The sequence below is a fragment of the Phyllobates terribilis genome, unplaced genomic scaffold (genome assembly GCF_046119375.1).
Source record: "Phyllobates terribilis strain yellow unplaced genomic scaffold, ASM4611937v1 Scaffold_7__3_contigs__length_470593459, whole genome shotgun sequence".
Lineage (NCBI taxonomy): Eukaryota > Metazoa > Chordata > Amphibia > Anura > Dendrobatidae > Phyllobates > Phyllobates terribilis.
Window position 1 is genome coordinate 171,433,900 of NW_027362767.1, and position 144,179 is coordinate 171,578,078.

The 144,179-nt window shown below is 45.4% G+C and overlaps 1 protein-coding gene across 1 annotated transcript; it reads left to right on the top strand.

Moving 5' to 3' along the window:
• The first annotated feature begins 22,965 nt into the window (after positions 1-22,965).
• On the top strand, positions 22,966-100,983 carry LOC141155452 (vomeronasal type-2 receptor 26-like). The gene is made up of 7 exons (XM_073642316.1): positions 22,966-23,092; positions 75,436-75,463; positions 81,978-82,269; positions 84,714-85,469; positions 97,389-97,601; positions 98,849-98,972; positions 100,079-100,983. Exons 1-7 carry the CDS (start codon positions 22,966-22,968, stop codon positions 100,981-100,983), a joined length of 2,445 nt encoding a protein of 814 aa, XP_073498417.1.
• The last annotated feature ends 43,196 nt before the right edge of the window (positions 100,984-144,179 follow it).

Genomic DNA, 144,179 nt, shown 5'->3' on the forward strand with positions numbered 1-144,179 from the left:
CAACAAAAAAAAGGCGAACAACCAGCAGAAGAAGATGTATGATTGTTCAGAGCAAATTCAGCAAGTGGCAGAAACTCAGACCACCCCTCTTGATTGTCTGCCACAAAACAACGCAAGAACTGCTCAACATCCTGGTTTTTCCTTTCTGTCTGGCCATTAGATTCAGGATGATATCCGGACGAGAACGACAAATGAACTCCCAACCTGTCACAAAAGGCACGCCAAAAACGAGCCACGAACTGAGGACCCCTATCAGAAACAATGTCAGTAGGAACGCCATGAAGTCTGACAATTTCCTTGACAAAGGCCTTAGCGAGAGTTTTAGCGCAGGGCAGTTTGACGAAGGGAACCAAGTGACACATCTTGCTAAAACGGTCCACGACCACCCAGATGACAGTAGAACCCTCAGAGGGGGGAAGGTCAGTTATAAAGTCCATAGCCAAATGTGTCCAAGGAGCACTGGGAACCTCCAAAGGACAAAGCAACCCCGCAGCAGGAGTATGTGAGGACTTAGATCTAGCACATATAGTACATTGACGCACCCACTTAATGACTTCCTTCTGCCATCCAGGCCACCAAAAACTGCGACCCACCAGTCTCTTGGTCTCAAAGATTCCGGGATGACCTGCCAACCGAGATTCGTGACACTCAACAAACAAATCTCTCCTAAAGGTCCCAGGCACAAACAACCTCCCATGAGGAGTGTTAGATGGGGCATTCTCCTGTGCTTTAAGAATCTCATCTTCCAAAACGGAGTCCAAAGCAGCTATCACAACACCTTCTTGTAAAATGTTCTCCTCTTTCTCAGCACCGACTATGGGAGAAAAACTGCGAGACAAGGCATCCGCCTTAACATTCTTAGTACCAGGGATGTAAGTAACGGAGAAATTAAACCGCGAGAAAAACAGTGCCCACCTAGCCTGACGGGCATTCAGGCGCTTGGCAGCATCAAGATATATCAGATTTTTATGATCCGTAAGAACCTGAACGGGAAATTCCGCACCTTCCAAGAAGTGGCGCCAGTGTTCAAATGCGAGTTTAATAGCCAATAATTCCCGATTACCAATATCGTAATTCAGTTCAGTCTCCGAAAAAATTTTTGAAAAAAAGGCACAGGGATGTAATCCATCCCCGTTATCCTGAGACAATACTGCGCCAACCCCCACCGAAGAAGCATCAACCTCAACCAAAAACGGCTTAGTCACATCAGGCTGCATAAGGATGGGAGCAGAGGTGAACCTCTCCTTGAGATACACAAAAGCTTCAATGGCCTCAGAAGACCACTGAACCGCATCAGCACCTTTCCTGGTGAGATCGGTCAGAGGTTTGACAATACTAGAAAAATTTTTTATGAATTTTCTGTAATAATTGGCGAAACCTAAAAACCTCTATATCGATTTCAAACCAATAGGCCTAGGCCATTCCTGTACAGCTTGAACTTTAACCGGGTCCATCTCAAAACCTTCGCTGGAGATAATGTAACCCAAAAAACTAATTCTCTGTACAGCGAACTCACATTTCTCCAGCTTAGCAAAAAGCGAATTGTCCATTAACAATTGTAATACCTCACGTACGCTCTGCCAATGAGACTCCAGATCCGGCGAATAAATCAAAATGTCATCCAAATACACAACCACATTTTTGCCGATCAAAGGTCTAAGGATGTCATTAATAAGATTCTGAAAAAATGCAGGAGCATTAGTAAGACCAAAAGGCATAACCAGATTCTCAAAATGACCCACAGGAGCGTTAAAAGCAGTCTTCCATTCGTCACCCTCCTTCATGCGCAACAGATTGTATGCCCCCTTAAGGTCAATTTTAGAGAACCACTTGGCCCCCATTAACTGGTTAAACAGATCAGGAATCAATGGCAGTGGGCAAGGATTGCGTACAGTAATTTTGTTAATCTCACGAAAATCCAGACAAGGACGTAAACTGCCGTCCTTTTTTTTTACAAAAAAAAATCCAACCGCCACAGGAGACTTAGAGGGCCTAATGTGACCGGCGGCCAAACTTGTCTGTATGTATTCATCCAAAGCCTTCCTCTCAGGAATAGTAAGGTTAAATAAACGACTTTTAGGAAGAGTCGCTCCAGGGACAAATTCAATAGAACAATCATAGTCTCTATGGGGAGGCAAAACCTGCGATTCCTTCTCAGAAAAAACTCTCCAAAAATCCTAAATAGGAACAGGCAATTCTCCCCTATCCAAAGCTGCAATACGCCCGTTACAACACTTGTCATAATATTTATGGCTCCAGGATTTAATTTCATTGGTAGACCAATCCAGTACAGGATTGTGAAATTTTAACCAGGGCAATCCCAATATTACTGGAGAAGGCAAGTTATTCAAAACTACCAAATCCAATTTCTCATGGTGAACACCATTAATAGTGAGAGGAAATTCACAGACCTTGAGAGTAATATTCTTCAAAGGGGAACCATCCACAGAAACCACAGCAATGGGGGATGATAAAGGTTCGGGTTTTAAATTGAGTCTTTCCAAGAATCCCCCATCAATTACATTCAGAGTAGACCCACAATCGACAAACACCCGAAATTCCATTAATTTTTCCTGAGCAATCGTGGAAGCAGCTAAAAATACACCATTGGAATTTAAACAGGCAATACGGGCATGACTGACCATTTTTTTTTCTTTCTTCATACGAAGCTCACAGCCTTTAATCAAATGACCAGATTTTCCGCAATAGAAACACAAGCCTTCAGAAAATCGACGGTCTTTTTCTTGAGAGCGAGGTGCCACCGATCCAATCTCCATCGGTTCACCACTGTTAGTACACACATTCTCATAACCAGAAACTGACATAGCAGAGGATTTGCTCTCATTAACCCTTGCACGCAGTCTCCTATCCACCCGTATAGCTAATTGCATAGCCTGTTGCAAATCTTCAGGTGTAGGATAAGCAATTAGCAGGTCTTTAACCCTTTCATTGAGCCCAGCAAGAAATAGACTTTTCAGAGCAGAATCGTTCCACCCTGTTTGAGTAGACCAACGACGGAAATGAGTACAATATTTTTCCACATTACCTGATCCCTGTCTCAAACGTCTTAACTCAGTCTCAGCTGATGCGACACGGTCAGGATCATCATATAATAGTCCCAAAGCAGAAAAAAAACTATCCACTGATCTGAAGCATGTATCACTAGGTTGCAAAGAAAAGGCCCACTCCTGAGGCTCTTTGCGCAAAAGTGACATTATGAACCCTATGCGCTGGGATTCATCCCCAGAGGACTTGGGTCTCAAACAAAAATACAATAAGCAAGCATTTTTAAATGAAAAAAATTCTCGGTGTTCACCAAAAAATAAATCCGGCAAACATACCTTAGGCTCCAAGAAATGTGCTCCAGGACAGTTACTCACGTGCTGACGGAGCTCGGCCACCTCCAGAGAGAGTCCCTGCAGGCGATGAGCCAAATCCTGAACCGACACCATGATGGAACAGAAAAATCTTTCCTTAGAGAATTTGCAGGCTGGACTTACTGTTATGTTCTGCTACCAGAGCTAAGGAAAGAGAGGAAATCTGTCCCTACGATAGAACTCAGCTGAATCCCTACGATGTAACAGGGAACCTGATCCTGCGATCAGACCTGCTAAAGTCCTAAGCTAGTCTGTACGGAGACCTATAGATGTGGGGAAGGAATCCCTACAAGTACTAAGGACTGGGAGGAAAATGGGACACCTCCTAACAGAAATAGTAGCAGACAGACAAACAAACAAAATATATAGAACACTGAGGTCCGTAGACCAAGCAAACTAACAGAGTTAGATACAGAGCACAGGCTAGCTAGAAAGTAGTTATACAATGAAGTCCAGCAAAGCCAGAAGGGCGGAGCAGGATTAAATAGGCCAACAAGGTCATGTGACCAGCAAAGGAAAAAAAACCTAAGAGCAAGGTTCTAACATGTATCTTGGCTGGAAAATAATTTGGGCTTTGTAGCAGTGTGCAGCACTGATTCTATTAGGCCATCTATAATAAGCTCCACCAGATTTAAAATTACTAATCATGTTTATCCGTATCTTGGCTGGAAAATAATTTGGGCTTTGTAGCAGTGTGCAGCACTGATCCTATTAGGCCATCTATACTAAGCTCCACCAGATTTAAAATTAATAATAATTTTTAGCTGCATCTAGCCCGGAAAATAATTTTGGGGCTCCGAGATGCGCAAGACACATAAGTGCCTTCTTGCTGCACTACCTGCAACATGACCCTCATATTGTCAGAATTCGAAGTAATCATGACTACTGGGTTGCCACACTCTTAGATCCCCCAAACTTTTCGATCAGCCTTTTCATTTTAATAAAGACCAAAAAAATGGTCATTTTTGAAATTATAAGCATTAGCAGGTTATTAGAAACTGAAATCAAACAGTTTTCAACTCAAAACTTTATTCTAGGTGATGTTACATTTTCACATAGGACCCCTTGTTCGAAAGGAGCTTCTGAACTCTCTCGTCCATTGAATTTGTCAGGTTTTGGATGGTTTCTGCTTCAATTGTTTTGCATGAGGACAGAATACCCTCCCAGAGGTGTTGCTTAGATGTGAACTGCCTCCCGCCATCATAGACACTCCTTTTAATGATGCTCCAGAGGTTCTGAATGGGGTAGAGGCCAGGGGAGCATGGGGGTCACACCATAAGTTTGTCCCCTTTTATGCCCATATCAGCCAGAGATGCAGATGTTTTATGTGCAGCATGAGATGGTGCATTATCATACAAAAAAATGATCTTGCTGTGAAATACACGGTTCTTCTTCTTGAACCATGGCAGGAAGTGCTGTTTGAGAAAATCCACATACATTATGGAGTTCATCTTTAGCGCCTTCAGGGATCCTAAAGGGGCCGACAATCTCTCTCCCCATGATTCCAGCCCAAAACATTACTCCACCTCCTCCTTGTTGGCGCTGTAGCCGTGTTTGCGTGGGGTGTCCATCAACCAGCCATCCTCCACTCCATCCATCTGGACCATCGAGCGCTGCACGGCACTCATCCGTGAACAAAACAGTTTTGAAATCAGTCTTCATACCTGAGAATTGTACTAATAGGGTACAAAATTTAAACCGGACAGAATCATATTGGATCTTCCGTCTGGGTACATTATACCCAGATGGATTAAATGATATTATAGAGGGTATTTGACATGCAAATGTCGACAGGTATGCATGTGCATGCATATATATATATATTTTTTCGTGTGTATATATGCATGTGTGCATGTATGTGTATATGTGTGTATGTATGTATATATATATATATATATATATATTTTTTTTTTTTTCTACCAAATTGTATTTGATAATGGTTTTAATATGAAGAAAGAAAAGGTTTTAAATTTTGTCATAATGTACATTTTTGCAGGATTTTACATTTCTGTATGAAATTAAACTTTTAGTATGTTCAATAACATTTTAGAAGACATTTTATATATGGTAAAATTATAATTATATTTATAGTGTTTTTAGAAAAGAAAATACTTTTTGTGTGAAGGAAGGAAGGAAAGAAAAAGAGAAAAAATTTGTGTGTAAAAATTTTTTTTTTTTTTTTTTTTTAAACTGTATGAAAGTCATTTAGTATATGGGTTTTGTTGTTTTGTTAGATTCCTCAGAGTGCAAAATCCTGCATATCTGAGTATCTGGGTGTGTCTGAAAAACAGATCTTTCAGTCTCCACCCAAAATGACAAGCAAGGATATCTGCTATAAAAAGTGTGTAGATAGATCTGTTTATATGCATGATGTTATACCTGAGGAAGACTCAAAGAAGTCGAAACCGGTTGTATTTCAGTTTGAAATAAAAATTCTTTGAATCCGAATATCAAGTTCCATCATCATCCTTCAGGAGCGCATATTGCTGGGAAAAAACATTTACAAAGTGGTATTGCCTATGAAAGCTCTGTCCAGTGCTCTCATCAGCTCCCAGATTTCTGCAGCAAACTGAATGGAAAGAGGAATGGAGTGATCCACTGATTGGATTTACATGCTTTACCTCAAGATACCAAATAGGTGAGTGGATTTATACTGAGTATATACCCTTGGAATCTAACTACTACACTTAGAAGCCTGCGCTTCCTATTTTCTCTCCCTACAATCCCCTCTTGTTTCAAATCAGTCTTCATGTAATGTTTAGCCCACTGGAGCCGATTCTGCTTGTGTGAAGTGGATAGAGGAGGTCGACAGGATGGCGTATGCACAGCTGCAAACCTCTGAAGGACCCTGCATCTTGTTGTTTGGGGGACGTTGGAGGCACAAGCAGCTTCAAAAACTTGTCTGCTGCTATGACAAGGCTTTTTTGCCGCTGCTCTTTCAACCTGACGTAATTGCCTGTAGGAAAGAGTCCTAAATTTGCCCTTATCAGCACGCACACGTGTGTACTGTGAATCAGCTACATACTTCTTGATTGCCAAGACACTTTATCCTGATCATCGCACAATGTTGATTGTAGTCATGCCTTGACCTAAACACTCCACAATTTGTTGCTTCTCAGCAGCCGACACATCCTTCTTCTTTCCCATTTTGGCAGAAAATGTAGGCTGCTTAATAATGTGAGACAGCCTTCTTAAGTAGTCTTGCCTTTCATTGGACACACCTGCCAAACTAATTAGCACAGGTGTCTACAATTGCTTACAGAGATATAAAGAGCCCTGACACACATCACCATCAATGAGTTTAACTGACAAACAAACAAATTCTTCCCTTATCACTCCTAAACACTTTTTGCATAATAATTTGGAACACGGTGTACATGTGCTTTTCCACAAAACACCAGTGGTTCACGTAGTGAATCTTACAGTTCTAACTTGCCAACCGTGGTCTGTATGGAGTTGTTCAATAAAGGGCCCAAAATTAAGATAACATAGATGGGAGAGGTCTCTATGAATAGGAATTCCTAAGTATTTGATACCCTGTGAGGGCCAGGCAAAGGGAAAGTTGGACTGGATGGAATCCTATATGGATTTGGGGAGGGAGACATCGAGGGCCTCAGACTTCGCTGCATTGATTTTAAAATTTGACCATGTAACAAAGTGATCTATTTCAGCCATAACAGCATGGATGGATATATGTGATTGAGTGATATATACTAGGACATCATCAGCAAATAGAGAGCACTTGTACTCGGTGCCTCCCACCTCAATCCACCTAATATTGGGGTTATGGCGAATTGATGAGAGCAGGTGCTCCGTCACTAGGATGTATAAGAGAGGGGACAGAGGACATCCCTGCCTTGTCCCATTGGTGATTGTGAAAGGTGATGAAAATGTTCTGATGCACCCACTGGGCCTTGGGACACCCGGAGCCGGACCCTTTTTGGTGGATGCTGGTGGTTGTAGTCTTCGTGGCGGCGACCCGGTTCCGTGGTTCAGGGTGGTCAAACCAGTGGCGGAACTATTTATGTGGTTTTGATGTTTAAATGTCCGACTACCCACCCGTGGATTGCGGTCAGAGTGAACCGCCACTGCAGGGCAGACCGCTGAGGCTGGTGTTGTGGGTGCAGCAGAGCATAGCATAACTCCCCACGGGAGGAGTATAGCCTCAGGGCAGTGTATGCGGAGGATGGGGGTGATGGTGCAGGGCAGCAGCAGTAACGACACAGAGTCAGTGATGCAGTCCAGGGCCTTTACTCACAGTTCTTATTATCCAGACCACGTCTGCAGGTAACGGCTGCCCACGTCGTACTTTGCTCACCAGGTGAGGGGCTCAGACAACTCCCAGATAACTTTGGAGCGCTTCACAGGACCCCCTTTGTGTGTCCTTTGTCTGGCCTTTCTTACCAACCCTTCTGTCCGGCTGCCTCGGGCCTCCTCTTGGTAAACTTGGCGCCAGTTTCCCTGACCCTATGTGGTGCCTTCCTAGCGGGTGTAGCGAGGGGCTGCGCCACATAAAATGTCAGAGCCTCCGGTTTCTAGCTGAGGGTCGTTTCCTGCCTCCACTAGTTTCGGGGACCGGTCTCCCCCTTTGGCCTGACCCCTCCACGCAGGTGGATTCGGGCGTGCGGTGACGACTCGCCCGTCTGCACCCCTGGGATCCCTTCATTCCTCGTTCCTGGAGCCTTCTCCGCTCCTCTTCCTTCCTTCTCCCTCTTCCAGGCCTGGGCCTCTGTTACTAGGCCCGCTTCCGCAGCAGAGCTCATGCAGAGCCCCTGCTCCCTGCCACTTCTGCTCAGACTTCTCTGCACTGAACTAAGATGGTGCCCACCTTTTATACTCCCTTCTCAATGCACCCAGGAACTGCTTCCTCCCTGCTCCTGCACTACAGGGATCCCCTTCCTCAGTGTTCCCTCGCCCCACTCCAGCCAGGGACAGGGACTGTCGTGCCCATCTCAGAGGCATATTGGTCGCCCTGCCCCACGGCAATGTGGTGTAATGCATGCAGGTGTCGGGTCCTGATCCACACTCCATCCTTACCTGAGAGTGAGATATCACACCTCTGGGTGAGGTGCAATACCTCTGTAGCAACCGAGCCCTCAGGGTGCTACAGTTCCATTTATCTTCAGCCTAGGTGACGTATTGTGATACGGGGCCGTGATTTTGGCTATAAAAGGGTCCCCTAGACCCCTACCACAAGCTTTTTAAGAGAATCATATATGGCGTGCCAGGAGACTCTATGGAATGCTTTCTCAGCATCCAACGAGAGTATCTAATTACAAATTTTTAACTGCATCTAGCCCAGGAAATACTTTGTGCCTAGTAGCAGTGTCTGCTAGTCAGCGGATTATCCCGGCTGTTAAGCAAGCTACACCACCTGTAGTTTGGACACTTAATTTTTTCAAAGGAAATGCTTCGGGACCATGGGATACTCAGTGAAGGCATCAGGAGGCACCCCAAGGCATAGGGGCTGGGACTGGCAGTAGGATGCCTTGCGGTGGACAGCCGAGCTCGATCCTTATAAAAGCTTTTTAACTGCAGCAGCTTTAGTGGACGCTACTGGAGCTGGAATTACGCGGCTGCTGGCATGAGACTTGCCCTCCAATAGATCCTTGTAAATGGATTTAAAGTGTATTCATTCAAATTAGAGAGACAATTTAAATTAAAAAGCTTAGAGCTGCCTCCACCACAGGGGGGCTCGCTCGACCCACCAGCGGACAGGCACCAGTATTGGGAGAGGGGGGCTGGCCGTCAGGGTTCACCGCGGCTCTGGCACAAACCCGGCGACACGGAGGTGGCACGGGCAGGAGCGGACTGAACGTGTCGGCTTCTCACTTTTTGGATTTTAGAAGGGCATGACATGCCTATATTTGTGTCTCCCCCTCCTTTTACTCCTCCACCTCTTTTCTTTTCGCATGACTATATGTACTTGTCACTTTTCCATGTGTTAGTTGTGTCTTCTGAGCAGTTTGTCAGCTTTTGGACACATTTGAAGGTGTTTTCTAGGTGTTTCTATGTGTTTTTGTTTGCCTGCCATTGGTTTTAATGGTGTTCGAAGGTGTTCGACGAACAGTTCGACAAACACACGGGTGTTCGACGAACCGTACCGAACTCGAACACTACGGGGGTGGCTCAACACTACACCTAACTGCAATTTCTTATAAAATTGAATATCCCTTCTTTTAAACTAGTCTAAGAGCTTTGGAGCTCCTTTTATTCATTAGTATTATTATTATCATTAATATTATTTTCATTTATTTTGATTCTTGTGAAACCATTACCAAATAAAGAGATCAAATCAAATTCATCCATGGCTTACTGGTTTAAAGCAGCAGTAGCAGCAGGGTGCTGACAATGAACAAATGGGTCAACATCATAGGTTCAAGCACACCCCTAGCTTATATAATTTATTTAATAATTTTTTAATATATTAAAAAAAAAAAAAAAACAGCAGTCATATTTTTAAATGTTTAAGCGATATATTCCATTATGCTTTATGATTGTTTTGTGTGTGCTTTACGGTGTATACATTCATTTAGTCTGATTCCCCGCCCACTGGGTGTGGTGATTTTTTGTAAGGGAGGCTTCTCCATGTGTATCCTTTTGCTATAAATAACAGACCCTGTATGTGTATGTGTATAGACTGTCCTGAGGAAGTGGTGTGATCACCACGAAACGCGTAGAAATAAAGTCTATTTTATTATTACATCGACTTGGATTCCTCTGGTACATAATTCAGACAGGCGAGCAGCGCAGTTTGATGCCCCATTCTCTTCACCCAACAAAGGATCATTGTTTCGGGGTTTGCAGCAGCCGCCAATGCTAAGTACAGTGGTTGTGTCTTACACAACCCCAATAGGTGAGTGAATTTGATTTCTCTTTCACATATATTTCCTTTATCTCAGATAAGACCCTATGTGCGCTCTATATTCCTTCTAGTTACCTAGGCAAACAGTATGGGAGACCCACTTCCTAATAATGGGAACATTGTTTTCAGGAGGCCCTCCTCCAAGTTTTTTCCAAGGGGCATTGAAGTAGGTCCAAATTTTTGGCAGCCCTTGCATTCACTGCATAGGCAAACAGTATGGGAGACCCACTTCCTAATAATGGGAACATTGTTTTCAGGAGGTCCTCCACTAAGTCTCTTCAAAGGGGTATTGGGGTGCATCCAAATTTTCAAAGGGGTAATGGGGTGCATCCAAATTTGCCACTCACTGCATAGTAATGATGGCCCTATTAATATAGGTTTTGTGACTTTCATAGTCCCTCCTTCATAAATGAATCAGGATGTGTCTGATAATGTCTCACACACCACATGGCCAGATAAGGTTGCAAAATGTTAAAATGAAATCTCCCGATGCATGCATTTGTCACGGTTGAAAGCAATGCAAAAGTGAAAAAACTAATCAAAAATGCTACGTGTGAACATAGCCCAAGGTGTGGAGGAGTATTTTTGTTTTTGGTATTTGTTTTGCCTTATATAGAAGTCATTAGCCTGGAAAGGATGTTCCTTAACATATTTCCCAGGAAAATCCATTTTGGTTTTGTTTTTGTATGTTTTATTGTGAGTCCGTAAAAGTGGCGTAATACCTCTGACAACGTGTCACGCCAGGGGTGAGTGCAACACAGAGGGGAAAGGGAGCCCAGACACTAGGAAAAGGGGGAAGAAGTGACCTCCTAATCTCAACTAGCTTCACCCTATCTCCCCCTAACGTTCCTATGCAGCCTCGGCAGCTGTCGCCGATCACATGCCTCACCCTACTATCCATGGCGGAAGACTATAGCTGGGGGAGGAAGGAGATGAGCACTAGTCAACATCCGCTAGCACTCTAAAGACAAAAAGGGAAGACAACACAGGGGAACAACAACTCAGCTTTACAAGAACTCCAACAGGGCACACGTCCTCAAGACTCCAGAGAGGACATGATGCTGCTTCAGCCAAGTTCCAAGTAGAAATGAATATAACTGGCAACGCCTACCTAGACACACCAGATATATATACACCCAGACTAAAGGGAGGTAGTCACTGGGTCCTAAACACAGCCTCCTATCTAGGCAGCTGTCTGCATTGCCAAATGTGGAGATCTCCTGAAAACCATTGCAGGGCGACTGCCTGTCACTTCTGACCCACCCGTGACAAAAGGTTGTTCACAGCAGTGACCTGGGAGTCAAAAATGCTTCCAGGAGTCTTCCCCATGTTGTTCCCATGTCATTTGAGCACTGTTCCCATAGATTTGGGCAATTTTTAGGCCCTCTGCAGACCGCCGGGGGGAGCCACCTGAAAAATGCTCAAGTTTCCCATAGACTTACATTGGGCTCGTTGCTCGGGTCGAGCACCCGAGCATTCCTATTTGCTCGACCCGAACATCGAGCACCTGAGCATTTTAGTGCTCGCCCATCACTAAATTGGTTCAACAAAACACAGGTAGCTGACTTTAAAAGGAGTGGAATATTTGTTATGCTCCACAAAATTTCTGCATTACTTTGGAAGTCATATGGATCACGTGAGTCTGATCATTGAAAAAAGTTCCTCTGCTTCCACAATACAGTAATATGAAAAAAACTAAAAAAAATCTGGCTGTATTCTGCGAACAAGCAAATGGAACTGTAAAATGGTGTATACTGACACACTGCTACAATCTATAAATGGAGGACAATATTTTCCATGTTCAGTATAAATGGCTGGGTTTGAAACGCAGTTATATGTGATACGACTGACAGAGAACCACGGTTTTAAATAGCAGGCCTGTAATTTACTAATATTATTCTACACAGACACCTAGTGTGAATAACTTGACCGACACACTGCAACGAAATGGAAGGCAGAAATGGCTGATTTTGGAACAATTCTATATGTGATATGTCTGACAGAGAACCACAGTTTTAAATAGCAGGCCTGTAATTTACTAATACTATTCTTCACAGACACCTAGTGTGAATAACTTGACCGACACACTGCAACGAAATAAACATAGAAGAAATGGCTAATTTTGGAACACTCTTATAGGTGATACGTCTGACAGAGAACCACAGTTTTAAACAGCAGGCCTGTAATTTACTAATACTATTCTTCAAAGACACCTAGTGTGAATAGCTTGACCGACACACCGCAACGGAATGAAAATGGAAGAAATGGCTGATTTTGGAACACTCTTATAGGTGATATGTCTGACAGAGAACCACGGTTTTAAATAGCAGCCCTGTAATTTACTAATACTATTCTTCACAGAGACCTAGTGTGAATAGCTTGACCGACACATTGTAACAGAATAGAAAAGGAGGCCAATATTTTCCGCGTTCAGTTCAAATTTCTGGATTTTTATTGCTGAAATAAGGAACAGAGCTGGCTTTATTCTGCAGTGAGAACAAGCAAATGGAGCATAAAAATTGTGTACTCTGGATTGCTTTTTAAGCAAATAACCAAGATAAAAAAAAAATTTCCCTGGCCCCTGATATCTGGGGCTATGTCTACAAATATCTGTAATTATTACAGCAGCAGCAGACATGACATTCAATGGACCCCCTTGTGCTGTATCATACACTGCAGTCAGCCACGTACACTGCCTGCCTAGCACTGATTATATGCAGCTGGATTAGTCCTCAGAAGAATTGTTAGTTCAGATGGATATATATATATATATGTTGTGGAATACCTAAACTAACTATAAACAAGCAAATCTCTCCCTAGCTCAGCAGCACCTCTCCCTACTCTGCCTGATTCTGGGGCACACTGTGACGAGCACAGCGGCGCCCGGTCTTATAGCTGATGATGCTATGCGGCCAGCCAATCACTATAATGCCCACAACCAACATGGCTATGGCATTACAATGCATGGCAGGCAATCCCCACATGTTCATTGGGTCTCTAAAGAGCGCCAAACATGCAGGGAGGAGACCCGAGTTCCCGCCTGAGCAATCAGGAAATACTCGCCGAGCTTGTCGAGTACAGTGATGCTAGGGCGACTACCGAGCAGTGGGGAGCACGTTCACTCATCACTAATGGAGACCTTTATATCCCATTGAATCTATTCCTAATCACGTCCACAGGCCATAACGCCCAATCACAAAAAGCTATTAAGAAAATTCACTTCTCACTGAGTTCCCTCCAGCTAATAGATTCCTGAAGACTACATAACCCGACTGCAAAGGATTTCACCTTCTTCTCCCAGCCACATAAATTATATCATAGATTAGATTATTTACTCATCCAAAATAACAGCCTCCCTCTAGTCAAATCCACATCTATATTCTCTATAACCTCTTGGACCATGCTCCTATTTTTAGAGATCTAACTATTGCTACGCTACCGCGTCCAAACCTGGAGTAGATTTAACTTTAATAGATAATAAAAAGTATCAAGAACTTTATTTCAAGGAGAATTTAATAGCAGGCCACATCATTCCTGTATTCTGGGAAGCCCATAAATCTGTATTAAGAGGCAAATTAATCGCTTTAAGCTCCCATTTAAAAAAAAAGAAAAAGATAAAGAAATAGCATTTATCTTACGTTAAAAAAGTACTCTGGAAAGCATCCATAAAAATCAGTGGCAAAAAATACAGCTTGACCTCTCTAACTAGAGAAATAAACTTAAAGATATATGTAATATACAATCAGCCAATCTCTACGAAAGATGTAAGTAAAAATTCTATATGCAAACAGAAAAAAATGCAAAGTCCTTTAAAAACTTTTATGAAGACCTTTATAATTTAGAGACTTCTAATGCCGTGAAAGACCCATTAGAACAGGGTTGGGGAATCTTTTTTTCTGCACAGGGCCATTTGGATAATTATTAGTGATGAGCGAGCACTAAAATGCTCGGGTGCTCGATGCTCCGGTCGAGCACCCGAGTATTCTAATGTGCTCGACCTGAGCAACAAGCCCAATGTAAGTCTATGGCGGCTCCCCCCAGCGGTCTGCAGATGGCCTAAAAATTGCCCAAATCGATGGGAACAGTGCTCAAATGACATGGGAACAGCATGGGGAAGACCCCTGGAAGCATTTCTGACTCCTAGGTCACTTCTGTCAACAACGTTGTCAGAGGTATTATGCCACTTTTACGGACTCACAATAAAACATACAAAAACGAAACCAAAATGGATTTTCCTGGGAAATATGTTAAGGAACATCCTTTCCAGGGTAATGATTTGTATATAAAGCAAAAACAAAAATGCTCCTCCACACTTTGGGCTATGTTCACACATAGCGTTTTTGATGCGTTTTTTCACTTTTGCATTGCTTTCAACCGTGACAAATGCATTCACCAGGAATTAGAATTTTAACATTTTACAACCTTATCTGGCCATGTGGTGTGTGAGATATCATCAGACACATTGTGTTTCATTTATGAAGGAGGGACTCTGAAAGTCACAAAGCCTATTTTTAGAGGGCCACCAGGCGGCCTTTACTATTCTAAAGAGCCAGCAGTTGGCCCTCACTATTCTTAGAGATACATCAGCCGGCTATGTTTTATTGTTCCCACTACTAAAGAGTGGGTCTCCTATACTGTTATTGCGTATGCAGTGAGTGGCAGGGCTGCCCAAAATTTGGACGTACCCCAATACCACTTTGAAAATTTGGACGCACCCTAATACCCCTTTTAAGAGACTTAGAGGAGGGCCTCCTGAAAACAGTGTTTCCATTGTTAGGAAGTAGGTCTCCCATTGTGTTTGCCTATGCAGTGAATGCTAGGGCTGCCAAAAATTGGGAGGCACTCCAATGACCCTTGGAAGATACATGGAGGAGGGCCTCATAAAAAATATTCCCATTAGAAAGGAGCGGGCCTCCTTTACTTGTAATGCCCATGCACTAAGTGTATGGGCTGACAAATATTTACCCCTGGTGGGTATACATGAACATAGTGTATACATTTTTTTTTTACGGGCATCATAAATACCCTTTAAAAAAATTATGTGGGTGTTGCATCACGGACCACGGTCATCCTGGTGATATAGTGGTGGTGGATGAGGATGAGGTGAAAGAGGAGGACAAGAGCAAATAGACAAAATCAGGAAGCGTATACCCATGTGTGGGTGTGAGGAGGTGCATGGGAATACACCTCCCAAAAAAAGACACTGGATTTGAGTTTATGTTACGCTGCTATCATTCGGTGGTGTTGAGAAGTCTGGCCCAATCCAGCCCTTGTTCATTTTTATAAGAGTCAGCCTGTCAGCATTTTCAGTTAACAGGTGGATGCGCTTATCAGTTATAATTCCACCGGCAGCAATAAAACCCGCTCTGATAAAATGCTGGGGCAGGGCAGGCCAGGCACTCCAAGGCATAGAGAGCCAGTTCATTCCAGGTGTCCAGCTTAGATACCCAATAATTATAAGGCACAGAGGAATCACGGAGGACGTTGGTATGGTCGGTAAGATACTCCCTCAGCATGTTCCCAAACTTTGCACTCCTTGTGAGAGTACCCCGCGCCTCAGGGCCTGTGCGATGGGAGGGTCTGAGAAAACTATCCCAGAACTTTGACAGTGTTCTCCTGACTCTCTTGGATTGAAGTTGTGTCTCTCTCGCCTGTACTCCTTTGTTGTCCAACGAACTGTGACCTCTGCCGCCAGTATTTTCAGATGGGAATTTTTTAATAGTTCGGCAACAAGGGCCTTCTGGTACAGCCCCATTTTTGTAGACCTGTCCGCCTCAGGAATAAGAGATATAAAGTTCTCCTTGTAGCGTGGGTCTAGAAGTGTCACCAACCAGTAATGACTGTCACCCAAAATTTTGAGAACGCGAGGGTCATGGGAAAGGCAGCGTAACAAAAAATCTGCCATGCGTGCCAGACTGCTAACAGGCAAGACTTCCGTGTCCTCACCAAGAGGATGACTGACCATGCTCTCCTCCTACTCCTCTCTGTCCTCTGGCCATCCACGCTGAACAGACGGTATGACAGCTGTACAGGTAGTACCATCTATAGCGCATGAAACTAGCTCCTGTTCTTCCTCCTCCTCATCTTCCTGATTGTCAACCAATCTACATTGGGATGAGGTGAGGCTGGGCTGTGTGTAATCACCCTGTATGGTTCATTGCTCCATCTCATTGTGCTCCGCCTGCAGTGCATCCTCTTTGATTGTGAGCAGAGAGTATTTCGGAAGACAGAGAAGTGGGATGGTGACACTAATTATTGCATCATCGACGCTCACCATCTTGGTGGAGTCCTAAAAGTTTTGGAGGATGGTACATATGTCTGACATCCATGTCCACTCCTGAGATCTTATGTGTGGAGTCTGAACTGAATACCGACGGCCTTGTTGATGCTGCTGCTCAACAACTGCCCTCATCTGCTCACAAATCTGTCCCAACATCTGCAGTGTAAAGTTCCAACATGTGGGGACATCACAAACCAGTCGGTGAGCCGGAAGCTGCAAACGCTGCTGAAACATGGCAAGAGCGGAGGCAGCTGTAGGTGAGTTTCTAAAGTGGGCACACAGGTGGCGTGCTTTATCAAGCAGATCCAGCTGCTCCGGGTAGGATTTGAGAAACCGCTGAACTACAAGATTAAGCACATGGGCCAGGCATTATACGTGTGTGAGCTCGCCTCGCCTCAGAGCCGCCACCAGGTTCCGGCCATTGTCACACATGACCATGCCTGGCTGTAGGTTCAGCGGTGTGAGATGTGCCTGTTCTTTCAGAGCTGTCCACAACTCTTCAGCTTTGTGCGGTTTGTCACCTAAGCATATTAGCTTCAGCACAGCCTGTTCCCGCTTGGCCGAGGCAGTGCTGTAGTGCTTCCTGCTTGTGACTAATGTGTTCATTTTAGAGATGGAGGCTGAAGAGGAGGAAGAGACCGAGGAGGATGTGGTGCAGGAGATGTAGACTGTGGGGGCAACCGTGATTGACTTAGGGCCCGCAATCCTTGGCTTCGGGAGGACGTGTTCAGTCCCAAGGTCTGACTGGGTCCTGGCTTCCACTATGTTAACCCAGTTTGCCGTCAGTGAGATTTACCGTCCCTGCACACTAGCACTTGTCCACGTGTCTGTGGTTACGTGGACTTTCCCGGTAACTGCGTTGTTGAGATCACGGCTAATGTTTTGGGACACAAGTTTGTGTAATGCGGGGACAGCGCACCGGGAGAAATAGTGGTGGCTGGGGACCGAGTACCGAGAGACGGCCGCCGCCATCAGATTGCGGAATGCTTCCGTCTCCACGAGCCTAAAAGGCAACATTTCGAGCGCAAGCAGTCGTGAAATGTGGGAATTTAGTAGTGTGACCTGTGGGTCGTTGGCTGCGTATTTGCGCTTGTGTTTCAAGGACTGTGGTATGGACAACTAAACGCTGTGCTAACACAAGGACGTTGACGTGTTTCCTGATGCTGCTACTTGAGAGTGTGCAATGACAGGTGCAGGGCAGGAGGCATCTTCGCATGCACCATGGACAGGGGATTGGCTTACATGCACAACAGCGGAAGAAGCAATGGTGCCACCTGCAGACACTGTTACTGGACCCTGGGGTTGGCCCCACAAAGTTGGGTGCTTTTCTGCCATGTGCCTGATCATTCTGGTGGTGGTCAGCCTGATAGTTTTGCCACAACTGCTGATGCTGGCCTTGCAGCTGGTGCAAATGGCCTTTTTGGTGTTATCGACAGAGTCTTTAAAAAACAACCAGACTCGGGAAGACCTAACAGTTGTACTGGAAACTTCCTTCGTGTTGGCGTTACGGGGAATGGTTGCCTGCCTTTTGTCTACGGCCACCACACTGCTTCTTCCTGCCTGCTGGGGTACTCTGCCTCCCTCCCCCTGTGTGCTGCTGTCCTCGCTCTGCATGTCCTCCTGCCCTGCCAGGTTGGGTCAGTTACTATATCATCCACCACCTCGTCTTTCACTTCCGCACCCTAGTCCTTCTCCTGACTTTCTGGCAATTGTGTCTTATCATCGCCCACCTATAGTGACACTTTCCCACCGTCACCTTCGTGTGACCGTGGCTGCTCAAATATTTGGGCATTGCTACATGTGATCTCCTCTTGCCCCGTTTCAAGTGGACGAGAGGCCTGAATCTATAAATGGAAAAGTGAACAGCTCTTCAGAGTGTCTAAGTGTGGGATCATTTGTCTCCGGGCCCTCGGCATGGTGGGAGGAAGGAGGATCAGGGTGAGGAATATGCGGACCAGACTCACGCCTACTGAGACTTGACCATGAGGGAGACAGGGTGGTGGTGGTGGCTAAGTGACTGTAAGTATTATCCGCTATCCAACCAAGAACATTTTGACACTGCTCTGGGTTCAATAGTGGTGTGCTGAGGTCCCCTAGGAATTGGGACAGGAAGGTCGGACGAGAAGATGTGGGTGTTTGTTGTGGCACAATTTCAGCTTGCCCACGGCCTTGGCCTCTGCATGCACCATCACCATCACGTCCTGTTCCCCATCCCTTGCCATGCGCCATGCCCATTTTATATAGAGGACAATATATTCCGCGCTCACTAAAAATAGCTGAATTTGGAGCGAAGTTATATGTAATCCGTGTGATGGAGAAGCCACAGTTTTAAATACCTGGCCTGTAGGTAACTATTTTGAACAGCAAACCGTTGTCAAAAACTTTGCTGACACACTAAAAAAAATTTGAATGAAGGCCAAAAATGGCAGTATTTTCAGCACAATTAAATGTAAATGTAATCCGTGTGACGGAAAAACCACAGTTTTAAATACCTGGCCTGTAGGCAACTATTTTGAACAGCAAACCGGTGTCAAAAACTTTGCTGACACACTAAAAAAAATTTGAATGAAGGCCAAAAATGGCAGTATTTTCAGCACAATTAAATGTAAATGTAATCCGTGTGACGGAAAAAACACAGTTTTAAATACCTGGCCTGTAGGCAACTATTTTGAACAGCAAACCGGTGTCAAAAACTTTGCTGACACACTAAAAAAAATTTGAATGAAGGCCAAAAATGGCAGTATTTTCAGCGCAATTACATGTAAATGTGATCCGTGTGATGGAAAAAACACAGTTTTAAATACCTGGCCTGTAGGTAACTATTATGAACAGCAAACCAGTGTCAAAAACTTTGCTGACACACTAAAAAAAAAATTTAATGAAGGCCAAAAATGGCAGTATTTTCAGCGCAATTATATGTAATCTGTGTGACGGACAAACCACAGTTTTAAATAGCTGGATTTTTAGCGCTGTATTATGGAAAGGAACTGGCTGTATTCTGCAGTGCCAACAAGCAAATGGCGCAGAAAAACGGTGTTCTCTGGATCACTTTTTAAGCAAATAATGAGGATTAAGATCCAAAAAAAAAATATTCCTGGCCCCTGAGACCTTGGCCTTTGTCTAGAAATATCTAACAGCAGCAGAAGGCAGAATTGGAATGGAGCCTCTTGTGCTATATGCACTGCAGTCTGCTATATACACTGCCTGACTGCCTATATACACTGCCTGCCTGATATCTCTGCAGTTGGATTAGTTCTCAGAAGGACTCTTTGTTGAGATGGATACTGTATGTGTAATGTACTTGTTTTCTCCCTACACTACCTAATAAACAACCAAATCTCTCCCTGGCTCAGTAGCACCTCTCCCTACACTGTCTGATTGTGGAGTAGACTGATGAGCACAGCGGTGCCAGGTCTGAAATAGACCTGATGACACTGTGCGGCCAGCCAATCACTGTAATGCCACAACCAACATGGCTGCGGCATTACTCTGAGTGGCAGGCAATCCCTGCATGTTGATTGGCACTCTAAAGAACGCCAAACATGCAGGGAGGGGACCCGAGCATCCACCCGAGCATCTCGCAAGTACTCGGCGAGGTCTGAGCATCTCGAGTACTGAGATGCTCGGGCGAATACCGAGTACTTGTGAGTGCTCGCTCATCACTAATAATTATACCATATTTCAGGGGCCATACAAATCGCACGCTAACTCCAACCACAAAGTACGTCTTGATGCTGGCACCCGTGTCAGGACTTAATCTTTCATTGCGCTCAGTAGTGAACATTGTGTGCTTACAGATCAAGAAGAAATGAATGCGCTGGCAGCCGGCAAAGTACAGCTGCCAGCCCAAGCACTGTGGTCCCCAGGAATCTGCCCGGGGCCGGATAAAAGGTCATCGTGGGCCGTAAATGGCTCACAGGCCCTAAGTTCTCTACCCCTGCACTAGAAGCTTCCAATAAAATAAACAACTTTCTAAACTGGTGGTCTCTCCCTAAACTCAAACTGAGCAAATGTATTAGCTCAGTATTAGATACACTGAAAACTATTCCCAACAGTAAAAGCCCTGGACTGGATGCTTTCTCAAGTATCTGCTATAAAAAGTTCATCAAATTCCTACTTCCCCTCTTAGTAAATCTTTTTAAATCGTTTCTCTCTGTGTCCCCTCTCCAAACAATCATTGGAAGCCTTCATCTCAATTATCCCTAAAGAAGGTAATGGCCTTCTGCTATGCAGTAGCTACCATCCTATTTCCTTGTTGAACACAGACACGAAGTTATGGGCTAAGATACTAGCTAGAGGCATAAGCATCACACTACCAAAACTAATACATCCAGACGAAGCTGGTTTTGTGAAAGGCAGAGAAGGGAAGGATAACTCCGCTAGGGTCCTACACTAAATCTCTTATGCTTTAAAAACAAACAATTCCCTGACCCTCATTTCAACCGACGCAGAGAAAGCGATTGATAGAATCAGCTGGCGCTTTATGACTAGCACGCTGGAAAGATTCACTATTCAAACTGCATTTACAGGTGCGATTCTAACACTCTACTCCCAACCCTCAGCAAAAATTAGAGTCCATGGCTCCTTTTGCCAGAGCTTTAACATCCAAAATGGAACCCGACAGGGATGTCCTCTCTCCCCTCCATGTGCGCGCCAGAGGTAGCCTGACTGCCATTAGGTACCGAGATGAGATCCACAGACCACTTGTGAGAACATACGCTGGTACGGTTGGCCCTGGGTACCTCCTAATGCAGGACAATGCCAGACCTCATGTGGCTGGAGTGTGTCAGCAGTTCCTGCAAGATGAAGGCATTGAATCTATGGACTGGCCTGCCCTTTCCCCAGACCTGAATCCGATTGAGCACATCTGGGACATCATGTCTTGCTCCATCTACCAACATCGCGTTGCACCACAGACTGTCCAGGAGTTGGCGGATGCTTTAATCCAGGTCTGGGAGGAGATCCCACAGGAGACCATCCGCAACCTCATCAGTAGCATGCCCAGCCTTTATAGGGAGGTCATACAGGCACGTGGAGGCCACACACAATACTGAGCCTCATTTTGACTTGTTTTAAGGACATTACATCAAAGTTGGATCAGCCTGTAGTGTGTTTTTCCACTTTAATTTTGGGGGTGACTCCAAGTCCAGGCCTCCACTGGTTAATAAATTTGATTTCCATTGATGATTTTTGGGTGATTTTGTTGTCAGCACATTCAACTTTGTACAGAACAAAGTATTCAATGAGAATATTTCATTCATTCAGATCTAGGATGTGTTATTTGAGTGTTCCCTTTATTTTTTTGAGCAGTGTATGTAATTGTGCAACCTCATGCGCAGTGTCTTGACATGTGATTGTATATACTCCTTCCTTTCCTCTTGGGTCTTTTTTTTAACATTGTTTTCTGTATTTAAACCATGTACAGTGGCATGTAAAAGTTTGGCCACCCATGGTCAAAATTACTGTTATTGTGAACTTGTGAACAGCAAAGCAAGTTGAAGATGAAATGATATCTAAAAGGCCTAAAGTTAAAGATGATGCATTGTATTTTACGCAAAAAAATATTGTCATATTTTACATTTTATAAATTACAAAAAGGAAAAAGGGCCAACGCAAAAGTTTGGGCAATCTGAAAGGTTGGTACCTAGTAGCGCCCCCTTTTGAAAGTATCACAGCTTGTAAACGCTTTTTCTAGCCAGACAAGAGTCTTTCAATTCTTGTTTGAGGGATTTTCGTCCTTTCTTCCTTGGAAAATTCTTCCAGTTCTGTGAGATTCCCAGGTCGTCTTGCATGCTCTGCTATTTTGAGAACTGGCCACAGATTTTCAATGATGTTTAGATTAGGGGATTGTGAGGGCCATTGTAAAACCTTCAGCTTGCACCTTTTGAGGTAGTCGATTGTGGATTTTGACATGTGTTTAACATCATTATCCATTTGCAGAAACCATCCTTTTTTTCAACTTCAGCTTTTTTGCAGATGGTGTTATGTTTGAATCAAGAATTTGTTGAAATTTCATCTGATGACTGTTCCATGAAGATCATATTTGTGCAGGTGTCTCTGAACAGTAGAACAATGTACCACAACTCCAGAGTCTGCTAAATCTTTCTGAAGGTCTTCTGTAGTTAAGCGGGGGGTTCCAATTTGACTCTCTAGCAATACTATGAGCAGCTCTCACTGAAATTTTGCTTGGTCTTCCAGACCTTATCATGACCTTCACTGTTCCTGGTAATTGCCATTTCTTAATTACATTTTGAACTGAGGAAAGTGCAACTTGAAAATGCTTTGCTACCTTCTTATAGCTTTGTTGGCCTCCATCATTTGACTTTTCGGAGTGCTAGGCAGCTACTGAGAAGAACCCATAGCTGCTGTTTTTTGGCACAAGGTTAGAGGAGCCTAGATTTTTATAATGCTGGGAAATTTGCATCACGTGGCCTTTCCTAACGATGATAGTGAACAACATATGGAAATATAAGAAAGTTAGACTATCACATAAGCTTCATACCCACCCTAAATCATTAGGAGGCCTTCGACTGCCAGAAATCCACTTCTACTATAAAGTGATCCACCTTGGTAGATGATTGAAATTGGTTCATACCAAGAAACAAGCTAAAAAAGGTGACTCTGAACTCCTACTTGGCAGACAATCATGTCAATACATCAAGACTAATTATTCCCCCTAACAGATAATAATTTAGATGACACTACTACCATGACCCTAAAAATTAAGAGGGCTCAAGTTTAGACCTTACCACCTTTAGAAAGCCCATCAGCTTTAGCTCCCATTTGCACCATACCATACCTTCTTGATCCCAAATATGTGAATATATATGATTTATGGTCCTATTTGTTAAAATATATTATTTCTTAACTAACAAAGTCCCCATGGAAAACTCATGGCCAAAGGAAGCTAAGAAACACCCTATCAACTTCCAACAACATATCCATGTCATTCACATTCTTAAACAATTTAAACTAAAATTCCTGACAGCGGGAAACTGGTCCTGGCTTGACTTACTCTCAAAAATTCCCTTCCCCTTCCTCAAGATGATCTCTAAAATATACAACCACTAGTGATTAGCGAACATGCTTGCCACTATTCAGTACTCGCCTGAGCAGCTCAGTGGTCGAGATGCTCGATGCTTGGCGAGTAATTTTGAAATGCTCGGGTGGAAGCTCAAGTCCCCGCCCGGCATGTTTGGCGCTGTTTAGACATAATGTTGATTTTTCCATTTTTATTGGTGCGCTGATTTTTTTTTTTCCTTAAGTAAGGAAAAAAAAAATCAGTGCACCAATAAAAATAGAAAAATCAACGTTATGTCTAGGGATTGCCTGCCAGTCACTGTAATGCAGCAGCCATGTTGGTTGTGGCATTACAGTGATTGGCTGCCCGCATAGCGTCATCAGGTCTATATAAGACCCGGGACCCTATGCTCATCACAGTGTACCGGTCAAGCAGGCAGAGAAGGGAGAGGTGCTGCTGAGTGAGGGAGAGAATTGGCGGTTGTTTTAGTGAGGTATTCCACAGAATTACAAATCTACACTAGCATTCCTTCTATGGACTAATCCTGATGCATATCAATCCTGGTAATAGCAGGAGTTAGGCAGGCAGAGTCTGTGGAGAGTGTATACAACAGAATAGGGTCCGTTGCACGTTCTGTCTGCGGCTGCTGTTACAGATATCCATAGTACTAGATATCAGGGCTAATAATGTTTCTGCTCTTAATCCTGATTATTTTGGTGAAAAGCAATATAATACACAAATTTTACTGCTCCATTTGCTTGTTAGCAGCATTTAACCAGATTTGGTTGATTTTCATAGCATTGCTGTATTGTGGAAGCAGAGAAACTTGCCCATCATCTCAAGTGATCCGATATTGCCGCTGTAATAATCTTGACATTTTTGGGAACGTGACAAGTATTCTACTCCATTTAAAGTCTGCCAGTTGTGTGCTTAAACCTATTCACACTTGGTCGTTGACCAATACCATGTCTATAAGGCCACAGCCTAAAACCGTGGTCATGAGACATGATCCTATATTACTTCGGTAATAATCCTGACATTTTTGGAAACGTGACAAATATTATACTCCATTTAAAATGGGCAAGGTGTGCGGCAAGGGACAGGAAAGTGGATGTGATAGTGATGGGGCACGCAGAGGCCAAGGCCATGGGCAAGCTGAAATTGTGCTTGCTGAGGGAGCACAATAAGCACCCACATCATGTCAGCATACCTTCCTGTCCCACTTTCCAGGGGGCCACAGAACACCACTCTTGAAGCCAGACCAGTGTAAAAAGGTTGTTGGTTGGATGGCAGTCAGTTTGCCACCACCACCACCCTGTTTTCCAGAGGGTCCAGTCTCAATAGCCAGGAGTCCAGACCACATATTCCTCACCCTGATCCTCCTTCCTCCCACCATGCCGAGCGCCCTAGGACAAGTGATCCCACACCAGGACACTCCGAAGAGCTGTTCACTTTTCCATTTATAGATTTGGGCCTCTTGACCAGCCTGCTTCAAGCGAGGCAAGAGGAGATCGCATGCAGCGATGCCAAAATATTTGAGCAGCTACAGTCACACGAAGGCGACAGTAGGAAAGTGCAATTACTGTTGCAAGAGGTGGATGATGATGATGAGACACAATTGCCAGCAAGTCAGGAGGAGGCCCAGGGTGTGTACATGGAAGACGAGGTGGTGGACGATGAAGTCACTGACCCAACTTGGCAAGGTGACATGCATAGCAAGGACAGCAGCGCATCGTGGGAGGGAGGCGTAGTACCACAACAGGCAGAAACAAGTGGTGGGGTGGCCACAGACAAAGGCATAAGGTGGGCAACTGTTCCCCAGAACACCAACAGGAGGAAAGTTGCCAGTCCAACTGTTAGGTCTTCCAGAGTCTGGCTCTTTTTTAAAGACTGTCCAGTTAACCTCAAAAAGGCTATTTGCAACATCTGCCATGCCAGCATCAGCAGCGGTAGCAAAACTACCAGCCTGACCACGACCAGCATGATCAGGCACATGAGAGCAAAGCAGCCGACTAGGTGGGCCAAACGCCAGGGTCCAGAAATTGCGTGTGACACGACTGCCTTTTCCACTGTTGTGTGTGCACTCCCCTGTCAATGGCACAGGCAAAAATGCCTCCCACCCGGCACCTGTCATTGCACACTTGCAGCCATCACCGCCAGCAACCACGTCCTTGTCCTAGGGCAGCTTTCAGTTATCCCTACCCCAATCCTTGGAACGCAAGCGCAAATGCGCAGCCACCAACCCACAAGCCACAATACTAAACTGCCACATTTCTGAACTGTTTGCATTGGAAATGTGCCTTTTCGGCTCGTGTGGACAGAAGCTGTCCACAACCTCATGGTGGCGGCTGTCCCTCGGCACTCAGTCCCTAGCCATCACTATTTCTCCCGGTGTGCCATCCCGCCTTACACAATCCACCGTGATTCCTCTATGCCCTACAACTATTGGGTGTCCAAGCTGGACACGTGGCATGAACTGTCTCTCTATGCCTTGGAGGTCCTGGCGGCTAGCGTTTTTTCAGAGATGGTTTTTAGTGCCACCAGGGGTATTATACCATATACACAATAACAGTATAGGAGACCCACTCCTTAATAATGGAAAGGCCAGATCAAATAGATTCTATATTCTACAATATTACCTCTCTTATCTGAAATTTGTTTACGTTTGAGCTATTGCAATATGGATAGCATATTACACCAATCCAGCCCAGTATTATTGCCTTATACTGCGTACTGTTGCTGCTGCTGTGGAAAAAAAAATCTATTCTATTCCCTATTGATACTGCTGTTATCTGCATTTACAATAGGGAACAGGTGAAAGGTATCATCAGCTGGAGATGAGTGTTGTTCATTGTCGTTGAATACATCACTTCCACAGTGCATTACTTGATATTTTCCGTGCACTCGTTGACCAATTCATATTTTTTAACAGTGATCTTTAGTCACAAATTAATGATAGCAGGCAGGGTTGCTTGCGTTCCTTCACAGTTTGTTGCTGCCATGTCCAAAAAAATTTTTTTTGGGCCAGTTAAAATCTATTTTTTATTGTAAAATATTACCTCTCTTATCTGATATTCGTGTATGGGTGACCTATAGCAGCAGGGATAGCATCTTACTGGCATCTAGTCAAGGATTATTGTATTATACTCCGTGCTGAAAAAAAAATCTATTACCTATTGATAACGCTGGATTGATGATATTATCAGCTGAAAATGAGTGTTTGTTCTGGTCGCATACATCCCTACAACAATCCATAACTTTTTTACATGCATTCATTGACCGATTCATAATTTTTAATGGTGATCTGTAATTAGAAATTGATGAAAGCAGACAGGGTTGCTTGCAATCCTTCACAGCTTGGTGGTGCAAAAAACCTCTTCAGAGCCAGTTAAATTCTATTTTCTATTGTCCTATATTATCTCTCTTATCTGAGATTCGTATACGGGTGACCTATAGCAATTGGGATAGCATCTTACAGGCATCTAGTCAGGGATTCTTGTATTATACTCCGTGCTGAAAAAATAAAAAAAACTATTTCGTATTGATAATGATGTTAGCTGCTTTTAAAATAGGGACAGATGCTAAATTGTATTATCAGCTGGAAATAATTGTTCATTCTGTATTTGTCTGATGATGTCTCACACACCACATTGCCAGATAAGGTAGTAAAATGTTAAAATTACATTTACTGGTGAATGTAGAGTGGACATGTTGTTTTAATGCCATTTTTTGATTATAACAGGTCAGAGAGGCTACTCCTGACGCTGCTTCTGGATTCATTAGATATTTCAGCTAGTTAGCTCTGCGGTTGCTTCTATGTTAGATAGTTTAGATAGCTAGTGTCCTGGGTGGCTGTGAAATCGGCCTTACAGCAGATTTTTTTTTCTTGTGCCGATTAGTGAGGTCCAGACAAAGACAGTAGGGCACATTTCATAGAAGTCTGTTGTGCATTGCTTTTATTGTGCTCCATGCACGATTACACCTTTAAAAATCTATTTTTTTTAGTTGCTAACGTAATACAGCAAGCCATATATCACCTTGTCATTTTGTGGTCAGTGAAATTCAGCTGTGTGCAGAGTAAAAAAAGCTATTTTTTTCAGCTGCTAACGTGATGCAACACGCCATATCTCACCTTGTCATATAGTGTCGCTGAAATTCAGCAGTGTGCAGAGCTGTTGATCAGTAAAAAAAAAATTTCAGTTGCTAACGTGATCCAGCAAGCCATATCTCATTGTCATTTTGTGGCGGTGAAATTCAGCTGTATGCAGAGCTCATGCAGAGTACAAAAATCAATTTTTTTTCTGTGACTAACATGATGCAGTATGCCATAGCCCACCTTGTAATTTTGTGGTGGTGAAATTCAGCTGTGTGCAGAGCTGGTGCACTGCAGAGTAAAAAAAAAATTTTTTTCTGTTCCTAACAAGATGCGACACGCCATATCTCAGTTTGTCATTTTGTGGTGGTGAAATTCAGCTGTATGCAGAGTAAAAACATCTATTTTTTTCTGTGACAAAAGTGATAAAACAGGCTAGATTTTAGTTTGAAATTTCTTGGAGCAAATCTTCTATTGTATACAGGCTTCATCCACATTAAAAAAATACTTTCTTCTGTTACTAACGTGATACAGTAGGGGAAATCTCAGATTGAAATTGTTCAGAGCATATCTTCTATGTTATACAGGCCTCATCCACACTAAAAAATACTTTATTCTGTTACTAACATGATACAGTAGGAGAGATCTCAGTTTGAAATTGTTTGGAGCATATCTTCTATGTTATACAGGCCTCATCCACACTAAAAAAATACTTTCTTTTGTTACTAATGTGATACAGCAGGCTAGATGTCAGTTTAAAATAGTTTGGACCTTATCTTCTATGTGATACAGGCCTCATCCACACTAAAAAAATACTTTCTTCTTTTATTAATGTGATACAGTAGGGGAGATCTCAGTTTGAAATTGTTTGGAGCATATATTCTATGTTATACTGGCCTCATCCACAGTAAAAAAATACTTTCTTCTGTTACTAACGTGATACAGTAGGGGAGATCTCAGTTTGAAATTGTTAGGAGCATATCTTCTTGTTACGGGTCCGGGTGGTGGAACCTCTGTGCCGAGGTGCAAGGAAGGACCCAGAGGGGCGTGACTAAGTATCCATTCGAACCGACCCTGGTCGTACGGCAGCAAATGACACCGTGACCAGGGAGGATCCGGGCTGAGGGACCAGGTGCTACTCTGGGGACGACCTTGTAAGAGAGCAGGTGGCTCCCACGGGTCAGATGGCTGGGACTGACCAGTATGGTGGATGGACATGGCAAGCAGGCGGAAGTCTCTGGTAGCAGAGAAGGTGGTCACAGTTGGAGAAAGCAGGGCAAGTAGCAGTCTTAAGGTTTACCAGGAAGGTGGTCACAGCAAGTGATGGCAGGGTCTCCAGGCAGGCTGGCAGGAAACAGGCAGGTGCTCCCAGGTGAGCGGGCAGACAGATGAGGTGGGTAACTGGCAGGTAACTGGTGGGCGCTCCCAGGTGAGCCGGCAGACAGATGAGGCAGGTAACAGGCGGGTGCTCCCAGGTGAGCGGCCAGACAGACGAGGCAGGTAACAGACGGGTGCTCCCAGGTAAGTGGCCAGACAGACGAGGCAGGTAACTGGCAGGTAACTGGTGGGCGCTCCCAGGTGAGCGGTCTGACAGACAAGGCAGGCGGATGATCCCAGGTGAGCAGACAGATAGCCAAGGCAGGTAACCGGCTGGTAATAGGTGAGCGCTCCAGGTGAGAAGGCTGGCAGGTAACGGGCAGATAACAGGCTGGCAGGCAGGACGAGAAGTCAGGCTAGCAGCGGGACCTGAGGGCTGAAGCACAGATCAGACACAGTGCAAACAACTTTGCTCGGGCACCCCCATTTTGGAGGAGGTTCCTTATATATGGGAGGTCCTCCGGCAATTGGCCGGGGACTCCATAGGACGGCGTGCGCGGTCCCTTTAAGAGAGGGGGAGCGCGCGCGCACGCCCTAAGCACACAGCCGGGGAAGGAGCGCGTGCCGGAAGCAGGGGGAGAGAAGCGCTAGAGGACGCCGCGCCAGGAGCGGGGAGGTGAGAGGGACGGCGTCTCTGCCTAGCAAGGGGCAGAGACGCCGATGCTACACTTCTGTTATACAGGCCTGATCCACAGTAAAAAAAAATACTTTCTTCTGTTACTAAAGTGATACAGCAAGCCTTATTTCACCTTGTCATTTAGTGTTGCTGAAACTCAGCTGTGTGCAGAGCTGTTGCAAAGTAAAAAAATATATTTTTTTTTCAGTTGCTAACGTGATACAGCAAGCCATATTTTACCTTGTCATTTAGTACCGCTGAAATTCAGCTCTGTGCAGAAAGGGAATGGAAAGGGAATAGGCTTGGTGTTCAATTTATATATGGGGTAGGTGGTGATGTTAGTGAAAGCACCAGTAAACTAACACTGTCACATCCTAGCCAAAGACAACTGACAACTTCTGTTACTAGACGGGCTACTCCACTGCCTTTCTTTGGCAGCCGGACAGCGGTACGTCTTGTTGATGAGGGCCAGAAAGAGCATGTGCTCCAGTGGATGGCAAGCGCTGCTTCAAGTGGCCTCTCCTGCTCTTCTTCCACCTCAACATAGCATACAGTACAGTCCACATAGGTTGCACCCCAATTACCCTTGCTTCCCCCCCATGTCACAACTGTCCAGCCGCCCAACTGACTATAGGGAACCACAGATGGGTGAGTCTGCAGAGCTGTTCACACATTCTATGCCATGGGCATCAGAAGTGTACTCCACAGATTCACAGAGTCAGGAGGAGGAAAGCAAATGCAATGTCCAGACGTTAACCCCCGGGGCAGGAGGTGATCCTGATGAGACTCAGACACCTGAGGCTCACGCGGACTGTACTGTGCTGCCAGGGCAAGAAAAGGAGGGTGACTTTCTGGGCGTGGAATGGGATAACACATTGGATGATGATGAGGTTGTAGATCCCACTTGGTGTGCACCCAGAGGCATGCAGCTGAGCAGTTCATCTGAGGAGGTGGAGGAGGAGGAAGATGATGAGGTTACGTTGCGCTCTACGGCACAGACATGGTGTGATACAACCAAGACAAGCATTGCATCCTTAGCCACAACTGTGGCTGTGGCCAGCAGTGGTCACGGGTCTGCAGCTTGCAGGGGTGGCAAGGGTTGCCTTGCCTGGGCCTTTTTTGACACTGCAAAGGATGAGCCAACTCACCTTCTCTGCCAACTTTGCAAGAAAAAACTCAGTAGAAGGGAAAAGTGCAATAATTTGACCACTACATGCATGAACCTTCACTTGAGCAATCAACATGCATTACTCTGGCAATCTCACTGTAATGAAATGCAGACCATCGGACCTCAACAACTATCAGGCACCCCATCAACCACATCTGTTGCTTCTTCCTTCTCCTCTGTTACCATGCCAAGTATTGTCACCCAGGTCTCCCACCACAGAACCTCCGGTTGTTTACCCACTCCAGTCACGCTGAGTGAGAGCCTGTAATCTGTAACGGAAGCGGACATACCTGCTGTTTTTGGTCGATCTCAGAGAAAGAGCACACCACATCTTTCTCAATCCACCATGACATCTCCGCCTACACCTCACTCATGGTCCAGCAATTTGTCCGGTTCACCATTCTACGCTCTATCTCAGCACTGCAGCCAGCCCTCGGTCCCACAGTTGTGGTCACATAAAAGATTGTTTTCTCATACACATGACAAAGCGAAGATATTGAACTCCACCACCTCCAATCTGTTGGCCACGGAAATGCTGCCTTTATGCCTGGTAGATACTGACTGTTTCCGAAAGCTGAAGGCTGTCGCACTCCCCCAGTACGAGTTGCCCAGTCGCCATTACTTCTCTAAGAAAGCTATGCCTGCACTACACCAGCATGTTGCAGACAACATCACCCATTCCTTGACTAAATCTATGTCTGCCATGGTGCATTTCACCACATACACCTGGGCGAGTAAGCATGGCCAAGGGCGTTACATCTCACTGACTGGGCACTGGGTGACTCTGGTGGTTGAGGAGGCAGGCAGGGAAGGGGCTGCTCCACAAGTCTTGGAATCACCAAGGTTTGCAGAACTCAACCTCTGCCTTAATGAGACACAGTGCAGAGTGAATCCACACCACATTCGTACTGTGCAGCCAAGGCTAACCACAATCAGGTAGTGTTAAAATTAATAAGCCTTGGAGATCGCAGTCATACAGCTGAAGACTTGTGAAAAGCTCTCCAGGCTGAGTTTGAGCAATGGCTGTCTCCGTTGAATCTGGAGCCAGGGAAGGCCGTGTCCGATAACGGTGCAAACCTGGTGGCATCCCTACGCCAAGGCAAGCTCACACACATGCTTTGCATTTCTCACATCCTCAACCTTGTGGTACAGTAATTTCTCTGCCACTATCCTGGCTTGGATGAGCTGCTGCAGAAAGCACGGAAGCTGTGTGCTCATTTCTGCCATTCGCACCCCTCAGGTCATCGACTTGCATCAATACAGAAGTCTTTGTCCACGCCAGTTAACAGGTTAATATGTATTGTGCTGACATGGTGACATGTGCCACTATGCACATGTTGCAGCGACTGTGGCAGCAGCAACGAGCCCTGACTTTATGTCGTATTGTCTTGGCCAATGCAGTATGGAGGTGGGGCATATCACCTTTACGGAGTGGGCAAAGATTAAGGATCTCTGCACTCTACAGCACAGTTTTGAAATGGCTACTAAGATGGTTAGTGCTGACGATGCCGTCATCAGCATCACTAATCTGGTCATCTACATGCTGGAGCAGGCTTTCAATAGCTTGCCAGAGTAGGTAGTGGTCCCAGAGGAAGAGGAGGATGCGTAAGGGATAACAATGTCTCAAAGTTTCAGACTGTCGTCACACAGGCGAGTGCCAATGGAGGGTGGATTACTGCAATGGAGGGGGGTTTGTGATACCAGACAAACTGTTAGTGAAGGTGTAAGAGCCAAGGAACAAACGGAGGAGGAAGAGGTGATGGGCGGGCAACTGTCAGGAGATGAAGAAGATAATCATCCCCTCTCTGTTGTTCATGGTTGGCGAGTTGGGACGGAGAAAACAAGCATTAGAGTTACCCAGCCACCAACACAGCATGGGCTTGGATCTCATGGAAGACTCTGACATATGAGTGCCTTCTTTCTGCACTATCTGCAACATGACCCCCATGTAGCTATGATTAGAAATTGTGCTGACTACTGGGTTGCCACTCTGTTAGATCCACGTTATAAGAGTAAGTTTTGCCAGTTGCTTCCCACCCTGGAAAGGCACCTGTGAATGCTGGAGTATCGAAACATGCTTTTCACAACCTTAAGAAATGATTTCCCCAAGACAGCAGAGAGGCACACAGTTTGCATCTCAGCTCTAAACTTACAACCTTCGGCACATCAATTTATCAACACCAAAACATTAGCAGCAGCAGCAGTGTAAGTGGCAGAAGCAATTTCTGCGAGTCCTTTCACACATTTTTTAGCCCAGCTCATGCACCAGCACAACAGTGTACAAGTCTGACACATGTTGAACGAATGGAGAGGATGGTGCAAGAGTATATAGAACTCAATATCAGTACCATCAGGGAGGGTTTGGACCCTTTGACATTTTGGTCTTCAAAAATAGATGAGTGGCCTGAGCTCGCCTGTCACACCTTGGAGGTTTTATCGCGCCCAGCAGCCAGCGTTCTCTCAGAACGTGTCTTCAGCGCTGCTGGTGGTGTCCTGATGGATAAGCGCACCCGGCTGTCCCCTGAAAGTGTAGACTGCCTAACTTTCATCAAGATGATCAAGTCATGGTTCCATCTCCAAGGACTTTTGTACCCCAATCACAGACTAGGTGATGTTGTAAAACCTACAAAAGACAAAAAATATATCTCATACCCTACCATCATCCTACTAATCCTACTAATATTCTAAATGCGAAAGTTTGTGAGTATGTATGTTTGTTACTCTTTCATGAAAAAACTACTGGACGGATTTGCATGAAACTTTACAGTAATATAGATTATACATCGGAATAGCATATAGGCTACAATTTGTAATGATTTTATGTAATTTTGGTCGTAATTAGTGTTGAGCGAACATGCTCGACACTGCTCGGTACTCGCCCGAGCATCACGCTACTCGGGATGTTCGGCGAGCACCGAGCATTTCCGGGTTACTCGGGCGGGAGCTCGCGTCTCCGCCCTGCATGTTTGGCGCTCTTTACAGAGCCAATGAACATGCAGGGATTGCCAGCCAGTCACTGTAATGCTGCAGCCATGTTGGTTGTGGGCATTACAGTGATTGGCTGGCCGCACAGCGTCACCTCGAGTATTTAAAACCGGGCGCCGTCATCTTGGACACAGTCGCTCCGGATTAGACAGTGTAGGGACAGCGCTGCTGATTTAGGGAGAGATATAAACTGCGAAATAGTTAGTGTTGGGTCTGTAATGGCTGCCAGAACAAACAAACAGTCCTTTTCAGGACTAATATCCATCCCAGATATCAGGCAGGCAGGATGTATAGGAGACACAGTGGTTATGTAGCACCCTGAGGATTCGGCTGCTACAGGAGTATTGCACCTCAACCCAGAGGTGTGATATTCCACTCCCGGGTAAGGAAGGAGTGTGGAACTGAGCTCAGATAGACTGCATGCACTACATACATCCCATTCCAGAGGAGCAGGCCGACGGCACTCCCACTTAGAAATGTGCAGGTGCGACCGAGCCTGTTCCTGGCTGGAGTGGGAGGGGGGAGGAACATCCCAAGTAGTGTAGGGGCAGATAGGGGGAGCAGTCTGGGTAGTGGTAGGAGCTCATTGGGTGCTGGTCACCTGAGCTCACACATAGAGGGCTATATAAGGTGGGCACCATCAAAGATTAGGGTCAGATGCAGAGAACAAGTCAGACGCAGAGAGTAAGTCTGCTGCAGAGGAAGTCAGCCTGCAGCAAGGGAGCAGAACAGACCTGAGCCTGAAGAGTGAGAGAGTGGAGTACAGAAAGACCCAGAGGGGGACAAAGAAGGGACCCAAGAACCCAAATAAGAACACCGGGTGAGGAGTCAGCAGAAGGGTACCGGAACCCAAGCTGGTGGGGGTAAAGACATTCCCCAGCCAGAGACCGGAGACCGTGGGCAGAGTCTGTCACGGTCACCCACTACATTCACCCTGAAGGCACACCACATGGAGGGTCAGGGAACCTGAGGCCAAAGGTTGCCCAACAGAAGGCCCGAGGGAGCTGGATTTAGGTGAATCACTGGTGGGGACGGCTGAAGGAAGGACAGAGGGAGAGCTCAGGGCCACGCTCCGGACTTGTTTGGGGGTTGGCCGGATCCAGGACCTGGTGGACGCAGCACGGCTCGGGAGGTCACTTGGAGCTAGAGTGACCAGGAACAACTGCAGTAAGTAAAGACCCTTAACTGCACTACCCGAGTCTGTCATCATTACCGGCTGCACCGCACCACCACAACCCCCATCCTCTGCGCCTGTCCCCTCTGAGGCTATACCCCTCCCGTTGGGGGTTATCCCACCAAGCTGCGCATCCACCATCAGCCTCAGCGGACCCTGCAGCAGCGGCGGCCACAGTGACCGCATCACAACGGGTGGCGTAGTCGACACAACGAACTTTAATAACATCAGTAAGGACTGCCACATAACACTTAGCTTGACGCCCTGGGCACGGGACCGGGTCACAGCCGCTCGGAGACTACAACCCCCCATCTGATCCGGTGCCGGGTATTCCCCTCAAAAAGGAATATGTCCCAGGGGGCGCGTCAACTTTGGCGTAGCCGGCAGGATTACGTGCCCGCAACACCCGGGTACTGCGTGCCTGAAGAAAAGTGCAAGTTTACCTCAGAAAGAAGACTCCTGCCGGTTCCGGAGGGTCCACGCCATCGGACTCCATCACCAGTCGTTTCCCGCCGATTGTCCGCCATTTCCAGCTTGTTCCCGCCATCTGCAGAGTTTCCCGCCACTGGGCGACGCTTCCCGCCAAAACCGCAGATTTCCCGCCTTGGAAGAGCAGCGGACGCCATTATGGGCGTGCCAAAGGAGGGCAGGAGGCCACCTCCCATCGTGGGCCAGGACAGAAAATGGCGCCAAAAGTGGAAACCGCCCCCACCAACAGAGACTGTGATGCTGGAGGTGTCTGTCAGCGTGAAAGAACTCCCCCTGGAGCTGACAGTCACCGAGTTGCCCCGGGACCGCCCTCGGAGGGGGAGGAGACGAAAGAAAAGAGCAAAGATGGGTGTCGCTTGGAGGAGTGTAGAACGAGCGCACCCGGAGGCAAGAGGTCTAATGAGGAGTAGCGGAGAAGCTCACCCGGAGTCGAGGAGAGAAAGAGCAGACCCGGGAATGGAGCGGCAGCAGAGCAGCACCGGCCCGCTGGCCAGGAGCCTGCTGGAGGAAGAAGGAGGGCAGAGCAGCACCGGCCCGCTGGCCAGGAGCCTGCCGGAAGCCGAGCAGAGCAGCACCGACCCGATGGTCAGGAGCCTGCTAGAGTCCACAACCCCGCTAGGCTTAGCGGAGATCCTGGCGCAGCTTCCCCGAGATCGGGAGTGCGCGCGGAGTGCCCTGGAGGGCCTCGCGGGAAGGATGGCCCGAGTGCAGAGGGAGATCCTGGCGGAGTGGGGCCGGGAGATGGCCCAGCAAGCTGGAACCCGTCCACGGAGCCCGCTCCCTTGGAAGAAGACATCGACTGCCTCTGCGGATGACGCGGGAGGACCCAAGGCCGGAGACGGCGCAGAAGAGGGAGCGAGACGCATGGCAGCAGGTAAGGGGGATGCCTATATCCCATACCGGAAGACCGCTTACCTGCCCCAGCTCCCCGTCGCAGAGCCCGAAGGTCCCCCGGCCGTACCCGAGACCGCCATGACATCGCCACCGACTAGGCCCCAACCGGAAGCCGCCGTCGCGACCCCGATGACGTCACGCATCGTGACCCGGAGCGTGGCGCCGGAAGAGGAGCCTCCGGCCTGGTCACAGGGCCTAGCATTTCCGGGCGCCGCATCCAAAGCAGAGCCATCTACCTCCGCGGAGCCTCCGGCCTGGTCGCAAGGCCAGGTAACCCAGGGCGCCGCCGTCCTAACGGTGCCCTTCACCTTCCAGGTGCCCCAGGCCTGGCCGCAAGGCCTGGGCAACCCGGGCGCCACCACCACCGCGCCCGCGCCCGTAATACCTAGGGTGCCACATCTGGGAGAGGACCCCTTCAGCCAGCTAACGTGGCCGGACGGTCGGCCTTTCATCTGGCCCGAAGGATTCTTGGAGCTGGAGCGGCAGAAGCAACTAGGTCCCCTGTGTGAGCCCCTGATCCCGGCTCCAAAGCCCGTGACTCGGGTCTCGCCTCCCCTAGAAGAGGCTCAATTTGCGTGGGACCCCAAGGGAGAAGATCTGATGGGGTTCACCGGAGAGACTCGGGCAGCTGCAGCAGCGCGCACAGAGTGTTGCCGTCAACAGCTGGCAGAGTTCAAGAGAGAGCGGGAGGAGAGGCAGGCCAAAGAGCAATGGGCCCAGACCCGCAGCGCGGAGCAAAAGAGTCGGACCAGAAGGGACCCCCGTGCAGCAGATCGTCCCCGTACCATCGGGACGGTAATAAAGTTTAATGCGCAGCATGGGTGGGGCTTCATAAGGGACCGGAACACCATGGGTGACGTCTTCGTTACACGACGGGACGTCGAGTCCCACCTGCCAGAGGGTCACAAAGGCCGTGACCTCTACGTCGGTGATGAGGTAACGTTCACCCGGCACAAGTGTGCCAAGGGACCTTACGCCCTCCACGTGCATCGCTTGACGGAGGAGGAGTTGCGGTGCGAGGAGGAGGAGCAAGAGGACCCGGACGGGTCTGAAGAAACCACCAGCCGTAAGATAAGAGCAGGAGGCAGACGCCGTTGAGTGCGGCAGAGCAGGAGACTGTATATAGTTGCCTGTCGGGGCACAGTGAGTCGGAACTGAAACTGAAACTGGAACTGTTGTTGCTGCTAAAATAGTCCCCGTTGGGACCAGCGAACTGTTACCTGTAACCCTTTCCATACCAGGCTGAGGACTGTGAGCAGCCATCCCTTTCCCTTTACCTGGCCGGGGACTGAGAACGGCCAAAATTCCCTGTACATAGTTGCGCTTGCTAAAGCGCCCCCTACCGGTTTTATAGGAAAAACCATTTTTCTAAAAGACTGTCGCACTCTACCTGGTCACGAGTTGCACGGTGACCAGAGGAACAGAAGAGAGAAAGAGACGACGAGAATGTTGTTTACCTGAAAAAGTTTATATATATATTTATATAGTATTTCGTATAATATTTAATATGTTTTACATGTTTATAAAATGTTGTATGTTTTGGTGTTTTTTTGTCTTTGCAGCCCGAGGACGTGCTGTGATTTACCAGGGGGGAATGTAGCACCCTGAGGATTCGGCTGCTACAGGAGTATTGCACCTCAACCCAGAGGTGTGATATTCCACTCCCGGGTAAGGAAGGAGTGTGGAACTGAGCTCAGATAGACTGCATGCACTACATACATCCCATTCCAGAGGAGCAGGCCGACGGCACTCCCACTTAGAAATGTGCAGGTGCGACCGAGCCTGTTCCTGGCTGGAGTGGGAGGGGGGAGGAACATCCCAAGTAGTGTAGGGGCAGATAGGGGGAGCAGTCTGGGTAGTGGTAGGAGCTCATTGGGTGCTGGTCACCTGAGCTCACACATAGAGGGCTATATAAGGTGGGCACCATCAAAGATTAGGGTCAGATGCAGAGAACAAGTCAGACGCAGAGAGTAAGTCTGCTGCAGAGGAAGTCAGCCTGCAGCAAGGGAGCAGAACAGACCTGAGCCTGAAGAGTGAGAGAGTGGAGTACAGAAAGACCCAGAGGGGGACAAAGAAGGGACCCAAGAACCCAAATAAGAACACCGGGTGAGGAGTCAGCAGAAGGGTACCGGAACCCAAGCTGGTGGGGGTAAAGACATTCCCCAGCCAGAGACCGGAGACCGTGGGCAGAGTCTGTCACGGTCACCCACTACATTCACCCTGAAGGCACACCACATGGAGGGTCAGGGAACCTGAGGCCAAAGGTTGCCCAACAGAAGGCCCGAGGGAGCTGGATTTAGGTGAATCACTGGTGGGGACGGCTGAAGGAAGGACAGAGGGAGAGCTCAGGGCCACGCTCCGGACTTGTTTGGGGGTTGGCCGGATCCAGGACCTGGTGGACGCAGCACGGCTCGGGAGGTCACTTGGAGCTAGAGTGACCAGGAACAACTGCAGTAAGTAAAGACCCTTAACTGCACTACCCGAGTCTGTCATCATTACCGGCTGCACCGCACCACCACAACCCCCATCCTCTGCGCCTGTCCCCTCTGAGGCTATACCCCTCCCGTTGGGGGTTATCCCACCAAGCTGCGCATCCACCATCAGCCTCAGCGGACCCTGCAGCAGCGGCGGCCACAGTGACCGCATCACAACGGGTGGCGTAGTCGACACAACGAACTTTAATAACATCAGTAAGGACTGCCACATAACACTTAGCTTGACGCCCTGGGCACGGGACCGGGTCACAGCCGCTCGGAGACTACAACCCCCCATCTGATCCGGTGCCGGGTATTCCCCTCAAAAAGGAATATGTCCCAGGGGGCGCGTCAGTTATACCAGCAAACGCTGCAATACAGTCCTGTGTGCTCCTGTTGCTGAAATTGCTGGACTTAACACCAGGTGTCGGGGGTCAGGAAGAATCCTTTTTTTTTCATCTAAATCCTCCTTTTTTTTTCCTCCTTCACACTGTACAAATACCCGTCTTATTAACCTTTTGGTGTGTCGTCCCCCCCCCAAAAAAAAGCGTGTCTCTGATTTTTCAGACACAAATATAACTGTTGAAAATAGTCTGGTGTAGGCTAGAGAAACAGAAGTGTTGTTTTGCACTTCCACGGTTCAAACCTCTGTATTATCCATTTTGGGCCATTTGTAAAAAAAAAACAGTTTGAGTGTGTCGCTCACTGTTCAGCCGCAAATCTATATATTTAAAAAAGTCTGGTACACCCCAGTAAACAATAACTGTGGTTTTGTCATCCCACGGTAAAAAATCTCTATTATTCAGCTTTTGGTAGTTTTTTCCGTAAAGAAAAACAGTAGTGTCTCCTGACTGTTGTGACACAAAAATATATCTGTTGAAAATAGTCTTGTGTAGGCCCGACATCCCAGTGTGGTTTCGCAGTTCCACGGGTCAAATCGCTGTACTATCCAGTTTTGGGCCTTTGGTATCTAAAAAAAAAGCAGTTTGAGTGTGTCGCTCACTGTTCAGCCGCAAATATCTCTATTTAAAAAAGTGTGGTATACCCCAGTAAACAATAACTGTAGTTTTGCCATGCCTCGGTAAAAAATCTCTATTATTCAGCTTTTGGTAGTTTTTTCCGTAAAGAAAAACAGTAGTGTCTCCTGACTGTTGTGACACAAAAATATATCTGTTGAAAATAGTCTTGTGTAGGCCCGACATCCCAGTGTGGTTTCGCAGTTCCACGGGTCAAATCGCTGTACTATCCAGTTTTGGGCCTTTGGTATCTAAAAAAAAAAGCAGTTTGAGTGTGTCGCTCACTGTTCAGCCGCAAATATCTCTATTTAAAAAAGTGTGGTATACCCCAGTAAACAATAACTGTGCTTTTCCTCTTCCACGGTTCTAATCTACTCTTTATTACCCTTTTTCCATTGATAGTGCAAGTGTAAGCTATTTTACTTCATTTACAATGGGCAAGGCGCGTGGCAAGGGACGTGGAAGTGGACGTTCTGGTGATGGTTCGTGCAGAGGACGGGGCCGTGGCCAAGGTGAAAATGTGCCACAACCAACAGCCACATCTTCTCGCTCCCACTTCTTGACCGAATTACTAGGGAAGCACAGAACAACACCAGTATTGAGAACTGATCAGTGTGAACAGGTTATTAATTGGATAGCAGATAATACTTCCAGTTACCTGGGCACCACCACCTCCGGTCTGTCTTCCACACAGTCAACTCTTAGTAGCCGTGAGTCTCGACCGCATACTCCTCCTCACCCTGATGCTCCTTCCTCCCACCATGCCGAATGTCGTCAGACAGCAAGTGATCCCACACTTGGACACTCTGAAGAGCTGTTCACTGGTCCATTTCCATATTTGGGCCCCTCGCCTGATACGCTTGAAGTGGTGGAAGAGGAGATCCCATGTTGCGGTGCCCAAATATTTGAACAGCCACGGCCACAGGAAGTCGACGTTGGCAATCTGTCACAAGAGGTGGACGATGATGAGACACAATTGCCAGGAAGTGAGGAGGAGGATCGTGGTGCGCAAGTGGAAGAGGAGGAGGTGGTGGATGATCTAGTATTATAAATGCGAAAGTTTGTGAGTATGTATGTTTGTTACTCTTTCACGAAAAAACTACTGGACGGATTTGCATGAAAGTTTACAGTAATATAGATTATACATCGGAATAACATATAGGCTACAATTTGTAATGATTTTATGTAATTTTGGTCGTAATTAGTGTTGAGCATTCCGATACTGAAATATTGGGTATCGGCCGATATTCGCGGTATCGGAATTCCGATACTTAATTCCGATACTTTTGCAATATCGTATACCGGAATCGGAAGTTCCCATAATGCAATGAGCCATTTTCATTTTATTCAGCCAATGAGGATCCTAAGAAGTGTGGGCACATCCTGTTAGGCATGTAGGCATCTTAACTAATGGCATGGCTGTGATTGGCTGCTGAAATGATGTCATGATGCACTATAAAAGCCGCCGCCGCCATTTTGAGCTCACTTTGCTGTGAATTCAGTTAGGGATAGGACGCTGTTGTTCTGAGGGACAGTTTTAGCTACCTATTTGGTCTATTCTGCTTTACCCAAGCTACTTTATAAATCGCTGTGCCTTGCAGTGCTAGTGCACAGTTCTCTGTGCTGTTCACCGCTTTCTGCAAGGTCTCTGTGTGTGAGTGCAGCTCACCCTGTAGTGTGTGCTTCAGCCACGTCTGGTTATAGTGCACTCAGTGTGTGTCACTGCCTCATACATTGTCCTTTTTTGCCAATTCATAATTTTTCCTGATATCTCCTATTAGTGTGGTGGTTCCATCTGTATTCAGCTAAATTTGTTCCAAACACCCTATATAGGAGTAGATAGAGAAATTTTTTTGGTCTTGCAGCACTAGTGCACAGTGCTCTGCATCTGTACTGTTCACCGCTGTCTGCAAGGTCTGGTGTGTGAGTGCAGCTCACCCTGTAGTGTGTGCTTCAACCACGTCTGGTTGTAGTGCACTCAGTGTGTGTCACTGCCTCATATATTGTCCTTTTTTGCCAATTCATAATTTTTCCTGATTTCTCCTATTAGTGTGGTGGTTCCATCCGTATTCAGCTAAATTGGTTCCAAACACACTATATAGGAGTAGTTAGAGGTGCCTTTCTGCAGCATTGGGCCCTGCAGCCCCAGCCAGATTAGTATTAGCCTATTTTTTGCAGCCTCATCTATTGCATTGTAGGTTACCTTCCTACATTGTAATAGCTACAAAAAGTTTGTGATACTATCGTTATTACATCTTTAGGCACATCCAGTGTCTTTTTGTGACAAAAAAACCTAAATAAAGTTCACCAAACACTCCACTTTACAGTTGTGTAGGCCACATTAGCTCATATTAAAGTCTAGTCCACACTTTATAAAATTAGTGTTTCTTATACCTGTTAGCAGCTGTTCAGGAATAAGCACACTAAGCCCTTAGTACTTTTCTGCCTATCTTTATCAGTCTACCAAGATGAAGAAGGCAGGTAGTAAGGCATGTGGTCGTGGGCGTGGAGTTTCTGCAGGGAGAGGACGTGAGGATTCTGTGCCTGCAGAGAGAGGATGTGGGGATTCTGTGCCTGCTGCGGGCACCAGTGACTCAGCATCCCCCAGTTTTCCAGGGAACAGTCCTTTATGCGCAGCTTTGTAGGAGCTAGCCGTACCCCACTGCTGCAGGAGGACCAAATTGAAGCCGTTGTCGGATGGATGGAAGCTAACGCATCGACTTCAATTAGTTCCAGATCCTCTCAGGTCCTGAGCACTGAAGAGCACCCATCTGTCTCTTCACCACCTGCCAAATTGCCCAGGCAGTCAGAGAGCCCTGGACAGGAGCCATCTCTACTTCTGTTCTCTGAATCTCTTGGCTTGGAAAGAGGGGGCCAGCCAAGCAGAATTCGAGAATTTGAAGAAGAGGTAGTATGCAGTGATGCGCAACCGTTTTTTCTCTCTGAATCTGAAGAGGCGGGTGGGCCAGTGCCTATGGTCAGCAGCACACCTCAGTACGCATCTGATGATGAGACTCAGGTGCCACTTTCTGGTGCGTACTGTGCTGTCGAGACTACCCAGGAGAAGCAGTTGTTTGAAGAGGGTGGTGTAGATGATGAGGTCCTTGACCCATCATGGCGTGAGGGACAGGAAGGTGGTGGGAGCAGCTCTGAGGAAGAGATTCCCTGAACAGCCCAAAAAGGAGGGAGAGGGAGGGGGCAGACTTGGTTGCCTGTAGCCTCCACTTCGGCACCCATTAGGAGCATGGCTCTTCCAAAATCCAAAGTGAGCGCTCCCAAGACTTGCAGTGCCTGGTCCTTTTTTGACACAGTTGCAGATGACATTTGCTTTGTCAAATGCAAGCTGTGTAATCAGAAGGTGAAAAGAGGGAAAAGTGTCAGCAACCTCAATACCACAAATATGTGGAAACATGTGCGGACCAAGCACGTGGTGGAGTTACAAAAACACACTGAAGACCTAGGCCATCCTACAGCGCCACCTACCACCTCTTCAGCTCGTGTTGTAGCCTCTTCCTCCAGCTCACACACAGCTGGTTCGGCTTCCTCACAGGATCGCCATGGAAGAATCTCTGGCACTGTTGTACAGAGACACAGTGTAATTCCACCCACAGCACCACTTTCCCAGTCATCCTCACACTCCCAGGCCAGTCTACAGCCATCGTTAGCACAGGCATGGGAGAAAAGGCGCCCATACTCGGCAAACCACCCCCGAGCACAGGCTCTGAATGCTGGCATTGCTAAACTACTGGCCCTTGAAATGCTATCATTCAGGCTGGTGGAGACTGACACATTCCGTAACTTTATGGCATTGGCAGTCCCACAATACAACATGCCCAGCCGATTTTATTTCAGCAGGCAAGTCGTCCCTGCCCTGCAACATCATGTGGAGGGAAAAATTAAACATGCGCTACAAAACGCCGTCAGTAGCAAGGTCCACCTGACCACCGATGCGTGGACCAGTAAGCATGGACAGGGACGATACCTTTCCCTCACTGCCCATTGGGTAAATGTTGTGGAGCCAGGTACAGATCTTGAGAGTGGCGCTGTACGTGTTCTGCCAACTCCAAGGATTGCAGGAATCCAGTCTGTACACATTGACTCCTCCTCATACTCCAGTTCCTCTGAATCAGCGCTGCAGGAGCCGTCACGGTCTACCTCCACATCGACCCGTGAACGGTTACCTGTTATGGTGACCAATATGAGCACAGCCGTGGCCAAACGTCAACAGGCCATATTAAAATTAATTTCTTTGGGGAATCGAAGCCACACAGCGCAGGAGCTCTGGAATGCCATCAAGCAGCAGAGCGACGTGTGGTTTGTGCCAGCGAATCTCCAGCCAGGCATGGTAGTGTGTGACAATGGCCGAAATCTGGTGGCAGCTCTGGGCCTAGGCAACCTCACTCACATCCCATGTCTGGCACATGTGCTCAACTTGGTCGTGCAGAGTTTTTTGAGGGACTATCCGGATCTTGATGCACTGCTTCACAAGGTCCGCATAGAGTGCGCTCACTTGCGGCGTTCCAGCAATGCAAGATCACGCATTGCAGCTCTGCAGCGCCGATTACGTCTTCCGGAACATCACATCATATGTGACCTACCCACCAGGTGGAATTCAACGTTACATATGTTGGAGAGGTTGTGTGAGCAGCAGGCAGCAGTAATGGAGTACCAGCTGCAGCAGGCGCAAACAAGTCGCAGTGCGCGCCGTTCACACTTCACCACCACTGAGTGGGCCTCTATGAAGGACATTTGCCACGTTTTGCGTGCCTTCGATTATTCCACGCGGATGGCGAGTGCAGATGATGCACTAGTCAGCATGACTATCCCCCTTATCTGCCTGCTTGAAAAAACACTGCAAGCACTAAGGGACGAGGTTTTGGAAGAGGTGGAGGATGAGGAGTCACAAATGCCATCTGCTTCTCTACAGTCTGCGCAACGTGGTTCCTCACAAAGACCTAGGCAGGGGACACTTTGTGAGGAGGATGAGGAGGAGTCAATGGATGAGGAAGACATCTGTCCAGAGGAGGGAGGTACACAATGTTCTAGTAGTCAGTATCTAGAGCGAGGGTGGGGTGATGCAGAGCAGGCAGAGATCACGCCTCAAGCAGGGGACAGCGTTTCTTGGCCAGTTGGCAGTCTGCAGCACATGGTTGATTTCATGCTGCAGTGCCTGAGAAACGACCGCCGCATCGCCCACATTCTCAACATGGCTGATTATTGGGTGTCCACCCTCCTAGATCCTCGCTACTGGGACAACTTACAAAGCCTCATAACACCGTTGAACCGGGAGCGTAAAATGCGGGAGTACCAAGACGCACTGGTGCATTCCATCATGTTCTCCATTCCAACCGAGAGCAGTGCTGCTAGTGCTTTACAAAGCAGCTCAGTGCGTCGAGGCAGTGGAGGAAGCTCTGCACAAAGAGGGAGCAGAAGCAGCGCCTCAGCACAAGGCAAGACCAGTATGGCCGAAATGTGGCAAAGTTTTGTGTCCCCGCCGCCACAAATGTCTACACCATCACAGACGGCTCCAGTCAGCAGGAGGCAACGTTTCCGTCAGATGGTGACAGAATACATGTCTTGCCCTCTTAGTGTACTCCCAGACGGCTCTTCTCCCTTCAAGTTTTGGGTCTGTAAGCTAGATACATGGCCAGAGCTAAGTCAGTATACATTGGAGGTGCTAGCTTGCCCTGCTGCTAGTGAATTATCGGAACGTGTCTTTAGTGCCACAGGTGGTGTACTAACAGACCGTCGCATGCGACTATCCTCCGATAACGTTGACCGGCTTACTTTTCTCAAAATGAACAAGGCCTGGATCTCTCATGAATTTGCCAGTCCTCTTCCAGAATAAATAATTGTTGGCAAAAGTATCCAGGTCTCCTGTTCTGTTCATGTTTCTACCACCTGAACTGTAATCCCTGAGCTCCAACACCGCCAGTTGGCGCTCGGAAGTGCCGTCTGCACAGTCAACACTTGCTGCCGTGTCATTGGGGTTCAGTAACGTCAGCTGTTCCCCGGCTGTGCGTACGGCAATTTCTCCTGCTCTGTCCACATTCTCACTACTACAGATTTTAAAGTTGCTCCAATTACACCTCTGGCTCCTCTGTTTTCAGTATTATCCCTGAGCTCCAACACCGCCAGTTGGCGCTCGGAAGTGCCGTCTGCACAGTCAACACTTGCTGCCATGTCATTGGGGTTCAGTAACGTCAGCTGTTCCCCTGCTGTGCGGACGGCAATTTCTCCTGCTCTGTCCACATTCTCACTACTACAGATTTTAAAGTTGCTCCAATTACACCTCTGGCTCCTCTGTTTTCAGTATTATCCCTGAGCTCCAACACCACCAGTTGGTGCTCGGAAGTGCCGTCTGCACAGTCAACACTTGCTGCCGTGTTATTGGGGTTCAGTAACGTCAGCTGTTCCCCTGCTGTGCGGATGGCAATTTCTCCTGCTCTGTCCACATTCTCACTACTACAGATTTTAAAGTTGCTCCAATTACACCTCTGGCTCCTCTGTTTTCAGTATTATCCCTGAGCTCCAACACCACCAGTTGGTGCTCGGAAGTGCCGTCTGCACAGTCAACACTTGCTGCCGTGTTATTGGGGTTCAGTAACGTCAGCTGTTCCCCTGCTGTGCGGATGGCAATTTCTCCTGCTCTGTCCACATTCTCACTACTACAGATTTTAAAGTTGCTCCAATTACACCTCTGGCTCCTCTGTTTTCAGTATTATCCCTGAGCTCCAACACTGCCAGTTGGTGCTCGGAAGTGCCGTCTGCACAGTCAACACTTGCTGCCGTGTTATTGGGGTTCAGTAACGTCAGCTGTTCCCCTGCTGTGCGGACGGCAATTTCTCCTGCTCTGTCCACATCCACTGTACTACTAATTTAAAACCTCCTCCAAATACACCTCTGGCTCCTCTGTTTTTAGTATTTACCCTGGGCTCCAATACCGCTAGTTGCTGCTCAGAAGTGCCGTCTGCACAGTCAACGCTTGCTCCAGTGTTATTGGGGTTCAGTAACGTCAGCTGTTCCCCTGCTGTGTGTCCGGCAAATTCTCCTGCTTTGTCCACATCCACTGTACTACTGATTTAAAACTTGCTCCAATTACACCTCTGGCTCCACTCTGTTTTTAGTATTTACCCTGGGTTCCAGCACCGCCAGCTGGTTCTCGGTAGTTCCATTTTCTCTTGTACCTTCTACTACCCATCCGGGTTCCAGTACCGTCAGCTGGTTCTCGGCAGTGCCTTTGGATTAGGTGCCTCCTTCTCGGTATCCAAGTTCCACCAATGTCTGCTGGTCCTTGGTAGTGCTTTCTGGCACAGGTACCTCCTGCTTAGTAACCGAGTTCCAGTACCGTCAGCTGGTCTTCGGCAGTTCCATTGGCTCTTGTACCTTCTGCTACCCATCCGGGTTCCAGTACCGTCAGCTGGTCCTCGGTAGTTCCATTTGCTCTTGTACCTTCTACTACCTATCCGGGTTCCAGTACCGTCAGCTGGTTCTCGGCAGTGACTTTGGCACGGGTACTCCCTCCTGCCCAGCCTGGTTCCAGCACGCCAGCTGTTTCCGGGTAGTGTCAACGTCACTTTGCCTCCAATGTATTGTCCTGTCGTGTTGCGGTCGGGTTAGCCGACTCTATGGTGCCTGCAGTTTAGGTGACTCCTATGTGGGCTGCGGGATCAGGCAATGAAGGCTGGTTCCATAGTGCCAATAGGACAAGCACCCCCTGTAGGACTGTGGGTTTTGGCAACTGCGGCCGGCTCGCGGCCTTGAACTTTTTTTTACATGGGTACCTTCTGCTACCCATCCGGGTTCCAGTACCGTCAGCTGGTTCTCGGCAGTGCCTTTGGATTAGGTGCCTCCTTCTCGGTATCCAAGTTCCACCAACATCTGCTGGTCCTTGGTAGTGCTTTCTGGCACAGGTACCTCCTGCTTAGTAACCGAGTTCCAGTACCATCAGCTGGTCTTCGGCAGTTCCATTGGCTCTTGTACCTTCTGCTACCCATCCGGGTTCCAGTACCGTCAGCTGGTTCTCGGTAGTTCCTCAGCTTTCTTGTACCTTCTGCTACATTTCCAAGTTCAAGCTTTTTGAAATGGTTCTTGGTAATCACTCTGGATCTCCCTGACGAGGACCCTGAAGACGAGGACCCTGAAGACCAACCCTAAGAAGACGAGGACCCCGAAGACAACGACCCTGAAGACGAGGACCCTGAAGACCACCCCGAAGAAGACGAGGACCCTGAAGACCACCCCGAAGAAGACGAGGACCCCGAAGACGAGGAAGCAGAAGACCAACCCGAAGAAGACGAGGACCCCGAAGATGAGGACCCCCGAAGACGACGACCCTGAAGACCACCCCGAAGAAGACCAAGAAGATGACCCTGAAGAAGTTGACCAAGAGGACAAATAAGAGAAGACAAGCACCAAGATACAGAAGAACAAGAGACAGAAAACCAAGAAGCAGAAATACAAGAAGCTGCAGAACAAAAAGCGGAAGAACATTAAGCATAAGACTAAAAATCAGAGCAAAAGATAATATCTAAATTATAAGCAGAAGATGACTAAGCAGTGTATGGGGGTGAGTCCGTTCCTCCTCGTGGTGCCCCTGGAAAAGACCTGCTGCTGTAGGCCAAACTGAACGCGGACAAATCCTGTTGTAAATCTTTTGTGACGAGCAGAACGAAAGGTGTAATATCCAACCTTTTATAGATAACAACTACAGGAATGCCTGTCACAAATAAGAATATGATGAAGAAGAAGAATATGAAGAAGATGAAGAAGTAGAATATGAAGAATGTAAAAAAAAAGAATAATACGAAGAAGGTGAAGAAGAAGAAGATGAAGAAGGTGAAGAAGAAGAGGATGAAAGAGATGCTGAGGATGATGAAGGAGAAAGTGTCGGAGAAGTAAAAAAGAAGGTGAAGAGCATGGAAGTAGTGAAACATAAATATCTGACAAAATATAAAAATACTTAACATAGTCAATATTTCCGTAACTCAGAACGTCTTAAAAAAAATATTAATTCCTGCTATTCCATTTGATTGGGCTAAACCTCTATGCCTTTATTGTCTCCCCCACCTCCCCCAATACATTCTACATTATTCTTAGTTGTTTTCCTTCATGTAGAATTAACCTACAAGGAAAGAAAGGGTTTATTTTCATTCCGATATTTCTGTCCCATTGACTTGCATTGGTTTCCGGTATCGGAATCGGCGATATCCGATACTTTTTCGGTATCGGTCCAATCCAATCCGATCCGATATTTCCCGATATCGGAAGGTATTGCTCAACACTAGTCGTAATATAACGATACATGTCAATTAAGTCGTAAAAAAATCTGGCCTCTGAGAGCTATCTTTGCATACGCTGCCTAAACCATTGGAGTTTCACAAAGATGATGTACCGTAGAATTGTTTGTCTTGAATAGTTCTAAATAAAAGTCTGCGACAGCATATATCTACCTTTTATGTGGAAGCCACTATGACCAAAATTGTGAACCATAAATTTAATTAAATTAGGTACTATTTTACAATGCACATTTTAGTATATTTATCAAACTTTTTAGTATATTTATCAAACTCTTATATACACACATACACAGGTGATATTTAAATGGCTGATTTACAGCAGTCAGAAGAGATTGATAATACAATAATTTGCCCATAGTGGATCATTGTATAGTGAGGTCACAGTTGCCGCCTGTCCACAGTCAGAATACATGGGTGATCATATACCGTGGCCAGGTACAAGTGTGGCACAGGGGGTTCACACACGACCCCCAGGGACTGACATTTAGTAGAAACTTTGGCAGCTGTCAGTCATGAGCTCACTCTGATACATTACACTCTGGAAACAGCTGAAGGGAGAAGGATAATTTATGACATTTTCTCAGACTTAAAAAAAAAAAAAAAAAATAGCCCAGAAAACAGCCCATATGTCAGGAACAGGTTACTAGGGAACTACACGTCCCAGCACAGCCTGCCCGTGCCCACAGCCCAGGGGGAGTGTGAGGCTTCCTCCTGCAGGTTGCCCGGGGGCACCGGGCCGTCATTGTCCTCACACAGGGGGTCCCCGCCGCCATTGTCCCTCCACATAACACCGTATAATAAAACATGCGCTCACCTGCGCCAGATGCTGCAGCCGGGAAAGTTCCGAGGGCCTCACCTGGGCGGAGGGGAAGTGACTCACACACGGGGAGGGGCAGTAACCTGAGCGCGGCTCCATGGAGGATGCACACACTGCAGCCTGACAGCAGCGGCAGCAGCGCTACACAAATGGCGTCCTCCCCTCCTGTGTGCAGCACAGCCCTGTGTGTGTGCAGCGCAGCATGTCACCCACAGCACCAGCAGGCTGCTCTCAGCTCCCACAGAGCACTGGGAATGGTTGCTATGGGTAACCGCGCCACAGCTGCTCCTCATAGACCAGTCATATACAACTGATATCGTCTGTACAGCGATCGTAATATAACTAATTAGATTGTTTTAGTATTTTGTTTGAACTTTACTAAGTACCTATTTTGTAATTAGTACTTATAAAAATGCCGCGAAAGCGTAAGTCTAACATTTCGCAAAGCTCTAATAAAGCCCGAGCTATGAAAATAATTAGACGTGATGAGACGTCTCAACAAGCCGAGCAACGAAGGCTTGAGCAGGCGGTGCGTTGTGCGGCACATAGAGCTGCAGAGACTCCAGAACAGTCCCAAGCCCGACGTGAACGGAATGCGGAGTTTTTGGCATCTCAACGGGCTGCTGAAACTCCAGAACAGTCCCAAGAACGACGTGAACAGCATGCGGAGTATCTGGCATCTCAACGGGCTGCTGAAACTCCAGAACAGTCCCAAGAACGACGTGAACAGCATGCGGAGTATCTGGCATCTCAACGGGCTGCTGAAACTCCAGAACAGTCCCAAGCCCGACGTGAACAGCATGCGGAGTATCTGGCGTCTCAACGGGCTGCTGAAACTCCAGAACAGTCCCAAGCTCGACGTCAGCAGCAAGCAACTTACATGGCGTCCCAAAGAGCCACTGAAACTTATGAAATGGCCGAATCTCGCAGACGCACTGTTGCTGAAAGGGCAGCACAGCGACGTCAAACATTTACAAGAAATACATGGATATTGTTTAATAAAGCTGCATTTGAGTATGACGAGACTCTTGATTATGAAACTCACAAGCTTATAAAAATAGAAGCAATGACCATAGATTGCAAATATTGCGGAGCTCTTAAGTGGAAAGAGGAAGCAGCAGGTATGTGTTGTTTGGGCGGGAAAGTAGCTCTTCCTTATATAGACGAGCCAGTTCAAGCTTTAAAAGAGCTTTTCTCTAATGAAACTGATGAATCTCGCCTTTTTCTAAATAATATAAGAAAATACAACATGTGCTTTTATATGACGTCTTTTGCAGCAGATCAAATTGTCTCAATGCCAGGGTTTTGCCCGACCTTTACAATACAAGGACAAGTATACAACCGTATCGGTTCTTTAATTCCTACGTCCATTTCGCAACCACAAGTTTTACAAGTTTATTTCATAGGTGACGAAGAAGAACAAATCAACAGGCGTACTGAGTGCGTGCAAAGCGTAGATAGAAACATAGTTAAAAAATTACAACAAGTACTTCACGACCACAACATTTTGGTGCATGAATTTAAAACGGCTAGAGACAGAATGATCAATGACGATCATTTCAAAGTAGTGATTCACCCAGACCATGTACCACGTGGTCAACATGAGAGACGATTCAATGCCCCTACTACAAATGAAATAGCTGCTGTAATAGTTAGTAGCGAACAAACTATGTCTCGGGACATCGTTGTGCAGCCGCGCGATGGCATGCTCACTAGGGTTCCCGATACACAAAGATTTTATGACGCTCTCGAGTACCCAATAATTTTTTGGAAAGGACAAGAGGGGTACAGCATTGATATTCCTCAGATAAATCCAATTACCAAACAAGCAATGCCAAGCAAAAAGGTGTCCTGCAAAGATTTTTATGCCTTTCACTTGATGGTCCGTCGCAGCGATTTTAATTTGATGCTTAAGTGTAGGCTCCTACTTCATCAGTTTCTGGTCGACATGTATGTAAAGATGGAAAGTGAGCGCTTAAGGTTCATTTCTTTAAATCAAAAAAAACTACGCGCAGAAAATTATATTCACTTGCAAGATGCAATAAGAAATGATGCGGATTTGGATCCAAATAACTTAGGTCAGATGGTGATTCTCCCGTCATCATTTGTAAATAGCCCGAGATACCTACACGAATACACACAAGATGCGTTCACATACGTACGTAATTATGGGAGGCCTGATTTATTCATTACAATGACTTGCAACCCCGCTTGGCCAGAAATCACCAAAGAGCTTATGGCTGGTCAAAATTCAACGGACAGACATGACTTAACAGCCCGAGTATTTAGAATAAAAGTACAGAAGTTGGTAGCTCTACTTACAAAAGGTAACATATTTGGTGATATGCAATGCTTCATGTACTCGATCGAGTGGCAAAAGCGAGGTTTGCCTCATGTGCACTTACTGCTGTGGTTAAAGGAAAAATTGCATCCGAACCAAATTGACGAAATCATATGTGCTGAGATACCATACCCAGAAACCGATCAAAAGCTCTATGATACAGTGACAAAGAATATGATTCACGGGCCATGTGGTACATTCAATTCTTCATCGCCATGCATGAAGGAAGGAAAATGTACCAAAAAATATCCGAGGAAGCTTTTAAAAGAAACTCAAACCAATGACAAAGGTTATCCTTTGTACAGGCGCAGAGCACCAGAGAATGGTGGACGCACGACGATTATAAAAACCCGTAGAGGAACACAGGAAATATTGGTGGACAATAGCTGGGTGGTCCCATATTCTCCACTCTTATCAAAAATTTTTAATTCTCATTTAAATGTAGAGTTCTGTAATACGGTACAGGCGATAAAATATATTTGTAAATATATGAATAAGGGTAGCGACCAGGCTATTTTTAACATCCGCCAGCAAGGGAATGTTAACATTGACCCAAGAGATGAGGTGCAGACCTTTAGAACCGGCCGATATGTTAGTAGTAATGAAGCAGCGTGGCGGATTTTAGGTCTGCCTCTGCACGAGAGACACCCAACCGTCACTCATCTCGTGATTCATTTACCCAATGGCGAGAGGGTTTACTTTACGGAAAATAATTTTAGAGAGAGATTAGAAGCACCACCTAAAACTACACTAACTGCATTTTTCCTGTTGTGCCAAAGTGATACGTTTGCAAAAACATTACTTTACATTGACGTGCCTCGCTACTATACTTGGAATGGGGCACGGAAGCAATGGAAACATCGTTTACAAGGAACACCTGTCGATTGCTGGCCAGGTGTGAAGGCAGGAGACGCTCTAGGTCGCATTTACACGGTGCACGTTAGCAATTTTGAATGTTATTGCTTGCGTATGCTGCTGAATATAATAAAGGGTCCAACCAACTTCTCGGATTTAAAAACATTTGAAGGTCAAGAACTTGCAACTTTTCTGCAGGTGTGTGAGAAGATGGGGTTGTTGGAAGATGCTAACCACTGGGATACCACCTTAGAAGAGGCCGTGCTATGTCACTCCCCGGCGCAAATAAGAGAGCTGTTTGCCATATTGATATGCACTTGCGGTTTATCCAATCCTCTACAACTCTGGCACAAGTATAAAACTGCGTTATCAGAGGATATCATGCACAGATTTGAAAGAATGGATCACGTTAACGATGATTTCTGTTTCAATGAGGCGTTGGGGCTTATCGAGGACAAAATATTAATAATTTCTGGAAAGAAATTGTCTGATTTTGGTCTACCCTCACCGTGGCGTAGAGGAGAGCTGTCGAACGAGTTGATAAAAGAGCTAAGCTATGATGCCAACCAGTTAGATGCTCACGTTTGCAAAACTGAGCCACGTTTGCTACCTGATCAAAGAGAGATTTATCACAAAATAGTAGGACGAGTTGAGAATGGTGAAGGCGGACTTTTTTTCCTTGATGCCCCGGGTGGTAAAGGAAAAACTTTCTTGCTTAATTTACTTTTAGCAAAAATTCGTAGCGGTCATAACGTTGCATTAGCTGTGGCTTCCTCTGGAATTGCTGCAACATTGCTAAGCGGTGGACGGACGGCACATTCAGTCTTTAAATTACCTCTTAATCTGGTGAACGAAGAAACCCCATCGTTTAATATCAGCAAGAGCAGCGCCCGTGGCCTCCTGCTGCAACAGTGCAAACTAATCGTGTGGGACGAGTGCACAATGTCACACAAACGCGCCATCAAAGCTCTTGATCATTGTCTACAAGACTTACACAGTAAACAAACAATAATGGGTGGTGTGGTTGTTTTATTGGCTGGGGACTTTAGGCAAACTTTGCCTGTCATCGAGCGAGGCACTGCAGCAGACGAAATTAACCCATGTCTGAAATCCTCATATTTATGGACCAAAGTTGAAAAGCTGCACCTCACCACCAACATGCGTGTCCAGTTATTCAGTGATCTAGAGTCGGGCGCGTACGCTGAAAAACTGCTCAAGATTGGTGAAGGTCGAATCGAAACTGACGAAGAAGGTATGGTTCTATTTACTAACCAATTTTGTCATGTTGTGGATTCGGAAGACGCACTTATTGCTCAAGTTTTTCCAAATTTGCAACAAAACATCCATGATGAAAATTGGCTATGTGAAAGAACTATACTAGCACCAAGAAATGAAACAGTTGCGAAAATCAATAAAATTATCTTGGACCAAGTAACCAGCGATGCAACAACCTACAACTCCATCGACACAGTCATGTCATCTGAAGACTGTACGAGCTACCCCGTGGAGTTTCTTAACTCTTTGGAGCTATCCGGGGTCCCATCTCATAAGCTCAAATTAAAGGTCGGTATACCCGTTTTGTTAATGCGCAACTTGGACGCCCCGAGATTATGTAATGGCACTAGATTGCGAGTCACTGAACTAGGCAGGCACATTGTAAAGGCCACAATTTTAACTGGAGAAGCTAAGGGTGAAAATATTCTTATACCACGCATCCCAATAATACCCAATAACTTACCCTTTAATTTCAAACGTTTGCAGTTACCACTTAATGTTGCATTTTCAATGACCATCAATAAATCGCAAGGGCAAACTTTGAAGGTAGCGGGGATACATTTAGGCGCGCCCTGTTTTTCCCACGGTCAGCTATACGTAGCTTGCTCACGTGTTTCTAAATCGCAAAATCTACATATTTTCGCTGAACGAAAGAAATCAAATAACATAGTTTACAGGAGTATATTGCAGTAAAAACACATAGATAAATTACCTGCAGATGTCCATTATTCCAATTACATACTAATTCTTTACTAACACGAACAATATTAAACGCAAGTAACTTCAGTCCGTCCTGTTTATTAATCAGTGTTTAGTAATCCGTTTGTGATGAAATTTGATATGGATAATTTCAAGCCTGGGGAAGGACATAGGGCTACTTTTTATAAACACACCATACAGGCGAAGATTATATAAAACTGTAAACCTGATTGACTGACACACCTAGCGGTCAACGCACAGCCGAAACCACTGAACTTAGCATCTTGAAATTTGCAGATAGGTTCTATTATAGCTTAAATGAGCACTAAGAAAGGAATTTTGATAATTCCACCCTCAAGAGTTTCCCTCTTCATATTATAGGGGTTCAAAGATTGTATGGAATCCGTCTGTTTTGAAGTTAGACATCTGAAATTTTGGATGTACGAGTAACTAAATAAGATTATTTTTTTTTACTATTAAGATTATTTTTTTTTACTATTAAGATTATTTTTTTTACTATTAAAATGATCTGTCACGAAACTTAATGTGGCAGACCAAATTCCACGCGAGCGAAGCCGCGGGTTAAAGCTAGTTATATATAAATGTAAAGCAAAGTTGCATAATAAATATAGGGTACTTAGTGAACTATTTTTGATCAAAAAAAGTATACAAGCCGTCCCATCAGCGACAAGGTGACCCTAAATTGGGACGGTACCTACACTGTCTATATTAAAAACCTTACTGTATATCAAAGTTGAAGTAATGCATATAAAAGGGTAGACAAATAGGACCGGGTCCCAGCTTCAGACCACCCAGGCCCGTGGTAAGCTACATATATACTAATCAGCTCAACAAAGGGGATGCCACACACTTAATTTGCACAGATGCAAACAATCTTAGACCTCAGTTCACATTGCTTGGTTTTTTGTCTTGTTTGCATTCTGTGCAAATTAAGGGTGTGGCATCCCCTATGTTGAGCTGATTAGTATATATGTAGCTTACCACAGGCTTAGGTGGTCTGATATTGGGACCCGGTTCTATTTGTCTACCCTTTTATATGCATTACTTCAACTTTGATATAGAGTAAGGTTTTTAATATAGACAGTGTAGGTACCGTCCCAATTTAGGGTCACCTTGTCGCTAGTGGGACGGCTTGTATACTTTTTTTTATCAAAAATAGTTCACTAAGTACCCTATATTTATTATGCAACTTTGCTTTACATTTATATATAATGATGGTAGGGTATGAGATATATTTTTTGTCTTTTGTAAGTTTTGCTTCTTTTTGCTAGTGTGAACATGCTCCTATTTCTTGCATGTGTACCATCTTAGACCTCAGTTCACATTGCTTGTTTTTTTGTCTTGTTTGCATTCTGTGCAAATTAAGGTTGTGGCATCCCCTTTGTTGAGCTGATTAGTATATATGTAGCTTACCACGGGCTTAGGTGGTCTGAAGTTGGGACCCGGTCCTATTTGTCTACCCTTTTATATGCATTACTTCAACTTTGATATACAGTAAGGTTTTTAATATAGACAGTGTAGGTACCGTCCCAATTTAGGGTCACCTTGTCGCTGGTGGAACGGCTTGTATACTTTTTTTTATCAAAAATAGTTCACTAAGTACCCTATATTTATTATGCAGCTTTGCTTTACATTTATATATAATGATGGTAGGGTATGAGATATATTTTTGTCTTTTGTAGGTTTTGCTTCTTTTTGCTAGTGTGAACATGCTCCTATTTCTTGCATGTGTACCATCTTAGACCTCAGTTCACATTGCTAGGTGATGTTGTAGTTTTTAGTCTGCGGCATTGATCTCGCGTAATTGCAGTCTGTGATATCTTTAGTGTGGCTTCTGTGCCTGCTATTGCTGCTGCTGCAGATGCTAACACTAATTTTTGGAAACGTGAACAATCTTGGTTGGGTCTCCATCTGCTGGGTTGGCTGTTGTAGAAGAGGTGTCAGTCCCCATTAAACTAGTTCTAATCTAATTGATAGTCTAAGCTAATTGATGCTACTTTGGTGGTGTCAGCTGCTAATTTAGGGAAATGTAAACACTCCTGATTGGGTCTCCATCTGCTGAGTTGGCTGTAGTGGAAGAGGTGTTAGTCCCCATTATACTAGTTCTAATCTGGTGAAATTTATGACACGTTGGTGGTGTCTGCCTCTAATTTAGGAAAATGTGAACACTCCTGATTGGGTCTCCATCTGCTAGGTTGGCTGTAGTGGAAGAGGTGTCGGTCCCCATTATATTTCTACTCTAGTGAAATTGTTGCCACTTTGGTGGTGTCAGCCTCTAATTTTTGGAAAAGTGGAGACTCCTGGTTGGGTCTCGTTCTTGTGTGTTGCCTGTATCAGTAGGCCTCTCAGACCTGTAGGCCTCCATTTACTTTCAGTCAACTACCCGTGTTACTATCCTTAAATTTTTGTACCAATACTAATCTGTGAAACTGATTTTTCTGCCATTTGAGTGCGGATGAGTATAAAAGCAGGTTGAGCTGTTGAATGTGGTATCAGAGGTCCAAATGCAGCAGACCTACACCGATCCCTCACCCACCTCGTCTTAATTTGAAGTTCAATTCAAAGATATAAATGCTGACCCAGACCCTGATACCTCATGCATGGTCCATGGCTGATTGCTCCAGTGCCATTATAAAATTTGTAAAGTGGGTTAATTGAGGTCACTTTCCTGGTGCCTGCCCCTAATTTCATCTGTTTTGGCAGCTTTTGAGCCTGTTTGAAGGTATTGTGTATGCGTTTGGTTTTTTAAATTGTCGAATATTGAAAAATCGCAGATCGTAATCCGAACCGAATATTGAAATATTCATTTATCTCTATTCCTGACTTCCTCGAAAAAGCAACTAAGTATTAATTTAACCAATACTGAAGTAAAGTGTATTCTAATTCACATGGCTTCTCCAAATGTATGCTGTTACAGGAAAACTCCTACAAAATACTATCAGGCTGGTATAGGACCCCTGAATTCCCATATCATCTGGGTCTAACTGATTCCAACTTGTGTTGGAGATGTGGTATCCATAGAGGTAACCTATCACATACATTTTGGCATTGCCCTAGCTTAGAACCATTCTGGATAGATATTTACTGCACTTTGCGTAATCAAGGTTTAATAACAAGGAACATAAAGTCTGCTGAAATACTATTGTCCTGTCCCTCCAAACAAAAGCAAAAAAATTATATTCTAGCTCTAATGGTAGAGGCCGCTAAACATTTAGTCCCAATCCATTGGAAGCAACCCACTCCTTCAACTCATTCAGAATGGTTAGATAAAATACATTTGATTTACCGTAAGAATTGTCTATTTGGGAAACTCACTCATAATTTCAGAATAATTGGTCACATTGGATCGTAAAATGTGCTGTTGATATCTAACTGATTTAGCTTTCTACCTTTAACCAGACATATCCCCCCAGCTCCCTTTGCCACTGTAGGTATACTAACCACTCCTACTCAATTATCCCACCCTTATTAGCAATTGCGCAATTCAGTCTCCACATAATTATTCCACCTATTACATGATGGACCCATCTAATTTGTCTGATTTGGTCATTTAACCCATTACCACCTTGGGTTTTTCCATTTTTCAATTTTTGTATTTTGCTCCCCTTCTTCCCTGAGCCATAACTTTTTTATTTTTTCCGCAATATGGCTATTTGAGGGGTTGTTTTTTGTGGGATGAGTTGTATAGTTGTGTCACCCTGGCCTGGATGCCACAAAATGTAATAAAGCTGTGTCTGAGAGCAAGGGGGAGGTTCTCTAGTCAGGGGAACATTAGCATGCAATACCTCCTGTCTCAGGCCAGTAGGGGGAGCAGGCTGCCCCTATAAAAGCTGGAACTGGGGGCAGGGTTAGGGAGAACTTGGCGACTTGTCTCAGCACTGAGACGTGTCCCAGAGCAGAGCAGGGACAGAAAGTTGTATTGCACCTAAGAGGAAGTGAGGCAGGAGGAGAGCCACAAGCCAGAGACAAGAGGCGAAGAGAGCCTGTCTTGGCAGATAACGGACTTAATTCACCAGACTTTGGTGTCTGAGGCTGGGAGGATTCCACATCCCCCTGCAGATAACCAGTCCACAGGGGACTGTATATTCCTTGGCCTAAGAAGCCTGGAGGCCCTGCCACAACAGAAGGGACCAGCAAAGTCGTACAAGGCTGGGAGCAGAAAGGAACCCACGTCGCAGGTCATACAGGCGAGAATACACGGAGAGCTCGGAAACGTGGGCTGTGACCCTATAAGGAGGAGATAGCCAGAAGGAGCGCAGAAAGCAAGGTAGGCCTACACCCTCACCCTGACCAGGGCCAATTTCCCCACTGCTCTCAGACATCCAGGTCCCCTCCTAGCCGGGACTGTTTATGGGTCAGTTTACCTGTTCTAGTAAAGACCCTGGACTGCAACCTGTTGTCTGTGTGCTCCTTCGCGCCTCCAGCACTACCGGTACTGGGACTCTCACCACCATCACTCTCATCATCCATTATACTGCCCTGGGGCCACACTCTTCACTGGGGAGTCACACTACCCTAGCTCCACACCTCATCAGCCCTAGCGGTCTGCATGCAGCGGCGGTTCCTAATAACCGCAATCCACGGGTGGCGTAGTCGAACATTATCAATAGTGCATAGCGGACTACCATTGGTCTGACCACCCTGAGCCACGGAACCGAGTTGCCACTACTACTCCCGTTTCCCTATTGCCCGGATCCGAGTGCCCCACGGCCCGGAGGGCGAGTCATAGTTGTACAGTGAGTTTGAACAACACCATTCGTTTCGTGTACTGGAAAACAGGAAAAAAATTCCAAGTGCGGTAAAATTGCAAAAAAAAGTGCAATTCCACAGTTGTTTTTTGGAGATTTTTTTTACCATGTTCACTAAATGCTAAAACTGACCTGCCATTATGATTCCCATTATGAGTTTGTAGATACCAAACATGTATAGATTCTTTTTATTCAAGTGGTAAAAAAAAATTCTGGTGATATTGATGCCACTTTGGTGGTGTCTGCCCCTAATTTAGGGAAATGTGAACACCCCTGGTTGGGTCTCCATCTGCTGGGTTGGCTGTAGTGGAAGTGGTGTCAGTCCCCATTATACTAGTTCTACTCTACTGAAATTGATGCCACTTCAGTGGTGTCTGCCCCTAATTTAGGGAAATGTAAACTCTAGTGATGAGCGAGCACTTAAGTGCTCCTGTGCTCGATGCTCGGGTCGAGCACATTGGAATACTCGGGTGCTCGACCCGAGCAACGAGCCCAATGTAAGTCTATGGGAAACTCGAGCATTATTCAGGCGGCTCCCGCGGCGGTCTGCAAAAATTGCCCAAATCGATGGGAACAGTGCTCAAATGACATGGGAACAGCATGGGGAAGACCCCTGAAAGCATTTCTGACTCCCAGGTTACTTCTGTCAACAACGTTGTCAGAGGTATTACGCCACTTTTACAGACTCACAATAAAACATACCAAAACGAAACCAAAATGGATTTTCCTGGGAAATATGTTAAGGAACATCCTTTCCAGGGTAATGACTTGTGTATAAACAAAATAAATAACCAAAAACAAAAATGCTCCTTCACACCTTGGGCTATGTTCACACATAGCTTTTTTGATGCATTTTTTCACTGTTGCATTGCTTTCAACCATGACAAATGCATTCACCAGGAAATGTCATTTTAACATTTTACATCCTTATCTGGTCATGTGGAGGGTGAGATATCATCGGGAACATCGTGTTTCATTTATGAAGGAGGGACTCTGAAAGTCACAAAGCCTATTTTTATAGGGCCATCAGGTGGCCTTTACTATTCTTAAAGAACCAGCAGTCGGCCCTAACTATTCTTAGAGAGCCATCAGCCGGCTATGTTTTATTGTACCCATTACTAAAGAGTGGGTCTCCTATATTGTTATTGCATATGCAGTGAGTGCCAGGTCAAAGGGCCTCCTCAAAACAATGCTCCCATTATTAGGAAGTGGGTCTCCCATAGTGTTGACCTATGCAGTGAATGCAAGGGTTGCCAAAAATTTGGAGGCACTCCAATGCCCCTTGGAAGAGACGTGGAGGAGGGCCTTATAAAAATAATGTTCCCATAAGAAAGGAGCGGGCCTCCTATGATTGTAATACCCATGCACTAAGTGTATGGGCTGACAAACATTTACCCCTGGTGGGTATACATGAACATACTGTATAAAAAAAATTTTTTTACGGGCATCATAAACACCCTTTAAAAAATTATGTGGGTGTTGCATCAAGGACCACGGTCACCCTGGTGATATGGTGGTGGAGGATGAGGAGAAGGAGGAGGACAAGAGCAAATAGCCAAAATCATGAAGCGTATACCCATGTGTGGGTGTGAAAAGGTGCATGGGAATACACCTCCCAAGAAAAGACACTGGATTTGAGTTTATGTTACACTGCTATCATTCGGTGGTGTTGAGACGTCTGGCCCAATCCAGCCCTTGTTCATTTTTATAAGAGTCAGCCTGTCAGCATTTTCAGTTGACAGGCGGATGCACTTATCAGTTATAATTCCACCAGTGGCACTAAAAACCCGCTCTGATAAAACGCTGGCGGCAGGGCAGGCCAGGACCTCCAAGGCATAGAGAGCCAGTTCATTCCACGTATCCAGCTTAGATACCCAATAATTATAAGGCACAGAGGTATCATGGAGGACATTGGAACGGTTGGCAAGGTACTCCCTCAGCATCTTCCTAAACTTTGCACTCCTTGTGAGATTACCCCGCGCCTCAGGGCCTGTGCGATGGGAGGGGCAGAGAAAACTCTCCCAGAACTTTGACAGTGTTCCCCTGCCTCTGCTGGATTGAAGTTGTGTCTCTCTCGCCTGTACTCCTTGGTTGTCCAACAAAGTGTGCCCTCTGCCGCCAGCATTTTCAGATAGGAATTTTTTTAATAGCTCTGCAACAAGGGCTTTCTGGTACAGCCCCATTTTTGTAGACCTGTCCGCCTCAGGAATAAGAGATATAAAGTTCTCCTTGTAGCGTGGGTCTAGAAGTGTCACCAACCAGTAATGACTGTCACCCAAAATTTTGAGAACGCGAGGGTCATGGGAAAGGCAGCGTAACAAAAACTCAGCCATGCGTGCCAGACTACTAACAGGCAAGACTTCCGTGTCCTCACCAAGAGAATGACTGACCATGCTCTCCTTCTCCTCTTCCTCTTCTCTGTCCTCTGGCCATCCACGCTGAACAGACGGTATGACAGCTGTGCAGGTAGTACCGTCTATAGCGCATGAAACTAGCTCCTGTCCTTCCTCCTCCTCCTCCTCTTCCTCATTGTCACCCAATCCATTTTGGTATGAGATGAGGCCGGGCTGTGTTTAATCACCCTGTATGGTTCCTAGCTCCATCTCATCGTGCTCCGCCTGCAATGCATCCTCTTTGATTGTGAGCAGAGAGAATTTCAGAAGACAGAGAAGTGGGTTGGTGACGCTAATTATGGCGTCATCGCCGCTCACCATCTTGGTGGTGTCCTCAAAGTTTTGGAGGATGGTACAGATGTCGGACATCCATGTCCACTCCTGAGGTCTTATGTGTGGAGTCTGAACTGAATACCGATGTCCTTGTTGATGCTGGTACTCAATAACCGCTGTCTTCTGCTCACAAATCCTTCCCAACATCTGCAGTGTAGAGTTCCAAAGCGTGGGGATATCACACACCAGTCTGTGAGCCGGAAGCTGCAAACGCTGCTGAAACACCGCAAGGGCAGCAGAAGCTGTAGGTGACTTTCTAAAATGGGCACACAGGCGGCGTACTTTAACAAACAGATCCGGCAGCTCCGGGTAGGATTTGAGAAACCGCTGAACCACGCGGTTAAGCACATGGGCCAGGTATGGTACGTGTGTGAGCTCGCCTCGTCTCAGAGCCACCACCAGGTTCTGGCCATTGTCACATATGACCATGTCTGGCTGTAGGTTCAGCGGTGTGAGCCACAGATGTGCCTGCTCTTTCAGAGCTGTCCACAACTCTTCAGCATTGTGCGGTTTGTCACCTAAGCATATTAGCTTCAGCAGAGCTTGTTGCTGCTTGGCCGAGGCAGTGCTGCAGTGCTTCCAGCTTGTGACTGATGTGGTCATTTCAGAGATGAAGGCTGAAGAGTAGGAGGAGGCTGAGGAGGATGAGGTGCAGGAGCTGTAGATCGTGGGAGCAACCCTGATTGACCTAGGGCCCACAATCCATGGCGTCGGGAGGATGTGTTCCATCCCAAGGTCCGACTGGGTCCCGGCTTCCACTATGTTAACCCAGTGTGCCATCAGCGAGATGTACCATCCCTGCCCACAAGCACTTGTCCACGTGTCTGTGGTTAGGTGGACTTTCCCAGTAACTGCGTTGTTGAGGGCACGGCTAATGTTTTGGGACACGTGCTTGTGTAATGCGGGGACCTCACACCAGGAGAAATAGTGGCGGTTGGGGACCGAGTACCAAGGGACAGCCGCCGCCATCAGGTTGCGGAATGCTTCTGTCTCCACGAGCCTAAAAGGCATCATTTCGAGCGTACGCAGTCGTGAAATGTGAGAATTTAGTAGTGTGGCCTGTGAGGCGTTGGCTGCATATTTGCGCTTGTGTTCCAAGGACTGGGGTATAGACAACTGAATGCTGTTCTGGGACAAGGACATGTACGTGCTTCCTGATGCTGCTACTTAAGAGTAGTGTTGAGCCACCCCCGTAGTGTTCGGGTTCGGTTCGGTTCGTCGAACACCGGGATGTTCGAGGAACTGTTCGTGGAACTGTTCGTCGAACACCTTAGAACACCGTCGAACACCGTTAAAACCAATGGCAGGCAAACAAAAACACATAGAAACACATAGAAAACACCTGCAAAGGTGTCCAAAAGCTGACAAACTGCTCAGAAGACACTCTCTTTAAAAAAGCCGGCCGGCAAATTCAGCAGCGGCATACACCGGTACCCGACAATTTAGACAAGAAGGAATAGAGCATCACACATAGATTAGATAGATAGAAACATGTCAGTCACACATATAAGAAGCACAGTGACAGTGTTGGTTACTGCACTTGTCATTTAGTGTAAAGGATTTATTAAAAAAAATATTAGTGTTTTCATGCACCGTCTCTTTAAAAAAGCCTGCCGGCAATTCAGCATCTGTACCCGACAATTTAGAACAGAAAGAATAGAGCTTCACACATAGATTAGATAGATAGAAACATGTCAGTCACATATATAATAAGTACAGTGACAGTGTTGCTTACTGTACTTGTCATTTAGTGTAAAGGATTTATTTAAAAAAATAATAGTGTTTTCATGCACTGTCTCTTTAAAAAAGCCGGCCGGCAATTCAGCAGCGGTACCCGACAATTTAGAACAGAAAGATAGAGCATCACACATAGATTAGATAGATAGAAACATGTCAGTCACATATATATGAAGTACAGTGATAGTGTTGGTTACTGTACTTGTCATTTAGTATTAAAATAAAGGATTTATTATTAAAAAAATTGGCGTGGGGTTCCCCTTAATTTTAGGCTCTAGCGGAGGTTAAGCAGACGGCTGGGGCAGATGTTTGAAGCCTGGGAAGGGGGTAATACCCACGGAGCTTCCCAGGCTACTAATATCAGCCCCCAGCTGAATACATAGCCTTTACTAGCTATTAAAATGGGGGACCCCCCCAAAAAAATGACGTGGGGTCCCCCCTAATTTAATAGCTAGCAAAGGCTAGGCAGACAGCTGGGGGCTGATATTAATAGCCCAGGAAGGGAGCCATGAATATTGGCCCCCTCCCAGGCTAGAAACACCAGCCGTCAGCCGCCCCAGAAATGGCGCATTCATAGGATGCGCCAATTCTGGCACTTAGCCTCGCTCTTCCACGCTGCCCTGGTGCGGTGGCAGGGGGTAATAGGGTTGGGGTTGATGTCAGCTTATAATGCCAGCTGACATCAAGCCCAGGTTAGTAATGGAGAGGCGTCTATAAGACACCCCCATTACTAACCCCATAGTCAAAGTTAAAAAAAACACAAACACCCAGAATAAAGTCCTTTAATTGAAATAAAGACACAGTCCTTTATTGTTCTAAATTAAACCATACTTACCATCACACCCATTCCAGCTGAAGCCAACGATCTCCTGCAATAAAAGAAAAATAATAAAGCAACCTCATCCTTACCTTTCCATGGTTCCCACGACAGCTTCAGCTCTGCTACATCGAGATGACAGGCTGGACCGCAGCAGAACGCTGCCATCCAGCCTGTCATCCCGCAGACACTGAGAAGCGCAGGCTTGCTTGCGCTGCTCAGCGTCTCTCTGTGACGACATCCAGATGAGCCGAGTTCATGTCCAATGAACTCGGCTCACCTCATTCACGTCACTGACAGCGTGGGAAAATTCTCACGCTGAAGCGCTGATTGCAGGAGAATTTTCCCACGCTGTCAGTGACGTGCAGGAGGTGAGCTGAGTTCATTGGACATGAGCTCACCTCATGCACATCACTGACAGCGTGGGAGAATTCTCCTGCACTCAGCACTTCAGCGTGAGAATTTTCCCACGCTGTCAGTGACGTGCATGAGGTGAGCCGAGTTCATTGGACATGACCTCGGCTCATCTGGATGCCGTCACAGCGAGACAGTGAGGAGCGCAAGCATGCCTGCGCTTCTCAGTGTCTGCGGGATGACAGACTGGATGGCAGCGTTCTGCTGCGGTCCAGCCAGTCATCTCGATGTAGCAGAGCTGAAGCTGTCGTGGGAACCATGGAAAGGTAAGGATGAGGTTGGTTTATTATTTTTCTTTTATTGCAGGAGATCGTTGGCTTCAGCTGGAATGGGTGTGATGGTAAGTATGGTTTAATTTAGAACAATAAAGAATTGTGTCTTTATTTCAATTAAAGGACTTTATTCTGGGTGTTGTGTTTTTTTTAAATACTTTACTAGAAATTCATGGCGGTCATGTCTAATACTGGCGTGACCCCATGAATTTTGGGCTTGGGGCCAGCTGATAATACCAAGCTGGCCCTAACCCCTTTATTACCCAGTGAGCCACCGCACCAGGGCCCTGGATGAGTTGGGTACAGCGCCAGAAGATGGCGCTTCTATGAACGCGCCATTTTCCGGGGTGGCTGCGGACTGCAATTTGTAGCGGGGGGGGGCCCAGAAAGCTTGGGCCTCCCTGCGCTGCAGATTCCAGCCCCCAGCTGCCTAGTTGTACCTGGCTGGACACAAAAATAGGGCGAAGCCCCACGTACTTTTTTTTTAATTATTTCATGAAATTCATGAAATAATTAAGAAAAAAAGGCCTTCCCTATATTGTTGTGTCCGGCCAGGTACAAATAGGCAGCTGGTGGTTGGGGGCAGCCCGTTCCTGCCTGCTGTACCTGGCTGGACACAAATATTGTGCGAAGCCCCACTTCAATTTTTTTTAATTATTTCATGAAATTCATGAAATAATTAAGAAAAAAAGGGCTTCCCTATATTGTTGTGTCCGGCCAGGTACAAATAGGCAGCTGGTGGATGGGGGCAGCCCGTTCCTGCCTGCTGTACCTGGCTGGACACAAATATAGTGCGAAGCCCCACTTAAATTTTTTTAAATTATTTCAGGAAATTCATGAAATAATTTAAAAAAAATTGATGTGGGGCTTCGCACTATATTTGTGTCCAGCCAGGTACAGCAGGCAGGAACGGGCTGCCCCCAACCACCAGCTGCCTATTTGTACCTGGCCGGACACAACAATATAGGGAAGCCCTTTTTTCTTAATTATTTCATGAAATAATTTAAAGAAAATTGACGTGGGGCTTCGCCCTGTTTTTGTGTCCAGCCAGGTACAACTAGGCAGCTGGGGGCTGGAATCCGCAGCGCAGGGAGGCCCAAGCTTTCTGGGCCACCCCCGCTGCAAATTGCAGTCCGCAGCCACCCCGGAAAATGGCGCGTTCATAGAAGCGCCATCTTCTGGCGCTGTACCCAACTCATCCAGGGCCCTGATGCGGTGGCTCACTGGGTAATAAAGGGGTTAGGGCCAGCTTGGCATTATCAGCTGGCCCTAAGCCCGAAATTCATGGGGTCACGCCAATATTAGACATGACCACCATGAATTTCTAGTAAAGAATTTAAAAAAAACACAACACCCAGAAAAAAGTCCTTTAATTGAAATAAACACACAATTCTTTATTGTTCTAAATTAAACCATACTTACCATCACGCCCATTCCAGCTGAAGCCAACGATCTCCTGAAATAAAAGAAAAATAATAAAGCAACATCATCCTTACCTTTCCATGGTTCCCATGACAGCTTCAGCTCTGCTACATCGAGATGACAGGCTGGACCGCAGCAGAACGCTGCCATCCAGTCTGTCATCCCGCAGACACTGAGAAGCGCAGGCTTGCTTGCGCTCCACAGTGTCTCTCTGTGAGGGCATCCAGATGAGCCGAGTTAATGTCCAATGAACTCGGCTCACCTCATGCACGTCACTGACAGCGTGGGAAAATTCTCCTGCACTCAGCGCTTCAGCGTGGGAGAATTCTCACACTGAAGCGCTGAGTGCAGGAGAATTCTCCCACGCTGTCAGTGACGTGCAGGAGGTGAGCTGAGTTCATTGGACATGAGCTCACCTTATGCACGTCACTGACAGCGTGGGAAAATTCTCCTGCACTCAGCGCTTCAGCTTGAGAATTTTCCCACGCTGTCAGTGACGTGCATGAGGTGAGCCGAGTTCATTGGACATGAACTCAGCTCATCTGGATGTCGTCACAGAGAGACGCTGAGCAGCGCAAGCAAGCCTGCGCTTCTCAGTGTCTGCGGGATGAGAGGCTGGATGGCAGCGTTCTGCTGCGGTCCAGCCTGTCATCTCGATGTAGCAGAGCTGAAGCTGTCGTGGGAACCATGGAAAGGTAAGGATGAGGTTGCTTTATTATTTTTCTTTTATTGCAGGAGATCGTTGGCTTCAGCTGGAATGGGCGTGACGGTAAGTATGGTTTAATTTAGAACAATAAAGGACTGTGTCTTTATTTCAATTAAAGGACTTTATTCTGGGTGTTTGTGTTTTTTTTAACTTTGACTATGGGGTTAGTAATGGGGGTGTCTTATAGACGCCTCTCCATTACTAACCTGGGCTTGATGTCAGCTGGCATTATAAGCTGACATCAACCCCAACCCTATTACCCCCTGCCACCGCACCAGGGCAGCGTGGAAGAGCGAGGCTAAGTGCCAGAATTGGCGCATCCTATGAATGCGCCATTTCTGGGGCGGCTGACGGCTGGTGTTTCTAGCCTGGGAGGGGGCCAATATTCATGGCTCCCTTCCTGGGCTATTAATATCAGCCCCCAGCTGTCTGCCTAGCCTTTGCTAGCTATTAAATTAGGGGGGACCCCACGTCATTTTTTTTGGGGGGTCCCCCATTTTAATAGCTAGTAAAGGCTATGTATTCAGCTGGGGGCTGATATTAGTAGCCTGGGAAGCTCCGTGGGTATTACCCCCTTCCCAGGCTTCAAACATCTGCCCCAGCCGTCTGCTTAACCTCCGCTAGAGCCTAAAATTAAGGGGAACCCCACGCCAATTTTTTTAATAATAAATCCTTTATTTTAATACTAAATGACAAGTACAGTAACCAACACTATCACTGTACTTCATATATATGTGACTGACATGTTTCTATCTATCTAATCTATGTGTGAAGCTCTATTCTGTCTGTTATAAATTGTCGGGTACAGATGCTGAATTGCCGGCCGGCTTTCTTAAAGAGACGGTGCATGAAAACACTATTATTTTTTTTGATAAATCCTTTACGCTAAATGACAAGTACAGTAAGCAGCACTTTCACTGTACTTCGTATATATGTGGCTGACATGTTTATATCTATCTAATCTATGTGTGAAGCTCTATTCTTTCGGTTCTAAATTGTCGGGTACCGGTGTATGCCGCTGCTGAATTGCCGGCTTTTCATGTTTCACTGTTGGCACTGTTCCCATCGATTTGGGCAATCACTGTAATGCCACAACCACCATGGCTGTGGCATTACAGTGAGTGGCAGACAATCCATGCAGGACACGCTTTTGGTGTACGAACAGTTATCGAACATAACCTCGAACAGCCGAATTTTTTGCAAATCGTTCGGGTTCGTCGAACAACTCGAACACCGCCCAAAACAGCTCGAATTTGAGATTGGCGAACAGTTCTAGTCGAACACCGCTCATCTCTACTTAAGAGTGTGCATCAACAGGTGCAGGGCAGGAGGCATCTTCGCATGCACCATGGACAGGGGATTGGCTTGCATGCACAACAGCGGAGGAAGCAATGTTGCCACCCACAGACACTGTTCCTGGACCCTGGTGTTCAGCCCACAAAGTCGGGTGCTTTGCTGCCATGTGCCTGATCATGCTGGTGGTGGTCAGGCTGGTCATTTTGCCACCCTTGCTGATGCTGGCCTGGCAGGTGTTGCAAAAAAAAACAACCAGACTCGGGAAGACCTAACAGTTATGCTGGCAACTTCCATCATGTTAGTGTTACGGGGAACGGTTGCCTGCCTTCTGTCTGCTGCCACCACACTGCTTCTTCCTGCCTGTTGGGGTGCTCTGCCTCCCTCCCCCTGTGTGCTGCTGTCATCGCTCTGCACGTCCTCCTGCCAGGTTGGGTCAGTTACTATATCATCCACCACCTCGTCTTCCACTTCCGCACCCTGGTCCTCCTCCTGACTTTCTGGCAATTGTGTCTCATCATCATCCACCTCTTGTGACACTTTCCCACCGTCGCCTTCGTGTGACCTGTTCAAATATTTGGGCATCGCTACATGTGATTTCCTCTTGCCCAGCTTCAAGTGGACCGGGCGAGAGGCCCAAATCTATAAATGGATTCCACTCTGCACATGTTGTAGCGACTGTGTCAGCAGCAATGAGCCCTGCTGCGGTATGTCATGTGATATAGCCTGGGCCAACGCAGTATGGATGTGGGGCATATCACGTTTACGGAGTGGGCACAGATTAAGGACCGTTGCACCCTTGTGCTCAGTTTTGAAATGGCTACTAAGATGAAGTAAGATGAAGTAAGAAAAAAGAGGAAGAAAGCTTTACCATGTGTATTGTAGTTTAGCTGCTCCAAATGATTGTAGCCTGATTCCAATCCGTTGATCACCGGAATGAAGCAAAGAGGAACTGGAGAAAAAATATAATCCTAGCGGCTGATAAAATTTAGCAATATGCATTTCATGTCTTTAAAAAGATGGATATCCATACAATAAAAAAACAGTAAACATTCTGACGTGTTTGTGGCCGAAGCCCTTAGTCAAAGAATGTAAATAATAATCTTGCGGAGATACTATTTAACCAAATCATCATCCAATGGCACTGAGACATAAATTACCATATGTTAATTGTTTGCTATACAACATGTGGAAAAAAGAGAACACATTCAATACATCTTAGTTCAGAGCAATAGTCCTATAACAATACGCACTGTATGAGTACGTGTGAGGATGAAGATGGTGCTGTGAAAGACCGCGCTCCTCTGTAAAGACAAAGTTTGTCAAGGGGAAATTGTACATAATTAGCTATGTACCTGAGAAAGTGGACGGGACGTCCACGAAACGCGTAGTATTGTAGTGTCATGTCAATAAAATAGTTTGTACAATTTCCCCTTGACAATTTTGTCTTTACGGAGGAGGACGCACTTTCCCAGCACCATCTTCATCCTTGCACAGAATATCATCAATATCCCATGAATATTCGTGCTGTCTGCAGCCCTTTGATACCATTTCCATGAGTTGTGCATTTCACAACTCATTAAGGTGAGCATTAGTGATGAGCGAGCATGCTCGCTACTGCTCAGAGCTTGCTCGAACATCTCACTGCTCGAGATGCTCTGCGCTCGCCGAGTATTTCCGGGGTTGCTCAGTAGGAGCTCGATTCCCCTCCCTGTATGTTTGGCGCTCTTTAGAGCACCCTATCAACATGCAGGGATTGTCTGCCACACACTGTTATGCCGCAGCCATGTTAGTTGTGGAATTACAGTGATTGGCTGGCCGCACAGCGTCATCAGGTCTATATCAGACCTGGCGCCGCTGTGCTCGTCACAGTCACTTCGGAATCAGACAGTGTAGGGAGAGGTGCTGGTGAGATAGGGAGAGATTTACTTGTTTCTAGTTAGTGTAGGTATACTAGACTATATTAGATACACATATCCATCTCAACTAACAGTCCTTCTGAGGACTAATCCAGCTGCACAGATATCAGTGCTAGGCAGGCAGGGTATATAGCAGACTGTAGTGCACATAGCAAGAGGATCCTTTCCAGTTCTGTCTTCTGGTGCTTTTACAGATATTTGTAGAAATAGCCCCAAGTATCAGGGGCCAGGAATATATATATATTTTTTAGTTTAACCCTGATTATTTGCTTAAAAAGCAATCCAGAGAACCAAAGAGCAATCCAGCTATTTAAAACTGTGTTTTATCCGTCACACAGATCACATATAATTGCGCTGAAAATATTGCCATTTCTGGCCTCCATTGAAATTTTATTGCAGAGTGGCAGCGAACTTATTGACACAAGGTCGGCGCTGTTAAAAATAGTTACCTACAGGCTAGGTATTTAAAACTGTGGTTTGTCCTTCACACGGATCACATATAATTGCGCTAAAAATATTGCCATTTCTGGCCTTCAATGAAATTTTGCTTCAGTGTCAGTGAACTTATTGACGCAAGGTCGGCGCTGTTAAAAATAGTTTCCTACAGGCCAGCTATTTAAAACTGTGGTTTGTCCGTCACACTGATCACATATAATTACGCTGAAAATTCTGCCATTTCTGGTCTCCATTAACATTCTGTTTCAGTGTATCATTGTTATTGACACCAGTTTGCTGTTCAAAACAGTTACCTACAGGCCAGCTATTTAAAACTGTGGTTCGTCTGTCACACGCATCACATATAAGTTCGCTCCAAATTCAGCCGTTTGTAGTGAGCGTGGAAGATATTGTCCTTTATTTAAAATGGGCAAGGCACGTGGCAAGGGCCTGGGAACTGGACATGATGTTGATGATGGTGCATGCAGAGGCCGAGGCCGTGGGCAAGCTGAAATTGTGCCACAACAAACTCCCACATCTTCTTGCTCGACCTTCCTGTTCAAATTAATAGGGGACCGCAGAATACCACTATTGAACACAGAGCAGTGTGAAAAGGTTATTGGTTGGATAGCGGATAATGCTTCCAGTCACTTAGCCACCACCACCACCCGGTCTTCCACACGGTCAAGTCTCAGTAGCCATGAGTCTGGACCGCATATTCCTCACCCTGATCCTACTTCCTCCCACCATGCCGAGTTCCCAGAGACAACTGATTCCACACTTGGACACTCCGAAGAGCTGTTCACTTTTCTATTTATAGATTCGGGCCTCTTGCCTGGTCCACTTGAAACGGGGCAAGAGGAGATCGCAATTAGCGATGCCCAAATATTTGAGTAGCCACGGTCACATGAAGGCAACGATGGGAAAGTGTCACAAGAGGTGGACGATGATGAGACACAATTGCCAGAAAGTCAGGAGGAGGACCAGTGGAAGATGAGGTGGTGGATGGTATAGTAACTGACCCAACCTGGCAGGAGGACATGCAGAGCGAGGACAGCAGCACACAGGGGGAGGGAGGCAGAGCACCCCAACAGGCAGGAAGAAGCAGTGTGGTGGCCGCAGACAGAAGGTGAGCTACAGTTCCCTGTAAAACCAACACGACGGAAGTTGCTCGTACAACTGATAGATCTTCCCGAGTCTGGTTGTTTTTAAAGACACTGCCGATAACCCCAAAAGGGCCATTTGCACCACCTGCCAGGCCAACATCAGTAGGGGTAGCAAAACTACCAGCCTGACCACCACCAGCATGATCAGGCACATGGCAGCAAAGCACCGACTTTGTGGGCTGAACACCAGGGTCCAGCAACAGTGTCTATGAGTGACTGCTTCTTCCCCTGTTGTGCATGCAAGCCAATCCCCTGTCCATAGTGCATGCAAAGATGCCTCCTGCCCTGCACCTGTCATTGCACACTATCAACTAGCACCATCAGCAAGCATGTCCCTGTCCCAGCGCAGCGTTCAGTTGTTCATGCCCCAGTCCTTGGAACGCAAGCGCAAATATGCAGCCATCGCCCAACAAGCCACACTACTAAATTCCCACATTTCGAGACTGCTTGTGCTCGAAATGTTGCCTATTAGGCTCGTGGAGACGGAAACTTTCTGCAACCTGATGGCGGCGGCCGTCCCTCGGTACTCGGTCCCCAGCTACAACTATTTCTCCCAGTGTGCCGTTCCTGCATTACACAAGCAAGTGTCCCACAACATTAGCCGTGCCCTCAAAAATGCAGCTACAGGGAATGTCCACCTAACCAAGGACACGTGGACAAGTGCTTGAGGGTAGAGATGGTACATCTCACTGACGGCACACTTGGTTAACATAGTGGAAGCCTGTACCCAGTCGGACCTTGGGATGGAGCACAACCTCCCGACGCCGAGGATTGCGGGCCCTAGGTCAATCAGGGTTGCCCCCACAGTCTACAGCTCCTGCATCTCATCCTCCTCAGCCTCCTCCTCCAATCAGCTTCCATCTCTGAAATTACCACATCAGTTATAAGCTGAAAGCACTGCAGCACTGCCTCACCCAAGCAGCAATAGGCTGTGCTGAAGCTAATATGCTTAGGTGACAAATTGCACAATGCTGAAGAGTTGTGGACAGCTCTGAAAGAGCAGGCAGATTTGTGACTGACACCTCTGAACCTACAGCCAGGCATGGTCGTGTGTGACATTGGCCAGAACCTGGTGGTGGCTCTGAGGCGTGGCGAGCTCACACATGTACCATGCCTGGCCCATGTCTTTAACGTCGTGGTTCAGCGGTTTCTCAAAACCTACCCGGAGCTGCCGGATCTGCTGTGTGCATATTTTAAAAAGTCAGCTACAGCTTCTGCCGCCCTTGCCGTGCTTCAGCAGCGTTTGCAGCTTTCGGCTCACCGACTGGTGTGTGATGTCCCCATGCTTTGGAACTCTACATTGCAGATATTGGGAAGTATTTTTCAGCAGAAGGGGGCAGTTGTTGACTACCAGCATCAACAAGGCCATCGATATTCAGTTCAGACTCCACACATAAGACCTCAGGAGTGGACATGGATGTCAGACATCTGTACCATCCTCCAAAACTTTGAGGACTCCACCAAGATGGTGAACGGTGATGACGCCATAATTAGCATCACCATCCCACTTCACTGTCTTCTGAAACTCTCTCTGCTCACAATGAAAGAGGATGCATTGCAGACGGAGCACAATGAGATGGAGCAAGGAACCAAACAGGGTGATTACACACAGCCCGGCCTCATCTCATCCCAACTTGGATTGGGTAACAATGAGGAAGAGGAGGAGGAGGAAGAACAGGAGCTAGCTTCATGCACTATATGACAGTACTACCTGCTCAACTGTCATACCATCTGTTCAGCGTGGATGGCCTGAGGACAGGGAGGAGGAGGAAGAGGAGAGCATGGTCAGTCGTCTTCTTGGTGAGGACACGGAAGTCTTGCCTGTTATCAGTCTGGCACGCATGGCTGAGTTTACGCTGCCTTTCCCATGACTCTCGCGTTCTCAAAATATGGGGTGACAGTCATTACTGGTTGGTGACACTTCTAGACCCATGCTATAAGGATAACTTTCTATCTCTTATTCCTGAGGCGGACAGGTCTACAAAAATGGGGCAGTACCAGAAGGCCCTTGTTGCGGAACTATTAAAAAAAATTCTCATCTGAAAATGCTGGTGGCAGAGGTCACAGTTTGTTGGACAACCAAGGAGTACAGCCGAGAAAGACACAACTCCAATCCAGCAGAAGCAGGGGAATACTGTCAAAGTTCTGGGACAGTTTTCTCAGACCCTCCCATCACACAGGCACTGAGGCGCAGGATACTCTCACAAGAAGTGCAAAGTTTGGGAAGATGCTGAGGGATTACAATGTCGAACGTACCAACGTCCTCCATGATTCCTCTGTGCCGTATAATTATTGGGTATCCAAGCTGGAAACTTGGAATGAACTGTCTCTCTATGCCTTGGAGGTCCTGGCCAGCCCTGCCGCTAGCATTTTATCAGAGCGGGTTTTTAGTGTCGCTGGTTGGTGGAATTATAACTGATAAGCACATCTGCCTGTCAACTGAAAATGCTGACAGGCTGACTCTTATAAAAATGAACAAGAGCTGGAGTGGGCCAGACTTCTCAACACCACCGAATGATAGCAGTGTAACATGAACTCAAATCCAATGTCTTTTTTGAGAGGTGTATTCCCATGCACCTTTTCACACCCACACATGGGTATACACTTCCTGATTTTGGCTATTTGCTCTTGTTCTCCTTTTTAGCCTCATCCTCCACCGCCATATTACCAAGGTGACTGTGGTCTGTGATGCAACACCCACATCATTTTTTTAAAGGGTGTTTATGATGCCCGTAAAAAAAAATTTTATACAGTATGTTCATGTATACCCCCAGGGGTAAATGTTTGTCAGCCCGTACACTTAGTGCATGGGCATTACAAGTATAGGAGACCCGGTCCTTTCTAATGGGAACATTTTTTTATGAGGCCCTCCTCCACATTTTTTCCAAGGTGCATTGGAGTGCCTCCCAATTTTTGGCAGCCCTTGCATTCACTGCACAGGCCAACACTATGGGAGACCCACTTCCTAATAATGGTAACATTTTTTCATGAGGCCCTCTACGTCTCTTCCAAGGGGCATTGGAGTGCCTCCCAATTTTTGGCAGGCACTGCATTCACTGCAGAGGCCAACACTATGGGAAACTCACTTCCTAATAATGGGAACATTGCTTTCAGGAGGCCCTCTCACCTCCACGTCTCTTCCAAGGGGCATTGTAGTGCCTCCAATTTTTTGGCAACCCTTGCATTCACTGCATAGGCAAACACAATGGGAGACCCACTTCCTAATAATGGGAACATTGTTTTCAGGAAGCCCTCTGACCTCCTCATCTCTTCCAAGGGGCATTGGAGTACCTCCAAATTTTTGGCAACCATTGCATTCACTGCATAGGCAAACACAATGGGAGACCCACTTCCTAATAATGGGAACTTTTTTTTCATGAGGCCCTCTACGTCTCTTAAAAGGGGCATTGGAGTGCCTCCCAATTTTTGGCTGCCCTTGCATTCACTGCATACTCCAACACTATGGGAGACCCACTTCCTAATAATGGAAACATTTTTTCATGAGGCCCCTTACGTCTCTTCCAGGGGGCATTGGAGTGCCTCCCAATTGTTGGCAACCCTTGCATTCACTGCGTAGGTAAACACAATTTGAGACCCACTTCCTAATAATGGGAACATTGTTTTCAAGAGGCCCTCTGACCTCCATGTCTCTTCCAAGGGGCATTGAAGTGCCTCCAAATTTTTGGCAACCCTTGCATTCACTGCGTGGGAAAACACAATGGGAGACCCACTTCCTAATAATGGGAATATTTTTTTCAGGAGGCCCTCCTCTAGGTCTCTTCCAAGGGGCATTGGAGTAGGTCCAAATTTTTGGCAGTCCTTGCATACACTGCATAGGCAAACAGTATGGTAGACCCACTTCCTAATAATTTGAACATTGTTTTCAGGAGGCCCTCCTTTAAGTTTCTTCAAAGGGGTATTGGGGTGCATTCAAATTTTGGGCTGCCCTGCCACTCACTGCATACGCAATAATACCCACTCTTTAGTAATGGGAACAACAAAGCATACCCGGATGATGGCTCTCTAAGCAAAGTGATGGCCGACTGCTGGCCCTTTAAGAATAGTAAAGGCCACCTGATGGCCCTATAAAAATAGGCTTTTTGACTTTAAAAGTCCTTCCTTCATAAATGAAATGTGTCTGATCATGTCTCACACATCACATGGCCAGATAAGGTTGTAAAATGTTAAAATGACATCTCCCGGTGAATGCATTTGTCACGGTTGAAAGCAATGCAAAAGTGCAAAAACGCATCAAAACGCTACGTGTGAACATAGCCCAAGGTGTGGAGGAGTATTTTTGGTTTTGATTATTTATTTTGCCTTATATACAAGTCATTACCCTGGAAAGGATGTTCCTTAACATATTTCCCAGGAAAATCCATTTTGGTTTCGTTTTTGTATGTTTTATTGTGAGTCCGTAAAAGTGGCGTAATGCCTCTGACAGCGTTGTTCACAGCATTGAAGAAATGCTTCCAGGGGTCATCCCCATGCTGTTCCCATGTCACTTGAGCACTGTTCATCGATTTGGGCAATGTTTAGGCTCTCCGCAGACCGCCGGGGGGAGCCGCCTGAAAAATGCTCGAGTTTCCCATAGACTTACATTGGGCTTGTTGCTCGGGTCAAGCACCCGAGTATTCCAATTTGCTCGACCCGAGCATCGAGCACCCGAGCATTTTAGTGCTCGCCCATCACTAGTGAGTATATTTTCTTTCCTTTTTCATTGTTATTATTGGGTAACAGCACTATTGCGCCCCTTTTTGTTTGTTACTCATTTTCAATATTGAGTACGATATTAGATAACACACAGCTTCCAAGTCTATGATCACAAATAATGCATGTATCCACAAAAAAAAAACAAAGAAAAACATCATTGAATTCTCCTGCTGCTTCATCTGAACATGGGTATGTGACACAAGGTAGTACACAGATTCCACAATGCACTGAATACATATTTGTTTCCCCAAGTTGAAGCAGCGATGACAATTCAGCTAATAAATACATCCACACCCTTCTAAGATTTAATTCATGGATGACATATAATAATTTTTCCCTCAGAATTGAGTGATTCCATATTTTTTTCCCTCTGCTTGGTCTGAAAAAAATTACCCTTACTGAGTACCACATTTTTAATCTTGATTTCTTTTAGTGTTTCTTAAAGCCCTAAAGTTGCCATTTGAAATGACTTTAGTTTTGTGCCATGTCTGTGATCTGCTTTTTTTCAACAACATTAAACAACTGAACATCCTCCGAGCCCGGTGATTCCATAATTTTTGCCAGGGGTTGTATATCTACTAAGATATTTAGTGCTGACAATGAGGTCATCATCATCACGATTCCGGTCATCTATATGCTGGAGCAGACTTTGAATAGCCTGCGGGAGGAGGTGGTGGTCCCAGAAGAAGAGGAGGAAGCAGAGGAGGATGCGGAAGGGATAACAATGTCTCAAAGTTCCAGATTGTCGTCACACAGGCGGGTGCCAAGGTATGGTGGATTACAGAGATCGAGGGGGGCTGGTGATGCTAGACAAACTGTTAGTGAAGGTGCAAGAGCCAAGGAACAAATGGAGGAGGAAGAGGTGATGGGCGAGCAACAGTCAGATGAAGAGGATAATCATTCCCTCTCCGTTGTTCATGGTTGGTGGGAGGGGATGGAGGAAACAAGCATTAGTGTTACCCAGCCACCAACACACCATGGGCATGGACCTCATGGAGGAGCCCAACATATGAGCGCCTACTTGCTGCACTATCTGCAACAGGATCCCCATATAGTTATGATTTGAAATAGTGCTGACTACTGGGTTTCCACTTTATTAGATCCACGTTATAAGAGTAAATTTTGCCAGATGCTTCCCACCCTGGAAAGGGACCAGCGAATGCTAGAGTATCGAAACACGCTTTTACACAACCTTAAGAGAGGTTTTCCCCAAGAAAGCAGTGAGGCACACAGTGTGCATCGCAGCTCTAGACTTCCAACCTCCGGAACATCAATTCGTCAATGCCAAAACATTAGCAGCAGCAACAGCAGTGTAAGTGGCAGAAGCAATTTCTGTGAGTCCTTTCACACATTTTGTAGACCAGCTCGTACACCAGCACAAGAGTACAATTCTGACACTTGGTGAATGACTGGAGAGGATGGTGCAGGAGTATCTAGAGCTCAATATCCATACTATTTGGGAGGGTTTGAACCCTTTTACATTTTGGTCTTCAAAAATGAAAGAGTTGCCTGAGCTCGCTTGTCATGCCCCGTAGGATTTATCATGCCCTGTAGCCAGTGTTCTCTCAGAATGTGTCTTCTGCACTGCTGGTGGTGTCCTGACAGTTAAGCGCAGCCGGCTGTCCCCTGAAAGTGTTAACCACCTAACTTTCATCAAGATGAACAACTCATTGATCTCCAAGGAGTTTTGCACCCCAATCGCAGATTGTACAGACTAGGCGATGTTGTCGTTTTTAGTGTGCTGCATTGATCTCGCGTAATTGCAGTATGTGATATCTTTTTCATGCCTGCTGTTGCTGCTGCTGCAGATGTTAACAATAATGTTTGGAAATGTGAAGACTCCTGATTGGGTCTCTATCTGCTGGGTTGGCTGTAGTGGAAGAGGTGTCGGTCCTAATTATACTATTTCTACTCTAGCAAAATTTATGCCTCTTTTGTGGTGTCTGCCCCTAATTTTTGGAAATGTTGACACTCCTGGTTGGGTCTCCTTCTGCTGGGTTGGTTGTAGTGGAAGAGGTGTCGGTCCTAATTATACTATTTCTACTCTACTGAAATTGATGCCACTTTGGTGGTGTCTGTGACGCGCCCCCTGGGCAGTGCGGGGGTACCCGGAGCCGGGCCTTGTAAATGCTGGGGGCTGTAGTCACCGTGGCGGCGTCCCGGTCTGTGACCCAGGGCGGTCAAACCAGGGGCAGTCTATGTGTATAGGTTTATATAGTCCGACTACGCCACCTGTGGATTGCGGTTATGGAGAACCGCCACTGCGGAGCAGTCCACTGAAGCTGGTGATATGCGCAGCAAGGTAGTGTAACTCCCCACAGAAAGAGTGTAGCTTCAGGGCAGCGCAGGTGAATGATGGTGGTGGTTGGGCACGGGAGCAGTAGTAACGACTCAGAGTCTTGGCAGTGCAGTTCAGGACCTTTACTGATGGCAATTATTAAGGTCCCGCTGGGAGTACTGGCTAGCAGTGGAGGCCTGGCCGGTCTGAGAGCAAACTAAGAGTTCCGCTGGCCAGGTGAAGTTGTAGGCCTGCCGTTCTGACTGTACTCTTTCTGGCTACCCTGCTGTAGTCATGTGGTAGCCCACGTCCCTGAGTTTATCGTGTGGTGCTCACCCGTATGGCTGGCGACTTGGACCCTTGGTATTCCTCGCTCCTCTGTGGCGGTACCAGTCCCCTTCGTGTGGCTGAGCCTCCGGGCTTCCTATGGCCAGAGGACCTGAAATCCCCTGCCGTGTGGTTTCTGCTGCTGGGCGTATAATCCCCCCTGCCTCGGACTCCGGTGTCCGGTTCGTGGTGTCTCCAGCCAGGACGAGCTCTAATCGCTCCCGTCCCTGGCTCTCTGCTCCTGTATTGCCTACAGGGCTCCTTGCTTTGCTGCTCTGTCCCTGTCTCTGGAACTACTCCCTAACCCCGCCCCAGATCCAGTTTATAAAGGGCAGGATCCTCCCCTTCCTGGCTTGGGGCAGGAGGTGATGCATGTAAAGCACTCCTGACCAGGAAACTCCTGCCTGCTCTCAAACATGGTATTGCTACCACTGTGGCAACCAGACCCCCTGGGGTGCCACATCTGCCCCTAATTTTTGGAAATTGAGAGACTCCTGGTTTGGTCTCCTTCTTGTATGTTGCCTGTAGCAGTAGTACTCCCAGACCGGCAGGCCTCCACTTACTATTCAGTCAACTACCGTGTTACTATCCTTACATTTTTATACCAATACTAATCTATGAAACTGATTTTTCTGTCATCTGAGTGCGGCTGAGCATAAAAGCAGCTTGAGCTGTTGCATGTGGTATCAGGGCTCCCAGCACAGCAGGCCTACACCGATCCCTCACCCACCTCGTCTTAATTTGAAGTTCAATTCAAAGCTGGAAATCCTGACACAGACCTTGATACTTCATGCATGGCCCATGGCTGATTGATGCTGTGCCATTGTAAAATTTGTACTCTGAGTCAATTAATGCCACTTTTCCTGGTGTCCGCCCTAATTTGATGTGTTTTGGCAGTTTTTGGACCCTTTTGTAGGTGTATGTGTTTGGTTTTGCCTCCCATTGAATACAATGGGGTTCGGTATGTTCGACAAACTACTTGACGAACTATTTGGCACACATTGGGAAGTTCACCATACTGGAACGAACTAATCATTGAAAGGTTCGCTCATCTCTAGTGTCGACTAAAGAACCAGAAATAAAAAATCCTTTATTATTCTTCCATTTGGGTCTCCATTGCCTACCAGCATTGCTGATAAACCACAATTGGCTCCTTTTTTTTTCTTTACTGGTCGGAAGACCCGTGGATCTGCAGCAGCTATTTTCATGCGTATTCATGGCTGTGTGTCACACAACCTTATCAGGTTAGCATATCCTTTATTTGTATAATTGCTATTGTCAGATAAGACCCAATTTGCACTTTTTTCCTCTTAGTTTCTACTGGAGATCAACAGAGGCATATAGCATGTTAACAGCCGCAGGTGGATCCCGATTCCACCCGTGGCTGTTAGGGGCACATGATCAGATCAGCTGTCATGAGCCGGGAAAGATGCGGGCTCAGCGCCGGAGTCTGCATCAAAGGGAGGGAAACGACATTGGACGTACCTATACTTCCAAGGTTGTGAAGGGGTTAATATCACTACTTATCTTGTTGGTACTTAAGGACTCGTTGATATGGCTTTTGTACCGCCTATACCTTTTGATCTGCATTGTTTGTAATCATTTTTCAATACAATTTGTAGTTATTACTCTATATGTCCTTTAAATAAAAAATTATTAATAAAAAGTACAAAGTGGAATTGAAAGTTATTTAGAGCGATCAGACTAAGAAAATGAGATAAAGAGGATGAGTGAGATTCGAAAAAGACAGGGTGGAAATTGCTGAAGGATACTTGGATAGGCAACATGGGTGTTACTCTTTAGTTCACTGTTTACTGTATTTGAAAAAAATCATGAGTTCTTCACTTTCTCTTATCTCCTAATTCTAGTCCAGCGTTCCAATATCTTCAACATCTTCTGACTTTTATTTTCACAATTGAAGAAATAAATGCCAGTAATGATATATTGCCCAATATGTCTTTGGGTTTCCAACTGTATGACTCCTGTGACTCCGAGGTACTTGCATTAAAAGGCATATTAACTATCCTGTCCGGAAGCCAAGGTCTTATTCCAAACTACTCCTGGGAAAAAATGTCAAGAGTAGTAGCATTTATTGGCCATTTGTCATCTTCATCCACATATACAATTGCTCAAATAACCCAGTTGTATGGATACCCCCTGGTAAGTATAGTATCTAAAGTCCCATACTACAAGTTAGAAGCCCAAATACTGAAACTTCAGGTGCATATGCAATGGCAGGTAGACCTTTTCTGTCACGCCTTTGAGTTCCTATACAAGACTTATCCACTAAGAAATCCAAGCCAAACAATGAAGAGGTTGGCATAAATTTAAGGCCCCTCCAATCAGTCGTTCTGACCCTTGCAGAACTGACGTTTAAGGTCAAACCTAAATCTCGCAAAATTAATTTAAACTTTGATTTATTGGTGGGACTTTGGGTCTGGACTTAAAGGAACAGTAAAAAATACACAAAAATAGAAAACATAAATTCAATTTAGTCTCAAATTGCAATTACAATTGAGAAAAAAATCTGCTTTGAGCAGAGCTCAGTCATATTTCCTTCCTCCTTCTCATTGTTCAATGCAGCTGTAAGACGTTTGGCTATTATAGAGGATGTCCTCTCTGCTGTGTCTGCAGTAAGACAAAAGATTGCCCAGAACCACCCCCTTGGCCAATCCTGGTATTACCACATCTATAAAAAAAAACAGTCTACAAAAATATTAATTTAATTAACTCATATGGTAAATTGCGTACGAACCTCCCTCCAAAAATTCAAATACCTCCCTCCAAAAATGCACCCAACAATAGTACCATAAAAAAAGCACCCAACGCAAAAAAAACAAACTTGGAAAAGTTTCATAGACAGAAAAATAAAAAAGTGATAGGACGGAGTACAAAGTTACACAAGTTTATTTTTACAGTTCAGCATTTTTTAAACCAGTAAAATACAAAAAAACTGTCCCAATTGTCCCAATTCATCATTTGCAATTTATTGAAGTCATTTTTCTTTTTTGTCTTGTGGTAATCACTGACGTTTTTCATGCCAAATTCTTCAAAATGGTGCACTCGGTTCAAAAATTTGGTCCACAATCAGAAATGCTTTTTATTTTTTACTTTAATCGTTTTATCATTTTTTCAATTTTTAGCAACACAGTTCACAAGATTTTCACAAAAGCTGCACATTTTTCCAAACATGATCCAAATATTAAACTTCGCACCAAAGCTTACTCCAGGCAGTGATAAGAGAGAGATGCCAAAAAATGTAACATTTGGTAAAAGTCAGAGTTTACTAATGTCTAAAATATCTAGATAAGCAAAGTTGTTGAGGTAACATGTTGAGCATGACTTAAACTAGAAATAAATACAACTTAAAAAGATGCAAATATTAAAGCCACTAAAAAATACTCCAGAAAACTGGAGAAACAAGAATAATGAAGCAATGCCATTATTTTTTTGGCCATAATGTTTTTTAAAGGGGGATTCTGCCTGTGACCTGCCTGAGAGAGCTAATAAAATGTCACAAAGAAAGAACATATGCACATCAATGTCAAAACATTTCACTGTGCCTATGTTCTGTCTTGTCTTACTTCTTTTAACTACTTCACGGCTTTCAAAGCCCTGAAGTGGTTAAAAAAAAGTTACCGGTTCATTCTTCTTGCGGCTTCCTCTTGGAAGACGCCACTATAGATGCTACTGTGGTAACGCTAACCCTACACAATCTTCCAAAGGAAATTTCCCACTCCAAATTACAGGTAAAATAAAGATTGTTGCTTCTATTGAATCATCAGCATTTATCTCTCCAAAAATGAAAGAATGGCCAACGTTTTGGTCCACATCAGACGTTGAGCATGACCGGTGTTAGGATTTGACCCTGTGACCCATTGCTTGCTAGTCTGTTCCTTTGCTGTGGAGCTATTCGGGACTTGTTTAACTCCTGCCTGAAACCATATTAACTTCGTCTGGGATAGAGATCATCACCTGCCCTGCTGATTGTTGCCGCCCTGATTGAGATTGATTGGACCTGCAATATATACCTGGCCCTGTGCAGCTTCCTGTTGCTGAGTATTTTGTGGTGCTCAGTCTAACTGAGCATTATCTGAGCTCCTAATTTGGAGGGTGTTCTGCTGGCGCTGTCCTGCTTCTTGTGAAAACTCTGCTGTTCCTACCTCGAACTTCTATTGCCTAAACGAACCTGGTGCTCGTGTGTGATCCCGGCCGGCCCTTGCTCAGGCGGGCCCCTGCATCTGCTGACATAGTGAACTACCACCGCCATATACTGCATCTCCTGAAGTCTTCCCACGGTCAGGTCACCTGTACACATCTGCTCCGGCCACTGACCTCCAGTCCAGTATCGCCAGTAACGTGACAACCAGTAAGAAAGGAACAGAAACATGATCAGTGCTTATGCAGAATTCTGCCTTTATGTTCCTGCCCCTTTCTATCTGGTCATGATTAAAGTCCGATATGGACAGAAACGTTGGGCAATCTTTTATTTCTGGAGTGTTGAATGCTGATGACTAAATAAAAGCAACAAACTATATTTGTCCTGCAATTTTGAGTGACATTTGCATTCAGTACGTAGCGTTAACTATGGCATTCTTTTGTAGATCAGCTACGGTGCAACGGATCCAATATTTAATGATAGGATACAGTTTCCATCAGTTTATCGAACTATTTCGAATGAGTATCATCAGTTCCAGGTGATCCTACAACTTCTGCTGCACTTCAAATGGACATTTGTTGGAATCATATCCACGGATGATGACAGCAGCATTAAAGCTACTGGTGAACTGAAGCAGCTATTGGAAAGTAAAGGAATATGTGTGGAGTTTTTGGCTGCTATATCCGTAGTCAAAAATGTTGGCAAACTCATGAAAGTGTTGTTGACATCGTCATCGAATGTTGTAATCCTATATGTAACCTCTGAAGTTATCATGTCAATGCTGCAAAACAGGCTGCCCAGTAAAATGTGGATACTCCCCATCAGTCTAACCATATTAAATACCGATCTCCATGACAAAATGTTGCTATTTAATGTCAATGGTTCCCTGAAGATATCGATTCACATTAAGGACATCGATGGTCTTCGTGAGTTTTTGTTAAATTGTTCATTACAAAAGATGCCGGATAATCATTTTATTCAAAGATTTTACATCACCCACTTTGGTTTTTGGCACCTTGACAACACAGACAAACCCGAGGCAAATAGTGTATGGGTGGAATTTTTGAAAAAAGAAAACACATTGTCCAGTATCTTTACATATACAATTTACAACGCTGTGTATTTTTTGGCCAAGGCTTTACATGAAGTGTATGCCGCAAATTTACTAGTCAGACAATCTCCCGAGAGAGGAATCAAAAGGGTAATATTCTCCTTGAGCCATGTGATATTTTGCTTCTTTATGATAGAACAGTTTGGATCCACATTGTCCACATATGCCACAGATTATTAAAACCAAGTGCTGTGAAATGTGAAAAAAGAACTCAAATCTGCCACGGCTTTTTGGGTTTAGTTTCTATGTAGTTGATTATACAGTAAAAGTAACCTGGTTACATGATCCTCCCGGTCAGTATAATTACAGCGATACCAAGCAAGCACAGTCTTTTTCTTTAATTAAAGGGAATCTGTCAATGGATTCATGCTGCGCTAATCACCGGCAGCATGAACCGCCGCTGACTGTAGGATTGCAGCCAGGTATGTTTTTAGCTGAAATGCCGGAGCCAACCGGGGATCATAGAGAGAGCCTAGATTAGTAAGGAGCTGCCTCCAGCCGGCTTCTCCTCTCCCTGATCCAGGTAATTGACAAGTCTCTTCTTATGCACACAAATGGAACAGACCGGTCAATCAACTAGAGTGGTGGCAGACAAAGTCAGTTCAACAGCTATGAATTTGAAAGACTGGCATGTAGCACTACATTTCCTCCGTAGAGGCTCCTGTATGGTTAGCCCCGTCATCTAGCACTACATTTCCTCCGCATAGGCTGCTGTATGGATAGCCCCGGCATCTAGCACTACATTTCCTCCGCAGAGGCTGCTGTATAGTTAGCCCCGGCACCTAGCACTACATTTCCTCCGCAGAGGCTGCAGTATAGTTAACCCCGGCATCTAGCACTACTGTCCTCTGCAAAGGCTGCTGGATGGCTAGCCTCGGCATCTAGCACTACTTTTTCTCTGCAGAGGCTGCTGTATGGTTAGCCCCGGCATGTAGCACTACATTTCCTCCATAGAGGCTGTTGTATGGTTAGCCCCGGCATCTAGCACTACTTTTTCTCTGCAGAGGCTGCTGTATGGTTAGCCCCGGCATGTAGCACTACATTTCCTCCATAGAGGCTGCTGTATGGTTAGCCCCGGCATCTAGCACTACTTTTTCTCTGCAGAGGCTGCTGTATGGTTAGCCCCGGCATGTAGCACTACATTTCCTCCATAGAGGCTGCTGTATGGTTAGCCCCGGCATCTAGCACTACATTTCCTCCATAGAGGCTGCTATATGGTTAGCCTCGGCATCTAGCACTACTTTTTCTCCGCAGAGGCTGCTGTATAGTTAGCCCCGGCATGTAGCACTACATTTCCTCCATAGAGGCTGATGTATGGTTAGCCCCGGCATGTAGTACTACATTTTCTCCTCAAGGGTTGTTGTATGCTTAGCCCCGGCATCTAGCACTACATTTCTTCCACAGAGGCTGCTCTATGGTTAGCCCCGGCATCTAGCACTACATTTCCTCTGCAGAGGCTGCTGTATAGTTATCCCCGGCATCTAGCACTACATTTCCTCTGCAGAGGCTGCTGGATAGTTAACCCCAGCATGTAGCACTACATTTCCTCTGCAAAGGCTGCTATATGGTTAGCCTCGGCATCTAGCACTACTTTTTCTCTGCAGAGGCTGCTGTATGGTTAGCCCCGGCATGTAGCACTACATTTCCTCCATAGAGGCTGCTGTATGGTTAGCCCCGGCATCTAGCACTACATTTCCTCCATAGAGGCTGCTATATGGTTAGCCTCGGCATCTAGCACTACTTTTTCTCCGCAGAGGCTGCTGTATAGTTAGCCCCGGCATGTAGCACTACATTTCCTCCATAGAGGCTGATGTATGGTTAGCCCCGGCATGTAGTACTACATTTTCTCCACAAGGGTTGTTGTATGCTTAGCCCCGGCATCTAGCACTACATTTCTTCCACAGAGGCTGCTCTATGGTTAGTCCCGGCATCTAGCACTACATTTCCTCTGCAGAGGCTGCTGTATAGTTATCCCCGGCATCTAGCACTACATTTCCTCTGCAGAGGCTGCTGGATAGTTAACCCCAGCATGTAGCATTACATTTCCTCTGCAAAGGTTGCTATATGGTTAGCCTCGGCATCTAGCACTACTTTTTCTCTGCAGAGGCTGCTGTATGGTTAGCCTCGGCATGTAGCACTACATTTCCTCCATAGAGGCTGCTGTATGGTTAGCCCCGGCATGTAGCACTACATTTTCTCCACAAGGGTTGTTGTATGCTTAGCCCCGGCATCTAGCACTACATTTCCTCCATAGAGGCTGCTGTATGGTTAGTCCCGGCATGTAGCACTACATTTCCTCCATAGAGGCTGCTGTATAGTTAGCCCCGGCATGTAGCGCTACATTTCCTCCATAGAGGCTGCTGTATGGATAGCCTTGGCATGTAGCACTACATTTCCTCCATAGAGGCTGCTGTATGGTTAGCCCCGGCATGTAGCACTACATTTTCTCCACAAGGGTTGTTGTATGGTTAGCCCCGGCATCTAGCACTACATTTCCTCCATAGAGGCTGCTGTATGGATAGTTCTGGCTTGTAGCACCACACTCCTCTGCAGAGGCTAATGTAGGGATAGTTCTGGCATGTAGCACCACACTCCTCTGCAGAGGCTGTTATATGGTTAGCTGTGGCAAGTATCACTATTTTCCTCTGCAGAGGCTACTAGATGGTCAGCTCTGGCATGTACCACCACACTCTTCTGCAGAGGCTGCTGTATGAATAGTTTTGGCATGTAGCACCACACTCCTCTGTAGAGGGTACTGTATGGATAGTTTTGGCATATAGCACCACACTCCTCTGCAGAGGCTACTGTATAGATAGTTTTGGCATGTATCACCACACTCCTCTGAAGAGGCTACTGTATGGATAGCTCTGGCATGTACTACTGACACACCCAGGGGATGGGGACAACTCGACGCCTGGGCCTTGTTGCCTGACCTTGGGGGAGGTCGCGGTGGTCGGCTCCCGGGCCCGTACCCTGGGGTCACTCTTTAAAGAAAGGGGGGAAGTTATATGGGATACAGAATGTTCGTGACGCCACCTGTGGTGTCTGGTGAGGATCACCAGCGCTGCTACAGTCCTCTGAGGCTGGTGTTTAGGCAGCTTAGTTGGTGCGGCTCCCCACAGGTGGAGCAGGGCCTCAGGGCAGCGTAAGTGTAGGGATACAGGACAGAGGGGACCTAGCCGGGTCGGAGGAAGAATAGGCACACACACAACAGTTCACTTCAGTACCTTTACTGGTGGTGTTTCTGGCACGGTCCAGGGTACTTCAGGGTGAAGGGTGCATATCAGGACTCTCCCCAGTGAGCGGGTGTGGGGCCTCCTGTTCTTTGCCTTTCTTTGATAAGTTTCTGACCTGCTTGGAGCTAGGCCTAACTTAGTCTCTTTCTTGCACCTGCTGACCTGGTGGTAGGGCCTTCTGCTGGAGATCACACTCCCTGGTCTCTTGGGCCTCCATGACTCCTGACCCTGGTACGTAATCAGCTTTTGGTGTTCCTGGGACATATAGTTCTCCAGGGGTTCCGGTTATTTCTGCTGGATGTAAAGGATCCCTGCAGACGCAGACCCGATGTCCAGTAAATGGTTTTGGGGTGAGCTAGTTAAGCTCCTCTGCCCCCTATGTAGCTTGCTTACTCTACTCGGCTTCGGCCACGCTCGGGGCCCTCATTAGGCTTCACACGGGCAGTAGGCCTCGCTACTCTTCACCGCTCTTTTGGCGTGGCACGCCCTAGGCTCACTAACTGAGCTCACTGAGTCTGTACTGATCTGAAAACCTCTCTGGCTGCAGCAGACTTACTGACTGCCTAGCTCCACCTTCCCTTTTTATATCCCTAACGGGCTCCCTCTGGTGGTCTGAGGTGGAAGGTGGAGGTGTGTGGATGCTATGAGGGCCTCTTGTGGAGGAATCCGTCCATGCACCCCTCTGGGATCTGTGGCACCAATGCGCAGCAGGGCGCCACATTCCCCCCAGCAAAGCTCAGTACTCCCGGACTGAAGTAATTCTTTATAACAACAATAACAATAACTCTTCCCTTTATGGGAGGCACTTTGCTTGAACGCGGCATAATAAAACATTATAAACAATAAATAGATATGTACAATTCAATAAGCAACCTCAGAATTCAAGTATCTTCTGGTGAGGTTCCCCGATAGGATGTCCATCTCACAGGTTAGAGTACTTGGTAGCTTGAGGGACCTGTCCAAAGCAAACCCTCAACGTAGGCCCTGGGGTGGCTGCAGGGCATGGCGATCCTGAGTTGGACCTCCACTTCTGCCACGCCAGATAGGTTTTTGTTCTGAGGTCACCTAAAGGGGCACTCCAGGGAGTGCAACTATTTACAGCAAACAGGTTTTGGGCTGCACACAGTCCTCAGCCGCAAAGTTCTTTATGTACCCTTACGGGTAACTAGAGTTAACAAGGGAAGTGTCCATATCACTTAAATTGTCCATTAGTAAGGCAAAGCACATATCAAAATACACATACATGAAAATACATAAGACAAAACCCCAGGGGCAACTATCTACACTGTCAGAGTTTCCTTCTCTATTCTCTGTATCTGACAGGGGTCTGACCTCGTGTGCTACGTGTCGACCTACTTGGTACTGGGATGCGTGAGGCACTAGTGTTTGCACTACCTCTCATTCTGTCAGTTCTAAGTGCTGGGGGACTGCAGGGTTGCCTTAACCTCTCTAAGGGACTGGCAAGTATACCATTGGCTGGGCCTTCTTGCTCTGCTCCAACCGGGGATCCTTCTTCTGGGGATTCTTCTTGAGCAGGCTCCTCTAAAGCACTTACAGATTCTACTTGCTGTGGAGGGTCTTCTGGCTGTTGAAAGAAGTGGATCACAGTTATTATTACTGCTCCTCCTAGTTGAGGCCAATCTTCTAGGAAATCTCCTAAGTCAGTATGGAGTACTGCTTCTTTAGGCTCCTCCGGTACGGTGAGAGGCACTTCTTCTTGGGGCTTTAGCAGGTCTGGACACAACTTCAGATGGTCTCTAGATACCGTTGCAGTTGTTATTCCTCCGTATTTGCTAATCAAACAGGTCTTCTTGTTATCAAATCTTGAATTTAACACAGTGTAGGGTTCTCTCTCCCACTCGTCATCAAGTTTATGGTTTCTCCTTTTCCTCTTTAACACCACTTCTCCTGGTGTGAAGGGTTCTGCGGGCGCACTTTTATTGTAGTAGGCTTCCTGCTTGTCCCTTACCCGAGTGAGACTGTCTTCGACATAGGCCTATACTCTTCTGTACTGCTCCTGTCTGGTCGTGTCCCAGTCCTCAGTGGACATATCTGCTTCTGGTTCTACTACCCCAAGCTGCAGGTCCATGGGCAACTTCCCGGGTCTTGCTCGCATGAGATATGCTGGAGTACAATTGGTGGAACTCACAGGTATGTGGTTGTACAGATCTACCAGGTCAGGTAGTAGGTCTGGCCACTGATTTCTCTCCTCTAGTGGTAAGGTCTTCAGCAGGTCGATGATGATGTTATTCATCTTTTCACAGAGTTGGTTTGGGGGTGGTACGGTGTAGTCTGGATCTTTTTACACCCGTACAGATGGCAGAACTCCTTGAACAGTTCGGCTTCAAAGGCTGAGCCTTGATCCGTCAGCACCTGCTCCCGGTATCCATGGGGCCTGCAGAAATACGCCTGAAATGTCTTCGCCACAGTTTCTGCCGTCAGATCCTTGACGAGGGCGACCACCAGGAACCAGGAGTAGTGATCCACCATGGTCAGGGCATAGGAATATCCTGACATGCTGGGTGACAGCTTGACATGATCCAGGGCCACGATCTCCAAAGGTTGAGTTGTCTTGATGGGTTGCAGGGGTGCCTTCTGGCTGCTGTAGTCTTTTCTTCTGATGCTACAGGGTCCACAATTCCTGCACCACCTCTCAATGGAACTGCGCATTCCTACACAATAAAACCGACACTTCAGCAGGGTTTCTAGCTTCTTCCAGCAAAAGTGCCCCGCCTGATCGTGGTAGGCTTCCAACACCATCTGGATGTCTGTCTTGGGCACCACTACCTGCCATACCATCTCATGAGTTTTGGGGTTGACGTACCTCCGGCACAGTTTCTCTCTATAGATGAACAACGGGCTCTTCTCATTCCACAGCTGCTTGGCTTGTAGAGACGTGTCCTTCTCCAGGGAGGAACCTTCTTGGGTTATCAGCCCTTTGATACGGCTGTCAACCGGGTCGCTGTCCTGGGTCTCCTTCCAGCTGTTGTGAGGCAGGGGGTTTAACATCTTACCGCGATGCCTCCTGGAGGCTCGTTGCTCGTGGACCATTCCATTATGGTGGAAAGCAGGTAGTTCAATCTCCTCCAAGTCATCCATTTCTTCTTCAGTGTCCGACTGGTGAGGTATCCTGGACAGGGCATCGGCGTTGGTATTTTTGCGGCTTGCCCGGTACATAATGGTGAACTGGTAGTTTGACAGTCGAGCGATCCATCGTTGTTCCATGGCTCCTAACTTGGCTGTTTCCAGATGAGTCAAGGGGTTATTATCAGTGAAGGCAGTGAACTTACTGGAGGCTAGGTAGTGCTTGAACCGCTCGGTGATGGCCCAGACCAGGGCCAGGAACTCCAACTTGAAGCTGCTATAGTTCTCTGGGTTCCTCTCGGTCGGGCGGAGCTTCCTGCTTGCATGGGTGATCACCTTCTCTCGGCCATTCTGCTTCTGACTTAACACAGCTCCTAATCCCTCGTTGCTGACATCTATGTACAGCAGGAACGGTTGGCTGTAGTCAGGGTGGGCTAGGATCTCTTCGCCGGTCAGGATCTCCTTCATCACCTTAAAGGATTCAGCTTGCTCCTTACCCCACTGGAACGGGGGGTTTCTGCCTCTCCCGGACTGTCCTACCAGGAGATCTTGTAAAGGCACCGCTTTCTTGGTATAGTCCTTCACAAACATCCGGTAATACCCGACTAGTCCCAGGAACTGACGTACCTCCTTGAGGCTCTTTGGCTCCGGCAATTTCTGGATGGCAGTGACCTTCTCCGGGTCTGGTGCTACTCCCTCTGGACTAACGATGTGCCCCAGGTACTGTACCTTTCGCTTGAGCAGGTGGCACTTTGAGGGCTTCAGCTTCATCCCATACCGGGACAGCGACTAAAACACCTCCACCAGGTGCTTCAAGTGGTCCTCCTACATTTTGGAGTATACTATCACGTCGTCCAGGTATAGTAGTACAGTCTTGAAGTTGCGGTGTCCCAAACAGCACTCCATCAATCTCTGGAACATTCCGTGGGTGTTGCAGAGTCCAAACGGCATACTATTGAACTAGCAGAGTCCCATCGGGGTGTTGAAGGCCGTCTTCTCCCGATCCTCCTCAGCAACAGCTACTTGCCAGTACCCACTAGTGAGGTCAAGGGTGGAGAAGTAATTTGCAGACTTTAAGGCAGCCAGGGATTCCTCTATACGTGGTAAAGGGTATGCATCTTTATGTGTAATGCGATTTACTTGTCTGTAATCTACACACATTCTCATGCTTCCGTTCTTTTTCCTGACTAGAACTAGGGGAGCTGTCCAGGGACTACAACTATCCCTTACTACCCCTGCCTTCTTCATGTCATGCAACATCTCCTTCGCCTTCTGGCAGTGTGCTGGTGGTATAGGCCTGTAACGTTCTTTGATGGGTGGAGGGTCACCTGTGAGGATATGATGTTGTACCCCCTTAATCCTCCCAAAATCAAGTGGGTGCTTACTGAATACCTGCGCGTATTGCTGAACCACCCGATGTACACCCTGCTTCTGATGGACAGGAGTGGTGTCTGTCCCAACATGGAGTTGTTGACACCAATCCTCCACCTGGGTTGCCAGGTCATTATCCTCCACTTCGTCTGGTGAGGTTAAGGACTCCGCCGTGTGTATGGAGTTGTTATTTACTGTGTACAGGTTGGCAACAGTGGCATAGCGTGGTAATCTAACCTCGTCCTCCCTATAGTTCAGAAAACAGACGGGCACCCTCCCATTGCGTACATCCACTACCACTCTGGCAGTTAAGAGTGTAGGTCTATGCTCTAAGCTAAGGGGCTCCACTACCGCCTGGTAGCTCCGTCCTTTGAGACCCATTGCTGCTCTACACCAAATCAGCATTTCACTCAGTGGGGGAATCACATTGGGTACCGGGTCTGTCACCCGTACATTACCAATTTCACCTCCTGTTAGCTTTACCTGTTGCTGGTACATAATATCGCGGATCTCTTTCTGGAGCGCCCTTCTCTGCCCTGGTCTGGCAGTGTCAGCTATCTGTTGGAGCAAGAACAACACTTCTGCCAAACAGTTACTAACAATATTTATGCCAAGTACCATATACAAGTCTGTATCATCAGGATTAGTCTCTACTACAATTAGTCCCTGGTCCTTCAGTTCCACTCTTCCCACCTTTACTGCCACATCCTTAACTCCGACTAGGTTAAGGGGGAGGCCGTTTGAGGCATACGCGGAAAGATTTGGATCTGGTGGGTGAAGTTCGTCTATGGACCAGAACCTTTTTAGAGGACATCAGGCATGATGGTTACCTGAGATCCTGTGTCCAGCAGAGCAGGTGTCGCGATGCCGTCCAGCACGAAGGACAGGAAAGGTCTTCCTCCCACGAACCTGCGGTACCAGTTTGATGGGCCTGAGGGGTCTACTCCTGGGTGTCGGCCCGCGGCCCCAGGGTTTGCTCATTTAAAGGACAGCTCCGGATGGCGTGACCTGTCTTGTGGCAGCGGTGGCAGACAGGGTCCTTCGGCGGGCGGCTTTGGTCGCTGGTCCTCCCAGGGGGTGGCGCTGTCCTCCTCCTCCTTCTCATCCAGGGGACATCCTCAGGGCTGTCAGCTAGCAGGATACTTCCTTCCTCCTCGGGCTCCGTCCGCAGCTGCAGGGCACTCAGTACAGTGGTCAGGGTTTTGCTCAACCGACGCACTTCAGGGCGCAGGCTGTCCAGCTCACTAGGGGACGTTGCTGGAACCTTGGCTTCAGCAGCCACCGGGGAAAAGGTAAATGCTGCAGGCACTGGGGTGGCCCCACCCTTTTAACATTGGATAGCAGTTGTTTCCAGGGGCTACAGTCCTTTTATAGCCATGTCCTTAAGGGTGTCAAAGGTGGCATCTGGATGATCCAGGGACCACCAACGCACAGTCTTGCTCTCCTCTTGAGACCTCAGTCCCCGGATAAACTGTTCCTTCAGCATTTTATTTTCATTATTGATGCTGGTTGGACTAACCTGTTTCAGAGCTCGCAGGGCCCCTTGTAAACGCCAGGCATAGTCCCGAACACTTTCCTCCGGTTGCTGAGAGCAGTTGTAGAACCTCATCCGGAGGTCTGTCTCAGTACGATCCTCAAAGACAGTCGGTAACTTTTTAAAGATTGCGGACACTGACTCCTGGTCTGCGGTCGACCAGGTTTCTACTTCTCGCTCCGCAGCACCAGTCAATTGTCCCAATACAACAGCGGCTCTTTGCTTGCCTGTCATAGAGTACATGTCCAGTATACCACATATTTTCCTTTTGAATCCAGACAGGGTATCTGGTTTGCTGCTGTACTGGAGGAGCCACTTCGCTCCAGGGATGTACGGTAGGGCCATGGGTATGACAGGGGTTACAAGCCCTGCTGGTGGAGCCGCTGCTCCGGCCTGCTCGGCGCCGGACGCGGGATGTTCATCAGGGCGGTTAACCGGTACTCTGGCATTGTGCTGTTCTTCGGACATTCTGGCGCCCCCCTAGTGAACCATGGCCTACCTTCTTTTCTTTTCTTCCTGTAGGCCGCAGCTCCGCAGGTGACGGTCTTCCTTCAGGACCTTGCGTCATTTGCGTCCTACGTCAGAGCGCTAGCTGGGGCTCCTTCGAGGACCTGGCGCTTCCTGGTTTGACGTCGAGGCGTGGGGCGTGTCCGGGGATTCGCGCGCTTCAGCAGGTACACCTCTCAGTTTCCCGCGGCTACGCCCTTCTTCCCGCTCGGCGGCACAACAATGGCGGTGTTCTTCGCCACAGTTAAATACACAGTTCTGATTAAAGGTGCACAGTACCCAGTGGCAACGGGCACAACACTCCGTCATTGCAGCGGGCACGGAATCCTGTTCGTGACGCCAGGAAGAGATGACACGCCCAGGGGATGGAGACGACTCGGCGCCTAGGCCTTGTTGTTGCCTGACCTTGGGGGATGTCGCGGTGGTCGGCTCCCGGGCCCGTACCCTGGGGTCACTCTTTAAAGAAAGGGGGGAAGTTATATGTGTTAGGGAATGTTCGTGACGCCACCCGTGGTGTCTGGTGAAGATCACCAGCGCTGCTACAGTCCTCTGAGGCCGGTGTTCAGGCAGCTTAGTTGGTGCGGCTCCCCACAGGTGGAGCGGGGCCTCAGGGCAGCATAAGTGTAGGGATACAGGACAGAGGGGACCCAGCCGGGTCAGAGGAAGAATAGGCACACACACAACAGTTCACTTCAGTACCTTTACTGGTGGTGTTTCTGGCAAAGTCCAGGGTACTTCAGGGTGAAGGGTGCATATCAGGACTCTCTCCAGTGAGCGGGTGTGGGGCCTCCTGTTCTTTGCCTTTCTTTGACAAGTTTCTGACCTGCTTGGTGCTAGGCCTAACTTAGTTTCTGTCTTGCACCTGCTGACCTGGTGGTAGGGCCTTCTGCTGGAGATCACACTCCCTGGTCTCTTGGGCCTCCGTGACTCCTGACCCGGATACGTAATCAGCTTTTGGTGTTCCTGGGACATATAGTTCTCCAGGGGTTCCGGTTATTTCTGCTGGATGTAAAGGATCCCTGCAGACGCGGACCCGGTGTCCGGTAAATGGTTTTAGGGTGAGCTAGTTAAGCTCCTCTGCCCCCTATGTAGCTTGCTTACTCCACTCGGCTTTGGCCACGCTCGGGGCCCTCACTAGGCTTCACGCGGGCAGTAGGCCTCGCTATTCTTCACGCTCTTTTGGCGTCGGCACGCCCTAGGCTCACTAACTGAGCTCACTGAGTCTGTACTGACCTGACAACCTCTCTGGCTGCAGCAGACTGACTGACTGGGTAGCTCCACCTTCCCTTTTTATATCCCCAACAGGCCTCCTCTGCAGAGGCTGCTGGATGGTCAACTCTGGCATGTAGCACCACACTCCTCTGCAGAGGCTACTGTATGGTTAGTTTTGGCATGTAGCACCACACTCCTCTGCAGAGGCTACTGTATGGATAGTTTTGGCATGTAGCACCACACTCCTCTGCAGAGGCTACTGTATGGATAGTTTTAGCATGTAGCACCACACTCCTTTGTAGAGGCTGCTATATGGTTAGCTGTGGCATGTAGCACTATTTTCCTCTGCAGAGGCTGCTGGATGGTCAGCTCTGGCATGTACCACCACACTCCTCTGCAGAGGCTACTGTATGGATAGTTTTGGCATGTAGCACTACACTCCTCTGAAGAGGCTACTGTATGGATAGTTCTGGCAGGCAGCACCACACTCCTCTGCAGAGGCTACTGTATGGATAGTTTTGGCATGTAGCACTACACCCCTCTGCAGAGGCTGCTATATGGTTAGCTGTGGCGTGTAGCACTACTTTCCTCTGCAGAGACAGCTATATGGTTAGCTGTGGCGTGTAGCACTATGTTCCTCTGCAGAGGCTTCTGGATGGTCAGCTGTGGCATGTAGCACTACATTTCCTCTAAACAGGCTGGCTAGCATCAGAGATTTCTAAACCTGGACCTGGATCAATCAGATGATCACTGGGTTTGCTTTAATTTGAGACAACCTCTTTTAAAGGTTTTACAATGGGGGCTGTAATTATAAAATTATACAAAAAACTTTATGATTTAAACGAAACATGTCTGTTAGGTAGAAGTCCTTCCTCTGCCACCTCAACTATGAGAAAGCCAATGTTCCACTCCATTCTGCAGAATAGGCAGCTGGCAGTAGTTCCGTGAACTTGGAGTCTATGGAAGTTACAGAAACAGTCAAATAAGCAGTACAATATCACATGAATGTGCCACAATGAGTAAAGTTAACAAGTAAAATGAACATGTATCTTATCTTATCTTTAGCTGAATATTTATTTGAAACATGTTCATGTAAGAAAAATGGGAGAAGACATCTTTTTCACCCCGCAGGGTGATATAGTGAATAGCTTTGTTATTCTAAACTGGGTCCTTTATCCAAACGGCACAGATGTGAGCAGGCACGTCGGTACTTTCTTGCCATCACAGAAATTAGCAATTAATACAAGTGCTATTATGTGGAATCCATATTTTACAAAGGTAAGAACAGAGTATTCCAGAATTCATAAATTCAAGTAATAAACAATAATTTACCCAATTACTAAAAGAGGTGTCCCATTAGGACTTCCTCAGTCTATATTGCCCATTAATATGGTTGGTGCGAATTGATTCGCATGATCCAGTTCTTCAATATCACAGTAGTCTGTAGTTGCCGAACGGGAGTTGAAGAACGAACTCTTACCTTGTGCGGTGACTCTTTTTTGATTAGACGGCCTGACGTGACGGAATTGTTGTGGCATGATGCATAGGTGACGTCGCGCCAGGCCGGCTAATCCAAAAAAGAGTAGCAGATACAATCAGGTGAGAGACAATTCTCCTATTCTTATCCAGCGACTACAGGCCACTGTCATAGACAATGGACAGGATTGTGTGAATCAATTGGCACCAACCCCAACTATTGGGGGATATGAACATCATAGAGGATATTCTCACTATGAGACAAAGTGAAGAGTCTCTAACAAACCGTGACTTGCATAGACAGTCATTATTACCACCGGCTACATGAAATTCTGCTTATTTCCTTGTAGTGACCACTGCAAAAAATATATTTGGCACGCTTTGGCTTTCAAACTACAAATTCTGGAAATTTTGAGAAATTAGACAACAGCCTTAATATAAGTCATACATTCCTTGTACTGTATATTAGAGATGAGCAAAAAGATTTATAAGACCTTGGTCATGTAGCCATGTTGGTAGGGCGCTGGACCAGAGCAATCGGAATCTCTAACTGCCCATGGCATGTTAAGCGCCTCTTCTGATCAGTAGGCCCCATGACAGATGTCACTATGTTGGGGTAAGACACAGACATGACTTCGCAAGGCCTTAATAATTAGTAATTTTTCTAGTAATTGGAGGTTTGCAGTGTTCTCGTCCGGCAGCAGCGGACAACGGACTACAGATGTAGCTATTGAACCAGGGACCTGTGAATCTTTTTTTGCTCAACTCTACTATAAATTATTGTTAAATTAATAAAAAACTATAAAAAAAACCTATTAGCTTGAACCTTACTACCTTGCTGCATAGTGTGAGCTATAGATTATGTGTCCCCTAAAGTGGTTGTTCCATGTCACCATCACAACACTGACATGAGAAGCTCACCAGATTTCCATAAACGGAGATGTTTTTGACTTTATAGGAAAGCTTCACATCACACAATTTTATATTTTTTCCAAAATTGTCAAATGATATTGATTTGTTGATCTGTTTTATACTTATATTTCTTTAAGATTCCTCAGTCCATGTGCAGGGAGATATGTACTCATGGAAAAAGAAAATCCCTCCAAATGGGAATGTTACCCTGCTGCTTTGACTGTGTTCCATGCTCCGATGGGGAAATAGCAAATATATCTGGTGCGGTTTAAACAAAGTATATTAGTAACAGATTAGATAGATTGTTTTTTTTAAATGTTTTGTCAGCCCTCTACAATTTGGCACAATGGCGGCCAAAGGTGACCAGCCTCCATCTTGCTAAATTTGCGAGGAGCGAATTACAAAAAATCTGCATTCTGGAGAATATTGTTTTTTGTTAAATTTGACAAGAATTAAATTCAAGTCAAACAAATCTGCCAAAGTCTAATAACTAGGTATGGATAATTTTAGGTAGATTGTTGTATTAGAGATGGGGTCAGTAGGATGAATAAGAGACATAAAATATACAGAAGGCATCATAAAAGTATTAATAATAGAGATGAGCAGATCATTTTGCCCAACCCTACGGTCAGTGCTCTTTGGCCGTGGGCGGGAGCTACGTGAATTCCCAGTGCTTCTGGGTTCATTGTTATGGTGTTTGATTCACCGATGCACAGGTGAAATCTCTCTTTCTCGGCTAATCATAAGCCGAGCCTGAGATCCATGAGGGTACGGAAATTCACATGGTTCCTGTCCATAGCCAGAGAGCACTTTTCTGGTCTGTCGACCAGGGTTGCACAAAGTGATCAGCTCATCTGCAATCAATAGCATTCTGAGGTCTCTGAGGGATGTGTAGCAACAATGGAAGATAGCGAACTCTCTAGCAACACTTCTCTAGCTAGGACTATAACATGTAGGCCATTTTGACAATCCAGTGTAGAAGATGCTATGGAGGAGCTTTTTGGTAATTTACAGAATGGACTTTGAGAAATGACGTGATAAAGAAGGTCAAAGGAAAACCCTCTCTCTGTAATGCATGGATGAACAGAACATGGTGGCACTGGAGAAAACAAAATACGAGCTCACAAACAAGGAGGAATAACAGGAAGAAAGGCACTAAAATAAATCACAGCTTCAGAAAACATAATAAGACATGGGTGTCAGAATGGAGCAGCATACTCGGACAGAACATACTTGCTCAACCCTAATAGGGAATGATATTACAGTAGGTCCTTGTAGGAAGGTATAAGCATAGATAGATGTAAATATAGTATTTTGCATTTATATCATTAATGAGAATGTTTTAAACTATGTTTTTTTAATCGTAGGAATGGAAAACTGTATAAAGTGCCCTGAAACTTTCTCATCAAGCATAAACCGGACTGTTTGTATAAGAAAGACCATAGAATATCTCTCTTATGATGACCATCTTGGATCAACTTTGGCTACCATAGCCATAACCTTTGCTGTAGCCTCAACTTTAGTAATGATCACCTTTGTCAAGCACAGGAACACTGCTATAGTCAGAGCTAACAACCAGCACCTTAGCTATGTCCTCCTCATAGCACTTATCCTGTCCTTCATCTGCTCACTCTTATTCATTGGTCATCCCACAGAAGTCACCTGCCTCTTGAGACATTCACTATTTCTCTTTGTATTTTCAGTTGCCATATCCTCTCTGTTGGGAAAAACCATTACAGTCATCGCTGCCTTTAATGCGTCCAAACCGGGGAGCAGGTTTAAAAAATGGATGGGTTCAAGGGTCTCCATAGGCTTGACTACTTTATGTTCTTTAGGGGAATTTCTCATCTGTGTTACCTGGACAATATGTGCCCCCCCAATTGTAGAATTTGATAGTAAGACATCATATGATAAGCTGATACTGCAGTGTATGGATGTATCTATGCTCTACTTTTATCTTGCAATTTCCTATATTGGTTTTCTGGCTTTATTAAGTTTCATCGTCGCCTACTCAGCTCGAAAACTTCCAGACAACTTCAATGAGGCTCAGCATATCACATTCAGCATGCTCATGTTTTGCAGTGTTTGGCTGTCCTTTATACCCACTTACCTGAGCACTAAGGGCAAGTACACGGTAGCAGTAGAAGTTTTTGCCATATTAATCTCTACAGCAGGATTGTTGGTGTGTATTTTTACCCCAAAATGTTATGTCATCCTTCTAAAGCCAGAGCTCAATGATAGAAGACACATAAAAATTACTAAAAAAAAATAATAAAAAGTACTAAGTGTGATTCTATTGTATTTTTATATTTTGAGAACTGAAGTAGCTGTACTACTACTACTATTAATACTACTAATGTCAGCTAAATGAGGTCTATTCTAACAAAAGTAACAAATAAAAATATTCATACTTACAGTTGTGCTCAAAACTTTACATACCCCGGCAGAATTTTTCATTTCTTGGAATTGTTTCAGAGAATATGAATGATAACAAAAGAACTTTTTCTCCACTCATGGTTATTGGTTGGGTGAAGTCATTTATTGTCAAACGACTGTGTTTTCTCTTTTTAAATCTTAATAACAACCAAAAACATCCAAATGACCCTGATCAAAAGTTCCCATACCCCATTCCTTAATACCGTGTACTGCCCCCTCTAACATTAATGACAGCTTGAAGTCTTTTGTGGTAGGTGTGGATGAGCTTCTTTAATTTCTCAGATGGTAAAGCTGACCATTCTTCTTGGCAAAAATCCTTCAGTTCCTTTAAATTCCTGGGCTGTCTAGCATGAACTGCAATCTTGAGATCTCCCCAGAGTGGTTCAATTGATATTGAGGTCAGGAGACTGAGATAGCCACTCCACAACCTTCATTTTGTTCTGCTTTAGCCAATGACAGGTCGACTTGGTCTTGTGTTTTGGATTGTTGTTGTGTTGGAAAGTCCAAGTACGTCCCATGCGCAGCTTCCGGGTTGATGAGTGCAAATTTGCTGTTAACGTGCTGCATTCATCTTTCCTTCAACTTTTACCAAGTTTCCTGTTCCTTTGTAGCTCACACATCCCAAAAACATCAGCGATCCACCTCCGTGCTTTACTGTAGGAATGGTGTTCCTTTCATCATAGTCCTTGTTGACCTCTCTCCAAATGTAACGTTTATGGTTGTGGCCAAAAAAGTTCAATTTTGGTCTCATCACTCCAAATTACCTTGTACCAGATTTTTGAGGCGTGTCTCTGTGCAGTTTGGCGTATTGTAGGAGAGATACTTTGTGGCATTTACGCAGTAATGGCTTTCTTCTGGTGACTCGACCATGCAGCCCATTTTTCTTCAAGTGCCTCCTTATTATGCATCTTGAAATAGCCACACCGCTAGTTTTAAGAGAGTCTTGAATTTTAACTGATGTTATTTGTGGGTTTTTCTTTGCATCCCAAACAATTTTGGCCAAGCAGTTGTGGCCAAAATTTTTGTTGGTCTACCTGACCGTGGTTTGGTTTTTACGGAGCCTCTGATTTTCCATTTGTTAATCACAGCTTGAACACTGCTAACTGACATTAACAATTACTTGGGTATTTTTTTGTATCATTTTCCTGTGTTATACAGTTCAACTACCTTTTCCCGTAGATCCGTTGACAATTCTTTTGCTTTACCCATGACCCACAATCCAGAAATGTCAGTGGCTGGATGAAAGATGCAAGAGTCTGTCTGGATCCCAGAAACTCACTCAGCTTTTATGCACACACTGATTACAATCAAACAGGTCACAGATGAGGATGTTACCTTTAGTAGCCATTCAAACCCATGTGTGTCAAATTCTGTGCATGTTATCAGGCCAAAATCACCAGGGTAAGGGCACCTTACTGACACCTACACTGACTACTGGCACCTTACTGACACCTACCAACAAGATTCATCAAAGCAAAGTCTTTCTTATTAAGCATTCATACTATATTATCTAAATTTATAGGGTATGTGGCTCCTGATGAGCCGATTAGCAGGAGAAACGTCGAGCAATACATACCTGCATCTGTATTTGAACTTAGCGGTGTAGTTGTGGGGTTGGTCTATTTGCATTGCTGATCTTGTCCCTATGAATAGGAGGGTCCAAGGACACCTCCATACTTTATCTCTTGACTTTCTGGCTGACTAGTGAATCTTTTTATGCTTATTGTACTTGAAGATTGGTCTATTGTATATATTGGTATAAAGTGACATCTATTTTCAGGTTTGGTGAGGGACGCAAGAATATTCCCTGGGATCATTTTTGTTACTAATACACATATAATTGTTCTGTATTTACAGCCAGATTGAGATCTATATAAAGTATTACTAATTGTTTGATGATTGATTTCCTCTTGAGTATCTGGGCCGTTAAGATAACTGACTGTTAGGAAATGAATACCCATTAATTTCCTATTTTTTAATTTACCACACCTTTACACTGCAGGTGCAGTGGTGGTGGCCCATCTGTCTTGGGGATTGAATGCGACCCCTTACACTGATAATTGACTCCCACCACTCTCACCTAATCAGGGACTTATAGGATCCTTTAGGGTGAGCCAAAGAGGAGCGGGGGCGCCATTTGCATTCAAGAGGATGCCAACCTCCGCAGTGAGGTAGGGACAGATTAGGGGTCAGCTTAGGGCATTGCCCCTTCCCCACTTTATGAGAATCTCTTTTTGGGCTTAGAATATTTTACAGCCTTTTAACCATTTTTTGGTGTTTTTTGTTTGTTTTTTCCAGGGTCAGTTACAATTGAATCTTTAATGATACTAATAAACATAAGATTTTAGGTGTATTTTTGGGGTGAACTTGTTTAAATACTATACACTTCCATTATAATCTGTGATTTTGTGCTGAACAAATAAACTGAAAAATAACTCTGCTCAATATTAATATTAACATATTAATTATAATTATAGAATTATTATGTTATATTAATATTAACTGTATCACTTACTATTGAGCAGAATTAAGTATGCTCACATCCCCCTATGTACCGTTTGAGCCTACACACAGAGCCCCCTATGTACCATAAGAGCCCGCATATAGCCCTCTACATACAATATGAGCCCCACATAGCTCCTCCCTACACAGTATGAGCCCCCACATAGCCTCCTAAATAGTCACACACCCTGTGACAGAGGCAGCAAAACAATCGCTAAATATATTTGAACCTCCACCATATTTGACTGTAAATACTGTGTTCCATTAATTTGTAGGCCTCATTCCAATTACAGGAAACAGTTGAGTGATGTGCTGATTTACCAAAAAACGTTATCTTGGTCTCATCTGTCCCCAATACGCCTGCTGGCTCTCTAAAAATAGTTGTGGCTGCCTGCTGTCACACTATAAAATGTGTGGGCGGCCTGCTGGACATCCATAAATTGTGAGGGCCGTCTGATAGACATGAAATTTCGAACTTGACAGAATATATACGAAAAATAAAATATGACCACCTCAGAAGGATACATTATATTGCAATAGCAATGTGTGGATATGAAAATCATAGCTGGTTGATGGCCCTCTAACAATAGTGAGGGCCAACTGCTGGCCCTTTAACAATAGTAAGGGGTGCCTGATGGCCCTGTAAAAATAGGCTTTGTGACATTCAGAGTCTCAGAGTCCCTCCTTCATAAATGAAACAGGATGTGTCTGATCGTGTCTCACACACCACATGGCCAGATAAGGTAATTAAATGTTAAAATTACATTTACTGGTGAATGTATTTTTTACCATCGAAAGTAATGCCAAAGTGCAAAAACACATCAAAAACACTATGTGTGAACATAGGCCACAGTGTGGAGGAGCTTTTTTGTCATTTATTTGGCCTTATATACAAGTCATAACCCTGCAAAGAATGTTTCTTAAATTTTCTTCCAGGAAAATTTCTTCTATTTTAGCTTCGTCTTTGTATGTTTTATTGTCAGTCCGTAAAAGTGGTGTAATACTCTGACAACATTGTTCCCAGATTTGCTATTGGTCAGTGACAAAGTGTGAATAGGTTTGAACAACACACAGACTTTAAATGGAGAATAACATTTGGCATGTTCCCAATAAATTGAAGGATTATTATCTCAGTAATGTCAGATCACGTCTGATGACCACTGTTATAAGCAGTGGCCCTATAGTATGGTATTGGTCAGCGACCAAGTGTGAATAGGTTGAACAACACACAACTGGCTGACTTTAAATGGAGTGTAATATTTGGCACGCTCCACAAAATGTCACTATTATTGCCGCAGTAATATCGGATCACGTCTGATGATTGACAAGTTTCTCTGCTTCCACAATACAGCAATGCAAATAAAATGAAACAAATCTAGCTGTAGGCTGCTAACAAGCAAATGGAGCAGTAAAATAGTGTATTATATTCAGGATTAAGAGCAAGAAGAATATTAGCCATGATTTTTAGGGCTATGGATATCTGTAACAGCAGCAGCAGACAGCACATGCCATAGACCCTATTCTGCTCTATACACTCTCCACAAACTCCTACTGTCACCCAGATTAATATATGCAGCTGGATTCGTCCTTTGAAGGACTGTTAGTTCAGATGTATATATACAGTTGAAGCCAGAAGTTTCCATCCACTATATATAAAGACACATCTGCATGTTTTTCTCAATATCTGACATGAAATCAGAATAAACCTTTCCTGTTTTAGGTCAATTAGGATTATCATAATTTTAACATTTGCCAAATGCCAGAATAATTAGAGAGAGAGAATGTTTTAAGGCATTTTTATTATTTACTGCAAAGTCAAAAGTTTACATACACTAAGATTACTATGCCTTTAAACAATTCTGGGCTGCCCATATGATGATGTCATGTGTTTGGAAGCTTCTAATATTTTTTTTGCCAACATCTGAGTAAATTAGAGACACACCTGAGAATGTATTTTAAGGCACACCTAAAACAGACTGCTTCCTTGTGTAGCATCATGGGAAAGTCTAACGAAATCAGCCAAGATATCAGGAAGAGAATTGTGGACTTGCACAAGTCTGACTTATCCTTGGGTAGAATTTCAAGATACCTGAAGGTGCCTTGTTCATCTGTACAAACAATAATACACAAGTACAAACAAGACGGGAATGTCCAGCCATCATACCGCTCAGGAAGGAGATGGGTTCTGTGTTCCAGAGATGAACGTGATTTGGTCCGACATGAGCATATCAACCCAAGGACAAAAGCAAAAGACCTTGTGAAGATGATGGTGGAAACTGGTAAGATCGTGTCAATATCCACAGTGAAATAAGTACTGTATCAACATGGGCTGAAAGGCTACTCTGCCAGGAAGAAGCCATTACTCCAAAAGAAACATAAAAAAGCCAGATAAATGTTTGCAAATGCACACAGGAAAAAATACCTTAATTTTTGGAGACTTGTCCTGCGGTCTGATGAAACTAAAATGAAACTTTTTGGGCATAATGACCATCGTTACGTTTGGAGGAAAAAGGAAGAAGCTTGGAAGCCTAAGAACACCATCCTAATTGTGAAACATGGGGGTGACAGCATCATGTTGTGTGGTTGTTTTGTTGCAGGAGGGATTGGTGCACTTCACAAAATAGCTGGCATCATGAGAAAAGAAGATTATAGAGACCTGATGAAGCTATGCGGCCAGCCAATCACTGTAATGGCACAACTAACATGGCTGCGGCATTTCAGTGAGTGGCAGGCAATCCCCGCATTTTTATGCGCTGAGTAAACAGCGCCAAACATGCGGGGTAGGGACTCGAGCTCCCGTCTGAACATGCCAAGCGCCGAGCATCTTGAACAGTGAGATGCTCGGACGAATACCAAGCAGTAGTGAGCACGCTCGCTAATCACTAGTTTTAATAAAAAGGGGAATGACTTGAATTTTTATACATTTTTTAATAAACTCCTCAAAATAGAAATTGCAAGAAAGAAGAGTCGTGGATTTCTAAAAATCACAGAATTGATAGATTTGTTATTCATGTGCAAATTGTTAAAAAAATTAAGACCATTTTTTAAAACATCTCGATTTATTCAGTAGCAAGTATCAAGTAGCGATCTATCAATGAGGTTATTAATGGTTGTCTCAGAAATGTTCTGCCACAATGAAAGCACTTGGACAAATCATCAAGATCCCCTGCTGGCAGCTCCCCTTGCAATTGCCAAACATTGATGTTCCAGATGTGCTCGATTGGAGAAAAGTCCGGGGACATTGCAGGCCATATGCTGATCTCAATTCACTGAAAAAGGGACTAAAGGGAAAAAGGCAATAAAAATCAATAAAAACATCACTGAAAGAGAAAAAGCAGCCACACTTGCAATACCTTGTCCAGACACAAATGCACAAACATGAGTTTGGAAATGGTAATAATAATAATAATTTTTATTTATATAGCGCCAACATATTCCGCAGCACTTTACAATTAAGCGGGGACATGTACAGACAATAAATTCAATGCAAGGTAAGACAGTTTAAACAGTTACATTAGGAGTGAGGTCCCTGCTCGCAAGCTTACAGTCTACAAGGAAAAGGGTGGACACAATAGGGGAAAAGTGCTTGTTATTTCAGGTTATTTCAGGTCTGGCAATTATAATAAGTAGGGATTTTCATATAAGACTGCATGATCCGGTCATCAGCCAGTATGTTTAAGAGCATAAATAAAAAGTGGGAAAGGTATCCAATAAAAAATAATTCTCACTTTATTTGTGCAAAATAATAAAATATATAAAAGTGGAATAAGATCTTAAGACAATGCTCTACTGACCTTATCAAGCTTATTATAGAGGAGGAGGAGGAGGAGGAGAGACTTATTCATCTTGATAAAAAAAACTGAGCAAGTAAAAACTGATCTTTCCACTTATAACAACACTGCTGAATATGATCAGTTACAAGCGAAACTGTTGAAAAATATAGAAAAATTGGAGTCAACTATAATGAGGACCAAGAAAAGAAAATTTCAGCGGGATTTATTATTATTATTATTATTTATTATTATAGCGCCATTTATTCCATGGCGCTTTACATGTGAAGAAGGGGTATACATACAAGAACAATTACAATAATCTTGAACACAATGTGACGGCGACTGGTACAGGAGGAGCGAGGACCCTGTCCGCGAGGGCTCACAGTCTACAAGGGATGGGTGAGGATACAGTAGGTGAGGGTAGAGCTGGTCGTGCAGCTTTATGGTGGAGCGGTGGTTACTGCAGGTTGTAGGCTTGTCGGAAGAGGTGGGTCTTCAGGCTCTTTTTGAAGGTTTCCACAGTCGACGAGACTTGATTATAAAAATGACACCGTGTACGATTGGAAAAGGACTAATACACCGTGTACACCTGTTCCTAAATCAATTCTGAGAAATCGTATAAAGAACGGTGAGAAATCACAGCGAAAAGTCAGTTTCACAACTAAAGTTGGAGAAATAACTGACCCTCCCACTGACTTTTCTATAACTAGCTCATGTGGTGATGTTTCCCCTACAATATCAAAAACTGATGGAGGAGGAGGCCGAGGAAACGTGGTAATTGGCCAGGACCCTCCAAGATACAATACGAGGGCAGTCAAATATCATTGATTGACGATAATATATCAAGTGTAATGGTGTTAACTCCCACTGTACTTACACAACCAGAATTAAAAATTCTCAGCAGAGGTATGAATTTTGGCCATGTCCAGATTTTGTCATATTTCAGACTATGCTTGATGTTAATAAATTGGCCCGTCTTCTTACTGTTAAGAAATATTTTTTTTCTTGTAATAGTTTTGGTTGTGAAACTGAATGTACAGTCGAAGTCTTAATAACATTGATATTGATAATATTGCTATTGTTCCGAGTGACTCACAAGTCAGAATCTTTAGACTTGTTTAGTAAAAAATCTGAAAATGTCCTTTACAAGAGTGATATGATTAATCGACTTACCTATAGTGAACAATGTGCACATCTTGTGTTAGAGCATTTAAGTTATGACAATAAAGAAAGCAACTTGATTACAGTAGATGATCGACAATTCCAAACACCTAACCCAAGTTATTACCCAAAGAATCGAGGGTAGAAGCTATCACTGTATTCCAGAAATTGGTAGAAAAAGATCTAAGGAAATTGCAGAAAAGTATTGAGTCATCACAGCAGCGTAGCCATAACCTTTCTGTAGATGAATGGTCTGCGATAAAGATACTGTCGAAGAATAAAAATTTAGTTATCAAAAAATCAGATAAGGCTGGCTGTGTTATCGTGGTGGACTCTCTGTTGTATGAAAAATCAGTCTATGATATTCTTGATGATAATAATACATATAGGAAGGTCATGTCACATCCCACTGAGGATTACAGGCGAGCTCTAGTGCGTCTTGTGGAGGATGGTGAGAGAATGGGAGTTTTTTCAGATAGAGGAAAAAAAACTCTGCTCCCACAAAATCCCATTATGCCCATCTTTCATGGTCTTCCCAAGACGCATAAGGTGGTCTTTTCCCCACCTCTTCGCCCAATTATAGCTAGTATAAATTCACTAAACAAAGGACTTAGTAAATGGGTTGATTTCCATTTGCAACCACTTGTACAGAGAACACCAGCCTACTTAAAAGAGACTACTGCAGTGATTGAATCCATCAAGAAATTTCAGTGGGGAAAAAGACATGTACTTTGTTACATGTGATATAGTAAACCTATTTTCATGTATTCCACATGAGCTTGCTATAGAAGCAATTAACTATCATCTCCAGAGATATAGTGCTTACACCGATGAAATAAAAGAGATGATAATACGGAGTACAGAATATCTACTTGCACATAATTTCTTTATGATCTATCCTGAAAACTGCCTTGTATCTCCATGCAATGCTCTGCAGCCTATCAATCACTGGTATATATTTTTCACTGCTTGTGTGATCTATCCTGAAAACTGCATTGTACCTCCATGCAATGCTCTGCAGCCTATCAATCACTGGTATATATTTTTCACTCCTCTACGTTTTTTAATCCATGATACTTTAAGGTCATCACACTTACTTTAAGAGTTTATGATCCATGTTCAGTTTGCCAGTCTGTTTTTTTTTTTTTTTTTACCTGCACTTTATGGTCTCCTGTTGTCTCTTAAGCTAGTGATTGATTGCTAACAAGTTAAATCCGTGTAGATCTAAGCAGATATGTCCCTATATATTGAGAAATAGCCAAGGGGCAGCATTTATGTGGGGGCATTTATGCATATAGCATTTATGCATACTTTATCGTAGTGCCATAATTTATCAAAGTGCCCTGGCAGTTAGAAAATGGCAGTTGGACAGGGCAGGAGACATGCAAGACATTTAAACAAACTTGCTTCCAGGTCATGTTTTTGGCAAACAGCATTCACCATTTGTATTTGTGCCATTTATATTCTGGCTGCTACAATCATCCACATTCACCACTCTCCCACAAATGCGGCACACTTCATCCATATTAATCCCTCACTCCTCTCTTCTCCTATGTACAGTTGTCATGCTCTCTTCACAATGTTATACCACGCAGATCCATTCATTCCCACCATACAACACAGGAAACGCTCTCACAAATCACTCAATCATCTGCTCACTCTCTGTATCTTCCTTCTATTAGTCGCAGGTGATATTTCTCCCAACCCAGGACCCTCCAGTAATAATAACACTAACTCTTTCCCTGTTATATTCAGAAACCCTGCTAATCTCATTAATATTCCCTGCATATCTTCTGTCTCATTCAACTGTGCCCTTTGGAATTCGTGCTCAGCATGTAATAAACTCTCTTACATCCATGACTTTTTCCTCTCTAATTCCCTCAACCTTCTGGCTCTCACTGAAACCTGGATCCAGCAGTCGGACACCACCGCCACTGCAGCTCTCTCCTATGGTGGCCTACATTTCTCTCATACCACGCGACCTGACAACAGATCAGGGGGAGGTGTTGGTCTGCTTCTTTCAACAAAATGTACTTTTCAGGTTATCCCCCCTGTACCCTCCCTTATCTTCCCATCTTTTGAGGCCCACACAGTCAGACTCTACCGGCCCTTCTCCCTGCGAATGGCGATTGTCTATCGCCCCCCAGGTCCCCTCCATCAATTCCTGGATCACTTTGCTGCCTGGCTTCCAAATTTTCTATCCTGCGACATCCCCACGATAATCATGGGAGATTTTAACATCCCAATTGGCGATCCTCTTTCCCCATCTGCCACGCATCTTTTATCACTAACCTCCTCCTTCAGCCTTTAACAGCTTGCTAATTCTCCTACACATGAGGACGGGAACACATTGGACCTGATCTTCTCCCGGCTTTGCTCAGTACATGACTTTACTAACTCTCCCCTTCCACTCTCTGACCATAATCTTCTTTCATTCTCTGTCAAGAACTGTGACTCTACTCAAGACACTCCCACCGTCCACACTTATAGAAATTTACGCGCCATTAACAACCAGAAATTTATAAAAAGGTTGCAATCATCATTGGCCCCAATCTCCTCCCTCTCATGTCCCGACTCTGCATTGAAGCATTATAACAAAATAATGCTATGCGCCCTGGATGAAGCCGCACCTCCTACACAAAGAAAAATTTGGCATAGACGGTGACAACCCTGGCACACGCCTCAAACACGTCTTCTCCAAAGGTACTCCAGGTGCGCTGAACGGCTGTGGAGAAAATCAAATCTGCCCGAAGATTTCCTCCATTATAAATTTATGCTGAAAACATATAACTCTGCGCTTCACCTCTCCAAGCAAACCTACTTTAACAACCTCATAATCTCACTTTCCAATAATCCTAAACGACTCTTTGACACGTTTCATTCTCTCCTCAATCAAACAACACAGGCCCCGACCACTGACCTCAGCGCTGACGATCTGGCCAATTATTTCAAAGAAAAAATTGACCATATCCGACAGGAAATTTTCTCACAATCCCCAAATGTTATGCATGCTCTCCCCCACCACATTGTATCTTGCTCATTTTCTGACTTCGAACCAGTCACGGAAGATGAAGTGATCAGGCTCCTTGCATCTTCTCGCCCTACCACCTGCACCAGTGACCCTATTCTCTCACATCTCCTTCAGTCCCTTGCTCCAGCTGTCACCACTCACCTAATTAAAATTTTCAACCTTTCCCTCTCATCTGGTATCTTTCCCTCTTCTTTTAAACACGCCAGCATACAACCATTACTTAAAAAGCCATCCCTTGACCAGAACTGCACGGCCAACTACAGACCTGTTTCCAATCTTCCCTTTATCTCTAAACTCCTGGAATGCCTGGTCCACTCCCGACTCATCTGCTATCTCTCAGACAACTCTCTTCTTGACCCTTTACAATCTGGTTTCCTCTCTTTACATTCTACTGAAACTGCCCTCACTAAAGTCTCTAATGATTTACTAACAGCTAAATCTAATGGTCACTACTCCCTGCTGATTCTCCTGGATCTCTCTGCAACATTCGACACTGTGGATTACCAGCTCCTCCTCACTATGCTCCTCACTATTGGCCTCAAGGACACTGTTCTCTCCTGGTTCTCCTCCTATCTCTCTGACCGCTCCTTCTCTGTGTCTTTTGCCGGCTCCTCCTCCTCACTACTTCCCCTTACTGTCGGGGTTCCTCAAGGATCAGTCCTAGGCCCCCTTCTTTTCTCCTTATACACTGCTCCTATTGGACAAACAATCAGTAGATTCGGTTTTCAGTACCATCTGTATGCTGATGACACCCAATTATACACCTCTGCTCCGGACATCACCCCTGCATTACTACAAAAGACCAGTGATTGTCTTTCTGCTGTGTCTAACATTATGTCCTCCCTCTACCTAAAACTGAATCTGTCAAAAACTGAACTACTCGTCTTTCCTCCCTCCACTAACCTACCTGTGCCTGATATTGCCATTTCCGTTTGTGGCTCCACCATTACTCCCCAGCAACAAGCCCGCTGTCTTGGGATCATTTTTGATTCAGATCTTTCTTTCACTCCTCACATCAAATCACTCACTCGTTCATGTCATTTACACCTCAAAAACATCTCAAGAATCAGGACTTTTCTCACCTTTGACTCAGCAAAACTCTTACTGTAGCTCTTATTCATTCTCGTCTTGACTACTGCAACGCTCTACTAATCGGTCTCCCTCTTACTAAACTCTCCCCTCTCCAATCCGTCCTTAACGCAGCAGCCAGGATCATATTCCTCGCCAACCGCTACACCGATGCCTCTTCCCTGTGCCAGTCATTGCATTGGTTGCCCATCCAATATAGACTTCATTTTAAACTTATCACGCTTACCCACAAAGTGCTCCATGCTTCAGTACCCCCCTACATCTCCTCCCTTGTCTCAGTCTACCACCCTACACGTGCCCTCCATTCTGCAAATGACTTAAATCTAAAATCCTCCATAATCTGAACTTCCCACTCCCGTCTCCAAGATTTCTCGCGTGCTGCGCCAATACTTTGGAATGCACTACCCAGGACAGTTTGATTAATTCCCAATACCCACAGTTTCAAGCGAACCCTAAAAACACATTTCTTTAGACTGACGTATCGCCTAAACACACTCTGTCCGTCCCAGTTTTCCCCCATATTAAAATCTTCTTCAACTTCAGGTTCATACCAACCATGCACATAATAGCCTCTGTCAGGACTGCACACATACTGGCTGGCGACCAGTCCATGTATTATTATTTATCCTATTTAGTATATCAAGGCTGCATTATACAATATATGTACTTTTTACCTTTTGTGTCTCCCCCATTTCCTCATAGACTGTAAGCTTGCGAGCAGGGCCCTCACTCCTTTCGATATGAGATATGCTTATTCTGTATTGTCTGCATATGTCCCCCCTAAAATTTGACAAAGGAGCTTAATGGATAGAGGCAAAATAGTTATGGTGATCCTAGTACGCACAATGTGTTCCATATCTATAGTAGATTGCCCACCTACGGACTAATATAATAAAGGATCATCGTGTAGCACTACACAAAGAGGGGGGAGGGGGCCAAAGCCCAAAAAAAGGGATGATCCATAATGGTAAAAAGCTATAAATTTATTAGCAATAGGGGTACGATAACACACATAAGATGCAAAGTATAAAAATGGCGCACACATAAGATGGAAAAACTCAGGATCAGGTGAGATATACATATGGTAACCAATAACCAGAAGACTAGAACTGGCTAAAACATATAGCATTTATAATGTCCAACATAGTACATAGAGACCTTGAATTATACATAAACTTTACTATATAGCATAACAGTAAGTCTCCAAAGAATAATCTACCTGTACCTGGTATGTGTGCGCAAACCCCGACGCGCGTTTCGGCGGGCAGCCTTTGTCAAGGGGTATGTACAAAGTGATCAAAGTGCAGTATAAAAAGGTACGACTAGCCAATAGAAAAGGTCCAATCTGCCGCGCCCCCCCGCCAATTAATTATGCAACAGCAAAGTATTTGTCGAGTGTCTCGCATGTGACGCGCTAATAGGAAGTAATATACCGCTGTCATGGAGACTAACATGTAGCTTGAAGGAGACGCCCACACATATTACCCAGGAATGCAAAGCGCAAACCGGAAATGACGCGCCCGTTCCCGGGGTAACCAGGACGCGCTCCAGCAGCGACGTCACTAGGACGTCGCCAGCTGGAGGGAGTGCAGGGACCACGGGACGCGCGCGTACAGGTAAGCAAAGCACCCAAACGGGTTAAAGAGGCGGGGAGGGGTTACAGCCACAAAAAATGTGAATCTAAATACCCAAGGAGTGGGTTAAAGATGAATATATACAGCCAAATATATGTAAGATTTATGGACAATTAAGACAAAGTATCATATGTATGTAGTAATATATCAGCAATGTATCCGAGTATATGCAAATTAGAATACCTCTTGTCTAATGACCAATATGTAAGAAAATAAAATTGCAATGGAATACATATACAGAAATAATTACAACATACATAGACAAAGCAGTGATAATGTATATGATAATAATCAATACACCGAGAAAAAAGAGGATATATGAATACAGAAAATGCAGTATAATATATTAGCAGCAATACAATCATTATAAATGTAAGAACCAAGATCTCATACAACATAATAATGTAGAGCCGATTGTGGTTGTGCGGGGAGGCTTTTTGTATACATCATGACACATAATTCAGATCTTGAATGATCATAAGCATCATGAAAACGCAGAGTAGGACATTGGAGGAAGTACCTAAGATAAAAGGTATAAATTAAAATCAAAGCAGATGTAAAAAAAAAACACAAATACAATGAATCCATGGTGTACACGTGGATGAAAGGAGGAAGGGAGGGGGGGAGAAAGAGAGGAAAGGACGGGGGGGGGGGGGAAGAGGGAGGGGGGGGGATATAAGGGGGAGGGAAAGGGGGGGGGGAGGGGGGAAGGGGGGGAGGGGGGGAGGGGGGTGAGGGGGGAAGGAGGGGGGAAGGAGGGGGGGGGGAGGGGGGGGGGAAGGGGGAGGGGGAAGGGGGGAAAATGGCAATCACAAGAAGGGAACGAAACTTAAATTCTCATTGAGGCCATGTGGATTGGTGGTATTAAGTGTCCAAATCCACCTGGCCTCAAGTTGGGCCAGACGTTTGGAAATGGGCCCCCCACGAATCCCCATATCTAAGCAATCAATTCCTTTAACTCTCAGCAAGTTGCCATTACATTGGTGATGCTGTTTAAAATGGCGTGGGATAGTTTTAAGACTAGACATGTCAGTCTGCTCCAATGCCGCAAAAATACCCAGAACGTGTTCCCTAATCCTTATCTTGAGTTGTCATGTAGTTAACCCAATATAGATAAGGCCACACGGACATGTGGCATAATATATTACGTTCTTGGTAAGGCAATTAATGCGTTGTTTGATTTTATAAACTTTCTCACCACTGGAGTCACAAAAATCAAAAGCTCTATCGACATTACTGCACGCTCTACATTGGCCACATGGTGAACAACCATTTCTTTTTGATAACATATCAAGAAAAGAAGGATTGGATTCACCCACATAGTGGCTTCTAGTGAGATGATCCCGAAGGTTCTTAGATCTGCGAAATGTAATAGATGGTGTAGAAGAAACAAATTTGGATAATATAGGATCACATTTTAACACTGGCCATGCTTTAGTTAAAGCATTTTTCATAGCAGGGACCTGTGTGTGAAATTTAGTAATGAATCTAACTACCTCCTTCCGTGGCTTGTCTTGCGTCTTATATAATAGATCGTGGCGTGATGAAAATTTCGCTCTATGATAAGCTTTTTTAAGGGATCTCCCACTATAGCCTCGTTCACGGAATCTCGATATCAAATCTTTAGCTTGATTTTCGAAGTCTAAATCCGTCGAACAGATCCTGCGCAAGCGCAGGAACTGTCCGATTGGTACCGACTGTATTACATGGTGAGGGTGAGATGATGAAGCATGTAGAAGCATGTTAGTTGAAGTAGGCTTCCTATAAATATTGGTCTGTACTCGACCCTCTCCATCCTTCCTCAGGGAAATATCCAAAAATTCAGCCTTCACTGCACTAAATTGATATGTAATATGAATATTAAGGTCATTGATGTTCAACATTTCCATAAATGGTACCAGATCAGAATCTGTAGCCTGCCAGATAATCAAAATGTCATCGATGTACCGCGTCCAAGACAGGACGTGGCACATTGACGGCAGTCGATCTGACAGGAAGAGGTCCCTTTCCCACAGCCCCAGGAACAGGTTGGCGTAGGAGGGCGCAAAGGCCGCTCCCATCGCTGTCCCCTGGAGCTGCAGAAAAAAGGACCCCTTAAAAGTAAAAAAATTATGAGTGAGGGTAAATTCTAATAATTCGAGTACCAATTTTTTAATAGACTCTGGGATGTCAGACCCATCTAAGAAATATTTGGTTGCCATTAAGCCATCCTTGTGTTTAATGTTCGTATATAACGACTCTATATCAGCTGTTACAAAAATAGTATCTGTATCTAGATATAATCCATCCATCCTACGTAGTAGGTCCATGGTATCCTTTATAAAGGAAGGTAAGGTCTCGACAAGGGGTTGGAGTTTAGAGTCAATCCATCTATTGACCGACTCCAAGTAGTTTCCTCCCCCAGATATTATAGGTCGACCGGGGGGATTAGATGCATTTTTATGCAATTTAGGTAAGAGGTAAAGAGTAGGTATTGTAGGTTCACTAATAGTTAATGCCAAAAAAAGGTCACGAGTAATCACTTTATTATCCAATGCTTTGTTGAGAATAGCCTGTAGTTGTCGGCTGAAAGCGGACAAGGGGTTATAGGTCAGTTTTTTATAGCATGTATTATTATTTAACTGGCGAAATGCCTCACGCTCGTACATATTCTTAGGCCAGATTACAATGTTACCACCCTTGTCCGCAGGTTTCAGCACGACATCGGACAGGCTACTCAAATATTGTAGTCTAGTCCGTTCAACCCTAGTAAGGTTATCACTATAGATTTGACTGGGTATATTACGGAACTCATTCGTTACAATTTGTACAAACAAATCCACATTGGTACAACTCGAAAGGGGAGGAAACTTCTTGGAGTGAGGTGCAATAGATGGAGGAATCTTACCATGCTCAGAAGTGGCATGTTCAATGGCAAGCTCTTCAAGGGTTCTTAAGGCCAGTTGTTCCTCTTCTGTTGGGAACAATTTGTCAAGATTAGTGTCATGGAAATAACGTTTGAACATCAACGACCTAGCAAAAATATGTAAATCTTTAATGGCAGTGAATTGATCAAACCCAGAGGAAGGGGAGAAGGTGAGACCCTTAGGTAGTAAGGATAGATCATCCACAGAGAGGACATGATTACTAAGGTTGATTACCTTATTATCTTTTCTCCTTTTGGCTGCTGAACTGGATTCATGTCTTCTATATGGATGAAAATTATAACCATGTTGTTTAGCGGTGCTTGATCTAGTCATCATAGATGATGATGAGGTGTCCGAAGCCTCACTGCAAGACGTCACCGAAGTAACGGATGGAGTCCGCGACGAATGGAAAAAGTGGTTTCTAGGCTGACGCCAACGGTAAACCGTTTTCATTTGGTAATCGCGCATATCGCGGTTAAGCTTATTGCTTTGCGAGTCATGGATCTTTTTGACCATACTGTCAATAGTAGTGTCCATTTGTAATTCAAATTGCGTCAGTTTATCAGTTGGACAATTAGACTTCAAGTTAGTTTGTGCTACATCAATCAATTTGTCTAGATGCGTAATAGTATTGGTATTAGACTCAATCAGTAGTGTCATAAAATTATTGGAGCAGACATTACATGCTTCTTCCCATTTTGAAATAAAATTCTCATCATCTATGGGGAAAGTGGGGACCACCCTTACTCTTAGGCCTCTCGGAATTATTTTACGGTTAATGTATCTTTCAAGGAACACCCGGTTCCACCACAATTTGGTTCTTTTGATCATCATATATTGAATATCAGTGAACTGTTCATCCCAACTGTGATTGCCATGCAAAGAAACATCCACATGATCACCCCCAAGCGTTTGCTCAATTTGTGTGAGCCAAGCTTTTTCTTTGGCTCTATAGTCCATTGTATCCACAGCAAAACCTGTGCAAAACACAGAAATAATTAGACAAAGGAGCTTAATGGATAGAGGCAAAATAGTTATGGTGATCCTAGTACGCACAATGTGTTCCATATCTATAGTAGATTGCCCACCTACGGACTAATATAATAAAGGATCATCGTGTAGCACTACACAAAGAGGGGGGAGGGGGCCAAAGCCCAAAAAAAGGGATGATCCATAATGGTAAAAAGGTATAAATTTATTAGCAATAGGGGTACGATAACACACATAAGATGCAAAGTATAAAAATGGCGCACACATAAGATGGAAAAACTCCTAAAATTTGTAAAGTGCTGCGGAATATGTTGGCGCTATAAAAATAAAAACTATTATTATTATTATTATTATGTTCAATTCAGAGTATTTTATACAGGTAACAGGTTCCCCGATGGGCTCACATTTCTCCACCTCCATGGCATTTCTTTACGCTGCATGGTGGGAGGAGAAAATGATGTTTTCTGACTGCAATGCTTTTAAAGAACAAATTCTTTTTTTACAGCGGTATGTGGACAATATTATAATGATCCTTATAGGGGACATAAATAATTTTGAACAATTTAAAGTTTATATGAATAACAATAGTGATGAGCGAGCATGCTCGCTACTGCTCAGTGCTTGCCGAGCATCTCACTACTCGAGATGCTCAGCGCTCGCCGAGTATTTCCGGGTTGCTTGGGCGGGAACTCGAGTCCCCTCCCAGCATGTTTGGCGCTCTTCAGAGAGCCAATGAACATGCAGGGATTGCCTGCCATGCACTGTAATGCCGTAGCCATGTTGGTTGTTCGCATTACAGTGATTGGCTGGCCGCACAGCATCATCTGGTCTATATCAGACCTGGCGCCGCTGTGCTCGTCACAGTCACTCCGGATCAGACAGTGTAGGGAGAGGTGCTGCTGCGTCAGGGAAAGATTTGATTGTGTATTAGGTAGTGTAGGGAGAAAAAACGTACATTACACATATCCATCTTAACAAATAGTCCTTCTGAGGACTAATCCATCTGCAGAGATATCAGGCAGGCAGGGTATATAAGCAGGCAGTGTTTATAGCTGACTGCAGTGCATATAGCACAAGAGGCTCCATTCCAATTCTGCCTTCTGCTGCTGTTAGATATTTCTGTACAAAGGCCCAGGTCTCAGGGGCCAGGAATACTTTTCTTTGGATCTTAATCCTCATTATTTGCTTAAAAAGCAATCCAGAGAACACTGTTTTTCTGCACCATTTGCTTGTGTAGGGAGAGGAGCTGCTGTGTCAGCGACAGAATTGCTTGTGTATTAGGTAGTGTAGGGAGAAAAACCGTACATTACACATATCCATCTTAACAAACAGTCCTTCTGAGGACTAATCCATCTGCAGAGATATCAGGCAGGCAGGGTGTATAGGCAGGCAGGGTGTTTAGGCAGGCAGTGTATATAGCAGACTGCAGTGCATATAACACAAGAGGCTCCATTCCAATTCTGCCTTCTGCTGCTGTTAGATATTTCTATACAAGGGCCCAGGTCTCAGGGGCCAGGATTACTTTTCTTTGAATCTTAATCCTCATTATTTGCTTAAAAAGCAATCCAGAGAACACCATTTTTTCTGCACCATTTGCTTGTTGGCACTGCAGAATACAGCCAGGTCCTTTCCATATTAGAGCGCTAGAAATCCAGCTATTCAAAACTGTGTTTTCTCCGTCAAATGGATCACATATACGTTGTCAGAAAATTTCCTTTAGTGTGTCATTGAAGCAATTCACTGCAGTTTGTTGTGCTGTTCAAACTACTTACCTACAGGCCAGGTATTCAAAACTCTGTTTTCTCCGTCACACGGATCACATATACGTTGTCAGAAAATACTGCTATTTCAGGCCTCCATTAAAAATTTCCTTTAGTGTGTCATTGGAAGTTCATTGAGCTTTAGGGTGCATTGCTGCAAAAGGGGGAAAAAAAACTCTTTAAATCTTCTTCCTTAGCGAGTGTCAATGAACCGAGTGTGACCGGAGCGTAAGTGCAAACGGACGTAAGTGTGTGACTTGTTTTTCAGTGACTTTGGATTCAGGGAGTTTGGAAGGGTGGAATTTGGACTGAATTGCTGTCTGTATTTTATTAATTCTGTACATTTCTTTTTACTTAACATTTCTATCTAGTGCAATCCCCATTAGGAAATTAGCTCCATTATTGGCAATGCTACCCAGTGTACATCTTGTCACATGTATGCAATCCTTGAACAGCCGGTCGGGGTTGCATACTGCTGCGTGAGATGTATGCAGATTGTGCGTTTGGAAGCCAAGGTCCTGGATCTAAATGAGTATCTGGCAACACTGAGATCCATTGACAATATGGAAAGGAGACTGCTGCTCACTGAGCAGCTGCTCACTGGGGTAGATGTGGGGGAGGGTGGTAGTAGGGAGCTGCAGGACAGTGAGGCCGCTAGCTGGGTGACAGTTAGAAGGGGGGGTAGAGGGAAGTGTGCCAGGGAGGCTAGTCCTGATCTAGCACACCCCAATAATTTTGCAAAGTTGGCAGATGAGGGGGGTGACGGTACAGGGGTAGCACTGCTGCAGCAAGGCATGTCCCCTGAAAGCCGGAGGAGTGTCAGCTCCAGTAAGGAGGGAAATAGGAGAGCAGGGCAGGCCAGGCAGGTGCTGGTAGTGGGGGACTCAATTATTAGGGGAACAGATAGGGCAATCTGTCACAAAGACAGGGATCATCGAACAGTGTGCTGCCTACCTGGCGCTCGAGTCCGGCACATCGCTGATCGGGTTCACAGATTACTGGGAGGGGCTGGTGAGGACCCAGCGGTCATGGTGCACATTGGCACAAATGACAAAGTTAGAGGTAGGTGGAAGGTCCTTAAAGATGATTTCAGGGAATTAGGCTGCAACCTGAAAGCAAGGACCTCCAAGGTGGTATTCTCTTAAATACTACCGGTATCAAGCACCACGCCAGAGAGGCAATGGGAGATTAGGAAGATAAATAAGTGGCTCAGGAACTGGTGTAGGAAGGAAGTTCCTGGAGAACTGGGCCGACTTCTCAGTTGGCTACAGACTATACGCTAGGGTCCGGCTACACCTCAATGGGGAGGGTGCAGCTGTGCTGGGGGAGAAAATGGCTAGAAGGTTGGAGGAGTGTTTAAACTAGGGATTGGGGGGAGGGTATTCATTTTATTGGTGGGGAAGATAGTGGAGATAGTGACCTGGGCCCAAATAAAGAAATTGGGGGTGGGGTTAGAGCAGTCAATAAAGTAAGAAGGAATAGCGGTACAGAGCGATACATAAAATGCATGTACACTAATGCCAGAAGCCTCACCAACAAAATGGAGGAATTAGAATTAATTTTGTTGGAAAATAATTATGACATGGTAGGGATATCTGAGACGTGGCTGGACAAGAGCCATGACTGGGCAGTTAATTTACAGGGCTATAGTCTGTTCAGAAATGACCGTACAAACAAGCGGGGGGTGTTTATATGTAAAATCATCCTTAAAACCCATCTTGCGGGAGGATATATGTGAATTTAATGGAAATGTAGAGTCTCTGTGGGTGGAGATAAGGGGAGGGGGAAAAAAATAATAAATTACTGATAGGGGTTTGTTATAAGTCTCCAAAATTAATGGAAGCAGTGGAGAATATCCTCGTAAAGCAAATAGATGAAGCAGCAACTCAAGGAGAAGTCATTATTATGGGGGACTTCAACTACCCTGAAATACATTGGGGGACAGAAACCTGTAGTTCAAGCAAAGGTAATAGGTTTTTGACAACTATGAGAGACAATTACCTTTCACAACTGGTTCAGGACCCAACAAGAAGGGGGGCACTGCTAGACCTAATATTAACCAATAGGCCAGACCGCATATCAAAAATACGAGTTGGGGGTCACTTGGGTAATAGCGATCACAAAATAATACGTTTTCATGTAACCTTTAATAAGATGTGTAGTAGAGGGGTTACAAGGACACTAAACTTTAGGAAGGCAAATTTCCAACGGTTGAGAGATGATGTTAGTGAAATAAACTGGGACGATATCCTGAGACATAAAGCTACACAAAGCTAATGGGAGACATTTATTAGCATCCTGAATAGGACCTGTGCACAATATATACCCTATGGGAATAAACATGCTAGAAATAGGTGGTCCCCGGACGTTGTCCAAAACGAAAAAGAAATTTAGGGGATGTAGAGGGAGTGGAAAAACCCGAGGTCTCAACAACAAAAATAGTCCAAATGCCGAAATTGAGACACAATCCAAATATAAAGAAAATTAAATCTTGCCAATGAACCAGAATACAAATTCCCTGCAGATAGAAACCCCTATCGGTTGTGGGGGTATCTTTAATATTTCTAGCTATGTGGTATCTGAAGCTGAACGATCCTTGTTAGGTCGAGGATTATCTTTCTGTCCAGCTGTCCCATTTAATAATTTCACTTTGTTCTGTGATTTAAATGAATTTATAAGGAAATTGACACTAAAAAGGCATTTTCTATTGGAAGATAAGAGAAAATCGCATCCTATTAGTTCATGCTCAACAGTATTCCCCTCCATTCAAGAATCTAATATACCAGGCCCCCCATTACTGGACCCTTTCACTCATGTAAATGTGAAGGGGAAAAATAATTTTTATCCATTACATCATAAAGGTTCACACCTTGAAACTTTCCAACAATTAATTTTGAGGGACCTTAGGACAGTCCCCCCAATTTCTAAAAAAGTGAATAACTTGAGCTACCAGGAGAAATGTGCATTAAAAACCCTTCAGGATAATAAAGAAATAATTATAAAGAGAGCAGATAAGGGGGGGGGGACTGTGATAATGAACAGAGGCTGGTACATCAAGGAGGGCCTCACAATCTTAGACGACTCAAACTACAACATGAAATTAGAAGCAGACCCATCTGTAACCATTTTTTTGGAGTACAGAGGGCTTGTAGCCGGGGCCTCTACAGCTGGCTTCCTCAATAAAAAAGAAAAATCCTTTTTAAACATTAAAAAATTCAAAGTCCCTTATTTTTATTTTTTACCCAAAATTCATAAAGATAAATTTAATCCCCCTGGACGTCCTATTATTTCTGGTATCAATTCTATCACATCCAACTTATCCCACTATATTGATCTTTTTTTACAGAAGTACGTTTTATCCCTAGATTCTCATTTAAAGGATTCCACACATTTAATTAGACTGTGGAGAGAATTACCCCCTCTTCCAGGCTGTCTTCTTATTACACTCGATATAAGCTCTCTTTATTCCAATATCACACATGTATTGGGTTTACAGTCAATTAAAAAATTCCTAGATGAGGACCCAAACTTACAAGATCCTCAAAAAAACTTTTTATTGAGGGGTATAACTTTCATTCTTGAGAACAATGTATTTTCTCTTGAGGGGGTGATGTATCGGCAGCTGAGGGGCTGCGCGATGGGGACGAGGTTTGCCCCCAGTTCTGCAAATCTATATATTTGGGCATTCGAGTCTATCCACATCGCGCAATCCCTCGGCGCTGATAAATCCATCGTTATGTACCGCCGCTTTATAGATGATCTGTTTATCATATGGAGGGGAAATACTGTGGAGGCTGCCAAATTTATTGATGAATTAAATTCTAATGACTGGGGTCTTTCCTTTACCTCTACCAAATCTGAGAGTAATATTCAATATCTTGACCTTCAGATAAATATAGACAATTCGGGCAAAATATCCACATCTACCCACTTTAAGGAAGTGGATGTAAATAGCTATCTTGAATTTGACAGTGGCCATCTACCCAGCTGGATTAGAAATATTCCATACGGTCAATATTGGCGTGTCAGAAAAAATTGTACACATGATTCGGATTTTTTTCTGGAATCTAAGGTTTTACAAAAACGTTTTAGAGCTAAGGGATACCCCCAGAAATTATTAAAGGATGATTTCTCCAAAACTAGATCCCTATCACAGTACTTGTGTATCAACAAATCCAAGAATACCAGCCAAGAGCCATACAACGATTTCAGTTTAAATCTGATTACTACCTATGGTAAACCTACACAAGTGTTATCCAGTTTATTAAAAAAATACTGGTTCATTTTAAGGAACGATCCAATATTAACTGGTCATTTACTGGAATTTCCTCATGTCATATATCGGAGGAGTGAAAATCTAGGAAACTATATAGCCCCTAGCAATACAACAATTGGTAGCAGACCGAACCATTTAAATTCAGCTCCTATTAGCAATAATGGATATTATAAATGTAACGTCCCTAAATGCTTATGCTGTCAATCCATTGATAACGGAGCTAAAACATTCGTCTCTGCAGTCACTGGAGAGATATATCCCATTCGCTTTAGACTTACATGTCAGTCCTCATATGTGATCTATCTGCTCCAGTGCACCTGCGGCCTGCAATACATTGGCCGCACTATCCAGGAGATGCACTCCAGATTAAATAAACATCGCCAAAATATTAGAAACGGCTTTCCCCTACATAGTGTTTCTAATCATTTCTTAAAAGAACATCAAAAAAATCCTAATAACCTAAAACTAACTATCATTGATCATATAGTTGATACACATCATGATAGACTAAATCGTCTTATTACACGTGAAAATTATTGGATTTTCAAAATGGGAACCTTGTCTCCTGAAGGTTTGAACCTTAATATAGAGAAGACAACTTTTTAAATAATTGTTTTTATATTTTAGCAAATTTATTATATATATCTTTTATATGGGGGAGGAATGGGGGAGGAGAGAGAGAAGGAGAGAAGGAGGGAAGAGGGGAAAGGAGAGAGGGAAGAGAGGAGGGAGGAGAGAAAGAAAAGAGAAAAAATGTATAATTTTTTTTTTTTGGAAATTTTTATTTTTTTTTTTATTTTTTTTTTTTTATTTACTTATTTTTTTTTTTTTTCTTCTCTTTCCTTTCTTCGCCTACTCTATTTCCCTAATTATAATGATAGAAACTGATTGTAATTTTATAACTTTATATTTATACATTGTTTCATGTTGTATGTAAAAATTATTATTATTTTTTTTATAATATAAAACATCGGGTGGTAGATAACAATATATCCCATTAAGTATTATGATTAGAAGGATTCACAAGTTTTTATACTGCGAATCCTTTTTATAAGAACCCTATATGCTTCATTAGGTATTAATTTATAACAATCCTTTTTACTCTATTGAGCATATATGAACTCAAGGGGTTAATATAGAGGTATTACTCTGTATCTGGCCCCGCCCCTTTGAAGTAATTGTATACCTAGTCAAATGTATATAAGGATCAATTGTTTGCTGCTTGTCACACCTGATGAAGGTGGCTGTGTCCACCGAAACGCGTTGTGTGTATTAATAAATCAGTCCTTTTAATATTTTTGCCCTGTTATTGGCGCTCTGGTACCGCTATTCATATTCACTGATTGTCCCTTTCCCCCTGTTGGGGTGCGGTAGAGCTGCCTTTAATTTATTGTTCTTTCACCTGTGGGAGGAATTTAATTAGAATTACTACCCTGGTTTTCCAAGCTGCTCTGCCCTAACCACTCCGGAACGCTGCCGGGGGTGTTGGTGAAGCTGGGCGTCCATCTCGGCGTTACATGCAACTAACCTGACCACGAGATCCACCACCAAGAGATCAGGATCTGTGAACGCCGCTGGAAATAGATGACAGCCACCAACAGAGCGGAGCTTGTGGAGCTTTACACTGGGGTTGTGCAGAGGTGCACAACTTCATAAGGTTAGTAGCCATCCCCACACCCCTCTAACAATTGCAATACTGAGTCACCCATTGCGCCTTGTTCTCTCCTCTCTTTACATATTGTTAAGCTACTGCGACCTCCACCACTTTTCCCAGGGGCATTGATATTGTCTTTTTATTCCACTGCGACCTCCACCACTCTTCTAAGGGGCATTAAAACCATCTTATTTAGCTGCTGCGACCTCCACCACTTTCCCAGGGGCATTGATATTGTCTTTTTATTCCACTGTGACCTTCACCATTCTTCCAAGGGGCATTAAAACCGTCTTGTTAAGTTATTGCGATCTCCACCACTTTTCCCAGGGGCATTGATACTGTCTTTTTATTCCACTGCGACCTCCATGTCTTTTCCAAGGGGCATTAAAACCGTATTGTTAACCTACTGCAAACTCCACGTCTCTTCCAAGGGACATTAAAACCGTCTTGTTAAGCTACTGCAACCTCCACGTCTCTTCCAAGGGGCATTAAAACCGTCTTGTTAAGCTACTGCAACCTCCACGTCTCTTCCAAGAGGCATGAAAACCGACTTGTTAAGCTACTGCGACCTCCACGTCTCTTCCAAGGGGCATTAAAAATGTATTGTTAACCTATTGCAAACTCCACGTCTCTTCCAAGGAACATTAAAACCATCTTGTTAAGCTACTGCAAGCTCCACGTCTCTTCCAAGGGGAATTAAAACCGTCTTGTTAAGCTACTGCAACCTCCACGTCTCTTCCAAGGTGCATTAAAACCGTCTTGATAAGCTACTGCGACCTCCACCACTTTTCCCATTGGCATAGATATTGTCTTTTTAATCCACTGCGAACTCCACGTCTCTTCCAAGGGGCATTAAAACCGTCTTGAGAAGCTACTGCAACCTCTACGTCTCTTCCAAGGGGCATTAATACCGTCTTGTTAAGCTACTGCTACCTCCACCACTTTCTCCAGGGGCATTAAAACCATCTTGTTAAGCTACTGCGACCTCCACCATTCTTCCGAGGGGCATTAAAACCTTCTTGTAAAGATACTGCAACCTCCACGATTCTTCCAAGGGGCATTAAAACCGCTTTGTTAAGTTGCTGCAACCTCCACGTCTCTTTCAAGGGGCATTAACACCATCTTGTTAAGATACTGCAACCTCCTCGTCTCTTCCAAGGGGCATTAAAACCGTCTTGTTAAGCTACTGCAACCTCCACGTCTCTTCCAAGAGGCATTAAAACCATCTTGTTAGGCTACTGCAACCTCCACGTCTCTTCCACGGGGCAAAAAAACTGTCTTGGAAAGCTTTTGCAACCTCCACGTCTCTTCCAAGGGCCAATAAAACTGTCTTGTTAGGCTACTGCGACCTCCACTACTTTTCCCAAGGGCATTGATATTGTCTTTTTATTCCACTGCGACCTCCATGTCTCTTCCAAGGGGCATTAAAAACGTTTTGTTAAGCTGCTGCAAACTCCACGTCTCTTCCAAGGGACATTAAAACCGTCTTGTTAAGCTACTGCAACCTCCACGTCTCTTCCAAGGCGCATTAAAACCGTCTTGTTAAGCTACTGCAACCTCCACGTCTCTTCCAAGAGTCATTAAAACCATCTTGTTAAGCTACTGCGACCTCCACCACTTTTCCCAAGTGCATTGATATTTTCTTTTTATTCCACTGCGACCTCCACGTCTCTTCCAAGGGGCATTAAAAACGTATTGTTAACCTTCTGCAAACTCCATTTCTCTTCCAAGGAACATTAAAACCATCTTGTTAAGCTATTGCAACCTCCACGTCTCTTCCAAGGGGATTTAAAACCGTCTTGTTAAGCTACTGCGACCTCCACCACTTTTCCGAAGGGCATTGATATTGTCTTTTTAATCCCCTGTGACCTCCACGTCTCTTCCAAGGTGCATTAAAACCATCTTGTGAAGCTACTGAAACCTCCACGTCTCTTCCAAGGGGCATTAAAACCGTCTTGTTAAGCTACTGCGACCTCCACCACTTCTTACAGGGGGATTAAATCCATCTTGTTAAGCTACTGCGACCTCCACCAGTCTTCCGAGGGGCATTAAAACCATCTTGTTAAGCTACTGCAACCTCCACGATTATTCCAAGGGGCATTAAAACCGTCTTGTTAAGCTACTGCGACCTCCACCACGTTCTCAGGGGCAATGATATTGTCTTTTTATTCCACTGCGACCTCCACCATTCTTCCAAGGGCTATTTAAACTGTCTTGTTAAGCTACTGCGACCTCCACTACTTTTCCCAAGGGCATTGATATTGTCTTTTTATTCCACTGCGACCTCCACGTCTCTTCCAAGGGGCATTAAAACCGTCTTGTTAAGCTACTGCAAACTGCGCGTCTCTTCCAAGGGACATAAAAACCGTCTTGTTAAGCTACTGCAACCTCGACGTCTCTTCCACTGGGCATTAAAACCATCTTTTTAAGCTACTGCAACCTCCACGTCTCTTCCAAGGGCCATTTAAACTGTCTTGTTAAGCTACTGCGACCTCCACTGCTTTTCCCAAGGGCATTGATTTTGTCTTTATATTCCACTGCGACCTCCACGTCTCTTCCACGGGGCATTAAAACCGTCTTGTTAAGCTACTGCAAACTTCACGTCTCTTCCAAGGGACATAAAAACCGTCTTGTTAAGCTACTGCAACCTCCACGACTCTTCCAAGGGGCATTAAAACCGTCTTGTTAAGCTACTGCAGCCTCCACGTCTCTTCCAAGAGGCATGAAAACCGGCTTGTTAAGCTACTGCGACCTCAACCACTTTTCCCAAGGGCATTGATATTGTCTTTTAATTCCACTGCGACCTCCACATCTCTTCCAAGGGGCATTAAAAACGTATTGTTAACCTACTGCAAACTCCACGTCTCTTCCAAGGGACATTAAAACCGCCTTGTTAAGCTACTGCAACCTCCACGTCTCTTCCAAGGGGCATTAAAACCGTCTTGCTAAGCTACTGCGACCTCCACCATTTTCCCCGGGGCAATGATATTGTCTTTTTATTCCACTGCGACCTCCACCATTCTTCCAAGGGGCATTAAAACCGTCTTGTTAAGTTATTGCGACCTCCACCACTTTTCCCAGGGGCATTGATACTGTCTTTTTATTCCACTGCGACCTCCATGTCTTTTCCATGGGGCATTAAAAAAGTCTTGTTAAGCTGCTGCAATCTCCTTGTCTCTTCCAATTGGCATTAAAACCGCCTTGTTAAGCTTCTGCAACCTCCACGTCTCTTCCAAGGGGCATTAAACTGTCTTGTTAAGCTACTGCAACCTCCACGTCTCTTCCAAGGGGCATTAAAACCGTCTTGTTAAGCTACTGCAACCTCCACGTCTCTTCCACGAGGCATTAAAACCGTCTTTTTAAGCTACTGCAACCTCCACGTCTCTTCCAAGGCCCTTAAAACTGTCTTGTTAAGCTACTGCGACCTCCACTACTTTTCCCAAGGGCATTGATATTGTCTTTTTATTCCACTGCGACCTCCACGTCTCTTCCAAGGGGCATTAAAAACTTCTTGTTAAGCTACTGCAAACTCCACGTCTCTTCCAAGGGACATAAAAACCGTCTTGTTAAGCTACTGCAACCTTCACGTCTCTTCCAAGGGGCATTAAAACCGTCTTGTTAAGCTACTGCAACCTCCACGTCTCTTCCAAGAGGCATGAAAACCGACTTGTTAAGCTGCTGCGACCTCCACCACTTTTCCCAAGGGCATTGATATTGTCTTTTTATTCCACTGCGACCTCCACTTCTCTTCCAAGGGGCATTAAAAACGTATTGTTAACATACTGCAAACTCCACGTCTCTTCCAAGGGACATTAAAACCGTCTTGTTAAGCTACTGCAACCTCCACTTCTCTTCCAAGGGGCATTAAAACCGTCTTGTTAAGCTACTGCAACCTCCACGTCTCTTCCAAGAGGCATTAAAACTGTCTTGTTAAGCTACTGCGACCTCCATCACTTTTTCCAAGGGCATTGATATTGTCTTTTTATTCCACTGCGACCTCCACGTCTCTTCCAAGGGGCATTAAAAACGTATTGTTAACCTACTGTAAACTCCACGTCTCTTCCAAGGGACATTAAAACCATCTTGTTAAGCTTCTGCAACCTCCACTTCTCTTCCAAGGGGCATTAAAACCGTCTTGTTAAGCTAAAGCAACCTCCACGTCTCTTCCAAGAGGCATTAAAACCGTCTTGTTAACCTACTGCGACCTCCACCACTTTTCCGAAGGGCATTGATGTTGTCTTTTTATTCCACTGTGATCTCCACGTCTCTTCCAAGGAGCATTAAAACCATTTTGCGAAGCTACTGAAACCTCCACGTCTCTTCCTAGGGGCATTAAAACCATCTTATTAAGCTACTGCGACCTCCACCACTTTTTACATGGGGATTAAAACCGTCTTGATAAGCTACTGCGACTTCCACCAGTCTTCCGAGGGGCATTAAAACCTTATTGTTAAGCTACTACAACCTCCACGATTCTTCCAAGGGGCATTAAAACCGTTTTGTTAAGCTGCTGCAACCTCCACGACTCTTCCAAGGGGCATTAAAACCATCTTGTAAAGATACTGCAACCTCCACGTCTCTTCCAAGTGGCATTAAAACCGTCTTGTTAAGCTACTGTGACCTCCACCACTTTCCCAGGGGAATTGATATTGTCATTTTATTCCACTGCGACCTCCACCATTCTTCCAAGGGGCATTAAAACAGTCTTGTTAAGTCATTGCTACCTCCACCATTTTTCCCAAGGGCATTGATATGGTCTTTTTATTCCACTGCAACCTCCATGTCTCTTCCAAGGGGCATTAAAGACGTATTGCTAACCTACTGCAAACTCCACGTCTCTTCAATGAGGCATTAAAACCGTCTTTTTAAGCTACTGCAACCTCCACGTCTCTTCCAAGGCCCTTAAAACTGTCTTGTTAAGCTACTGCGACCTCCACTACTTTTCCCAAGGGCATTGATATTGTCTTTTTATTCCACTGCGACCTCCACGTCTCTTCCAAGGGGCATTAAAAACTTCTTGTTAAGCTACTGCAAACTCCACGTCTCTTCCAAGGGACATAAAAACCGTCTTGTTAAGCTACTGCAACCTTCACGTCTCTTCCAAGGGGCATTAAAACCGTCTTGTTAAGCTACTGCAACCTCCACGTCTCTTCCAAGAGGCATGAAAACCGACTTGTTAATCTACTGCGACCTCCACCACTTTTCCCAAGGGCATTGATTTTGTCTTTTTATTCCACTGCGACCTCCACGTCTCTTCCAAGGGGCATTAAAAACGTATTGTTAACCTACTGCAAACTCCACGTCTCTTCCAAGGGACATTAAAACCGTCTTGTTAAGCTACTGCAACCTCCACGTCTCTTCCAAGGGGATTTAAAACCGTCTTGTTAAGCTACTGCAACCTCCACGTCTCTTCCAAGAGGCATTAAAACTGTCTTGTTAAGCTACTGCGACCTCCACCACTTTTACCAAGGGCATTGATATTGTCTTTTTATTCCACTGCGACCTACACGTCTCTTCCAAGGGGCATTAAAAACGTATTGTTAACCTACTGTAAGCTCCACGTCTCTTCCAAGGGACATTAAAACCATCTTGTTAAGCTTCTGCAACCTCCACGTCTCTTCCAAGGGGCATTAAAACCGTCTTGTTAAGCTACTGCAACCTCCACGTCTCTTCCAAGAGGCATTAAAACCGTCTTGTTAACCTACTGCGACCTCCACTACTTTTCCGAAGGGCATTGATGTTGTCTTTTTATTCCACTGTGACCTCCACGTCTCTTCCAAGGAGCATTAAAACCATTTTGCGAAGCTACTGAAACCTCCATGTCTCTTCCTAGGGGCATTAAAACCATCTTATTAGGCTACTGCGACCTCCACCACTTTTTACATGGGGATTAAAACCGTCTTGATAAGCTACTGCGACTTCCACCAGTCTTCCGAGGGGCATTAAAACCGTATTTTTAACCTACTACAACCTCCACGATTCTTCCAAGGGGCATTAAAACCGTTTTGTTAAGCTGCTGCAACCTCCACGACTCTTCCAAGGGGCATTAAAACCATCTTGTAAAGATACTGCAACCTCCACGTCTCTTCCAAGTGGCATTAAAACCGTCTTGTTAAGCTACTGTGACCTCCACCACTTTCACAGGGGAATTGATATTGTCATTTTATTCCACTGCGACCTCCACCATTCTTCCAAGGGGCATTAAAACAGCATTGTTAACCTACTGCAAACTCCACGTCTCTTCCAAGGGACATTAAAACCGTCTTGTTAAGCTACTGCAACCTCCACGTCTCTTCCAAGGGGCATTAAAACCGTCTTTTTAAGCTACTGCAACCTCCACGTCTCTTCCAAGAGGCATGAAAACCGACTTGTTAAGCTACTGCGACCTCCACGTCTCTTCCAAGGGGCATTAAAAATGTATTGTTAACCTATTGCAAACTCCACGTCTCTTCCAAGGAACATTAAAACCATCTTGTTAAGCTACTGCAAGCTCCACGTCTCTTCCAAGGGGAATTAAAACCGTCTTGTTAAGCTACTGCAACCTCCACGTCTCTTCCAAGGTGCATTAAAACCGTCTTGATAAGCTACTGCGACCTCCACCACTTTTCCCATTGGCATAGATATTGTCTTTTTAATCCACTGCGAACTCCACGTCTCTTCCAAGGGGCATTAAAACCGTCTTGAGAAGCTACTGCAACCTCTACGTCTCTTCCAAGGGGCATTAATACCGTCTTGTTAAGCTACTGCTACCTCCACCACTTTCTCCAGGGGCATTAAAACCATCTTGTTAAGCTACTGCGACCTCCACCATTCTTCCGAGGGGCATTAAAACCTTCTTGTAAAGATACTGCAACCTCCACGATTCTTCCAAGGGGCATTAAAACCGCTTTGTTAAGTTGCTGCAACCTCCACGTCTCTTTCAAGGGGCATTAACACCATCTTGTTAAGATACTGCAACCTCCTCGTCTCTTCCAAGGGGCATTAAAACCGTCTTGTTAAGCTACTGCAACCTCCACGTCTCTTCCAAGAGGCATTAAAACCATCTTGTTAGGCTACTGCAACCTCCACGTCTCTTCCACGGGGCAAAAAAACTGTCTTGGAAAGCTTTTGCAACCTCCACGTCTCTTCCAAGGGCCAATAAAACTGTCTTGTTAGGCTACTGCGACCTCCACTACTTTTCCCAAGGGCATTGATATTGTCTTTTTATTCCACTGCGACCTCCACGTCTCTTCCAAGGGGCATTAAAACCGTCTTGTTAAGCTGCTGCAAACTCCACGTCTCTTCCAAGGGACATTAAAACCGTCTTGTTAAGCTACTGCAACCTCCACGTCTCTTCCAAGGCGCATTAAAACCGTCTTGTTAAGCTACTGCAACCTCCACGTCTCTTCCAAGAGGCATTAAAACCATCTTGTTAAGCTACTGCGACCTCCACCACTTTTCCCAAGGGCATTGATATTTTCTTTTTATTCCACTGCGACCTCCACGTCTCTTCCAAGGGGCATTAAAAACGTATTGTTAACCTTCTGCAAACTCCACTTCTCTTCCAAGGAACATTAAAACCATCTTGTTAAGCTATTGCAACCTCCACGTCTCTTCCAAGGGGATTTAAAACCGTCTTGTTAAGCTACTGCGACCTCCACCACTTTTCCGAAGGGCATTGATATTGTCTTTTTAATCCCCTGTGACCTCCACGTCTCTTCCAAGGTGCATTAAAACCATCTTGTGAAGCTACTGAAACCTCCACGTCTCTTCCAAGGGGCATTAAAACCGTCTTGTTAAGCTACTGCGACCTCCACCACTTCTTACAGGGGGATTAAATCCATCTTGTTAAGCTACTGCGACCTCCACCAGTCTTCCGAGGGGCATTAAAACCATCTTGTTAAGCTACTGCAACCTCCACGATTATTCCAAGGGGCATTAAAACCGTCTTGTTAAGCTACTGCGACCTCCACCACGTTCTCAGGGGCAATGATATTGTCTTTTTATTCCACTGCGACCTCCACCATTCTTCCAAGGGCTATTTAAACTGTCTTGTTAAGCTACTGCGACCTCCACTACTTTTCCCAAGGGCATTGATATTGTCTTTTTATTCCACTGCGACCTCCACGTCTCTTCCAAGGGGCATTAAAACCGTCTTGTTAAGCTACTGCAAACTGCGCGTCTCTTCCAAGGGACATAAAAACCGTCTTGTTAAGCTACTGCAACCTCGACGTCTCTTCCACTGGGCATTAAAACCATCTTTTTAAGCTACTGCAACCTCCACGTCTCTTCCAAGGGCCATTTAAACTGTCTTGTTAAGCTACTGCGACCTCCACTGCTTTTCCCAAGGGCATTGATATTGTCTTTATATTCCACTGCGACCTCCACGTCTCTTCCACGGGGCATTAAAACCGTCTTGTTAAGCTACTGCAAACTTCACGTCTCTTCCAAGGGACATAAAAACCGTCTTGTTAAGCTACTGCAACCTCCACGACTCTTCCAAGGGGCATTAAAACCGTCTTGTTAAGCTACTGCAGCCTCCACGTCTCTTCCAAGAGGCATGAAAACCGGCTTATTAAGCTACTGCGACCTCAACCACTTTTCCCAAGGGCATTGATATTGTCTTTTAATTCCACTGCGACCTCCACATCTCTTCCAAGGGGCATTAAAAACGTATTGTTAACCTACTGCAAACTCCACGTCTCTTCCAAGGGACATTAAAACCGCCTTGTTAAGCTACTGCAACCTCCACGTCTCTTCCAAGGGGCATTAAAACCGTCTTGCTAAGCTACTGCGACCTCCACCATTTTCCCAGGGGCAATGATATTGTCTTTTTATTCCACTGCGACCTCCAGAATTCTTCCAAGGGGCATTAAAACCGTCTTGTTAAGTTATTGCGACCTCCACCACTTTTCCCAGGGGCATTGATACTGTCTTTTTATTCCACTGCAACCTCCATGTCTTTTCCATGGGGCATTAAAAAAGTCTTGTTAAGCTGCTGCAATCTCCTTGTCTCTTCCAATTTGCATTAAAACCGCCTTGTTAAGCTTCTGCAACCTCCACGTCTCTTCCAAGGGGCATTAAACTGTCTTGTTAAGCTACTGCAACCTCCACGTCTCTTCCAAGGGGCATTAAAACCGTCTTGTTAAGCTACTGCAACCTCCACGTCTCTTCCACGAGGCATTAAAACCGTCTTTTTAAGCTACTGCAACCTCCACGTCTCTTCCAAGGCCCTTAAAACTGTCTTGTTAAGCTACTGCGACCTCCACTACTTTTCCCAAGGGCATTGATATTGTCTTTTTATTCCACTGCGACCTCCACGTCTCTTCCAAGGGGCATTAAAAACTTCTTGTTAAGCTACTGCAAACTCCACGTCTCTTCCAAGGGACATAAAAACCGTCTTGTTAAGCTACTGCAACCTTCACGTCTCTTCCAAGGGGCATTAAAACCGTCTTGTTAAGCTACTGCAACCTCCACGTCTCTTCCAAGAGGCATGAAAACCGACTTGTTAAGCTGCTGCGACCTCCACCACTTTTCCCAAGGGCATTGATATTGTCTTTTTATTCCACTGCGACCTCCACGTCTCTTCCAAGGGGCATTAAAAACGTATTGTTAACATACTGCAAACTCCACGTCTCTTCCAAGGGACATTAAAACCGTCTTGTTAAGCTACTGCAACCTCCACTTCTCTTCCAAGGGGCATTAAAACCGTCTTGTTAAGCTACTGCAACCTCCACGTCTCTTCCAAGAGGCATTAAAACTGTCTTGTTAAGCTACTGCGACCTCCACCACTTTTTCCAAGGGCATTGATATTGTCTTTTTATTCCACTGCGACCTCCACGTCTCTTCCAAGGGGCATTAAAAACGTATTGTTAACCTACTGTAAACTCCACGTCTCTTCCAAGGGACATTAAAACCATCTTGTTAAGCTTCTGCAACCTCCACTTCTCTTCCAAGGGGCATTAAAACCGTCTTGTTAAGCTAAAGCAACCTCCACGTCTCTTCCAAGAGGCATTAAAACCGTCTTGTTAACATACTGCGACCTCCACCACTTTTCCGAAGGGCATTGATGTTGTCTTTTTATTCCACTGTGATCTCCACGTCTCTTCCAAGGAGCATTAAAACCATTTTGCGAAGCTACTGAAACCTCCATGTCTCTTCCTAGGGGCATTAAAACCATCTTATTAAGCTACTGCGACCTCCACCACTTTTTACATGGGGGTAAAAACCGTCTTGATAAGCTACTGCGAGTTCCACCAGTCTTCCGAGGGGCATTAAAACCTTATTGTTAAGCTACTACAACCTCCACGATTCTTCCAAGGGGCATTAAAACCGTTTTGTTAAGCTGCTGCAACCTCCACGACTCTTCCAAGGGGCATTAAAACCATCTTGTAAAGATACTGCAACCTCCACGTCTCTTCCAAGTGGCATTAAAACCGTCTTGTTAAGCTACTGTGACCTCCACCACTTTCCCAGAGGAATTGATATTGTCATTTTATTCCACTGCGACCTCCACCATTCTTCCAAGGGGCATTAAAACAGTCTTGTTAAGTCATTGCTACCTCCACCATTTTTCTCAAGGGCATTGATATGGTCTTTTTATTCCACTGCAACCTCCATGTCTCTTCCAAGGGGCATTAAAGACGTATTGCTAACCTACTGCAAACTCCACGTCTCTTCCATGAGGCATTAAAACCGTCTTTTTAAACTACTGCAACCTCCACGTCTCTTCCAAGGCCCTTAAAACTGTCTTGTTAAGCTACTGCGACCTCCACTACTTTTCCCAAGGGCATTGATATTGTCTTTTTATTCCACTGCGACCTCCACGTCTCTTCCAAGGGGCATTAAAAACTTCTTGTTAAGCTACTGCAAACTCCACGTCTCTTCCAAGGGACATAAAAACCGTCTTGTTAAGCTACTGCAACCTTCACGTCTCTTCCAAGGGGCATTAAAACCGTCTTGTTAAGCTACTGCAACCTCCACGTCTCTTCCAAGAGGCATGAAAACCGACTTGTTAAGCTACTGCGACCTCCACCACTTTTCCCAAGGGCATTGATATTGTCTTTTTATTCCACTGCGACCTCCACGTCTCTTCCAAGGGGCATTAAAAACGTATTGTTAACCTACTGCAAACTCCACGTCTCTTCCAAGGGACATTAAAACCGTCTTGTTAAGCTACTGCAACCTCCACTTCTCTTCCAAGGGGCATTAAAACGGTCTTGTTAAGCTACTGCAACCTCCACGTCTCTTCCAAGAGGCATTAAAACTGTCTTGTTAAGCTACTGCGACCTCCACCACTTTTACCAAGGGCATTGATATTGTCTTTTTATTCCACTGCGACCTCCACGTCTCTTCCAAGGGGCATTAAAAACGTATTGTTAACCTACTGTAAGCTCCACGTCTCTTCCAAGGGACATTAAAACCATCTTGTTAAGCTTCTGCAACCTCCACGTCTCTTCCAAGGGGCATTAAAACCGTCTTGTTAAGCTACTGCAACCTCCACGTCTCTTCCAAGAGGCATTAAAACCGTCTTGTTAACCTACTGCGACCTCCACCACTTTTCCGAAGGGCATTGATGTTGTCTTTTTATTCCACTGTGACCTCCACGTCTCTTCCAAGGAGCATTAAAACCATTTTGCGAAGCTACTGAAACCTCCACGTCTCTTCCTAGGGGCATTAAAACCATCTTATTAGGCTACTGCGACCTCCACCAGTTTTTACTTGGGGATTAAAACCGTCTTGATAAGCTACTGCGACTTCCACCAGTCTTCCGAGGGGCATTAAAACCATATTTTTAAGCTACTACAACCTCCACGATTCTTCCAAGGGGCATTAAAACCGTTTTGTTAAGCTGCTGCAACCTCCACGACTCTTCCAAGGGGCATTAAAACCATCTTGTAAAGATACTGCAACCTCCACGTCTCTTCCAAGTGGCATTAAAACCGTCTTGTTAAGCTACTGTGACCTCCACCACTTTCACAGGGGAATTGATATTGTCATTTTATTCCACTGCGACCTCCACCATTCTTCCAAGGGGCATTAAAACAGTCTTGTTAAGTCATTGCTAGCTCCACCACTTTTCCCAAGGGCAATGATATGGTCTTTTTATTCCACTGCAACCTCCATGTCTCTTCCAAGGGCATTAAAAACGTATCGCTAACCTACTGCAAACTCCACGTCTCTTCCAAAGGACATTAAAACTGTCTTGTTAAGCTGCTGCAACCTCCACGTCTCTTCCAAGGGGCATTAAAACCGTCTTGTTAAGCTACTGCAACCTCCACGTCTCTTCCAAAAGGCATTAAAACTGTCTTATTAAGCTACTGCGACCTCCACCAATTATCCCAAGGGCATTGATATTGTCTTTTTATAACACAGCGACCTCCACGTCTCTTCCAAGGGGCATTAAAAATTTATTGTTAAGCTGCTGCAAATTCCACGTCTCTTCCAAGGGACTTTAAAACCGTCTTGTTAAGCTACTGCAACCTCCACGTCGCTTCCAAGGTGCATTAAAACCGTCTTGATAAGCTACTGCAACCTCCACGCCTCTTCCCAGAGGCATTAAAACCGTCTTGTTAAGCTACTGCGACCTCCACCACTTTTAGATTGGCATTGATATTGTCTTTTTAATCCACTGCGACCTCCACGTCTCTTCCAAGGGGCATTAAAACCGTCTTGTTAAGCTACTGCAACCTCCACGTCTCTTCCAAGAGGCATGAAAACCGACTTGTTAAGCTACTGTGACCTCCACCACTTTTCCCAAGGGCATTGATATAGTCTTTTAATTCCACTGCGACCTCCACGTCTCTTCCAAGGGGCATTAAAAACGTATTGTTAACATACTGCAAACTCCACGTCTCTTCCAAGGGACATTAAAACCGTCTTGTTAAGCTACTGCAACCTCCACTTCTCTTCCAAGGGGCATTAAAACCGTCTTGTTAAGCTACTGCAACCTCCACGTCTCTTCCAAGAGGCATTAAAACTGTCTTGTTATGATACTGCGACCTCCACCACTTTTACCAAGGGCATTGATATTGTCTTTTTATTCCACTGCGACCTCCACGTCTCTTCCAAGGGGCATTAAAAACGTATTGTTAACCTACTGTAAACTCCACTTCTCTTCCAAGGGACATTAAAACCATCTTGTTAAGCTTCTGCAACCTCCACGTCTCTTCCATGGGGCATTAAAACCGTCTTGTTAAGCTACTGCATCCTCCACGTCTCTTCCAAGAGGCATTAAAACCGTCTTGTTAACCTACTGCGACCTCCACCACTTTTCCGAAGGGCATTGATGTTGTCTTTTTATTCCACTGTGACCTCCACGTCTCTTCCAAGGAACATTAAAACCATTTTGCGAAGCTACTGAAACCTCCACGTCTCTTCCTAGGGGCATTAAAACCATCTTATTAAGCTACTGCGACCTCCACCACTTTTTACATGGGGATTAAAACCTAGTGTTGAGCCACCCCCGTAGTGTTCGAGTTCGGTTCGGTTCGTCGAACACCCGTGTGTTCGCCGAACTGTTCGTCGAACTGTTCGTCGAACACCTTCGAACACCGTTAAAACCAATGGCAGGCAAACAAAAACACATAGAAACACATAGAAAACACCTTCAAAGGTGTCCAAAAGCTGACAAACTGCTCAGAAGACACAACTAACACATGGAAAAGTGACAAGTACATATAGTCATGCGAAAATAAAAGAGGTGGAGGAGTAAAAGGAGGGGGAGACACAGATATAGGCATGTCATGCCCTTCTAAAATCCAAAAAGTGAGAAGCCGACACGGCCAGTCCGCTCCTGCCCGTGCCACCTCCGTGTCGCCGGGTTTGTGCCAGAGCCGCGGTGAACCCTGATGGCCAGCCCCCCTCTCCCAATACTGGTGCCTGTCCGCTGGTGGGTCGAGCGAGCCCCCCTGTGGTGGAGGCAGCTCTAAGCTTTTTAATTTAAATTGTCTCTCTAATTTGAATGAATACACTTTAAATCCATTTACAAGGATCTATTGGAGGGCAAGTCTCATGCCAGCAGCCGCGTAATTCCAGCTCCAGTAGTGTCCACTAAAGCTGCTGCAGTTAAAAAGCTTTTATAAGGATCGAGCTCGGCTGTCCACCGCAAGGCATCCTACTGCCAGTCCCAGCCCCTATGCCTTGGGGTGCCTCCTGATGCTCTTCACTGAGTATCCCATGGTCCCGAAGCATTTCCTTTGAAAAAATTAAGTGTCTAAACTACAGGTGGTGTAGCTTGCTTAACAGCTGGGATAATCCGCTGACTAGCAGACACTGCTACTAGGCACAAAGTATTTCCTGGGCTAGATGCAGTTAAAAATTTGTAATTAGATACTCTCGTTGGATGCTGAGAAAGCATTCCATAGGGTCTCCTGGCACGCCATATATGATTCTCTTAAAAAGCTTTGGGTAGGGGTCTAGGGGACCCTTTTATAGCCAAAATCACGGCCCTGTATCGCAATACGTCACCTAGGCTGAAGATAAATGGAACTGTAGCACCCTGAGGGCTCGGTTGCTACAGACGTATTGCACCTCACCCAGAGGTGTGATATCTCACTCTCAGGTAAGGATGGAGTGTGGATCAGGACCCGACACCTGCATGCATTACACCACATTGCCGTGGGGCAGGGCGACCAATATGCCCCTGAGATGGGCACGACAGTCCCTGTCCCTGGCTGGAGTGGGGGTAGGGAACACTGAGGAAGGGGAACCCTGTAGTGCAGGAGCAGGGAGGAAGCAGTTCCTGGGTGCATTGAGAAGGGAGTATAAAAGGTGGGCACCATCTTAGTTCAGTGCAGAGAAGTCTGAGCAGAAGTGGCAGGGAGCAGGGGCTCTGCATGAGCTCTGCTCCGGAGGCGGGCCTAGTAACAGAGGCCCAGGCCTGGAAGAGGGAGAAGGAAGGAAGAGGAGCGGAGAAGGCTCCAGGAACGAGGAATGAAGGGATCCCAGGGGTGCGGACGGGCGAGTCGCCACCGCACGCCCGAATCCACCTGCGTGGAGGGGTCAGGCCAAAGGGGGAGACCGGTCCCCGAACTAGTGGAGGCAGGAAACGACCCTCAGCTAGAAACCGGAGGCTCTGACATTTTATGTGGCGCAGCCCCTCGCTACACCCGCTAGGAAGGCACCACATAGGGTCAGGGAAACTGGCGCCAAGTTTACCAAGAGGAGGCCCGAGGCAGCCGGACAGAAGTGTTGGTAAGAAAGGCCAGACAAAGGACACACAAAGGGGGTCCTGTGAAGTGCTCCAAAGTTATCTGGGAGTTGTCTGAGCCCCTCACCTGGTGAGCACAGTACGACGTGGGCAGCCGTTACCTGCAGACGTGGTCTGGATAATAAGAACTGTGAGTAAAGGCCCTGGACTGCATCACTGACTCCGTGTCGTTACTGCTGCTGCCCTGCACCATCACCCCCATCCTCCGCATACACTGCCCTGAGGCTATACTCCTCCCATGGGGAGTTATGCTACGCTCTGCTGCACCCACAACACCAGCCTCAGCGGTCTGCCCTGTAGCGGCGGTTCACTCTGACCGCAATCCACGGGTGGCGTAGTCGGACATTTAAACATCAAAACCACATAAATAGTTCCGCCACTGGTTTGACCGCCCTGAGCCACGGAACCGGGTCGCCGCCACGAAGACTACAACCACCAGCATCCACCAAAAAGGGTCCGGCTCCGGGTGTCCCAAGGCCCAGGGGGTGCGTCAGAACATTTTCATCACCTTTCACAATCACCAATGGGACAAGGCAGGGATGTCCTCTGTCCCCTCTCTTATACATCCTAGTGACGGAGCACCTGCTCTCATCAATTCGCCATAACCCCAATATTAGGTGGATTGAGGTGGGAGGCACCGAGTACAAGTGCTCTCTATTTGCTGATGATGTCCTAGTATATATCACTCAATCACATATATCCATCCATGCTGTTATGGCTGAAATAGATCACTTTGTTACATGGTAAAATTTTAAAATCAATGCAGCGAAGTCTGAGGCCCTCGATGTCTCCCTCCCCAAATCCATATAGGATTCCATCCAGTCCAACTTTCCCTTTGCCTGGCCCTCACAGGGTATCAAATACTTAGGAATTCCTATTCATAGAGACCTCTCCCATCTATGTTATCTTAATTTTGGGCCCTTTATTGAACAATTCCATACAGACCACGGTTGGCAAGTTAGAACTGTAAGATTCACTACGTGAACCGCTGGTGTTTTGTGGGAAAGCACATGTACACCGCGTTCCAAATTATTATGCAAAAAGTGTTTAGGAGTGATAAGGGAAGAATTTGTTTGTTTGTCAGTTAAACTCATTGATGGTGATGTGTGTCAGGGCTCTTTATATCACTGTAAGCAATTGCAGACACCTGTGCTAATTAGTTTGGCAGGTGTGTCCAATGAAAGGCAAGACTACTTAAGAAGGCTCTCTCACATTATTAAGCAGCCTACATTTTCTGCCAAAATGGGAAAGAAAAAGGATGTGTCGGCTGCTGAGAAGCAACAAATTGTGGAGTGTTTAGGTCAAGGCATGACTACAATCAACATTGTGCGATGATCAGGATGAAGTGTCTTGGCAATCAAGAAGTATGTAGCTGATTCACAGTACACACGTGTGCGTGCTGATAAGGGCAAATTGAGGACTCTTTCCTACAGGCAATTACGTCAGGTTGAAAGAGCAGCGGCAAAAAAGCCTTGTCATAGCAGCAGACAAGTTTTTGAAGCTGCTTGTGCCTCCAACGTCCCCCGAACAACAAGATGCAGGGTCCTTCAGAGGTTTGCAGCTGTGCATACGCCATCCTGTCGACCTCCTCTATCCACTTCACACAAGCAGAAACGGCTCCAGTGGGCCAAACATTACATGAAGACTGATTTCAAAACTGTTTTGTTCACGGATGAGTGCCGTGCAGCGCTCGATGGTCCAGATGGATAGAGTGGAGGATGGCTGGTTGATGGACACCCCACGCAAACACAGCTACAGCGCCAACAAGGAGGAGGTGGAGTAATGTTTTGGGCTGGAATCATGGGGAGAGAGATTGTCGGCCCCTTTAGGATCCCTGAAGGCGCTAAAGATGAACTCCATAATGTATGTGGATTTTCTCAAACAGCACTTCCTGCCATGGTTCAAGAAGAAGAACCGTGTATTTCACAGCAAGATCATTTTTCTGCATGATAATGCACCATCTCATGCTGCACATAAAACATCTGCATCTCTGGCTGATATGGGCATAAAAGGGGACAAACTTATGGTGTGACCCCCATGCTCCCCTGACCTCTACCCCATTCAGAACCTTTGGAGCATCATTAAAAGGAGTGTCTATGATGGCGGGAGGCAGTTCACATCTAAGCAACAGCTCTGGGAGGGTATTCTGTCCTCATGCAAAACAATTGAAGCAGAAACCATCCAAAACCTGACAAATTCAATGGACGAGAGAGTTCAGAAGCTCCTTTCGAACAAGGGGTCCTATGTGAAAATGTAACATCACCTAGAATAAAGTTTTGAGTTGAAAACTGTTTGATTTCAGTTTCTAACAACCTGCTAATGCTTATAATTTCAAAAATGACCATTTTTTTGGTCTTTATTAAAATGAAAAGGTTGATCGAAAAGTTTGGGGGATCTAAGAGTGTGGCAACCCAGTAGTCATGATTACTTCGAATTCTGACAATATGAGGGTCATGCTGCAGGTAGTGCAGCAAGAAGGCACTTATGTGTCTTGCGCATCTCGGAGCCCCAAAATTATTTTCCGGGCTAGATGCAGCTAAAAATTATTTTTAATTTTAAATCTGGTGGAGCTTATTATAGATGGCCTAATAGGATCAGTGCTGCACACTGCTACAAAGCCCAAATTATTTTCCAGTCAAGATACAGATAAACATGATTAGTAATTTGAAAGCTTAAAACGTTTGGTAGGGTGATTTTAACCAATCATCAAGCTTTTACTCTCCCCAGGATGACACAGGGGTATAAAAGTCGTTTCGGATCCATGATTTGTTCATCTTTATGAACGTGAGTCTGTCTACATTATCAGTGGAGAGCCGCGTGCGCTTATCTGTCAGCACACCACCAGCAGCGCTGAACACACGTTCAGACAGAACGCTGGCTGCGGGGCATGACAAGATCTCCAAGGCGTAAGTGGCTAGCTCCGGCCATTTATCCAGATTGGAAGCCCAAAAAGAGCAAGGGTCCAGTGACACAGTCGTGGCTTCAATGTTTACTTGGAGATACTCCTGTACTATCGTCTCTAGGCGTTGACTATGTGTCAGACTTCTTGTCTCCTGTGGCCTTGCA

Bases quoted from the DNA above. Each gene is read 5' to 3' on its own strand.
- LOC141155452 (XM_073642316.1), top strand. From the start codon at position 22,966: ATGATAGTGAACAACATATGGAAATATAAGAAAGTTAGACTATCACAT. The intron at 23,093-75,435 runs GTAGATGATTGA...TCTCCTTTTTAG, and splicing joins CTATAAAGTGATCCACCTTG to CCTCATCCTCCACCGCCATA. The intron at 85,470-97,388 runs GTAATATTCTCC...TCTTATCTTTAG, and splicing joins CCGAGAGAGGAATCAAAAGG to CTGAATATTTATTTGAAACA.